The 144,179-nt window shown below is 38.5% G+C and overlaps 1 protein-coding gene across 2 annotated transcripts; it reads right to left on the bottom strand.

Moving 5' to 3' along the window:
* Window positions 1–38,651: 38,651 nt before the first annotated feature.
* Window positions 38,652–120,377, bottom strand: TRPC6 (transient receptor potential cation channel subfamily C member 6). Of its 2 annotated transcripts, XM_032442189.1 has the most exons (13): window positions 120,041–120,377; window positions 71,456–72,230; window positions 63,949–64,137; window positions 61,773–61,937; window positions 57,698–57,911; window positions 54,870–55,097; window positions 51,641–51,905; window positions 49,723–49,918; window positions 47,661–47,864; window positions 44,758–44,829; window positions 44,125–44,208; window positions 42,046–42,121; window positions 38,652–41,682 (listed from the first exon to the last, which is right to left on the bottom strand). In XM_032442189.1, exons 1-13 carry the CDS (start codon window positions 120,181–120,183, stop codon window positions 41,534–41,536), a joined length of 2,760 nt encoding a protein of 919 aa, XP_032298080.1. In that variant the 5' UTR covers window positions 120,184–120,377; the 3' UTR covers window positions 38,652–41,533. The 2 variants fall into 2 exon arrangements, with proteins under 2 accessions (XP_032298080.1, XP_015707741.1); XM_015852255.2 differs by lacking the exon at window positions 44,758–44,829 and having other exon boundaries at window positions 120,041–120,375.
* Window positions 120,378–144,179: the final 23,802 nt, after the last annotated feature.

Genomic DNA, 144,179 nt, shown 5'->3' with positions numbered 1-144,179 from the left:
AGAGTTGATCAAATCATCAATTCCTTTCAATAATTATTTTACTTTTAAAACCTACCAGGATTAACACTTGTTAAAGCAACTCTCAGCTTCTGTAAAAGTTGACTATATTAACTTTGTAGTAGTTAGAACTGACACAATGCAGTTTTTCTTTTGCTTCAATGTGAGCCTGCATTTGTAAAGTACAGTATATTAAAAATATTATAGGCAAGCTTATTCTGTATGCCAGCTTGCTTGTTGCACCACTCCATCATCTGTTCATTGTTAAGAAAAGAGAAAATTAAAAATAATTTCACATTTTGAGCCTGTGTACTTTCAGATGCACACAACATCAGCCAGTTATCCCATAGTTCAGTTAGAAAATGAAGTAAATTCCAACAATACAGATGTTACCATCTTGTTTTGCTTTCAACTGCCAAAGCATGATTACAGCTTTAGGCAGCAGGATGATTGTGATCCTTCAATTGAGTTCTTAACTGTGCAGACCAGCTATATGATGTATTGATTGTTACTTATATGACTTTCACCGTATTCTGTGTGTACTGCAGGATGCTGAGGACTTACTCAAAGTAAATTTATTTCTGCCCAGCTGTCTTCACTCTGATCCAAAATCTGGGTTTTTAACATTCTGTCTGACAAAAAAAAAAAAAACAAACCCCAAAATGAAACAAAATAAAACCCCTAAGAATTAGATCATATTCTGTTCTGAATCATTTAACTGAAAAAATAAAACATAACTCACATGCTACAAAAGTGTGAATTGGCAGCACTCAGTGGTACATCACCCACTACAGTAAATGACTACAACTTAATTTTTCCTTTTTAACTGCAGATTATTTTTGCATAAACTTTTTCATCTGGGTATCGCCTGTGATTTCTTATTGGATGCATGGATAGGGATGGAGCTTTTTGATTCAAGTTCTGCCAACTCTACAATAATGCAGAGAGATGGATTTCAAATGTTTTACAAGAATAACAAAATGGTTCGCATTTCTTTTCTTGACCGTGTCAATATAAAGGGACTGGGAATATCTGGTGCCTCATTATTCTCTATCAGTCTATGCAAGATAAAAGTCTATTGTCTAATTTTTCAAAAGTATTCACCACATTGTGAATTTATATTAATTCCATTAGCCAAGATTCTAATATTACTATCCAAATTTGAGTTAGGGTTGAAAACCAAAACTAAGTTCACCCAGGGGTTTTGCTTCCAATTAGTCATGAGGAATGTGCACATTTTCAGTATGAACTACAAGGGCTGTTCCAAAAATAATGCCTTTTATTTTATTATATTGGCCCTCAGTGTCAGAAGCAGACAGTGTTATGGCAGAAGAGGTTGAATATTTCCTGCTAATATTTCAGTGCATGTGACAGATGGCAGAAGAGGGGCAAGGTAACCAAACAGTGTCTGACATGGGAGCACATATGAAGCAAAGGTGTATTACTGAATTCCTTCAGGTGGAAAAAACTGCATCCATTGACATTCATTGATGCTTGTTGGGCTCTTATGGAGGCCAGACAGTGAATGTGAGCACGGTGATGTGGTGATGTGTTTCAGCTGTGTCAACAATGGGTAATCTCCACTGGTATCAATTTTTACTAGTGCAGTATGCAGGTTCTTGTTCATCACTGGTGAAAATGAACAGCTACTGGTCGTGACTGTGTTGAAAGATAGTGTGCTGTGGCTGCTCTATCAAATGGTGCTAATACGCTGTTCGTATCTATTGTAATTTCCATAGAGCCAAAGAAGAGGCTTTAATTTTGGAACAATCTACCTACATTCTGAATTCCCAAATAATATTTCAAAATAAGAGTACTTGGATGATGATGCTTAAATATGACACTCTCTTTCTTGAGGCATATTTTAACAACTGCTTTAACTGAATCTCATCACCAGTAATCCTAAAATGTTCAGCTATAATAGCAGGCAGATCATTTTTTGTCTGCAGCTACTGAAAGTAAATAATCTAATATGCAGCCATGGGGCAAAGGTAAGAGAAATGTATGTCTGCCTGTCTGTTTCCATGTAGAATTGTAGATTTTGTGGCTGAAAGATCAGTCTGACAAATTCTATCCTTGCCAATCTCTCAGACATTTCAATGCCCACATTATTGAATTAGAAGGCAAAAAAAGGTCCTCTCTTCCTCTCCTTCTTTCTCCATTATAGGCTCTCATTCATATCTGAGTATAACTAGGGTTATTTTCTTTTAACAACATTTCATCCTCCAAGAGTTTTAAATTATCTTCACTCCTGTTTTGTTACCTGCAGCTTGTATGTAAGTGTAAAGAATTAAACATTTCAGAATTCATTTCTTTGTACTCTCTCTTCTATTGGAAGATTCTCCTCTCAGATTCAGTTGCCGTGATTGTTGCTGCCAAACATTTTGAAATATTCATTTCAGATCTACAGTTTCTCTATTCATTAGTAGTATTTCGAAGTCTAAAAAATATAAGATCAGGATGATTTAACAGAAGTTTAAAACAGTTCTGGGAGGAAAATTCATAGAAGTCACTAGCATACTTTAAAGATTGTAAAGGTAATGGTTAAAGACAGATCTTGCCTAAAATGCCTTATTTTACTGGCTAGAATGAAGAACCAGAAAATCCTGGAAACATCCTCTTTTTAATTTTACATATTGACTGTCCAGCAGTAATACCTTAGAAGCCTGAAGTGAGGCTGGAGTTATGCTGCAAACCTGCTAAATTTGTGAATCACAGGCAACTTTATCTGTGCTCCTGACACTGATCTTGCTGTGCTTAAGAAGAGTAGAAAGAGCTCTTAAGGCATGATTCACCTCATCCTAATACAGACATATGTAATAGGGCACATGAATCACCTGCCCCAGGTGCCAGCGTTTCTCTGTTGATTAATAAGAGAGCCTTGGATAACTGTTCATGTGTTTGCTTCTGTACTACAGGCACTGAAGCTAAGTAATATGAAATTGCAAAGAGTGGGAAGAGACACAAAGGCAAAGAGCAACAAGGTGATTTACCCAAATAAAAATGGAAGCTGGGGCCAAACTCTGAGGGTGAAACAAAAATCTGTCAATCTACTGCTTAACTCCCAAATGTCTATCCCACCTATCAGGTGGTACACGTGTTCTTTCTTTCTTCTTTCAAGAAATGAGACATACTTCACATTCTAGGAGAGGGCTGGTGATCAGAACATTAGACCACACCATAATCACAATTCATTCCTTATTCTGTATCTTGAAAGAGTCTTGACAGAAAGATATGAGAATATATTCCTCTAAAATGAGAAATTTCATTTTCCTCTTGGATTCTTGAAGAGATTTTATGTGGGTCTGTAAAAAGTAGAAACTTGTATCATCTCATGTGTATTTGCTTATCATTTTCTGTACAGTTCCATTAGTGCTTTCGGTTTGTTTACCTTATCTCGTGCCATGCCTGTTTCAGAATATGTCACTGTCTAGTACAGTTTCGCTATCAAAAGCCCCCCTTTATGGCCTGCATTGCCTATCAGTAGAGATAACATTAAACTGTGATATTGTCTTTGAGAAGAAACTTTACATACTTCTCTTCGGATAATTTGATACTTTGAAGTGTTTGCCTTTAGATATGAAATTGTGAATATTTTAAGGTTTAATTTTTGAAATAATGATCACATGCAGCTGTAATTGGTTATATTTAATTTCTTGTACCTACAAACTTTATTTAATTGAATTATCTTGTGATCTTGGTTTCCATGAAATAGTTATAACCCTGATATTCTTCAAAAAACACATCCTAGTTTGATCTGTAGCCATCTCCTAATTCCACAGACTGAAGAAAACTGGAATATTTGTCTTTCAGTGGAATGCTGAAAATGTACAGTTGGGCAGAAGAGCAAACCAGAAAAAATGTGCTGTATAATTTATTACTTTGCATTTTAAATACCAGTGAGATTTGAATAAGACCATTAGTATAGCTTATGTTGAAAATTTTTTTATTGTGAATTATTTTGTTTTAAGTAATGTTTTGTTTGGAAAACACTTTATAGAGACCTTAAATTACCTATCCTAAAAATGCAGTGTTGGTTTGCTTGTAAAATACCCAATAAAGGTTTTAATGCAGCTGCAGGCTATGTTGTTTTTGATCTTCAGCCTCCCCAAGGAATTGTTAAAAACTAAATACTGCTTTAAACCTTAGAGTCACACTCATTTCTTTGGGAGAGGGAGAATACATGGCAGAGTTTGGTGGATGAGTGTGAAATCAAGGGAAGAAAGGCAGGAGAAGGGTCCTTTCGTTGATATTTAACACTATAAAGTATGGGTAAAAATGCATATGCGTACATATCTTCATTTGGGACAGAGAGATTGCTCCTTGCAGGCAGGAAACAGATTTCTTCTTTTTCTTCTCTGCTTTCTGTGCTTGCCCCAGCTGAAGTAAAACCGAGAACACTCCCCAAGCAACATTTGCTCATCGAGAGGTCAAGTGTGGGTTGTGGAGGAAAACCTTTTCCCCTCCTGTCAGCTGTGTCTGTGGGTATGGGCTCACTGCACAGAGAGATGAGTTTTGTCCTGGACCATCTGTCTTGATGCCCTCAGGGCAGCAATTGCAAGAGCTCTGCTTTGCTTGTTGGAGAGGAAAAGAGGAATGGCCTGGGTGGGAGGCGCTGGTGCCCTACTACTGCCACAGGTGTCACCTATCAAGTGCCATGGAGATTTGGAGGAAACTTTATGATGCCACTGAGCTTACACAGAAAGAAAAACAGATTGAAGTGTCCTGTTCTGCTGCCCTCCAGCTGCCTGCTTTTATGGGCAGCTGCTTACATTATAAGCACCACAAGCTGTAATCACATGCAAATATTTGCTCATTTCCCACCTACATGCGCCATTTTCTGAGGGATATTAATACAACACATTCCATTCACGTCTATATTAATAAATACAAACAGAAAAGCTCAGTTTCAGAATAGCAGTGGGACCTTTTGCACAGCCCGTTTTTGGAAGGCTGTTGCATTTCAAGTGGGTGACGTCACGCTGCCTTCAGCTTCAGGGCTCAGGCACCTGCCAGAGCTGTGCTGCAGTTGTGTACAAAAGCTGCTTTTGGAGTTTCTGTCTAGCTGCTGACCCTTCTGCTGTGGGGCACTGTCAGGGTAGCTGCAGCTCATCCTCCTGTGGGGTCTGGGCTGATCCTCTTGGGGCTGTGGCCTTGCCAAGGCCTACAAGCAGCACCCAGCTTCCTTTTGTGTCCCAGCTGCCTGGCAACGTCTGTGCTGACCTCCCCAGGTTGCCATGGTGACACCTGCAGTGCAAGTGTCACCAGGAAGGGGATCGGAAATGATTTTCTCTTTAGAAATGAAGTTCTGGTGATGCTGACCTCAAGGAGTGGGTAATTTTGTTGCTGTCACCAAGGAACTGTACCTTTTAGAGCTGAGACAGCTGACTGAATTTGTCAGCAGGCAGTCGACAGTCTTAAAATACACTTGTAAGCAGAATGACAGTACCTCAGGGGGGTTTCAGCTCTTTTGGGCCTGGAGCATCCTCAACAGCGTGTTTCCAGCCCTTCATGGATGTGCATTTATTCCTTTTGTTTCTGCAGCTTTCAGGCCTGTCTGAAGCAGCATCTGACTGGCACAAAGTGGACTGTGACTTCTCAGCTCACATCAAAACTGTTGTTCTTGGCTGGATTAACTTTTGCCCCTCTGTGCATTATAAGCATAAGGCTCTGTCAGCCTCCTCACACCAACCTTTACAAATGTCACAGCCATATGCCCTCCAATGAGCTTTCAGGGGAGATTTCTTCTTGCAACCCAACACTTGGTCATCCCATTTGCAGACCAACTCCAACTGGAGTTCTAGGATTCATCTTCTTCCTACCTCAAATCCAACTCTAACCATAATATATATAAACAGATGCACCCCAAGAACAGGATGAACTGCAAGAAGAGAGTTCCTCTTGAGACCTTGCTTACATGCAAAAGCTCTGCTGCTGTCAACATTTTTGTTTATGTGTAAGATTACTTTCATAAGTAGAAGCTGCAAAAGGGCTGAAAAAGTAGGAGAGAGCTACAAGGCTTTGCGATAAATGTCCTCTTCTACCTTGACCAACAGGGATGTAGCTAAGGCTCAGCCAAGGTGAAGATGAAGGGCTTCAGTTGGAGTGTCAGTACAAAGAGGATATTGAAGAAAGGGATAGGCAGCACAGACTTCAACAGCGAACCTTTACAACATGGTAATGGCTCATGGTGTTGGAGCAGGGTTTCAGGCCAGGAGAAGAACTACATCTAGGATATCAGATAGAGTTAGGAGAGAAACAAAGCCCAGGGCTCCAAATGGAGTTGGGTTGCAAAGGGAAGGTAGGATGCAAGAGAAATCTACACTGATAACTTCTTCAAGAGGAGCATGATTGGGGACCTTGGAACAGGTCTGAAGCAAGGCCAAGATCTTATTTTAGAGTTAGATTCTGTTTAGAATTACTATTAGGAGAGAAACAGTGCCTCTGGCTTGAGTTGGTGTTGTTTCAATGGAACTGCTGAAAAAAGTAGATTGCATAGTCAAATCATTTGTGGGAAATTCTTCAATTGTGGCATAGGTGGCAGTATTAAGAACAGGTTATGCAGAGGCCCAAACCTTGCTTTATCCCATCATCTTGGGTAAATCCTACCAAAAGATGCCTGTCCATAGCCTTGTTCAACAAAATTTCAGAGGACTGTTGTAACATTATGCAGTAATTATGTTTCTGAACTCTGCATTTAGACTATTCATGGTATTTCTAATGGTATCTAATTTACCACACTATTTTATTTTGATGATCAAGAATGATGAGCTATCCGTAAATGCCTGTGACCTCTGCATTCCAGTGGTGTTAGAATGCAGCTTTTGTGGAATTCTTGCCTAGTGCAATTATAATGAAATATAGAGTATTTCCATAGCACTTCTCAGTTTCACAGTGCTTCATGAAGATAAATCAACTTAAGTCTTTCATGCTAATTTTCTTATAATGAAATGTTTTAATAATTATTCTGACCAGCACTTTTGTAACTTGAATGCTCACTGTGAACACAATGATTGCAGCCAAGCCCCTGAGTAAAGCAGAATATGTAACTCAGTCACCACCTTGGTAGAGGCTCCTGTATGCCAATAGATCTCATCAAGTTATTGCTGCTGCTGTAAATGTTGACTGTACAAAGGAGTCATAGGTCTGCGGTGGCAGACCAAGCAAGCAGTGATTGCAGCAGCTGGTCAAAGTCTGTGAAGATAGGAAGTAACTGGAAAGGAAGGGAGAAGAATTCCTGGATGAAAGGAGCTTGAGAGTTTGCGGGGGAGAAAAAGGATCTGTATGTCATGGACACTAAACTATCTCACTGAGGCCACTGGCAATTACACTATCCTCTTGTTTCCTTTTACAGGAAAGTACTGAGTCCAAATATAGTTGTTTCTCATCTAAATTAAGCATTCATCTTCTCTCGATTAAGAGATAAAATTTTTGAATCATTCAGTGACATTGTTGGAGGGTTTTTGTTTGTTTCCTTGCTTGCTTGCTTTATCATTGCTACGGTTGTACAATAAAGTATTTCTGCATGTCTGCATGGTTCAATCATTTTCTTTTCCCTGAAAACAGGTGATCTGTTATTGAAGCAGTGTGTTTCTAATTACATTTCAGGGGAAAAGCCTTGTTCCCACCATATATTTTAGGAGAAATGACAACAAAATGTCTTGAAGAAGCACTTGAGTAAGCAAGTGCCAATTTAAAAGTAAAAAAAAAAAAAAGATTCACAACCTGGGAGGAAGTTTATAGAAACACTCGTGAAATGGAAATGCAAAGATGGCAAACTAACTGAAACAAAATGCTTCATTCTTTGGGGGAGAAAAGGGGAAGAGAGAGAGAGAGAATGAACAGCAGAAAAGAACTGTACATAAATACAGAGAACTGGAATAAAATGGACAGTGACCAGGCAGTAATAGGCAGTGAAGGCAGTAAACTGTCAAGAGGACAATCCAACTACAGTACACCATGTCAAGATTAAAAAGTATGAAGAGAGATAGCCATGAGAATAGCCATGGACCACCCGGTCCAAACCTTGCTCAAGTGTTGACAATCATAGCAGGTTTCCCAAGACAGTGTCCAGTGTCTCACCATTTCTGTGCAACAATAATTTCTACGCACCAAAAATACTGCATAGTAAAATAGTCAATTTGCTGCAATACATATACTGCATTTTATGAACATGCTAGTGGCACACATTACTAAATAACATGCCAGAGAAACCAAACTATTTTAAAACTCATCTGATGAATACCTTCTTTTATAGAATTAGTATTTGAATGTACCTAAATTTCTACCATCAAAATATTTAGTCTTTTAACAATCTGTATCACTCTTACCACTTTCTATCAGTCCAAACTAGTTAAAGGAAGTAGCTAAGTGCTTTATATTGGTTGATAAATGCCATTTCAGCAGGTTTTTCACTGAAAGCTGGAAAGTTAAGTCAAAACAGGTACAGCTCAGTGCTACCATAACAAGAATGCTCACAGTATACAAGTGTGTTTGAAGCTGTCTCACACATCTCTACTCTACTTGTGGTCTGCGGGATTAGCACCCTCATTAAGTTCACACTGTTGAAAAAAAAAAAGGACAGGAAAGAGGGAATATGTGTGATTTCCTGGGAATGTTTAACTGTGAGCAGTGAAAGCCTGGGAAAAGTCATAGCAGAGGAGGTTGGGACTAATCTCCTCTGTTATATGTTTTATTAACAACTATCAATAAAAGTTAAAAAACAAATGTCAGGAGGTGAATGAGTTGAATTACAACTTAGCGTGTGGTCTGTGCTTGTAGGCTGGGAGAAGTGTTTGCAGCAGTGCTTCTGGACTTTGCCAAATTCAGATTTTAAGATGTGAAACTGAAGAGAACTTGACATGGGTGATGGAAGAGCAACAGCAAGTTTATTGAAAGTTATAAGGCAGCTGCAAAGCTTGGCCTCAGTCCTGTAGAAACAGCAGAAACTGTTCCAGCAACAGATGGTCTCGGGGCTTTCATTTATTCAGGGACTGTTAGAGTGTACCTACCCATTTCTGTCTCTAGTGGAAGGATGTCACAAGGACAAAAGAACAATTGTACTGGGTCAGAGATACATCCAGCCTTGTTTCCTGTCTGATAGTAGCCATTGCTCTCAGAAGAAGAGCATCAAGTGCAGTTCCAGGAGAAGATCCTTTTCTTGGTATGTGTCTGGGCCTGCACCAATTTGGCTTGAATATTTCCTGTCATTTCACTGCATCTTCTACATTATTCCAGTTCTAAAGTAGGGCTATTTTTTCTGTTGTTTATTCGGTTTATCCATCTATTATTTATTTATTTATTTGTTTGTTTCACAGCTCATTTATTTATTTGTTTACTGGTGGGGAAATGCATATTTTCAAATGGAAATAAAATGAATATTATTACTGCTAACTGCCCTTCCTCAGTTGAAGAGATGCATGGGGCTGAATCCACTTGTGATTCCTTGTGATACTCGTGATATCTGTGAGAATGCGGCTGTTGGGAACTACTGCAAGTGTTCTGAAAAGCTGAAGACTTATTGGCCAGCTTCCCAGGAACTGTGCAAGTGATGAGCAAAAGGATGTAAATCTCACCAAGTCCAGCCATCTGTATTTCAATCAAATACTCGACTAAGGGTGAGCTAATGTAATTTCAGTTGGGCTTACTCTGTATTACTCTGCAAGAATGAGGATTGTAGAATCAGAATCACCCACTCAGTCAAGCTTTTAAGGAAAAATCTAAGTCCTGTTGACTTACATGAAAAATAAGAGTATCTCTAAGAGCAATGCTAAGCAAGAGATACTATCAGGAAGTCATATTTAATTTTTAGACTTTACAGGGGGGAGCATGCACTGACATGAACTGAAATACTGAAGACTGAGCTTATGCTGAATAGTTTTGCTCACCTGTCTGAAAATTATGTAACATAGTCACTGCTCTTTAAAGAGACTTGTATGCCTCCATCATAAGTAATATTATTCTACAGCAACCTGCTTCACAATAATAGAACAGGAAGACTTTCAGAAGCTTGTGTTAATTTTTTCTTTAAAATCATAAAAATACTCCTTGTTATATTATTCTATTTTAACTTAAATGTCTTTCTTCTTATAATAGTTACTGGCAGTCTTACTAAACTGTAACCTAAAGGGATACTAGCACTTCAGCAACTGAAGCTCCCGAATGCACAGCCTTTTGAAAGTTCAATGACTAACCTAACTTACCAATGATGAGACATAGATGTATTGCCATGAGAACTATGTGTAAACAATAACGTGTGTTCAGAACAAGATGCATAAGCAGTTTCAAAATACACTGTCCTAGACACTAAGATAAGGAAAAAGTGTGTAGCATCTCTGTTGTTTCCAAATGCAGGGAATAAATGAGCTATTAATATGGATGCATTAATGCTTACAGTTAGCTCTATCTATTCAGTCATGTTGCAGTAGCTCTGTAAAATAACCCCTTCATTTGAATGAGAAATATATGTTTGTGTGGTGGATTATGGACTGTATAAAACTAAAATTATGAATCATATCATTTCTGTAAGGAAGGATATGACTGCTGCTGTCTCAGATCATAGTGTCCCTCATGTAGGACAAGCAGGCTGACAAACTACCAAGAGCTGTAGACTGGCCAGCAGCAGTATGGAGAGACTCACTGGCCCCAGAAGTATGAAACATGTTGTGGATGGGCAGCAAGGCAGTGCACACAGCCCCTGCTAGTGAGGTTCACTTCTTTGACTGGTGAGATGCCTACCTGGTGTGCAGGGCCATCGTGGGCCAAGAGGCTTGTTCTGCCTCTCTGATGCTCACAAGCCAAATAAGTTGTCCTGCTGGTCTCATGTGTGGGCCTTAGTTCCACATCCTTCTATCTGATATGCCTTTAGAGCAGGGCAAAGATCACCTGATGGACTGTGGCTCAGAGGCAAAATACTTTAAATGCCAGGCAGAGTGCCACGTTTGTAATGAGTGCTGAACAATCATCAGGAAAACATGCCATGAATTATCACCAACAGCTTTCCTCAGCATGGGAGCTAAACTTCAGAGGTAGAGATTGGCAAATCACCACACATCCAAATGATTTGTTATTCTGTATCAGAAACCAAACAGGGTGGAACCAATGTTCAATAGATAAATTACTCTAACTAGGGGGCTACAACCAGATGGACCAGACTCTGTACCTGAGAATCCAGACTAACTCAGAAAGGGGAGAAAAAACTAAATCTTGCAGTTGCTGGCACTGTGCTACTGAGATGATTTCTAAATTATTTTAGTAAGGATAACCCACATGATGAAGTGATGCTTACTCTGAAGTCAAGGTGATGAAAGTCAAACAGAAGGAAATAAAAATTATAGACTTGTCAAAGGCAGAGGCTTTGGGAGACAAAGTGGTTTATTAATTCAAATGTCCTCATGCTATCTCTGTCGTAGTATCAAGATAGACGGGGGATTTTCTTATCACTCTGCTTAGAAAAGGAACCAAATATCTGTTTGGTTTTTTTTTTTGTTTTTTGTTTTTTGTTTTTTTAAAAATCCCATGTAACCCACAGGTTACTTACAGGGTAGGACCCAAAACGTTTCTCAACCACCTTTTCAACAGTCAAACAGCACTACATTCCTTTATCTTGTCTCAGTTCACGACCTGCCTCTGAATTCAGTCGAGCAGGTGGACACTGGCTGTAAAATCTTCTTCACTTTGAAAAGTTCTTCTATACCTGTTAGCAAGGAAAATAAAAAGGACAATAGTAAATTTCAAATCTACTTTCCTGAACCTAATTTCCTTAAAACAAATCATGATTTATAGATAACATATAGAGTTCATATGATCAGCAGCAAGACTATGGGACTATTCCTGAAGCTTCTATACATCCTTTTTCATATGACATTTTAAGAGACATTTTCAAACATGCATGCTAGTGACTGATTGTGTTATTTCTCAATTGCCCTCCAAAGTACAGCAGTTCTGGAATATACCTTTACAATTTTAAATTCACTCGGTTCTTTGAGTTTCTTCAGTGATGAGTTAGAAGGTTATGTGTTTTTCTGCTGTTCGTTCTCCAGTGTGAATGTAACGCTCTGCTTATTGAGATTAGAATAAGGAGGTTTGTCTAATGCATCTTGTTCGTTTTAAATCTGAAAAGAGTAGTTATAGAAGCTTTGCCCCTTCCCCTCTTGCAAACACTCCTGAGTGAATCTGAAAATTGTAACAGCAATACACGATGTACACAAAGTTATCTAAAGCATGGCAACTATCAAAAGTGTCTTTTGAAATGAGTCAGACTTTAACTTTAAGCTGCGTTGTGTGACCTTTCGTTCTGACTGTGTTCTTGTATAGTGATGGTTTCACTAACCCTTGCATACAACTTTTTCCCAAAATCCTGCCTTCCAAATCAAGCCTTTTAAAACTTGGAAGTATAAGCAGAATACACGGTTTTCAGACATTCTATCTTCCTTCTCACAATGAAATGCGCCTTTTTTTCATGGTCACTATTTAGATGGTGGCATAACAGTGGGCAGTCTGATCTAGTGAGTAGCAAGCTTGCTCACAGCAGGGGATTTGGAACTAGGTGATCATTAAGGTCCCTTCCAATCCTGCCCAAGCCATTCTGTGATTCTATTAACAGCAATTTCTGCTCTAGCTGTTTCCAGCTAACCTAACCCCTCACATGTCTATCGCGATTTTATTGGCTGCTCAGCAGATCTGGTTCAGTAAGGTGATACCTTTCCCATGTGGTTTCTCTTGACATTTGTTTGCATCAATGTGTGCTGTTACTGTTTCCCTGTGAGCATGACTTAGTAATTATCTTCGGTGACAATTCTTTTGTATTGACTTCATCTTTTTGCATAGAGAGGACCTGCTCTTGAATTTCAAAAGCTGATTTCTCCTCAGAGGTGCCATAATTCCTTGATACTGCTGAGTTCAGAAGCCACCAAGTAATGAGACATGAATCTTGGGAGACGAGGATAGCTCTGAGTCTTTATGAAAAGGCCTGGATGCTGACAGTGAAGGAAGCCAGCTTAGCTGTGATATTTCCCTTTTGCTTTGCTGTTTCCCCAGTCAGAGTTAACAGACCTATGTTATCTCAGATTACAATGGCTATATCTGAAGTCATTTTATCTAAGAAGTGACTCAGTTTTGCTAATTAATGAGGAATCAAAATGAATGCAAATATCAACTAAGAAAAAAGCAATTTCAAAGACCTTTGTTATGTAGAGTGAACAGAAACAGGTTGATTGTGCTTTAACTCATTGTTAGCTGATAATTTCAGATATTATTTGAGCATCTTCAAGAGATGCTGAAAAATATAGTCAAGGTAAATGAATGATCATTGTCTCCTTTTCTGGAATTTGTATTTTCTGTAATAAAAATGGAATGATAGTACTTGTCTATTTCTCCTTCTAAATTCATACAACACCTTAAAAAGCTTTTTAAATACTAGAAAAAATTCGAAAGTAAATATAAATTTCAGTGCTTAGGTAGGCCTCCCTGAACTGAATTCTTTACTCACCCTCATTTGTAGAGACAAGTAACTGCATCTGCAGGAGCATGCACTGAGCATTCATTTAGCAATCAGAAATCAGGAATTATCTGTCATTTAGCAATCAGGATCTCCTAACGGTCATTAAGCTGGCAGATCCAGCTAACTACATAGGCTATAGTGCTAAGACTAAAATACATTGTAAGCAGCCAGGAGCTGATGGGTCAAGACTGACACCAAAGTTTTAAACAGGAATGAAAGTAGATGTTCATTCCATGCTCACTGTTATATGCTGATGCTAGCTGAGTTGGGGTTTTGTAGATGACCCTTTCAGGACTGTCCTTAGCACACCTAAAATAAGACAGACATGTAACGTTCATCCACTTTTAAGGTTAAAATCAGATGTGCCTTGAATTCTCCAGTCATATCTTGTGACTCTTGTGTATTACATACATCTGAGGAACCAGTCTTTTCCTGGATGAAGAGGAAATGTGTAACTTCTCACATAGCAGGACTGTTCTGGACACAGCCTCTGTGTTATCATCTTGAAGGCTGGTATTTTCCTTGTTGCTGGCAGATAGTGGTATGATGTCAACTGAGTGCAGTGCTCACAGACTGATATGTGAGGGACAGTTTGAATGATTTTACTAAAGGTCTACATGCTAGTGCCATGCCCTGTGTATGAAGAGAAGCAGAAATAGGAGTGCCGTCAATCAGCCTACGGGTGTAAATTCACATGCTGTAGAAGGACATAATTTGAACATGATATCAGTATGTAAGTAAAGCACATTTAAAAGATAAGAGGTCTCAAATGAAAAGAAATGTTTGAAAATTATGTGCTTTTTATAGTTAATTTATTAGGAGAAGCAATGAGAAAATAGATCAGGAGTGGGTCTTATTTTCCTGTGCAAACTGATGGGCTTCTGTCATAATGCAGGCATTGCACTCTGGCTGTAATACATCAAGGTGCTTGATTCCTTGAATGTCTTGACTTTGCATTTACAACCTCTTTAATTTCATAGCACGGGTGTTTATAGGCATATAATTAAAAATAACTCATTAAAACAATGTGTTTTACTCAGTTTTCCCAGATCATATAAATTAATCGCTGTCATATCATTCTCTGACCTTGTTGTAAGTAGGAAGGATGAGTTCATTTGACATTTACTCTTTGCCAGATTCACTTCCTGAACATCCCCTACAAAGCAGCAGATTAATTCTCCAGGGTTAAAGCATGATGCAGACAATGCAGCTGAACAAGAGACTGACAGAATAAGAAAACTCCTTACCACTCACTCCACTGGACACCAAAATATCAACGGCAAGATCTAGCAAGCTCTCTTCCTGTCAGCATGCATCAGAAGAGGAAAGAGATGACAGATGATTCCACTTCTTTCCTTGAAGTATCACAGCTTTAACAACAAAGTGCTGCTCACTGTGGGTTGGGACAAGGTGCAAAGGGGGGCACTACCTGTGAAGATTGTTGCTCAGAACTTTCCCTATACTCAAAGAAAACACTGTGAGCATGAACATGACTTGAATGCACCTTAAAATAAGAAAAACAAAAATAAAAATTCAGATGAGAACTAATGGAAACCATTCTGACAATAATGGCAGTTTGATGCAATTTTAAAACTGATGAGGCTCTAGTAATAGCACGGCTCATTTTGTCTTTCTAGTTTTGCCTGAGAAAAGAACTGCAATATGTAATAAACTATTAACAATACCAAGGAAAGAAAACAACACCCACTCTGTCTGATGTTTTGCCATGAAGATTGACTGGCTACCAACACAAAGCTTTTCAGGTCACAGTGTTCCATATTTTCCTCATGAAGTGCACTGTACACTTTGGTCACTTGGATAAATCTGTGTATACAGCTTCCTGATAAATTTTTCATTTTATTGCCTAATAAAAGGGACTATAAAGATCACGTGGATCTGTAATTGAAGATCCTAGGCTTAAAGAGAGAACAATTTTATAGCACCACAAGGGATGTGGTATTTGTTCTGAGAGTAGAGCTTACTTGCATCATATTTTTTTGCACTGCAGATGCTGAACAAAGAGATGCTGAGAATTTTTTTGCAGACAGACGCCAGACAGCCCTGGTTCAGTCCTTAAGCAATAGGAATGCAATTATAGACAAGGTGTCTTCCCCAGGCTGCATTGTGTGCAAGACCAGCTGCCCTCCCTCCAGCCCTGAGCATTGGGGTTTTGCTGTCTTGGCCTCCCACCTCCTGCAGCAGCAGCTCTGAGGGGCACGTGGCTCCCGTGGGCAGCACAGCACTGACCTGACCAGGCTGGGATTTTGGTTCAGCCTTGGGCTGCCCAGGGCAAATACATAAAAGAGGATATATTTAATCACAGTCAGGAAGTGTGTGAATTGTGAGCTCACATGATGTATCCTTTAAAAAATGCATCAGAGTTAGTCCTTGTTACCTTAGCTTGCTAGCCTTCAGCTACATGTTTTAAAGGTTCTGCTGTCCAGGGTGTGGTTGATTGATTAGGAAATCCTCCATGTGTAATCATCTGTTATGAGATACATATATATATATATATATATATACTCTACAGGTTTGTGACAAATGGAAGGAGCAGAGTTTGTGCTGCATGTTTTTTTTTTTCTATCACAGCATACCACCATGTGTTAGATACATTTACATTGAGGAGAGCAGAGATTTATGCCCTAGATTACACATATTAAATAAGAGTTGGCTACTCTGTATTTCTCCAGAATTTTTGGATCCAGTCCATTCTGGAGAAATCTTGACTAACACAACCTCACAAGCTGGGATGAAAAGCTGCAGTTTCAAAATGACTTAAATGAAATCTATTGAAATGGAGAAATGTCAGTTAAGTTTCCACTTTGAGATTTTTATTATTCCAGTCAACAGTTGAAAGGAAATATTTGCAGGGAGAAGAATACCTTCTTAACACCCTTTGCATGAAAATGCATCTAAATGCATCTGGTAACCCTATCTAAAGATAAGATGATACAGTGTCACACAACAGCTTTCAATATGAAAAATGTATGTCTTAGATCAGAGACTATAACTAAACTGGAGACTGTATGGACAGGGCATCAAACAGAAATATAAGATTAAAGAGAATTAAAGATAGAAAAAGGAAATTCTTGAAAGATCTGTTTTAGAGTCTTTTCATAGGATCATAAAATCACCAAGGTTGGAAAAGTCCTTTAAGAACATCCAGTCCAACTGTCCACCTATCATCAGTGCTTTCCACTAAGCCATGTCTCTCAGTACAACATACAAATGTTTCTTGAACACCTCCAGGAACGGTGACTCTACCACCTCCCTGGGCAGCCCATTACAGCTCCTGACCACTCTTTCAGAGAAGTATTTCCTAACACCCGACCTGAATCTCTCCTGCTGCCACTCGAGGCCATTCCCTCTTGTCGTACTGCTAGTTACATGGCAGAAAAGGCCGACCCAAATCAGCATAACCTCCCTTTAGGCAGTTGTAGAGAGCAATAAAGTCACCCTTGAGCCTCCGCTTCTCCAGACTGAACCATCTCATCTCCCTCAGCTGCTTTTCTATTTTTTTTTAACAAAAGATCTGACAGATTTGTAAAGAAACAGGAGGAGGAATGTATGCTATAGTCCCTTGAGGACAGAAATTTCTTTTACTAAAAGAAATTTAGTAGCAGAAAAAAATAGAGGCATGAACATCTCAAGCACAGAAAAATTTGCTGGAAACTGGCAGTACAATAGTTGGAGGAGGAGAGACTTCAGAATGTTCTGCAGCTACTTTTTACCTAGTTCAGTAGTGTGTTATAATGGAACAGAAAGAAAATACGATCTTGTAGTGTATCGTACAGAAGTTTTCAATATCAACAGCAGTGTATGTAAACTGTAGGAGGCACTGCCACTGTCCAGGATGGGAACTGAACATTCACAACAAGTGAAAAAGATTACAAGGCTGCTATAAGGAATGGAAATTCTTTTACAGGGCAGCAACTGGAAAAGATTCATTTCTTTATGACTGTTAAACAGAACCTGAGGGAACATGTTAATGTTTTTATAAATATAGTTTGGGGAAAATCTAAGACACGCGGTGGCATGGAAACAAGAACATGCAAACTTAAATTCACTGAAAAAAAATATAGTCAAGTTATATAAATAATAAAAAATATATTCAAAGAATATCTCTGACCAGCAAGGAGCTGGAATAACCTGCAATGAGAAGTAGCAGAGACAAAAGAATATACACAGCTTTCATGTTAATGCACCAGATACTGTCCACTGCCCTGATCCTTACCACCTAGAATGGTATAAAGCTCAACTTTTTTCCAGGCACAGAGCAAACATAATTATTGGCTAATTTCTCTTTCGTTGTTGTCATTCTTTACTACCTTCTTCTGACAAATATTAGCATTAAGATTGCTTCTATCCCTTGCACATTTAAAATGCAGGCTTATGTTGTATTTGCCTCTCCTAGCCCATTTTCTTATCCAACACCTTGTTCTCCTCCATAATTTCCGATTTAGAACAGCCTCAAGACATTTATTGTGTCATATTTTATAGTTTTGGTTCTATCTTAACTTTCTGCTTGTCTGAGAAAAGAAAACATCTACAGATGCGTGTTTTGATGATCCAGTTTACTTCCTAATAAAATCAACTGATCAAACCATAAAAGTAGGGCAAGGCAGCAAGAGGAACAAGAAGCCAGAGACTGGAGCTTCTTTTGTTAGCATCACTCAGCAGGCAGCACAATCCAAGGCTATGAGCGGGTACTGAGCATCACTGCTATGAGTTCTGTGCCAAAACAGGAAAGAAAGACAACAAATTTTCTTATCTTTGCCTGCTATTCATAATGCCTGCCCTGGCACTCAGAAAGTTAATGTTGTTAACTCAAGTTAGAATAACTACACCTTAAAATAGTTTGCAGATCATCCCCCTATACTGCCTACTCCATGCTGCAGCTGGGAATGCCTTGCTGGTGTCCACCTTCCCTGCTGACGCTGTTCGCCATTCACAGTTGTGCCCACCTCGCTCCCTTTGAATGCAAACAAAGATAGAAAGACAGACCCCAAATGCTTACCTTACAAAGAGCAGTGGCTAAAGGACATGAAAGTAGCATCCCTGACCTTTCATCCTTTCTTCTTCATCTAGGCATTCAGATTGAGAAGCACCCCACCAGTGTGCTGGTTTGTGCCATGCATTGGAACTGATCTTGGCAAGGTTACTTTTATTTAGTTTCATGACCGAACCTTTTTCATCCTATGGAGCCCAGTTGAGTTTTTGTCATGCATCACAGGGAGAGCCAGAAGGAAATACTAGATTGGGGCTGCTGCTACCACACATGTCCACAGCTCACCATGGTAAATGAGAGGATTAGACTCTGATAGGGACAATATCCACAGCCCCATAAGAATTAACTTATGCCAGAGCCCATGGGCTGAGCTTCCACAACCTCACACTGGGCTCTGAAAATCACCTAGTATGAAGAACAAGAGGGATTACACTGCTCCTACTTCTTCAGTGCAAGTTGTCCCTAGCATTCAGTTTACTTCTCTTTCTCACCTGCCTCTGCCATGTTTCAAGCCCATAGGAATCTTGAAGACAGAATTTTTCTGAATTTCCCCTAAAATGTACCTAAGTGTTCTGCCAGCTTCTGCACCTCCTGAGGGTTCTTTTTAAAAATGCACAAGTTACTCATCCTTACTTCGGAGTTATTACTCTCCAAACCCAAGATTATTCCACACAGATAATTTCATATTGAACAAGAAACACAGAAGCCCCCAGAAAGGGCTTCCTGAGCAAGGAATCGATCAGAGCAAGATGCTTTGTCCACTTGCAGTAAAATTACTTGTCCTTACACACACATCTATTCTGGTATTTCTTACACGACTGATTTGCCAGCCAAACCACACGATTGTCTCTACCTAGCGAGCCATGTGACATTGATGGGGCGAGTCAAATGTGAGGGACTGCAAGAATGTAACCCCTTTAACTGAATAAACTGTGCAGCTTTCCATTTGTTCATCTGTGTCTGTGGCACAAACTGTTAGCTATAACTTGCAGTCAATGGTCTATTTAAAGAGTTAAGCTGTACATGCAGGAAACTTGCCACAGGGAAGAGATTATGCCACCGAGGCAGCATTCCCAGTAGTCGTCTTGTGTAAAACATATTAATCAAAGCAACTCTATCAGCTCCTTGAGGGCAGTGGACTATGCTCCATCGGTGTTGCTCAAACCACTAGTGGCCATCTACATTCCCAGCTGTGTACACAACTTGCAATTCTAGCAGCTAACGAAATGGCTAATTGCACGTATAGACAAAGCCAGGGTGCTTTGACTATGAAATTTCAATGAATTTGAGTTTGTCAGAGGCATTCACCTTTTCTTTCCCCCTAGAGGAATGTTACTTCTTGCTGTGAGCTATGCCAGTTATTTGAAGGATGAGAAAAATAGTTTAAATCATCATACTATATACCTAAGAAGGAGAATGTAGAAACCAAATTAGATTTGTGCCTCATTAAATGCCACCGACCTTAAAATGCTCATGTTCCTGTCGCACTGGTATTGCTAACTGCCTCTGTGCATCATGCTGTCAGTTAGAGAATGAGCTTCCTGAGGTGCCCATAGGTCACACACTTTGTTCAGCTGGCAATAATTTCAGAGATTATTGCCCAGCAATGATTTTTTTTGTCATGTATAATAAGTCAAAGAGTAATGAGCAACAGTTGTGCAAGGCAGTTTTTCATTGCTGCTTTTTATTTCTGTGGGCTGTTGTGCATTTGGCAAACATTTAACCCGTTTAACCTTGAAAGTTCTTGTCTCATTCACCCATATCAGGAGAGGATAATGAGTATTATGGACTCTTAAAAATGCTACACTGAAAGCTGTGCTTACATTCCCCTTATTTACACTCACTCTTATCCTTCTTGCAGTTACGCTTTGGAAGAAGGCATTGCTCAGTAAAACTTACCATTACATAATTTAGCAGGTTGAGATTCAGGTGACATTCAGCTGTGCTCTGTTTTGCCTTTTCTTGATTGTTTTCTTACCTCCTCAAATGTGATTCTTTTGCAAGGCTTCAGAATGCCTAAGTACTTTCACAGAGTGATGATATATCAGGTTAAGATGTATTTCTAACTTAGGTGACTAAAAATGGGTCTTCTCTTTTTGCTTTTTTATTTCCTTTGTGTGATTGCTGTACCTTGTATATGGCAAGAGTGTTGTTGCTGGTTTTGAAAAAGAGAATAGAGGAAAGGATGCAAAGGGAGGGAAGGGAATAGAAGGAGAAGGGAGTAATGATCAGGATATTGAATGAGACCCGTAAGAACCCAACTGCTATGTGGCCCAGTTTTCTTCAATAGCCTGGAGTAAACCAAGTGCCAGGTGGTGAAGTGGTGAGCCATCTTGGAGCCTTGCTCCTGCTGTAGGCTTCAGACTCAAAATTTGGACATTAAAACTTCCGCCACTGGTGTGGAAATATGCAAACAGAAGACACCTATTCCAGAAGAGGTGTCTCCTGACCGAATCTGTCTCAGAACAAATATTCCAAGTGGGGATGATTACAGTGCCATGCCTGGGCTCCGGTAATTCAGTCTGCGGAGCAGATTGCTCGTCTGTATTTCAGTGAGACCTCTGCAACAGACAAGGAACAAAGCCTAGACTGTACCATATTCTAAAGATATTTATATATTTTTTTTCTCAAGTTGAACACTGTTATCACATAGCAAGTAATACATGGTTAATTAGGCTTGCTTTTCTGCCTGTTGTTCAGATATCAACAATCAAATCACCACAGCAGATCTTCATCTTTTAAAGGCAGCTCTGTGAGGCACAGATTATATTATGCGTATTTATCTTTATATAAATACATTTTTAGCCTCCAGATAAGGAAGGACATTGACACGTTAGTATGGCATTGAAAATAATTATATCATTTATGAGCCGAACCCATTCACAAACCCACTCTTGACGCTTCCTTTCATTCCCTAAAATCAGCAAAATAAAGAGACAACAAAAATTAAATAGTGTTTTTCTTAGCATTATTGTTAAGCCTCTAAAATTGCTTCCTGAAGCTTGTATTCATGACCAGTGTGGTACCTCACTGTCCACTTCTGGGATTTCAAGCATTCTACTGCTGTTTTTGTCAGTCTAACATTCTTCTAAGAGCTTCCTAAGTATCTTTTATTGTAGCTGATCTGTATATGTTTTTTCTCTGACTTCCAGAAACCATGTCAAGCTGACCTGATCAAATATGAAACTGGATTCTTTGCAATAGCTCTCTCTGTTAAGAAGGTGTGGTAGAATTTTCAATAGATATGATTTCAACCTCTTGCTGCCCTGATATAAACTAAAGTGCTTTTTAACATGTATGCAGTCCCCTGTGCTACCAGGGTAGATGTCTACGCAATATCTGCCTGTCTGGCTGCTTTTATCTCCATTATCGGAGTAGCTGAGTTCTTCACAAGCACTGAAGAATTAATCTTTCCTCAGAACACCGTGTGGTTTTGAAGTACTAACTTCATTATCTCCCTGGGGAATTAATAGAAAAGAAAGATTAAGAGCTAAAGCATAAAGGTACTCAAGGTTTGCAACGCTGAGCTGAATAGCATCTAGAGGCACTGAACCCAATATATTTTCGTCTCCAGGTCAGCTAGTCCTGGGGAGAATTAGGAGCTTGTGGAACTGATCCCAAGAAACCTCTGATGCTATCCAAGATTTAAATACAGAAGGAGGTGGAACTTAAGTTAAATGCCTCTGCCTGTTCCTTTTATAGTGTGCATCTACACTTGGTTGGACTAAAATAATAATAAGTGATTGGAAATGATTGGAAAGCACTTATCTCAAATAAATGAAGAAATAGATGTTAGGGAGGTGGAAACCTGGTTTTGAATATTTCCATTTAGACAGAACAGGGATCTGAACCTGGTTTCCTGCTTACCTCAGGTCTGTCCTGTTGACAGGAAGATCTTTTTTCTTCCCTATTATTTACCTCATTCTTCTTAGGATTTTCAGGTCAGCAATTCTGAAGTTCACAGTAATTCTGGGCTGTATGACTTCATCAGTGCTTGTAGCACAGTAGCTTTGTACAGATGATCTATGGAGTGTACCGATCCATGGAGTTAGGGGACTAACAAGTGCTTCCTCAAATTATCAGTGTCACCTACCTGGATTGTGGCCTTTGTTGTCAGAAAAGAGATATCAGTTGCACCCTTGTCTACAGGAACTGAATTAAGACTTTGTAGAGTGCCTTGCCTTACCCTTGAACATGTATAAATAATTATCTGTGCAGGCAAAGACTGAGAGTAGGAGAATCCAGATTCCTTTAACTTCTGATGATCTTTCAGCCTTACCTGTTGTGAATCAATGGTGGTATGTTTGCCAATTGGGTAATTTCTCATCAAAACTTGGGTATAAATTGGAGATTAAGCTAAAACTAGAGCCTCTGCAAGAGTCACCTGTTCCTAGTTGCCTCATAGGTTTCAGCCAAGAATAGCTTGCCATAATCATGAAATAAAGTGCTATTAAAGATGATATTATTGAGTTAAAATTAACTTTAAAAAGTTATTTTTTTTAGTTGATCATTGCATAACAGAAAAAAAAAAAAAAAAAAAACCTAATGAAGCTGCTCATGATCTTTTTTCTATGCAGCCAAGTAGTTTTTGTTGATGCCAAGAACGTATCATGTGAATAGCCTTAAATCCAAGAGATGTAACTGCACAGCATATCCAAACTTAGGCTTAGGAGAACAACTCCAGAAAAGGATATTTAATTCTGGAATAGTGTCCAAAGAATGGAGGAGAAAACCAGCAAACAGAAAATGATAAACTGGGTGTATGGAAGCACCAGCTGGATTTTCATTCCTTCATAAAATTTCACAGTGCGTATGCTATTTCTGTGCCTACTGAAAGGAACGTCCCCTTTGCAATACTACAGGCTTTATAACAGTCCTTTTACTGAGATGCATTTTTGATGGGACTAGCAAAAATATGAAATTGGGAGGTGAGCGTGGATTGAGAGTGAGTTCTTTAGGAAAAGAACATGTAAAATAATTTCAAGATGTAGAAAAAAGTCTTCTAAAGTTGCTGTCAGAAAAGTGTACAGGTTCTATGGTCCACTTATCCATTTTAAAACTTAATAATACCTGAAGTTTCTAATCAGAAAGCTATCCAGATTTGCCACTTTAAAATGCTCCATCTTAGAGTTTGATACAAATTATTTCTTTAGGAAAAATCTATTTAAAAAGAACTTGCATAACTTATTTGGGTTATCTTGGTTATGTGGCAATGACCTTATAAATGGGTCAGAAACAGCAGCTAAAATAAATACTGCATTTTCATTCCATGCATCCTGCTTCATCCACTTCTGCTGTTCAGGTCTAGAAGGGACATTATATCACAAATTAACATTTCAATAGCAATTCTCAACAACTCTTATTGCCATGGTTCTGTTCACCCACTGTAGGGCAATGAGAAGTGGTATCATGCTGTTTCTGAATCAAAGAGAGCATACTCCCCTTATGAGAAAGGAAAGAACTCATCAGACAGGAAGGAATATACACAGGTCCCCAGCTTTTATTCCCAACAATACAAGCCAGGTCTAATTTAGGCATAGAAGTTAATTATGGTTGTTCTGCATTGAAATATTCTCCGATGTGAAATGTACCCTATGATAAGAATCTTGCCTTTGGAAAGCTACTTTTGTTACCAAAGACTACAGATGAAATGGTGTGACTGCCAGGAAGACACCACAGACAAACAAGTTGGAATCTTAATATAAAATACCCAACAAGAGGCAGGTAAGGCAAGGACTGTATGGGAAATTTTCCTCATCAGTCACAGGTTTGGTACTAAATGTAGTGTGCTTCTATCCTGTGTAGGATCTGTTTTTACATTAACAGTAGCATACCCAATTATATATAATCCAACTATATATACATTTAACCCCACAGGGGTGAAAATGAGATGAGCTCACAGGAGAATTCTGAGATGAACCATCACATTGTGGGGGCATTCGTGGGGAGAAAATGTTTCCCACAAGTAAATCAGCACCTGAAAAATTGCATCTGAAAATCTTTATGGAACATTTCAAACAGGCAATGATGTGCTTATTGCTCTACATGCTTGCTTTCAGTTAGAGGAACAACTGCCTTTGAAAATCATTTTTGGTGTGTTTATTTTTTTTCCCTCCCTGCCCTCTCCCAAATACAGAATCATAGAATCATAGAATAACCAAGGTTGGAAAAGACCTCTAAGATCATCCAGCCCAACCATCCACCTACCACCAATATTTCCCCACTAAACCATGTCTCTTAGTACAACATCTAAACATTTCTTGAACACCTCCAGGGTTGGTGACTCCACCCTTTCTCCAGGCAGCCTGTGCCAGGCTTTTCCTAAAATCCAACCTGAACCTCCTCTGGTGCAACTTGAGGCCATTCTCTCTAATTCTGTTGCTAGTTACATAGAAAAAAAGCTGATACCTACCTGGGCACAACCTCCTTTCAGGTACTTGTATAGAGAATAATGTCTCCCCTGAACTTCCTCTTCTCCAGAAAGAGGGATGTCAGAAGAGGAAAAATGAGGGTGTATGACAGAAACAGTTGATTGCATAATCAGAATGATAATAAATATCAGAGCAAAGAAAATAATGCAGGATGTCCAGAGAAAGACAAGGTGATTGTTACATAGATCACTGTCTGCTGCTAAATTAGGAATCCTCTAGTTAAGGTCATAGGTGAGTGAGCATCAGATTTGCTGAAAAGACTTTTCCTTAGCAAAAATATTGTTATGATATATTTAGCTCTCCTTGAGTGACCTAATGACTTAATTTGCTTTTTCATTTTCTGTAACAATATTTGCATAGTCCATTTTGCAAGTAAATGATTTGGATCTGGAAAGATGTTAACATGCCAGAGCTGTAGCAACTTATAGGAATTCTAGACTCCGCTCATGACGCACAGAAGGGCAACACAATAAGAAAGTATTGATGCAAGTGAGACAAGTACCCTGTGCTAGTTCCTATCAAGTCAAGTTGAATGGAGTGCACAGAGAAACAAAGAACATGATGGACTAATGGCTCTCTCAGAGATAGACCTGTGGATGAGCAAATTCCTCTGAGTTATGAGGATGGAACGAGATAGTTTGACAAATGAGAAAGACTCAATTGGCGAGTGATGATAAATGTTATGAACTTGCCACATCATTTGTGCTTCTGGAAACATGTACTCAAGCCACTTTGTAAAAAGCAGATTTGAAAGTATTCAAAATCCTTGATGCAGCCCTGTAGCAGTGCAGTGATCAGGAGGCATTCCATGTGAAACAGAAAATAATGACGTCCATTCTAACAGAATCTGGAAAAAATGAAATCTTGTCTTCTGGTGTTTTATCTTTGTATGTTGTTATTACAAGTGATACCTAAATAATTTCAGTTTAAACATACAGGAAGGATGGAGTAAAACCTATTTCAGTGATGTTTATTTACCTATTCAGAAAAGTTAGACATTCTTGCTCCTGTCCAGGTGGAATTAGTCCCATGAAAATGCCTTTAATTTTAGTGGTTCTGCTCTGCAATAAATTAATGCATGCCAGTGATATCAGGGGGTTGTAAACCAGTTTGAGATGTCTTCCCAGGACCCAGGGTGCATCTCCATTACAGAGCAAAGGGCAGGAAAAAGTCCTTAGTAAAGCAAGTAAGAAGCCGTGAAAACCTCAAGGACCAGTGTGAGCATTCGAAACCATGCAAAATCATCACATACATTCCTATGAGCTGCTGCTGTGCCTTAAATTTGTACCAAATATTTTGCCCACGTCGTGTGCTGGAATAAGAGCTGCTAATGGCCTGTCCCCTGAAGCAGCCCCAGCCTTGTATGGGGAGAGAAGTGTTCCTTGGGCAGGAGGGCCACAAGGTCTCTCACAAAACCTGATTTATGGACAGCAAGCTTTGAGTCCAGCAGCATGAGGAACAGCAGGCCTTGGCTGAAGTCACCAGCATTACAGCAAGGAAGAGCTTTTCCTGCAGTCAGGAAGGTCTTTAGACATAAACACTGCAAGAAGCAGAGCTTTCAATGGAAAGAGACCCTTCCTAGGGCTGAAAATATGTTTGGAGGCTGAGCAAATGCAGAAAATTTGTTGGCAAAAAAAAGAAATGATATGGAAATAATACTCCCATTAAAATAGGCTTCAATGAAAGTATTAGCAGAAATCTGTATTAACTGCAGTTTTGTGCTGGGAAGCAACAGGCTATGCAGGAGTTTTGCAGAAGTAATGTATCATCTCCGGGGTTATGTTAGAGCAGGGATTAAATGAAAGTCAGCTGTGACATGCCCTAGAGAAAAGGAGCAGTGTAAGCTGAAGGTCAGCTTGTAAGGGAAAGGCACTGCAGTTCTGTTCTGTGTTGGCAGGGTCTCAGCTGGACAGTCACTTTTAGTGCAGGACATTAAAAAAAAAAACAAAACCAAAATCAAAAGATTTTAGAGAAGTCTAGAAAACATGATTTTTAAGGAAAAGAATTCAAAGAATCGGTGTTTAGTCTGAAGGAAATGACTGAAGTGACAATAGTCCTCAAATTCACAGGAGGCTGTGGAAGAGGAAAAGAACAATCTGCCCTAACTCACTGGGCTGGGGCGGGAAGGCCTCAAAGGAAGTAAGGAAACTTCAGGTCATGAAAGAAGGAGAAAAAAACATCTGCCTGCAGCAAGTGCAGAGTGTGGGCTGTGACTGCTGTAGAGTCACCTGCACCTGGGTGTGTAAAAACACATCAAGGGAAAGGCTCCCACAAAGCTGATCCCATGGCGGGATGAGGGGCGGGCTTCTGAGCTTCACTTCGCAACATTTTGTTTGTGGGTTTCTAAAAGAGCAGTCCAACTCCCAGGCTGCTTTTGTTGGCCATCAATAGAGACAATGTTTTAATATAGTTGTTAGACATTTCCTGCCAGAAAGCACTATATTAAGGCAAAGCTGACCGGAAATATAGTATGTAGCAAATGGCAAGAGCCTGACCCTGAGGAAGTGGATTTTTAGTAGATTTCAGTGATTTTTATCATCACGTTCCCACGAGCTCTGCTGGAGCTTATGGATTTCACACTAATGTAATGCTTTTATTCATCAAGAGGGAAGAAAGATCTGGTGAAGATTCCAGACAGACATAGGGAAATGCAAAACCTTCACTCAAGTGTTTATGGGGCAAAGAGATAGGAGGGGAATGGAAAGCAAACTGCTCTTGTTTCTCTGGCACCAATGAGGAACAGGCACAGATATACAAAATCCTTAGTCCATGTGAAACCCTGACAGTGTTTTCAGGATAGTAGATGGACTTTTTGAAAACAGTTTGGAAGCCATTTCCATAAAAGCAACTGTTGGCAGTTCAATCAATAAGCACATTTCCATCTCGTACTGGAAGAGTACTGGTTTTTGCCTTAGGCACATAAGGCACATAACTTCAGGGGTCACAGACAAAATTTCTTTAGGCATGGCAAAGCGATGCCACTGACTTCACTGTGAGCTCGATGGAGAAGGCTTTTTAAGAAATGATGTGGTTTGTGCTTCAGATTGGATGAAATACTCCCCTCGAGTATTTGGATTGCAGTATATCTAAGTTATTTTAGAATGTGCTCAAGATGTAACCTATTTAGTGCCCAAAATACAGAAGCTGTGTTTTCATAAAGTTAATGGCAGGTTGTTTTTGGATGACCATTTTATATCCTGTGGGTTTTAGCCACTTTTAATACCATCTACATCATGAGGAACAAAAAAAGTCTTTTGAGGGAGGTATTATCTTTAATTTGACTCTGGGTTTGTGATTTATAGAGATGGATTTGAAAGGAAAAAAACAATTGTTGGAATTCAGGCTTCTGAGCTTTAATCTGTATTAGCAGTCCGTGACTGTGGATGAAGACAGTGAAGCTGTGGCAGCTGAGGCTTATGAGTGCCAGAATCCTGTGAGCCAAATGTCTTGGTGACATTTCAGGTCTAAAAGATCATTTTTTTTCCAAACCCTTTACTCAGAGGAGAGTGAACTCATAGTTCCTTTAGTTCATACTGAAAATGGAAAATGCATTCTTTTCTGGGTCCAGATTGACCAAGACATGAAAATTCTTCTAGTTTGGACTGACAGTCACTGAGGCAAATCCTGTGCTTTTAATCAGGCTGCTGCGCCCTAATATTGTAAGCGTTGTTGACATTCAGTTAAATTAAAAGCGGGTGTTTGGATGTGCATGAGTGGAAATACATCTGTTCATGTGAATTTGCATGTACTTCATGTATTGTTTTAATGCAGATAGTGATGCATATGTACATAAATATATTGTATTTTATAGATGTATATATACAGAGAATATACATAAGTTATACACACATCTATTGAATATGCACTTTTCAAAATTTATAAACAAAAGGAGACTGAGAAGACTAAGACTGGAGGTTTGCAAAAAAGTGATTTTTTTTCCAATGTGGAATTTGATCCAGTGTGGTTATAAACTTCCTTATAAGAAAGTAACATTTCTGTCATTCCATGTACAGAAGCAATACGAGATGATATTGGTCAGGAGGAGAAAAAAATCCTTTCTTCTCATCAAAAAAAGAAAAGTAAAAAAGAAGAAAGAAGAATACTTTAGCTTTCCATTTCAGTCTACCTTATCCATTTTCAAACTAAAACCACACCGAATACTTCTGGAGCACTGCCACTCCAACCTCTCCCTTGTCATTTGGATGCTTTCTCTCTGAGGTCAGACTCCAGGACGTTTGTATAGAAGTTCAGTAAATCACCATATAGCCAGTGATAATAACTGAATAAAATAGTTTATTTCATAGAATCCTCGAACTGTACAATTAGAGAATCATAGAATGGCTTGAGTTGGATGGGACCTCAAGCCCTGCGTGTTCAAGTCTCTACAGTGGGCTGGTTGCCCCCCTCCACCAGCTCAGGCAGCCCAGGACCCATCCAACCTGGCCTTGAGCACCTCCAGGGATGGAGCACCACAGCTCTCTGGGCAGCTGTGCCAGGGCTTCACTCCTCTCTCAGTGAAAATTTATCTCTGATATCTAATCTAAATCTTCCTTCCTTCTGTTTAAAACCATTCCCCTTGTCAATATCAACCCATTTCTTCTTCTTGAATGGGGCAAGATCTTATCCACAGTGGCTTGGAGTTTGCCAGAAGGGGCAGGCTGTGTGTGGGCTAAAGTGCTCAGGAAGCAGAGGTCGATCAGTTCATGACTCACATGGGGCCTGGAGGACGGAAGGACACAAGCAGTAATGACAGTGGAGGCTGATGGTCACATTGTACCTTGGGTACAGGATAGAGCTTACTATTTTGTTTAAAAGTAGAAAGATATATTTTCTGTCCCCACAATGAAAGCCTTCCACAGTTCCTTATTTTGCTCACCACAAAACACTAGCGCCAAATACACACAAAGCAGCCCCGTCTCTGGGTTAAAAGGACAGCATAGCCCTTATCTTTATAGCAGGTGATGGGATCTTGCTCTTTCCTACTGAACACCAGTGTTGTGCAGATAATACAACAGTGAGCCCTTCGTTCATTGTTCAGTCTGGTGTAGGCTTAGAAGGCACCTGTGAGGAGCTTTCAAGAATTATCACTAAAACCATAAAAAGTTCCTGTTCTTTTTCAGACTGCAGTGTGTAAAGATTCTAGCATTGGGTTTGGTGGAAATTACTTATGAAGGAAAGGGTTAAAATGCAATACAGCAATAAATCATGATGGCTTTTCCCCCCAAGTAACTCTCATTTTCAGCTTAGCTTCTAAGAGGCATAGAAAACTTGCAGTCAATTTACTTGCATTTCTTCTTAGACTCTCAAGTCTCAAGAGCAAGGGAAGGAAGAAAACAGATACAAGACTGTGTAACCTAATCACTTTTCTGCCAAATAAAACTCATTAGCTGAAGTCATTCAGCCCTGGTGGCCCTACCAGGATGGCAGTCATGCCAGCCCTACAGGAAGAAACCAGACCAGAGATTGATGAATGTAAGTCACAAGTACAACGAATATTTAAAGGAGATTTCATGATTATAACCAAGGCAGCAAAGAGTCATTGAGCAGGTATGGAGCTGGAGCCTTGGCCTGGGTGTGGGTGCCAGGGCTGCTGGGTCCAGTTCCCCACTCACACTCAACATTTTAAAAGCTCTTGTGTACCCATAAAGGACATACATGCAAAAGAATCCACCAGAAACCTCTGATTCCGTCCTTTTTGTGTGAGAAAAATATAGCAGAAGACCTTTGCAGAGCAGCAACACTGATTAGCTGCTGGAACCAGGAAACATTTGCACTGATGAAGAAATAGTGGATGAAAATTGAGAGCACAGAGGCATCTCTTCTTGTTACAAAATCTGAATAAACCTAGAGAAGCTCCAGGAACAAAGGAAAGAAGGAATCAAGGCATATTTCATACTCGTAACCCATTGAAGCTGGCCCATGGCAATCAAAGCATAATAAGTCCAATTCATTTGACTTCCTGCTCTAAATCAAGATCAAGTTCTCTGCTCCCATCTCATGGTTCCTGCCACACAAATGAGCAATTCAGTCCACTGCCTCCACCCAGCTCTTCCAAAATCCACACCAAACTTTGCTGAACAAGTATTTATTGGGGGTAAATGAAATGGTGCAAGGTAAGAAAGGAGACAAAGGAATAGGAAAAGAAATATGATGAGATGAAAATTGCTGAGGTAGGCTGAGCACAACGCAATTCTTGGTTGGGTTATCCTTATGAATGACAGCAGATGTATCTTATGAATTTAGAGTAATTATTAAATATACATACTAGATGTTATTCAAGGGATTACTTCCTATATAGAGTTTCATTTTGATGACACTGTAAAGAATTGATACAATTTATCTTTAAAGAATTGTTAGACAAATTTCTAGGCAATGTTTAAACACTTTTGCATCAGGTTGGAATAACATTCTGCTAGATCAAATGGTTACATTCTGCATTCCTCGGCTGTCCCAAGTAGAGGTTGGTCACATTTGTTTGCCTGTGTTGGTTTATCTGCTTGGGGCTTTTGCTTGGCTGCTCCTTCCTTGTTTATTTTCCTTGGCTGGGAAAACAAAATAAATACTGAAAAATTGCTGTGCTCAGATGAGAGGGAAGGGATTAATCATAGGTCTGGATTTTGTACATAATCTTTAATGTATTTCTCAAACTCACCAAGGGAAAAGTGCAGTGTTGAGATCTCTTTCACCCTTCCAATTATTGGAGTTCAAATGAGAGGCTAAGTTAGGAATTAAGACAAATGTGCAAATACTGCTGGTTAGATATTACTAATAGTTGTCATAGATAAGTAGAAATGATAGTTCCAGTTATCATAGTCTTTTCAGTGTGCATAAAAGTATCCATAATAGAGTCAGCATCAGAGTGGATTTTAGTTTTGAAGGAAGCTCAGTAGATGTCCTGGTCAGTGCAGTTCCAACCCTGCAAAGATGGCTCAAGGCTTTTGTTTGGTCCCTTCTTGAAAACCTCCAAAAATAAGAACTCTGTGAGCAGCCTGTGTCAGTGTGTGAGGACAGACAGTGGGAAAGCACATTTCCAGCATCTAATCTGAGCTTCTTGCAGCTCACTGTGTCCATTGCTCCTTGTTCTCAATATGGGACTGAGCTGTATAATAACTACAGGATCACTGAGTCTGAAATGTTTTCCTTAAGCATTTATTGGTGCTTTTGAGCAGTTTCAGTGAAGTTAGAGACTTTCTTGACTATCTGCTTTATAGAAAACGTTGCATTTGAATGCTCAAAGTGCCAAAAATAAAATAAAATAAAATAAAATAAAAATTGGTGTCTTTATATGTAGAATATATACATATAATATATATAATATATATATATATATGTATGTATGAGTGTATGTGATGTGTGTATCTTTTATATGCATAACACTTATGCAGATGTGTGTGACAGAGGAAGGCTGCCTGAGCTCTGCTGTAGGCGTTGGGTAGGGCTGGGCGCGTTGCTGCCAGCCAAGAGCAGGGCCGCACTGCCCCGGCGTGGCGGCTCATCTCCTTGCATGCTTTTGTTCCCTGTCATCCTTCTCACTTTTTGTCTTCAGAGCTTTGCTCCATTGAGACGGGGTTTTTTGTTTCCTTTGTAACAGTGATCTGCAGATAAGTTTTGCTGCATTACTGAGCAGTCTGAAGCAGCCCCAAAGGTACCACGCTTTGCTTTGCGTTTAAGTCACCCACTACAACAGCAGATGGATATGAACAGTGCGATGTGGATTTTGTGGTTTCTCAGGGTTTGATCCATCAGCTGCTGAATGCCTGAGAGAAATATAGCATAATTAGGCTTCTATCACATAAAGCACTTGTGCTGACGTTGCTGTCCTGAAGTAGTTCTCATGCCTGTATGACAGTTGGGACCAGTTGTACCTGATTTGGAGGATTTTAGGCTGATTTATCAGCCCTATGTGAGTCATGTGAAGTCAGCTGAAGGCACTATGAGCATTACAACAGTGACCTCAAACAGTGAATTCCTGCATCAGATCTAAATAACACTACAGCTTGTAGTGGGCTCTGCCTCTGTGCTGGCTTTTCCTTAACACCTTCATCCAAACAATTTAAGAGAAAGCCAGGCTTTGGTTTGAATTAAGCTTGTGTCCCTTCTTGGCTGGCGGGTTGCACACATGCTTCTAGGGAAACAGAGCTCACAAATGTAGGAACACAGAGACCCCATGCTATCCAAGGCTGATCAACTTGATTTAGAGTGATGCTCAACCAGGTCACCCATTGCAGTCACTGCTGCTGCAGCCTGAGAATGCAAGAAAAATCTGAACAAGGCTATGAAGTTTGCTTTTTGTAGGGATGCACCCTGCTGAGGGGATTTATTTGTGTTAGAGCTGCTTACAACCTCTCGTAATGCCAAGGGTAATGTATCCCTATTTTTCTAGGGCCTGATTGTAATCTCTATTTCCTTTTTCACAATAATCAAAAAGAAATAAGAATGAGGACAGTCGATCTGGTTTTCAGAATTTAGTTTGCTCAGACAAGTCTTCTGTTTAAATTATCCTTTTTTATATGGAGATTTCTGGAAAGCTGATGCATTTAATGCAATTAGCCACAACCTTGACAAACGTACTGCATGAGGATAAGCAGGTTATACCATAATTGTTAATGAGACAATACATGTATTTCCTATCTGGACTTGTTAATTCAGGCCCCTGGCCATGGTATAATGAGTTTATGTTGGCAGGGGCATGGCACTGTTGTGGGAAATTATTGTTTTTGAGCTTATTGTTACTGAGCAAAAGAGTAGATGAAGGGACATAGAAATACAGATGGGAAGTAAAATTGCCAGGATACTTGCTTTATTGGAAAAAGAATGATATTTTATGTAATTATATATATATAATTAAGACATTTATGGGGATGAACATGGCAAATTGCAGGTTTCAATGGAACTTACATAGGGAATGTTCAGGAGTCTAACAATAGACTATAATTATTGTAAATTGGAGCAAATGTGATAGGATCCCAGGTTACATCAAATCCTGTCTTTGATCCAGACAGCAATTATATTTATTTTGGACAGTACTAGGGAAAAAAATGCTGTCGTGTTGTTGTGACTCAGCTAAATCAACAGGCAGCTGTCAACAGCTTCTGTGTCTGCCATCCACGCACACTTACTGCCAAAGGAATTTACAATAGTTCATAAACTAAGACATTAGATATGCTAGAATTGTCCTTGCTGGACTCCGAAAACCTAGCCATGGTTCCACAGAGACTCTGTCATAACTCAGCCCTGATTCCAATTGTTCTCATTCTCTCTTACCCACAAAGCCACCTGAATTGAGAAATACCTGAGATTTTATTTGAAGCTTATCTTCTCAAGGTGGTTTTCACCTTTGCTCTGACTTAATTTACTTTGGACAAACAGCTGTAGGCAGGTATGGCATGGAACAGCATATATAAAGGTAATCGTCAGACTCACTATAATGCTTAATTTATGCTATCAGAGTACACAGGAAGGCAGATTCACTCTCTGTATAATTCCATTGCCACCGAGATGGATGAATTTGACTCAGACTGTAAAGTCTGGAGTAGCAGCTCTGCTACAGCGTACCCTGATGAATTCAAACATCATTTACATGCCAGAAAGTCTGGGCTGTCTTAGCTACAGCCATTAAATAAGATGTATCCTTTACTACCATCTGTGTTCTCTGGCATGCATTCTGTGATCTGCAGGTATGTGGTGGGCTTTACCTAACTGCAGTTGTGTGCTGTGCATGGGAAAATCTCCATATGACAAACTATTGGCTAGTAGATGCTATGCTATGCCAGTACTGTAAAATTTACAGACATTGAAAATGTTGACCTGAAATATGTTTGTTTCTGTTGGAGTTAAATTCCTGCATGAATCAAGTATGTAAGTAAATAAACCTGAAAGTAAATGAGTATGCTTAAGAATATATTATTTAAATGAATTACTAGAATAACAGAAGGGGTATGCGCAGCAGAAACATCTTTTTGGAGACACATGTACATGTCAGCCTTGCATTGACCAAGACTGCTTCCAATATTCAAATCTTTTCTGTAATAAAGTCTGAGATTATTTGCTCTAGAGATTCTTTCAGAGGCTGACTGCAGCCTTCTGGCATGAGTAGTGTTCTCTGTGTAAAAGGAAACTCATGTATTTGAATTCTGAGTGAGCGTGATAACAAAAGTGTTTGCCAAAAATAATTCTCAATCTTTGGAGACATGTTTACTTCTAAGGAGCTGCTGAGGACACTCATGTGCCCAGTCCCTGTCCTAAACCAAGACTTACCTCTGAAGCATCCTTCAGGCAACAGCACTCTGTGCCAAGCCCATGAAGCAGAAGGTGCCGAAGGTCTGTACTCACCACACAGATGTTCACAACTAAAGGTGTGTGGCAGAGGATGGGACTTACCTGAGCAGTAGAAAGAGCTATTTTGAAAGAGTGTTTGGATGGCGTATTTTAGACATATAAAATTGTGCCCTGGAATTTTTTCTTTCCTTTCAGAGACTAGAGGAGGAACCGAAAAGGCTCTAGAAGTCTCTGCTGAAGGGATGTGTCAGCGTCATGAATCATGGCTTCCTAAGCTAAAGCACAAGTAATACATACAATCCACTCCAGAGGGAAGAAGCTCATCACACTGTTAAGTGATGCTGATGAATTTGAGCAGCTCGTTCCTGGAACAAGTATTTTCAATTGGAAAATAAAACTTCCACCTCAGGGGAGGTCAGATGTGCTTTGTTCAGCACAGCCATCCACAGTACTCTTGAATCTTTTACTGTGACACCATTTGATAACAACCCAATATGTTCCAGTTTTCTGTTCACCATACAAACTCACTCATGATGCACGGCATTTTAAACAATTTACTGTGTTCATTATTTTTCTCTGTTCAGAAGCAGGTTTGCTTTGGACCATCTGCAGAGCCACAGCTTACCATGAGAGGGTGGGCAACGACTAACAAGGCTGCAGATGGGACAGGCCCCGTGTGTGCTTTAATGAGTACTGTTAGAACTGCAGCTCCCATGAGCAGCCCCACAGCAATGCATTTTCTTGTGAAGGCATCAATATATAAAACATCGTTTGTGTTGTTGTTTCTTTTTTCCTTACTGCAGTGGATTGCTCTGTTGTTTTGGTGGGAGGTGTGCGAGTGGGGTGGTTCTGAACTGCCCATTGGTATTAACCCACCATAGCACAAGTTGTTTTAATTATGCCCTTCTTGACAAAATGCACAAACCTACCAGAACATACTCCTTGTTGCTTATAAAGCATAATGAAATACCAAAGTGATATAGAAGTGCTTATACATATAAATGTATAAAATTATTGCTGTTCACATTGATAATGATTTATCTCCTGAGCAGTATTTGCAGACAATGCCATCTGGTCTTTTTCAATTATTTTGATTGGAGATCCATTCATTAAAGGAGCAAAGAATGAATGCCAAGGAGTTGAACCACAGAATTTTGAAAAGGTTAAAGCAAAATCAGTTGCTTCTCCAACAGCTGCCTGGACATAAAAGCACTGAAAGAACCTTTGAAGTGATCTTTGAAGTGACCTCTTGTGATCACCTCAGCAATGTCACATTAAGGATGGTGACAAAACCAGAAAGAGAAACAGGTGCCTGATTGTGATAATGAAAGAAATAGAACAATTGCAATATTTTGAGCTACTCAAGGCCATACACTCCAGGGAAGAGCACTGCATTCTATGGGATTCCCTCCTAAGAGTGTGAAATTTAAAGTCATTCCTCAGCCTCGCCTAACTTCTCTTTCTGAATGGGCTTGAGAAGTACATTTTCATTTTTCCAAAGAGAAACTTTCTGATTTATGAGCTCTATCTTCCGCAGACCAAATTAAAATGTAAGAGGAACACAAATGCATAGAAGTAAGAAACATCATTCACACTGGAAATTTTCAAAAGAATTTTTAAAAAGCATTAAATATTTACATGAAAATGAGTCGTTTTCAGCAACAGGAAGAAGTATTCTGTTCTGTGAATGAGTATAGTTGCACATTATGTTGTCCATAATGTATTAATTAGAACATTCTGCTACAGATTTCAGGCTTGAGGAAAACCCGTGACAGGGAATTGCAAGAGTTCGTTGGACTAAACTGCATTCTGGGACACTGAGAACGTGCTCTTAGTAAATTATATGATACAGCTGCTGTAGCCAAAGCATTGCCAAGATCAAACTGGGTATTGCAAACTTTACCTTAAAGAGATAATATTGAAAATAGATGCTTACCGTAATGTAATGAAGTATAGGAAATTAACTTCTCATTTCTGTAAAGTTTCTGGTTCACCACCATGAATTTAGTCACCAAGTGCAACCAAGTTGCAGTTTTTGTAATGTCCTGGGTAGATGCAGTTAATGGGTATTTTCATTTATGCCTACTCACAGTTACATTATTGAAGAAGAAAAAAGACCCCATAATATTACCTCAGATAAAAGAACCACAGTAATACATTAACCTTGAGGGATGGGTTGGATTCTTCTGTTGGCAGGTTAGATCCCGCCCCCCTCAATGGCTGGCTTCACCAATTCAAGCATTTCAAGCAGATGATCATCTGTGATGGTTCACAGCTCTGCATTGTACCGCAAGCTGGGACATCTCACACTTCATTGTAGACATCGGTAATAGCTGCAGTGGCTTCTTTACAGAAATTTGAGAGAAATGGCCGTTTCCAATGTATGACTTATCTAGGAAACTCTCCTATCTTCAAACGAGGCACAATCACACCACTGAACACTGCATGTAAAGAAAGTCTAGATGAGATCATGAGCAAAGTCTTCATGGTTGGCACAGAATATAAGCTGACCCCATACATCCCCTTCTAAAACCAGCAGGATTCATTAGCTTGACTTACCAGTGCTCTAAAATGGGATGAAATACAGCAAATTTTAACATGAAATATCTGAATCTATGCACGGAATCCTTTATCTCTCACTCAGGACACATTTCTGAAAAATCTGTATACACAAAACTTGTATTAGACTCTTATGCTGTAGTATCTGTGTTCCACCTTGACAAATAAGCTCGGCATGATTTGGTTTCAACCAAATAATTGGAGAAAACCCAGTACAAAGCAGTGTTAATTTTGGAATTGTCTTAGAATTATTAATTTATGGTGTGTATGTATCTATTTATTTTATTCTGTTCACAATTTAAGCCCTCCTATATTTTTAGTGTAATGTTCATGTTAACAAAGAGGAGAATGTCTAGGAGATGATGGATCCTACTTACTGCATTTTATAATTCAAATTTAAGATACATTAATGGGAAAAAATATTAAAAGCCAATGTTTTTTCACATTAGGTCTGTTTTGGATGTGAAAACTGCTGTCACAGGAGATGTGAACTAATGAGCTCAAAAAATTAACGTGATTTAAAGGAGCACTCAAGTAGGTAGCACGACTATGTTGTAATCCTAATAATTCACCCAAAAAAGTCTGGAAACACTTCCTCAGCAAAATTATGTCAGTCTTTTCATTAGAAACCTGAAGTAGAACCATGTAGGATGAAAACTGCCTGTTACTTAATACAGGGTCCTTCAGAAATGTCCAGCATCAGTCAAAATTAACCAGAGCAAGCTAATTTCACTTTGCATCTAATGATGAAGTACAAGTCCTTTGACCCTTCCCAGAAACTTTAGTAGTAGTGGTAGTAGTAGCACTGCTAGCAATGTGAAGTATTTGCATGAGGCAGTGAAGGGCCAACGTGATCATACAATGCAACACAAAGGTATTTTGAGTCCGGTATGTTTAATTTTTGATCAGAAATAGATATTTGGTATTGTGCTCATTTTAAATACTACAATGTTTGTCACACTACATTTGGCATTAGACCTCTTCAAATATATTTAACAAATTGTTCCATGAGTAATAACTACATATAAAATATATTCATTGAATTAAAAAAATCCATATGTTTTTGTTGGTTTTTTTTTTCATGAAATACAATATATACATTATGATCCTATAGTTTTAAGATAAAATTTGGGCTTAGACAAATTCACAGTGTCCATTTTGTCTCTGTAAGAAAAATCTTCACTTTAAAAGTGCCAGGATTTTAAATTACATTTACACATTTCCTTAAGTGCCACTTCCTCACACTGCATTTATGGAGATCGAAGGTTTTACCATCATCCAGCACTGGGCCGCGAGTCCAAATTATACATTACAATGAACAAAAAAACATAGTGAAAGCAAATTTTGACTATAATTGCAAGTTAGAATTCTGGTAGACAGATTACTTAAAGGTGGAAAATCTTTGTGCAGTGGGGTCTCTAATGTGGTCACTAACTGGAGCCGTAGAAAGTGCTTGCTACTTCAGAAAACCAGGCTGCAGATATTCATGTGGGAATCCAAAATCAGCAGCCAATCCTGACTCAAGGAGATGGACAGAAGCCTTCTAGGTGCCAAAAGACAGTGAAGATAGATGGCTTCATGCTGACTTCCAACCACAGACCACCCCTACTGCCTTCGTTTCTGCAAAGTGGCTGACACAGAAACCAGAGCATCTCTGCTGATGTACAACCATCACGGCCATCTCAGAGTCTGCAGCACTCCCTGTGGACTACTGCAGAAAACATAGCAGGTTATGAGGTAATGCTTTTTAATTATCAAAGGCAAGTTATCAAATCGACTATTCTGTAGCTCATAGTTTTCCAGTCACACACAGTGTTTGTAATACATCTTGTTCTAGTGCCTTTGAAAAACTCGTTTCCTTTCTCCTTCCTCAGAAGAAGAGACCTTAAAAATTTCTAAACCCTGAGTTCATTGTATCTGAGTCCCACATGCTCCAATAGTGGCAAACCTCATGGGCTGAGCATAAGGCTGAGAAGTTCCCCAAATTCGTGGTTAATACTGCCTGGGAAGACCAACCTGCACATCTGACCACACTCCAGGTGGGACAGAACCCCTCAGAGTTCCCTGTATCTCTACATGGCTGCAAAACCAGTTCTCATTCAGTCTTTTTTTTTTTTCCCCTGAAAATACACAGTAATCTGACCAAAGTTTTTTAAGAAAGGACTCTCAATAAATTCAGATGGAAATGAATCTACAACCATTAAAAATAACATTTTTATACCTCCAGTCTAAAAGAGAGACGTGGAAAGATTCTGACACATTCCACAATAAATAAGATTCACAAAGCTACTTTAAAAGCAATTACTGTCAAGCCATTGCTAGCCTTGTTTCCTAAGCATACAAGGTTTTTATAGGTGTGTTATGCATCTTGAAGTTTGCATTAAAATGTTTCCCAGCCCTTTTAATTCCTTTAAACAATCTTAAAGAGGAACATAATAAATGTTCATAACAATCTCAGAATTGATGATTGTTAGAAAAGAGAAACCCAATTACTGTATTAATTGAGGGAAAAATGAGATGGCATTTAGCCCACATCCACTTGGAGAAACAGAAAACAGCCAACTATTCTGCATGTAGGTATTAGCTGGTTAGTCACACAACTGACAATCAGACTTAGCTTACACTACCTCTCCTCCAGCTAGAGAAAAGGGAGTACTGCAGTGAACAAGGTGGAAGCACTGGTGGATACTGATGATGAGATGCAAAAGATTTTTCATTGATGAAGTCCCAGGAAACACAGCACAGGACATTCTCACAGGGAAAAAAAAATAAAAGAAAAAGCAAAAAAAGGACAAGGGATGAAAACATCCAAACATGAGATTTCAGGCCTTTTGGAACAACAAGTTTTCTTTTGCTGTGGATACATCTGAACAAAATTCAACAATTTAAACAATGTTACCTTTGAGGAATCGAGGTCCCCAGAATTCAGAGGGTTCACACCTAATATTTTATTATTTCCCAATTTAAATAACTCTTATTGAAATTTCTTTGCAGTTTGTGAGTTTTACTTCAAGACAGAAAAGCAGAACCTGGGAGCTGGAACTTCAAGGATTCATTGTTTTGGATTTAAAAGAATTTGTCTCAGGCCTCAGAAACAGCTCTTCAATAAGCTTGGTGAAAAATATTTCCTTCTTCATGCACCGACTCCCATTGGAACCCAGGCATCTTTCAGGACGCCTCAGCAGTGATAGAGATAAGTAGGGAAGACCTCTGAGTATTCTGCTACCTATCTCTTTCAATGAGGCACTCAAATAAATTAATATCCTGCACATATTTAAGAAAGGCAATTAGCTTTTTTTTTTTTTTTTTTTTTTCCTAGTTGGGAATGCTTGAAAAATTACATAGATTCTGATATAAATATGTAAATGACGAGAATATCCCTCTTCTGATTCATTAAAACAAATGCATGAATGTCTATTAAATGAAATTTGTTAAAGCAACCAGTTAAGGTAGGAAAAGTTTGGATTTATGTTTTTAATCTTTCCTGTTTGCTTATTAAGATTTCGCTCACGTTCTAGAAGAGGTAAATTGAATTTTAAAATGATCTAAAACTATCTCTTCAACGGGTAATGAATAAATAAATATCAAGTCATATTTCATCTTTACCATAGACACAGGATTTGCCACTGTGATTTCTGCAATAAAGAATTGGAATGCTGCGGTTTCTGAATCCGTAGTAGAAATGTGAGCTAGACTTGAGAAAAACAGAAATATGGCTTTGAGTGGATCAATGTTCTGTTGCATTTCTTAAATGTTTGGTTATCTCTTGCTTTCTTCTTTAGAGTTGATTGACAGTTTTTCCCCAAGTTTCCTTATAAGTTCTGCCAGATCTTCTGAATTTTGAGATTTTTCCTCAAGGAGTTCATACCGGAGACTTGAAATGTCCTGTTTAATCTCCTTCAGTTCACCTATAACAGACATTAGAAGGTCATACTGTTAAGAAAACATATCATGGAATCATAGAATCACCAAGGTTGGAAAAGACATAAAAGATCATCCAGCCCAACCATTCACCTATTACTAATACCTCCCATCTGGCATCAGTCTTCATGAAACAGTGCCAGATTGGTGATATTTTCTGATGGGAAAGGAGAAGCAGAAAGCCACATCTCTTCCTTAACTTCAATGTAAAGTTAATTTCATATTTCACTTCTAAACATGCAAAGTGGACTAAGTCTTTGGGGAATATTTTTTCAAGTGGCGTATGTAACCGCGTAGTTTGTTTTGGTTCTCTGATTAGAGGTAAACATGTAATTCATCAACATACTCACCTTCATTGACTTCATCACTTTCCTTATCGATCTGAGCTTTCAGTACATATCTTTTAATCAGACGCTTCATTATTTTCTGCAGAGAAGAAAGTAAGAAAATAGATTTCTGACTCGCTTATTGCTATGAAATTTCAACATCTATGCTATTTAGTCTATATATAGACTATTTTTTCTTGCTTTCAGACTTTTCACAGTATAGGACTGGTCAGATTGGAAGTAGGGATGTACAGCTCTCCAGTATCATCTACAGTAGACATTTAAACATTATTATTCTATTTAAGCATGCACATGAAAGTTAGAAAACTAATTATTATCTTCCTAATGTTATTACTTGTGAAGCTCAAATCAGACCTCTACTAAAGTCTGTAAGAACCATTAATACAGTTGCAGCTTTGATCTCCACATAGGTGAAAACATCTGGCCTTCAGTGCTACCAGATGATAGCAACCAAATAACCAGGCTAATTGCTAAAATCTTTTGCAATGTTTATTTTAACCTGTTTTTAGTATTACAACCAGTATCTTTTTAAAATGTGAATGTCACAGAAAATGGGACACACAAAAGAGTCATTTAAGCACCTCAGCCATGACTCATTTAACCAAACACGGATATTTTATTATGTAAATATACATATCCGTGGCAGTCACCTTTAACTGCTTTTAAGGAGAGAAAAGGCAAATATGAGAGCACAGTTCAGCTCAGGCAGCTAAAACTGCAAATGAATCACACAGTGCAAATGACCACCCCCTCCACTAATAAGACCAGTGACCCATATCAGCAAATTTAGATGTAAATTTTACTTTTCTAGGATGACTGAATTCTGTCCCTTGTTTTCCCATTAGTTCAAATTACTTGGCTAATAAGCTAACTGCTTCTGCATATCTATCTTGGCTTTAAATATTTTCATATAGTTTAAGCTGTGGCAACACGATATTTTTTGTTTTTCACTGCAGGATAGAAAATACATATAGGATCTTGAGTTTGCATTTGTCTCCATAGGAATGGATCTGAACAGAGGCAGCTGAGAAGTGAATCATCCTATTTAGTGGCTCCAGATCATCATTACAGTCATGCTGGCAAGTTCAGATGTGTTACTGTTTATTCCAATAACCTGAAAATTTTTCAGATCCAAAGCCACACACCCTCATGTTTATGGGATAAATTTATAATCTTACTATCCCTGCATGGTAATGATACAGGTCATGAAAAGGTGAGAAGTTTTTGGAATAAAGAAAAAGAAAGCAGCTTATGGTTAGAAAAGGTATCATTACTTTACTTCAGACTATTTTCAATACTCTTTCATTGAAGAAACAAACTTGGTTTCTTTGCTCTGCACCACTGTTGTTATTATGCAGCATCTGTACAAGTCTATTCCAAAAACTCTCACCTTTTCATGTCTGGTATCATTAGGATGCAGTGATAGACAGTAAGATCATCAGGAGACAAAAAATAAAGAGAATAATGAAAGCATAAAGGCTGGAAGATATTACCTGTACTTGAAGTATTAGAATCTAGAAACATGACACAATAAGTTAAGCTGCTTCAGCAAACAGATCAGGAATCTCTTGCATTTCTTTAGAATAATAGAACCACAGAATCATAGAATCACAGAATGGCCTGGGTTGAAAATGACCACAATGATCATCTGGTTTCAACCCCCTGCTATGTGCAGGGTCACCAACCACCAGACCAGGCTGCCCAGAGCCACATCCAGCCTGGCCTTGAATGGCTCCAGGAATGGGGCATCCACAGCCTCCTTGGGTGACATGTTCCAGAGCGTCACCACCCTCCGTATGAAAAACTTCCTCCTTACATCTAAATTAATCTTCCCTGTAAAATACTGTAAAATATTGCGAACAATTTTGCAAACAACAAAGACAAAAACAAACGATCAAATAAACAAAACCCCTTATATTTTATTGTATTGAAATGACTGTATTTTATTTCTGACCTACAGGAAGTCTATGGATTTGTTCTCAATTCATGTTGTTTAGCATAGATTCAGACTGTCTTCATGATGTCACTGATCTGCTCGTTACACAACTTCTTGACTGGCTGTAAAAATAAAGTTCTTTTTACCTGATATTGTCTTGGAGGATTGTTAAAACTGTTTAAGTGGATTTCATCAGAACTTCTTATACTTGACTGCTTCCTTTGACCAAGCTGAAATGGAAACACTACTTATAAGACAAAATAAATATGAGTGCAATATTAAATTAAATTACCCCACACAGATATCGTACATTAAAACATTAACTGTTGAGTTATGGAGTATGAAAGTACTGTGGCAGTCTTCGTACCTACGCATAACTCCATCACAGGGGCTGAAACAAGCCCTTCCAGGTTGTGCTGTAGGATAGGGAGAAAATGGGAGGTTTTCTCTGGATTATGTGTATTTTAAAAGGCAAAAACAATTGTACAATAGGCAGACAGATACACAGTCAATAATTATTGTTTGTATCTAACATACTAAGTTGAATTCAGATGGAAACTGAAATAAAGTTGGATGAAAAGCTAATGTAGCATTTTCATGCTTAAATAAAGATACCTTAAATGCTTTCAATATATGTTGGAAAACATAAGTTTATCTAACATGTTGCAATTTAAGTGATGTGATTTATAGCAAAAAACTTTGGCTAGTGTGTGCACATCACTGTATAAGCACTATTTTACAGGGTTTGAAAACTGATACATATTCTTCTGAGCCTCAGCTTTATTATAAGAATAAAAGAGAAAAGAACACCTCCCTGCTTCTTCAGCTCCTGGTTTCCTAATGAACAATTTCTGGAAGTGATGTAGTAGAATAAAGTGGAGAGTTTGCTCCCCCTGCAAAAAGCACATTTGTGTGCTTCACACACTATGCATGGACTGCATGCTGCTGAACGTCCACTTGGTGGCAGAAACTGCCAAGATTTCCACATAGCTTCATTTTTACACTGATTTGTTAAGCATCCTCCCTATGGCTTTTTCCCCTCCTAAAAACATCTGCTATAATGAACTCAGCTTGTCATATTAATGCCTGAACTAACACGCGTTTTTAAGGAACTTGCAATTAAACATTAGCACAAGAGTAACTGAAGAGCAAAGCGAAGGCAATTTAAATACACCAATGATACAAACTAACAAAAATAAGTCTCCTCCGTGGGAGTTGTTTGAAAGAAACGCAGCATACATGCCATTGCTCTTAGGAAAAAACCCTTAATGTTTACACTTGCTTCTCATGTCAGCTGTCTCAAGTACTGTTTGAAATTCAACGCAGTGGTGAAATCAACTCTCTTTAAGTAGCTTGATGAGAAGTTTAGAAAATGCCGACTCAGTAAAACCTTGAGCAAAAGCTGAGGGAATGGAATGGAGCTCTGGGGTTGACTTCTGGATGGTGCTGCATGGAGTCAAGATTTGGGCTCAGTGATCTTTGTGAATCCCATCAAATTCAGAATACTCCGTAAGATCTGTGAGATGCTAAAAGATTGACCTGCAGCACACAAGACATCTGAAATTCAAAACAAGGCTGCCTTTGGTGGCAGTGTTTGTCACATCTGTGTTTGCCTTTATAAGCCATTATGAACTTAGCCAGAGGCAGGGGCATGCCAGGGGCAGAGTGTTGCTCCATGCTTCCTTCTAGGCTTGTAACGAATTTCTTGTCACTTCTACTCTTCAGCTGTTATGAAAGAAGTGCTTGTCAGACTGGCTAAGAACCCACAGAGACATGTAATTTCTTTACTGGCTCCCATTCTGCCTAACTATAGCATAACTATCTCAAAAATTACTGACATTGAACAGGCCTCTGCTCAGTCTGCTGCCTATTTTAACAGTGATCCTCCCACTTTAAAAAGTTTCATAAAGGACATACTTGATTGTGCCAAAATAACAAAGTATTTATTTATTTATTTATTTATTTATTTATTTATTTATTTTTATAAGTGGCTGTTGCCATATGCTCACTTTTCTACATATTAAGCCTCATTGGTTCCTTACAAAGCTTTTCTTCCACAATGTGTTATAACAATGTTAGTCTTTAAACTTCCAGCTCTACCTAAAATCCTACATTCTCCTAATGCAATTAATTTATTCCAAACCACTGCAAGAAAAGTAGACCAGCTATAAACTCTTTAAACAAGCCTATTATATACAGCTATGAATAAACTCAAGTGCTTTTTATAACACTTGCATAAAACAAATATCAGAATGCTTTGGAATAAAAGCAAACTGCTTTCTTGGTGGGCAGGCTTAGATACAGGATGCAAAGGGAAATTCAAAACACTGCCCAAGCATGAGGGAGGCATTAGGAAAGCCAAGACTCACCTGAAGCTGACATCTGTAAGGGCAAAGAGAAGAGCTTCTACTGCTGAAACAGCAGGAAAAGGCTGAACAGGGGAAAATGTGGGTCTGTGGCTCAGTGGAGCATGGTGGTTAGTGACAGTGGACAAGTAGAGCTGAGGGACTTGGTGCTTTCCCTCTTTCAGGCTTCACCATTAACCTACCAGGGCACCCATGCTTAGTGAAGGGTTTTGATGAGGAGTTCCAGCAACTGGCTGAGAATGAGAGTTGAGTCGGGGCAAGTTGAGAGATCTTGGCCAACGCATGTTTGTTGGATCTGATGGGCTGCAACCATGGGTGCTGAGAGCAGATGGAGTCCTTGCAAAGATGACAAAAAAGTCATGGAGACTGGAAGAGGTCTCCAAAGAAAGACAGGTGTCAAACTCATCTTCAAAACAACCCAAAATCATGATCCTGGCAACCACAGGCTGCTCAGTCTTACTTTGGTAACTGGAAAATAATGGATTGAGTCCTCTCAGAGAACATTTCTGGATACATGGAGGAGCATATGGTTTCTGGGAACTGTAAGTGTGGATTTATGAAGGCTAAAATCTGCCTGACACTCCAGATGGCCCTCTGTGATAAAATGACTAGATTTGCAGATGAAGGAAGAGCTGGGGATATAATCTATCTTTACTTTAACAAGGTTGTTACAAGTTCTAGCAGTGGGCTCAGGTGAATCTCATGAAGTTCAACAAGTCCAAGTCCAATGTACTTTACCTGGCTCATGGCCACCTCCACTGTCAGTACAAGCTGGGGGACAAAAGGATGGAGCACAGCCCTGCCAAAAAGGACTTTGTGTAGCAGGGAATGGCAAGCTGGACAAGAGTCAACAGCGTGCCCTCACAGCCCAGAGAGCCAACTGTATTCAGGGCTGCATTGAAGGAAGCGTGGCCAGTAGGGCAAGAGAAGGGCTGCATTGAAGGAAGCGTGGCCAGTAGGGCAAGAGAGGTGATCCTGCCCCTCTGCTCTGCCCTGGTGAGACCTCACCTGGAGTACTGAGTCTAAATGTGAAGTCTAAATCACTTTCCCTATAAGAAAAGGTAAAAGAAGCTGGGCTTGTTCAGCCTAAAACAAGAGAGGTTCTGCCGGGATGGAAGACTGCCCAGACAGGTTGTGCTGTCTCTGTCCACGGAGGTTTTCAAGTCTGGACTAGGCAAGGTCCTAAGCAGCCTGGTCTGACCTCAGAACTGATCAGGAAATTTATCAGAAAAAAAACCGATCAAGACTTACAATGAAAACTTAAAATTGTTATTATCTTTTGAAATTAGTAGTCAGTACATATACCATAAAATTACCTTGTTCATCTCTGCATCTTCCTGGAAGCTTTTCTTTTGGCACATGAATGGTTTAGTGATCCATTTTTTGAGTCTGAGTAAGAGATACAGCAAAGATTTTGGACTTGGTACTAAGTTGAAGGGTACTGGAAGAGTCCTCCCTTCTTCAAAGTAAGAAAACCAAAGTTTAGCCCTTGCAAATTTCCATTCTACGTCAGCATCATCCTGAAAAACAGAAACATTACTATTAATATGTATTAATAGCATTGTTAGTATTGAAGATGCTCTGGATAATGTTGTGTGTTTGAATGCAGTTGGCTGAATTTAATTTCAAACAGATCAAGGGTTTGTTTCTACCATGTGAAAACCACATATAAATGAACTATTATAAATACATCTAAAATAATGCAATTTCAGAAGAATAAAGTAATTTTGATTTAGAAACTGGTTAATGCAGAATGAGTGATAATATTCTGTGTTACAGCATCATGAAAACTTTTTGCACGTGCTCTAAGAGTAAGAGTAATAGGAATTAAAACTTCACACACAGTACAATGCCTAACTAAAACATGGCAACATTCAACTTCATACTCCTGGGCTTGACTGAGCAGTCATTTTCTTGGGAATCTGTTGTGATTTTTCTTTGTCATTTACTATGTTAACAGAAATGTAATACGCTCAACGAGAAAATGAGCTGTGATTTCTTATCATTTAATCTTTTATTTTCTTTGTGAAGAAGAAATAATATCAAAATTTTAACTGAGACTTTTGCTACTTTAAGTATGAGCTTATAAAAATTAGGGATTATTCCTGAATTCCTTCCACTTGCTTAAAAATTTGATTAAATCAGCTAGCATCACCACAATTTATGTTTAACATTTGTAATGGTCAAAACACTTATTTTACTCCTTTGTGTAAATCACAGAATGCTAAGGCCGGTCCCCTACACAGGTTGTAGAGGAAAGTGTCCAGGCTGGTTTTAGATATCTCAACCAAAGGTAACTCCATAGCTTATTGAGTCAGCTTGTCTCAGAGCTCCCTCAAAGTAACAAAGCTTTTCAAGTTCAGATGGAACTTCCCTTGTTCCAGTTTGTGCCCATTCACTTGGCCATGAGGGCACACTGCCGGCTCATGGTCAACATCTAGACTACCAGGACACCCAGCTCTTTCTCTGCAGAGCTCAAGAGAAAAGTTCAAGAGAAGTCCATTCTGCAGAAAGAAATGACTCAGTATAAAAAAGAAAGAAAGGACATGACTCAGTATAGCTGTATCTGGTTTTAGAAGCTGTTTTCTATTCATTTATGATGCTTATGGATAACAGTATGGGTTTTATTGCTCTGAACCTGATTGTTTATTCTATGGTCTTCTTAGTCAGAAAATTCTGAACCTCCCTGGAGAATGTGTGCTGCTCTTGCTTAGGCTGTGACCTCAAGCCAGAGCCCAGATCCTGGAACCAGATCAGCATCTACCAATCTGGGCATGCTGCTTTGTGGCAAAGCATCACCTGTAAAAGGCTGGGATGGGTTAGATTCTATTTTTTCAAAGCAATGATAATTATTTAAGTCTTTGTAGTGCATGGCAAGCAAAGGTTCATGACAATTGTCAGCAGCTCTGCTGTTTACTTTGTCAGATAAAAGTTTTGTTCACTTCAGAGGACTAAAGAAATGGTTGTTTAAAGTAAAGAAGGAAACAGTATGTTTTAGTCTAGCAAGGTCAAGGCATAGGAATGAAAACATTATTGTAGCAAGGAGGACACTATTCACTACTCAAATAGTAACTACAAACAAGGTGTAGGGAAGATTTACTAAGTCATACAATACAGCATATCCTTTTTAGGACCCTAAGACAGTTCAGTAGCAGTTCCTTGGTCCAGCCTAGTTCTTACTTCTTCAAGTACAAGCAGCTGAGCAATTTCCAGGTATTTTATAATAAAAACAAATGTTGCAATTAATATTTTTGAGTGATACATTCCAAAATCCTATGATGTGTTATTTTTCTAATATCAGATGACAACCAGAAAGCATTTCCAGGAGATGTAGACAATCAGATGTAAAACTATTTCATTAACAAATGGAATTTTTACCTCAATTTCCTGGAAGGAGCTATTGATCATGGCAATAAGCATGTTCAGTAAGACAATGACCATGGTAACATTATAGACTCCATAAAGAACGTAGCCAATATTTTCAATGAACTTGTGTTTATAATTGATAACAACTGATTTAACTTCTGAAAGTCCAAATATAGCCCAGAACAATGTCTTGAAACTTTCTTCAACACTAAAAGGAAAAATTAAACACATGCACATTACTGAAGAACTGTAGAGCCTTGTACAATACAAATTGCCAGCAACTCTTTTTATACAGACTATGACATTTTCTATTACCATAATGTACAACTCCTCCACCACAATATTATGCAGAGAAAGCTGACTATCTAATTTCCTACATATATGCTGATCTATAATGTAACGTAATTCCTAATATTTAAGAATGACAATAAAAAATTTGATCCAGTTTAGGAATTATATGCACAGCCTCAAAAGAATATTGCAGTGCTTCATCCTAAACAACTTTACATGCTACACACTTTCCTGTAATGTTAACATAAATAACAAAAATTACTGACTTTCCCATGCTTTGTTATAATTGCATGAACAGTTTGTAATGGTAATAATTGGTATTAACTATAACATAGTTAATATGGACAGTATTCTGAAAGTGTGATGTCTGCTTCTCTGACTGCAAAGCAATACTTTTCAGAAAAGGTGTCATTCACTGTGAAATCCTGAAGCTGAGTTTTTGCTCAGAGATGAAGGGTAAAGATCATAAGCCATGCTGTGGTGGCTCTGATTTATTAATATTTTTTTCAGGTTACTTCCTTCTTATCAGTTCATATATATATACATATAAAGAGAGAGAGAGCGAATATGTGCGATATATCACAAATATATATACACATATACATAAATCCAAATATCTGGGGCATCTATTCCTATCTGCACCTCCATGTAGATGTATTTCCTCTTGCTTTGATGAATAAAATTTATTTCCCAGTGACCTGAATGCAGTAGCACTGCAATGTGCATTTTGGATTTTAATGCCTTATCATTAATAAAAAACAAAAATCAGATTCATAATTTTAATTGTGAATGTACCTCTCTGTATGTAATATTCTATCAGCACTCTATGTGAGAATTGAAGTTTTAGGTATTTCATCCATTGTGTGAACTAATAAGAAGAAATAATAAGAAGATATTATAAGTAGAAAATTAGTAAAAAAATAAATCCCTCTTGGCTATGTTTGTTTCTTGGCTGCGTATGATTTGTAATTGCTTCAGCTTGAATATCAGAACAATACCAAAACGAAATGGGCATGGAAAATAATGAGCTTTCATTCAAGTGATTTATCTTAAAATCGTAGTTAGGAATAAGATGTCATAACAAATTTACACACAATAAGTCCCGAGAGACAGAAAGAGTAAATTCAGAACTTCATTTCTTATGGTGGAAAAGAAAAAAGAATAATGGCATAACAAAAGTGTACCTTTTCCTGACAAGATAGAACAATCTATTGCCATAGGAAACTACAGAGAGACGGATGGCTTAGACCTTTGGCCAGTGAGAATATACAGAACTGCCTGAATTAAATGAGAAGTATTTTATAGTGTATCATGTTGCAGTGATCATCCTGCTTCAGCGAGAGGACATTGGCAGCTGACTGAGGAAGCACCTCCCATATGCTGCAAGGGGCCGCTATGCTGTGCATTGAAGTTGTAATGCTGACTGCCCTCACAGTAGGATCTGTCCTGCAGGGCCAGGGTTAAGAACTCATCCACCAACAGACAAGAGAAAATAGCTATTTAATCCAACTCAAAGTGATTTTTAAAAACAATTATAAACTTATTTAATAATTTGTAGACGTAATATGTACAATGCAAGCAACTATCTTTCCTCTAAAAAACAGTCCGTAATCATTAAAGTTTTATCAGTTTTACTTACGTTGTAAATGCTTCATTTTGTTTCGCTCCCAGGTAGTAGGAGTAGAGATTAAACATTCCTATCATGAAAGCTACAAACACCATGATAAATATCACCATGAACTTGAAGATATCTTTCACAGTTCTGCCAAGTGATATTTGCAGGGGTCCAAAACTTTCATTGGCTGGTAAGATATAGGCTATTCTGGAGAAACTCAGCACTACTGCAATTGCATAAAGGCCTTCAGATATGATTTGTGGATCAGATGGATCCCAGTTGATCCTGGCTAGAAACAAAAGATGAGAATTTCTGTTAGCATTTTGAAGTTCACTCTAGGATATTTACTGAAGTGCTCTTTTTAGGTGAATAACAATGAACCAGAGTCATTGCAAATTGGATCTGAATTCAATGGAGCAATGCATATTTGGAATGGTCAAGGTACAACCTACACGTTATTTTTTCCTTTACTGTACATTGTATCACAAGTTTTCATCTATTTTCATTAGAAAAAAGTAAGGAACTTTGCTTATGAAAAGTAAGAAGTCATTTGTACCCTTTTGAACTTAAAAAACACATAGAAAACCAAAGTCCACCTGTAAGCAAAGTCACCGAGAGCTGTGAATACTTAGTTATCATCTGGCTTCAGCGTGCCGTGTATAACTGCTCAAATAGTGCTAGTAGTGGCTGCCTACTACTTCACAGTGTTCAGTGAATGCCTTACATTAAGATGTAATTAGAAATAAAAGTGAAAGAAGATACTTAAGATTGACATAGAGGTAGGATACTGGCTCCACTTACTGTACTTAACAGATCTCCACTGATTATAAATGAAAGGCAAACAAATTAAACAGACTGTAAGTTCAGTAAAGTACCATTCTTGGACTGTTTTGGACTATCCCAATCTGTTACTGAATTAAAGTTCAGCTTTTCTATCATGATTTCTACTAAACCCTTCTTTTGAAGAAATCCAGTTGTGTAAGTTACTTGAATTTTCTCTGAATCGGTGACTACCCTGCCCACAACACAGGGTTGGAATTAGATGATATTTAATGTCCTTTCCAACCCAAGCCATTCTATGATTCCATGATTCTATGATGCTATGACACTATCATTCTGTGATTGAGTGAATGCGATGTTGTCACTTGATGGGAAGCATATTTATCTGAAATGGTAGGACATTCAAATTTTAATCTCTACTTTCAGAAAATGTCAGGATGAGAAACCCAAAGCAATATCCTTCAGGATACTGAAGTTCAGGAGGCTTAAGTTCAATTCAGAATAGTGCTTCAGAGAAAGAGAAGAGGTTAACCTGGCATGGATTTCATACATCCCAGGAGAGCATTGTCACTGTGTGTTTATTCTCCTGTAAAATCTATAAAATAAATAATTTATACAGAAATGAAGGCAACTACTGACTTCTCGGAAAAGTACATTTCTGAGCTTTTAACTATCAAATAACTACTTAATACAAGTCAGTTATTTGAACAGCTTTATACTTTATCCATTCTTAATATGATGAGCAACTAATCTTCAAAATGCCCTCTGTATGTCCAAAAATGTTATTCTACAAGGAACTTATGGCCATGTCCATATTCACGTGTCATGACAATGAAATGAAAGACTGTGGATTTAGACATAGTCTAAATCATAGACTCAGTACAAGCATCCCATTTCTTAGCTGCTGTGTGCTTATTGTGGGTATGTGCAGATTGTTTTGTTCATTGAGCTACTCACTGTAATTGCCTAGAAATCTGTATAAACATGATAGAATCATAGAATCATAGAATTACCCAGGTTGGAAAAGACCTTGAAGATCAAGTCCAACCACAGCAATGATGCATCTGCACTTTTTATCTGCGTAACAGAATACTGTCCCTTTTTCTATAAACAGGTATAGCAGAGCAAGCTTTACCTCAGTTTTTGTGGATAACTGAAAGCAAAGATGAATGATGTTTCAGTATGGGGTAGCAGTCAGACATCTTCCATGTCTCCTAATAGGCTGTTACCATACATACATTATTACCATAGACAAAGTTTTACCATACAGAGATATTCTCTAAGCAGGCTTAAGTGTACATACATACACTTAAAAAATTGCTCAGTGCTGTTCAAGTGCAAAATAAAGCTGCAACTTCTTGGCAAGCAAGTTTACTAACGTTTATTTCTAACTGAAATATTAAAAATATTAATATAATAGAGTCTCTGAGCAAAGTATTCGACTGTAGTTAAAGATACATTGCTCATGTTGGCAGAAGAAGAACATCTCATTGCCTAGTTCTCTCCCTTTGTTAAACTGCATACATCTCATTCTCAGTTGTTTCAGTATAAATGTTTGCAACACTGTGTGACTGAAAAGACTAAATGATCAGGATTAAAATAATGTAAAATTTATGAATTCAGATTATTTCATTGCTTGTTGCCTAGAATTGTACCCAAGAGGATGTATGAGCACAGTAGGAATGAGAAAGAGAAGCACAGGTCAGAAATTTAACAAGTACATTGTGGAACTAATCACAAAATAATCATTAAATCATAGAATCATTTAATCATCAAGGTTGGAAAATACCTCTAGGATCATGCAGTCCAACCATCAACCCATCATCACCTTACCCACTAAACCATGTTCTTCAGTGCCATATATACATGTTTCATGAATACCTCCAGGAACAGTGAATCAACTACCTCTCTGGGCAGCACATTCCAGCAACTTGACCACTCTTTCAAAGAATAAATTTTTCCTAATATCCAACCCAAACCAACCCTGGCACAACTTCAGGCCATTTCCACTAGTTATGCAGGAGAAGAGACTGACTCCAACTCACCACAACCTCCTTTCAGGTAGTTGCAGAGAGCAACAGGGTCTCCCGTGAACCTCCTCTTGTCCAGATTAAACAATCCCAGTTCCCTCAGCTGCTCCCCATAAGATCTGTGTTCCAGACCCTTCACAACTGCATTGCCCTTCTCTGGACATGCTCCAGGGCCTCATTGTCTTTCCTGTAGTGATGGTCCCAAAACTTAATGCAGCACTCGAGGTGTAGCTATGCCAGTGCCAAGTACAGAGGGATGATCACCTCCCTGCTCATGCTGGCTGCACTATATCTGTTACAAGCCAGAATACCATTGGCCTTGGCCACCTCAGAACACTGCTGGTTCATGTTCAGCCAGCTGTTAATTAGCACCCCAATATCCATTTCTGCTTTAATGTACTAATTAACAGCAAATCTATTTTAACCAAACACATTCAACTCACCTAAGGTGTAGTATTTTATGTTGGGCTCCAGTGTTGGACTTGACAGATCCTTCATGTTTGCATCAACCAAGTTCTGGGCTCTGGATGCGTGCCAAAATGCCATAAATCTTGCTATGAATGATGCTGCAAAAATTGCTAACATACCAAAATCAAGCATATTCCATAATTCAAAAAGATATTCCTTTGGACCTTGAGACCAAATTTCTTTACATTCAGACCATATCATGCCTAGTAAAACAGAACAGAAAAAGCAGTGTATTCTTTCAACTTCACGTTCATTTTCTATGATATTTTATTATGTACAGGGTATGCCCTTGGTTACAGTCAAATCAAAACCACTTTGATCTTTGGGAGCTTGTACAGACACTAAAATCTTTGAGCATGTTCACTCATATACACATCAGTACTTCCTCCTCGTGTGCGTAATAATAACAATCTGTTAAACTGTTTTTGCCTATTCTACTCCAAAAGCTTTCAAATAAAAGAATGGGAAGTGACTTTGTCCATCTGTTATGAATACAGAAAGAGACTTAAAGAGCATAAATGCTCTAGCATGATCATATAAGCATAGCAGAACTAGTAGCAGAATTCACATATTCTCATTTGCAGAAGACCCTGTGTGACAAATGAGCATGCAGCTAGGAATCAGAGCTAACGCTTTGTGAACAGGGAAAGTATCTGTTTAATCCCTAATATTAATTAAATAACTCTAAAAGACAATTCTAGGAACATAGTATCATTTATGGCATTCTTTTTACTGAGCAAATCCTTCCCTTTTTCAAGAAAAAAATATTTAATCATGAAATAATTTTCAGAAGTCTTGAAAGTGTAAATAGGAAAACAAAACAAGATTGCTACCATTTATTTTTTTTGCATTTCCAAATTGTCTGAAAGATCTTTTTACCCTTTTTCATATAATATCAATTACAGTAAATAAATTCAATGCTATAACTGTATACACTGAATTAACTTGTCATAAGTTGACACCTACTTCTGCATGAGAGAAATAAAATTAATAAATTAGAAAACTATACATTCAGATCAGAAGAATACTGTTTATTCTCTAAATATCAGATTTAAACACAGAATATTTGGGAATCTAAGTGTTATATCATCTCCACAAAACACAGTAACACTCATTTATACAGCTACCTGATGAAATAATTAACATCTGTCAATGTCTTTTAAGGTTATATGAATCAGTTAATGTAAAAACAGCTCAAATTTCTATAATGGATAGAGCTCATAAAGGCACAAACTTATAATTGTCTAAGTTCATGAATGGAAGCAGATTTTGTTCAGCCTGAAATTACTGAATACAGTACTCACGCTGGGCCCTTATGACAATAGATAAAACAGGGACTATTATCTCCCTCGCCATCCTTTTTCCAGTGACACTCTGGATAACACTGGTTTTCCAGGCTGTGAGTACACATTGCTGACTTGTGTTAAGTTTTTCATCCACCAGGACCCCTAAGTCCTCCTCAGCAGGGCTACTGTCAAGATCTTCTCCCAGTCTGTGTACAAACCTGGGATTACTCAATCCAAGTGCAAAATCCTGCATTTTGCTTTGTTAAGTCTCATTATGTTCATTTGCATTTTTTAGTTCAACAAGGTCCCTCTGGATGGCATCCCTTCTTTCTGCCTTATCATATGCACCACTCAGCTTGCTGACACCTGCAAAATTGATGAGGGTACACTTGATCCCTTTGTATATGTCACTGATAAAGATGTTAAAGAGTACCAGACCAAGACCTAATTTGTCGTTGGCCTCCACCTGGAGACAGAGTCACTGATAATAATTCTATGGCTGTGATATTCTAACCGATTCCTTATCCATCAAGTAGTCCCCCCTTCAAATCTATATCTCTCCAGTTTAGAGATAAGGATATGGTGTGGGACCACATCAAAGGCCTTGCACAAGTCCAGGTAGATGACATCAGTTGCCCTTCCTTTGTCCACCAATGCCATCACTCCACCAAAGAGGACCACTAAATTGTCCAGGCATGACATTCCCTTGCTGAAGCCTCGCAGGCTGTCATGGATCACCTACTCATCTCTCATGTGCCTCAACATGTGTAACAGGAGGATCTGTTCCATGATCTTCCCAGGCACAGACATGAGGCTCATCAGCCTGTAGTTCCCTGGGTCCTCCTTCCTCCTTTTCTTATAAATGGGAGTGATTAAATACATTGAATCAGACAGATTAAATATTTTTGAGAGGCTCTGTTCAGCTTTTTCTGTTAAATAGTACTGCATCACAGAATTGAATGGGTCAGCTCAGAATACTTTTCGTAGCATACACATCATTCCAATGCTGGATGGAAGAAGTCTACTACTGGATATTGTGAAATCTATACTCTGATTCTCTTTAGTCAAATAATAATGCATTATGCTGTGTGTAGTATTAATTCTGAGGAAATACTTGCAACATGAGAGAGTATTAACAGAGATGGAGAACTGGACACAACAACCTTGACCCACAGATGTGTAAATCTTTCCCTATGAAAGCTGACACAGTGTGATTCGAAGAAACAAACCAACAGAAAACTGGTAGATGATTTCCTTATCTATTCATAGAACTGCATGCATCCACATCAGAGATGCAGTTTTTTTGCCTAAGTTCTTTAACTGAATATTTGTGATCAACAGGGCATATGTAGAGGCCTACTGACATCTAGTGAGAAACATGAGGCCAATGTGGGAATGCAACCATTTGACCAGATTGTTCAAATTTTTGTATTAATCTTTAACTGCAAAGGAATAATTAAGATTCTAGCTTCAGTGAAATCACAGCAAGACAAATTTAAGGAAAAATTAATCTTTACCTATTACCCAAGAAATAATTAACATCTCCATCCATGAGAAACAGGATGTTTTCATTCTAAACAGCTGTTTTACGTTGCCTGTAGTTTCGTTGGGCCGGAGCTTGGTGCCATCAAATCTGTCAGCTGCGTTCATGACAAGCAGACCAAGAAAAATGGTGAAGGAAGCTGCATGGGCTACAAACTTCATAAAAGGTCCACGCATTATCCTTCCCAGCTGTAAGAGAGGTTATAAAACAAAAAGATATTGCACTCCTTTCTTCCCAAATAAGAAAAATGAATAAAAGGAACAGGAACACAGAGAAATATATGCTTCAATAACACAAAGGAGCAAAGACTTGGAAAGAAATTGTACTATGATGCTACACTGACGACCACATTTAAAATTTATTTTCTATCTCCAGAGGAATAATTTCATTACTCACTTTCACCATATATGTGTTTCCAGCTCAGTGTTTTGAAATAATTCTGTAATTCTTTTGGGGCATCTTTATGTCTATTATAGGTAATCAAGATAATTATTATAGTTGATAAATATATCTCAAATTTACATTCCAGTGATCCTTATAAGGTAGTGAATAAAATGGGAAAATGACATTTACTAAAAGCATTAAATTATCACCAGGAGCACATTATGACTTAAGAATTCTGTTTCCTAACTTTCCTGGTGCACATTTTGGCAGTTATTTTGCAGTTTTTTCAACTTACTCCCCCTTTTATAAAATGTCACTAGGCCTCAAGAGGGAATGTTTATAGTGCTGTAGTGTCTTTATTTCCTTCCTGAGTCCTTTGATGGAAACATTCTCGACTCTCGATGACTAAGCACTACTGCATAAGAGTGTAGTGCAATATTAAAAAACCTAAAAGTGCCACAAAACCTTACACAAGGCTGAACTTTTAGTGGTTATTTACTAGAGGAGATGCCTTGAAAGTGCCTGTATAAATAGCAAAAGTCTTAGCTCATTCACTTAGTTGGCAACAGTAGGAAGATACTTGTTTAGCCTTCTGACAAAAATCTCTTGGTAAGAAATGGAAGTAAGTGTCATGAATGCCAGACAAAATACATTATTATCTGTGGTCAGGAAAGGGGAGAGAAAGGCAGAACGTTAAATTATCACTTAAAGTATTTTTGCTACACTTTTTCAATAGCAAAAACTGAATACTTTTTACTTCACAATCAGCTTTCACAGCAAGAAAGAATAAAAAAGCAATTGTAAGGTCTCAATCACATTAACAATAAGAAAAGTAGACACATATAAGGATGGTGCTCTTGAAGGAACACTGTCAAGGTTAGCAGGCAGGTTGGACTGACTACAGTTCAAGTGATTACACAAAACCTGGAAGTTATTATGATGTTCCTACATAGAGATCCAAGAAAAACTCATAATGGCTCTTTTTAAATTTGCAGTCTTCTTAAGGAGAGCACATAGGCCAGAAAAAGAGAAAAAATATATATAAAGAAACAGCATAATCTTCCAAGATACTGAGACTTAAGCTAAACTCCCTGTTTAATGCACTTCCAGTGAGGGCTTTGACATAATACATTGTCAATGCAGAGATAAAGGGCATGTTCTCATTCTGTAACTTAAGTGCTTTTGCAGGTTTCTGATTCTTTGTACTACGGTCTTTGTTACAGAGAGTGTTTTATACATTGGTACAGGTTTCAGTTGATCTGTGTGGAGTCAGGAGATGCATTCAGTGCTCCTCACAGGTCTCTTCCAGCTCAGGACACTTTAAGATACTATGACTCTAGGACAAGGTATGGAACAGTTATACTGTCCTTCCTTCTACCCCCTGCATAGGTGTAACCTGAAATTGCTGAGGACTGGAGTTAGAGATTTACATTATTTCTCCCATATATTGGAAAAAACAATGATTAACACATTATGGATGTCCCATGCCTGGAGGTGTTCAAGGCCAGGCTGGATGGGGCCTTGCATTATTGCATTATAAATTATATTATTAATTATAACTGAACAGTTTGGATATTATAAAGACTCACAGATAAACCTGAAAATTATTTTTAGACTTTCAAAATATTCATGCTATTAAATAGTATATGAGAAGTTTTTGGTTAATTATCTCTATAATTATACTGAATTACCAGCTAGAAAAGCAGTAATTAGTTTAAAAAATTTAAAGGAGACTCCAAGTGGATCACCAGCTGAAAATCAACTAAGAGACAACCTTTACTCCTTCCAGGATCTGGCTCTCATGAATTTCTGACAAATTAACAGGAATCTGACCACAGATTTTTCTGAATATAAATATATATATATATTTTTCCAGATGTAGAATTCGCAATTCAGTATATATGGCCCAATGTCAAATTGTCGATTTTTTCCTAAGTATGAAATTGTTTACCTGTACAGATAAACAGATTGAGATGCAAATGTTACAAAGGCTGACCTGATTTTTGGCTTTCTTAGAGCCATTGCACGAGAACTTAAAGAAATGTGCCAGAAAAATTCCCATGCCAGCAGACATTTCCACTGTCTTCTCTATCTCCTATCACTGTTCCCTGCAGTGCCAATTGATGAAAAATAATGGTCAATTTATCTTGGAAGGAGGAGTAAAAGGAGTTTTAACTTCCATCAGATCATACACAGAATGGAGTCTATTGGTATAGATAATATTCTGTATTGGAACAAACCTATACTGAACTTAAACAATGGACATTTTTGTCTTCTAAAAACCAAAGAATCCAATTTTGAAGTACAAGTGGAGCACAAGAAAAGAAATCACAACTGTTAAAAAGGTAGACTGTATTGTACATTTGCAGAATATAATGAAACAAACCCAATTGAACAAGTACACAGATGACAGCAGGAGATTATTATAAAGCAACAAATGAAGTGAAACTTAAAGGATGTTGTCCCTTGCAACTTGACATTAAAAAGCTACTCTGAAACAGCTTTTATAGAATGTATGATAGTTCAAAATGGCTTGAAGATCCAATAAATCACTGAAAAGTGGAAATGACAAATAGATAAGTCACTGCTATGGTTGAAAAACAATTACTAAAGTATGTTGAATTTCAAGGTGAAAGTACTTACAAAAATCCTATTCACTATATAGGAAAGTGAAAATGTCATTACTAATTTTTATTGTCTAGACTGAAATAAATGAAAAACATGGCAAAACAAAAAGACCCAAACTTTTTCCTATCACAGAAAAATAAAAGGGAAAAAAATCAAATACTTGAGTCTTCAATCGACCTTTTACCCTGGATTCATTTGCACACTGGATTTGCCCTGCTAAAATAATGGATTTTATCCTACGCCCTGTAAGATCTGTTTGTTCCTTCTAATATGCTCTCAGAGGAAAACTTCAATCAGTGTCCATTTGCAATGGATAGTGACTAACTGAAACAGAGCTTCAGAATAACTTCTAGAGAGATCAGAGACTGTAACCCATCTCCAGCAGAAAGGCCTTCCACAGTATATGCATCGCTCAAGCATATATAATAGTAGCATCCAAATTCAAACAACATGTTATAAATGGATGCAGGGGAGGCTGAGCAGTTGCTTCAAGGACTTCATGGAATATAATGAGTATAAGCATCATCCTGAAAAGCCAACATCATTCACCTTGACTTCTAGAAAAATCAGTTATAATAATTTCTGACTTCAGTGTTTTGGTGACTTTTACCTATTAATTTTTAATCATCAAAAATAAAATTGCCTTTGAGTTAGTATGAGTCACCCTGCAGCCTGAGCTTAGCCTAGCTCTGTGTCAATGAAAAATGAATATCCTCAGTATCTGACTACTAATGCAACAACTAAATGGAGAATATCATGACCCACTGTTTACAAACTACAGTTATTACAAGACATTTCTTACTCTGCTATGTTTATTTAAATTAATATACATTGTATTTAACACACACAGTTGCCTATCATAACTACAACTGTCAAAACATGCAACCCTGAAGCCATGATATTCTAATTCAGTTTTGAACTAACAGAGTTGTCATGAACTATCTGAGCATGAAGATACCTCACAGCCATATTTTAACACTGCCACACAGGAATCTACATACAGACGACGCACACATTACAAGATTCTACCAACTGACCTTACTGCAAGGAGCAATCCAGTAAGCCATTGCAAGGAAAGGCAGTCCTACTGGAACAGCAAGAACAGCCAGAAACTTCACTGCCATAGTCTGCTGCCGTAAACCTGACAGATTCTCATACCAGATGGAGAGAAGTTGTTGCTGGCAGTTTGGATGTGCTACAAACTATAATAAAGAAAAGCAGCAAAGCAAAAGTATATTATTATCAAAACGATTTTGATTAAAATAGCATCTATAACAAATGCATTAAGACTGTGGGATTAGCAAAACATTCAATAAATATGCAAAGGAGCACTAACAAGGCTACAAGAGAAAGGTTTTTTATGAGCACAATCTCCCAGCATGCAGGCACATCGCTATCAGCAACAATAAATGCATTAACCTTAAAACAGTTTAATTCTATTGACTCTGTGTTCCATTACAAGCTATTAATTTCCACTTCAGTGTAATTATCCATCATCTTTATCTGTTCAAACTGCACTTGTTTCCAAAAGTTAAAATTTTCATGTTGGTACTTCAGAAATTTCAAAACAAAGTCTTTTGTTTTGCAAATGATGGTATAGTCTTTGGTCATTTAAGAAAAAAAAGGTGCCATATCTTCACATGCTAAGGTAGAAAATATCACTTTTTCAGCTGATATAAGATTATTTTGGTAGCACATTGGATAAAGGCTATGATTGTAACTTGGTTATGGAATCTTCTGGGTAAATACTGCAAAACTGAGAAGTCTGACTGGTCATCTGTTAAAACTTCTATAAAGCGTAAGAAGGATCTTACAAAGGTAGTATTAAAGTTAGGCTCTTCTGCACATTAGATTTTATCTCAATTTGGAAATACATTTAGATGTTTAACTCAATCCAGTGTTTCTTCTACAAGAAATTTCATTATTTAAAGTATGACTGGTTGAAGGTGCCAGAAATGTGTTTATACATAGCAAGCTAGAGAATGTGCCTGCAGGTGTCCAGCTGGAGAAAGAACTTCCACTGAAAGCAAGATAAAGACTCAGGCACTATGAAGTACCAAGTCAGTGCTGTATCTACCCTTTGCAAGTTGTTTCAGCTCTTTTTAGTGCGTTTTCCTTTTCAAATGTGTTGTATGATCGTTTTCAGTTGCTTGTAGGTGCTCTTTAGTTAAAATGGTTTTCATCTTCTTTTCATGAACACAGTAAATACTGCTACAAACGTTCAAGGTTTGCCCCAGAGAGATGAATTCAATTCTGTTAAAAAATGGCAAGTCTGCCCAGGAAAACGAGGTCTGTGTATTCAGTCCATGCTAGATTTTCACACATTCTGATTCCCTATTTATTTACTTATATATTTATAATAAGAAATTATTTAATTTCACTGTGTCTTTCACTATAAAGGAAAAAATTACCAAAGGTCTTGAAGCTTTGAGAGAAGACAGCCCTACTTCAGGGAAACCTGCTCTTAAGGTGCATTCTTGAGCCAAAGCCTTGTGCCCCTTATTTCTACAAATCACACATACATAACTTCTGGTTTACATAAACACCATCTGAAACTTTACAACCTGTATTATTAAAGAGAAGCTCCTGGGTAATTTTAGAGCCTTCGTACAGCCACTAACTCAGCCAGATTCTATTCAACAGAGCATATTTCAAGTACAGATCAGAGTCTTAAACTGGTAGTAGAAAGTTAGCAATGTTAGCCAAAGAAAATAATATAATTTGTGTTTTTGACACTTCCTGAAGCCCAGTATTCTTCAGAAGCAAAACCCACTACAGTGTTTCTCTTACATCATGTCTCTGATCAGTACAGAGAAAAATACACATTTTCTGTGACACACAGTTTTAACAATTTTTGTGAACTGAACGTACATTTCCAGGCTTCAAAATTAGTGCAAATTTATTTCTCTACTATTATTTCTTTTAGACAGAAAGTAAAAGCAAGTAAATATCTAAACATTTTGCATATAGCTAGACATTTTTTCAGAACTATTAGATTTCATACTCACTGTGACCAGCATCCACCCTGCATACCTGCTTCTGTATACTACAAGTTGTGTGGGGCAAAGATTCTTTTGTTTGTAAAATATACAGGGCAGAAGGTCTCTAACGTTCATCTAAACATCCTAAAACTACCAAAACATAAACACTTAGTCATTCCACATTTTAATATTATCATGATGACACTTATGTTTGATCAACACAATTGCTTACTTTTTTTACTTCATATTTGATTGCTAGTTTTAAGCGGCTAAGGCTGGGGCGACTGTGTTCTCCATTACTACTGTGGCTCGTCTCTACATCACCATTCAAAATAGCTTCCACTTCTTCTGTATCTCTGCACAGATCAAGGACTCCAACTACAAAATCCTTGCATTGCATAGACAATTTCTTGTAATCATTCTGGAAAACAGAGGAAGAAAGGAGATGACTTGATGTTTAGAGCTAACAACAGAGGCAGATTTCTGCATTTAAGTTACACATTTGTGAGAATCAACAGGTGTGGATTTTTTTTGCATCTTACTTTTCTACTGGAAATTAAGCAGCATTTTGTTACTTCCCCTGAATATTCATGAAGAGTAATATTTATCTCATCTTGGTCACCTAGGATACCTAGATCACCAGTTTTTACCTCTGAGTAACTTCCCAAGGCTTGCTTTAGAGACAATTCAAAGTAAAAAACAATTTTAGAAATATTATATGACATTATTTTAAGGACTATTTCAAGCTGAGTTGTATAGAATGGAGGAAATGATTTTTCTATTCACCACAGAAATCTACGTAACTAGCTCAAATATGGAAAGTTGCACTGTAGAAAACAAAATTGGACAGCAATAGTATTCTATAGAGAGCACAACTAAACAAACTCCTAACTTCCTTGAGAACTATATGAATATATTTCATTTCTTTGGCCTTGAATTATTCGTGTAACTCTTACTGAATTCTCTCACATTTTCCAACAATTTTTTTAGCTTGAAAACACAGGAACTCATTGCTGTTTTCCAGCAGTCACCTCAGTAGTAGTACACCAATATCACATCTATAAACTTCAACTCTTTAGACCAAACATCTGACAGCAGACTCTGAGAAGTTAGCCAAAATATTGTTCTCTAATGGCAGGTTCAGCTCATTACTACCAGAATCCTACCAGAAAAAGAGATTTTAATCATTGTGCTCCATCATCCATTAATAATTGTTTGCTTGCAGCTGCGTTTGGATCCTAAAAGATGGATTGGGTAGGAAGACAGGTAGATGGATACATTTAGATATAGATGTTAATCTAAAGCTAAACAATATGTATAGACACACTGCCCTCTGCCTAAATCTTCTGAGAGAAGTACTTATGCATGTGTCCAAAAGTTCCAATATTTTAATTTTACTATTTTTAATACTTTTAATTTACTAATATTTACTAATTTTAGGAGTTAAGGATATAATTATTGAATTAGAATGTAATTTTTCCCAAAAAGAGAATGAAAAAAAAAAAAAAAAAAAGAAAAGAAAAAAGACTAAAGTAATAACAAAACAAAACGCTACCATGCATTCTTTAGTTTCATGTTCAAAGTAAATTCCTGTGAATACTGTTATTACAGGAACACATTTCTACCTCTTCTGATTTGATCTTCATAGCATTCTCTCTTCTCTGGTTCTTTCTGTCTGCTTAGTCCCTCCTTTTTAAATACTTCCTCATACAACGTGCCATCTAATGCACAGCCAGAAAAACAAAACATTATTTAACACATACCACCCAAATTTGCTTTCTGAGGGTGTACTTTATACACGTTTGTCCTTTATTAACCACAAAACAACAACAGTTAATTATTTGGATAAACTGTAGAGCTGCATCTGGATTTTACATTTCACTTCCCTTAAATGAATGCAAAAAGTCATAGACAAGTACTTATTTAAACCACTGTATAGCTACATGTTTGTGATTTATATTTTTAATAAAGTAATGTGACCCAGACAACTCAGATCTATCAGACAAGATAACTTTTAATGTCATTTATCTACAGAGAAGAAAGAAGCTATAATAATAAAATGAACCTTGCTGTGGCATGCTGTGTATTTTATTATTGTATTATTTAATTTGTCTTTCTTCAGAAGAATAACTATAGAGATTAACAAACATCCTAACTTCTTGGCAGTACAAGAAGTTATTTTTTTGTGAGTAATATTCCACTTTCTCTCTGGCTTTCATTTTTGTACCAGCTTCTAAGATAAGACTTAGTATTCAATCACAGTAATAGTGAAATGTCCTCAAAGTTAGAGGGAAAACAGTCTTTTGAGATTTCTAGACGAAGGAGAATCAAAGAATCAACCTATGTACCCTTTCACATGAGCTATGATGAGCAGACATAGCTGACACCTGAATACCAAATAAAAGAAGGAATATTTATGAACAAAGTTTTATGAACAAAGCAATTTGACCTACAGAAGTAAGTATTTTGTACTATACTGGCATGGGCATACCTTTTGATATGTCATCCGAATATGTGAGTTTATATGCACACTAACACACTCATTAGCAATACTTGCCAGCTCTAGTGCCTGAGATATGACATAGATCTTCAGAACAGGATGTGAGGAGACAATTTCTTCATGGTGATCTCCAATGCACTTCAGTATTCTCCAAAGAAAACTCAGATGTGATACCCAATTTTAGTGAAAAATGTATTTTATTTATTTATTTATTCATTCATTCATTCTGAGTTTAAACCTGTTATTGAAAAGTTACCAAAATGTATACTGAGCAGCTGGATATCCCCATTCACACTCTGTAGAATTAGCCCACTTCCATTTCCACTCTGGACACAGCATCATAATTGTTTTTAGTAAACTCCATCACTTTATTTTCTCATTTGCAAGCATGATAAAACAGCATCCCCTTCTGTGAAATACTGCCATGGCTGCAATCAATAGCAGCTGCTGAGCTGAAGTGGAGTTACAAAGGAGCTATGGGGATGAAGCCATGCTCATTATATCCACACTGCCTCTCCTATGGCACAGGAAGGCCGCTGCACATTAGAGCTAGTCAAAGGAAATGTATGCTCCTGTTCCTGTTCACAGTTTGCTGTCTTGAGGTAGATTCATCTATGAAGAATTGTTTTAGGGAAGGTTATGGAGGATAGGGGGGATGATAATATGAGGGCTGCTCTGAAAGTAATTCCTCCTATTTTATTATGTTGCCCGTCAGAGGCAGATGGTGGTATGGCGGTAGAGACTGAACATTCTCACCAACATTCCATTACATTTTGTTGCTGTGTGAATGGTGGCAGCAGAGGGGCAGTCTGACAACAGACAGTGCATTTTATCAGTAACAACAATGGCAATGGGTCACCACCACTGGGGCACATTTTTACGAGTGCAGGCTCTTGTTCATCACTGACAAAAAAGTACAGCTAATGGTGGTAACTGTGCTGAAAAATAGTGTTTTGTAGCCAAGAATTTTCTCTATCAAATAGTGTTACTGTGCTCTTTGCATTAATTGTAGTTTACATGAAAATAAATTGGAGGCATTATTTTTGGAGCAGCCTATGTCACTTATCTCACTGCAGCCAGGTAGCTGCAGGATGATTTGTCATGGGCTGAGCACAAGCAAGGTACTTCCAGTCAGGTAACTTCATCACTAACAAATCAAGTCTGTTCAAATTGCATGTCTGCCTTGGGCCCATTGTTTCCTCCATCCACTTAAATGCACGGTAACAGCCAAAATGGTTAACTGCAGCACATGCTTCTCTCCTTCTCACTGTCCCTGTCACAGATGCAGACACTTCTGCTTGTCTCCCAGTTATCCTGTCTTTTGACATTAATATGAGCCAACGGAAAATGTTTGGTTTAACTCACTTTTTCATAATGGCCTACAGCACACAGAGAATTCCACAGGTTTTCTTCTACAGCAAATTGTAAACATAATCAATTACAAAAGCAGCCCTCAGGAACTGAGAAGACAGTTTGCAATTAATTTACATTTGCGGTCTCTAAAAAGAATCGGCCCTTAGCTCTGCAGCCAGGGGGGTGCGTGCTGCATTGTATGAATGTGACACAGCTGGCTCAGGGCTCCTCAGCAGCTCAGAAAAACATCTTTTGCCAAATTTTGGCACCCCAAGGCTGAGTGGACAGGCATTTACAAAGGCAGACAATTGCATTATTCCCTTTACAAATATAGTCCTTATTCCTCCCATGCCTCTTCTTCATCTCTAAAAGGTACCGTTAACTTCTCCCTAAGAGAGCTGAGACTACCCATGATGAAGACTGCAACCTGATTTCCATCAGTGTATAAAATTGGAAGCAGACAGAAAATCAGGCTTTGAGACTGTAATTTGGATTCGTTTCTCATCAGAAAAACAAACTCATAAGGCTTTTTTAGGGGTATTACTTTACACCAGGCATTTCATTTATTGATAAAAATGCAGCTTTCCTCTCCATCTCATTACACAATAAAACAGTGTGTTGTTATTATATCTGTAGAGGACTTCACGCTAAGTACGAATCTTATCCACTTTGAGCAGTGCTGGGCCACAGCTGTTCCTCTCAAAACTCCAGGCCACGTCTCTGCAGGACAGCATTTATCAGATATCATCTCCATCCTAACAGACAGATATTAGCTTGAGGGTGGGCAAACAATTTAGATGAGAAAATAAAGCCAAACATTAGCAATCCCCCAATGTTCAGTATACTTTAAAGCTGCATGCTTGGCTATGTTGTCCAAAGCTAAATTAAATGGCTTTCAGAAAATCTTGCAAATGTCCAAATTACTCAGGAAGCCTAAATTAACTGCTCACTTGATACAGAAACATTACATGCATCTGTCCAAGCACTCTTCCTTTAGAAGTCATCCTCTATTTTTTTTCTGTATTTAATCCTAATAAAGAATAATTCTGCAAAACATTTCAAAGAACAATGCCTGGAACCAAACACATCGTGCAGGTAGTGCTAGATAGCACAGCCACAGAGGGCTGAAAGAAAGGAATCTATGCCAGAGAGCACTGCTTTCTGCTGCTTATAGCACTGATTCATGTTCAATTTTACCTTAAAAAATACCCCATAAGGAGTGTAAAACGAGTGGATTTTACAATGATGCATTATCAGTAAGTTCTATTTTCATTTAGGCAAGTTTTTGAAAACTTTATATGGCTGAGGTAAACTCTAGGTGGAGCTAAAGATTTACCATGTCCAGATAATCGATGCACAAGAAATATTCTTGCATTGATTACAGTAACACATGTAGCACATTTTAACCAAATCCACATTTTTACACATAGTCCACACTAGCCAGATAACTGTACTGAAGCCCTAAAATAAAGTAAGGGGATGTTTTTTTTATATAAATTCCTAGGATATGAGCAGAGACATGGGCTGTCAGGAACCCTGACCATCCCAGACTCAGTAAAGAAGCCAGTGTCTTTTTCCTGCAGCTCTGTAAACATAACCTTTGTGCTGTCTGCACTGAACTGAAGCCAGGTAGCCCTCAGTCAAGCCCCCATCCTGTCCTGATACTGTAAATGTTACCACTTGTTAATAGTGTAAATGTTATCACTTGTCAATGCACATATAAATATACTCTCCAGTCTTTGATATTTATCCAGAATCACCATGTGGTTTTATAACTTGCAAAGCTGTACCAAACCTTATGTAGTCAGCTGTCTGCTCCTGGTGAAACTTTAAATTAATGGTGACTTAAACCCCTGCATTATCTCGTGCTCCTGCTCCTCACTGCTCCTATCCACTTACACTCTGCCCTAAAGCATATGGATGTCCCCAGCAGAGATTGGCTGATGTACAACAGCTCTGCCTCTTCTTTAGCTTCCTGCTTCTGCTGAGTGACACTACTTCAAAATCTAATTTGCAGTTATTTCACAATACTATACTGGAAGTCGAGTTCTAATTTCAGAGAAGACAACCGTGGCAAAAGAGGAACTCTAAAGAAAAATCATGCAGGGCTGAGAGGTCATACAGAGCAAGGTGCTCTGCATGCTGTGGCAGTGCAGGCTGCAGAAGCCTGTTCACTGAACCAGTCCATCTTTCCTCACTTGTGAGCTCCATTTCCTTCCCTAGTAGCATCAGGGACAAATTCTGTGCTCCCAGTTCATCCTGCCCATTGTGTACTGCAGCACACATTAGAAGTACAACCCTTGCTGACAGTTTGAGATGATGATGCTATTCATCTCTATCAGTATTAACTTGTGTCGCTTCAAGTGCAGTACACTGAGCTATGCAGTCCCTACAAATCAGACATGCCACTTATGTCAACATAGCTGCAAACTTAACAGGCTGCACTTATGGTGTATAAAAATGTTTATCTGTTCTGTTCTAAATTTACTCCCTTTTAAGTTAATCAAGTCCTTTTGTTCTCATTTTCATCAGCTGCTCAAGTGAAAGAAACAAGAGAATGTGGTTTAAATACTTTTCTCTAAACTGTAAGTGCAAGCACTGGATGAAATATCAGTCCACTGAGATCCCAAGATTTCTGCCAGAAACTTCATGGGGCAGACTTTCATCCTCTGAATTAAGCTGAATTAATTTTGCTCTTATCAGAATCTGGGCCTTTGTATTGAACTGCCTTTTTATCAACACACAAGTTCTCATACTTGTACCTTTCCCATTTCTCAGCGACACCTTAGTGGGGGGTAATGAGCATCTGTGAGAAGCCAAGTTGCCTGCAGAGTTAAACCACAATTGCAATCTGCCGTTAACACTACCTGTGTTTGCATGAGGTCTGACTTTTTAGCTACTGAGAGCAAAAAGCTTACATTAGTGAGACTATTACGGTCTGAAATAATACAACTAAATGATGTGATGGAGTTCAGTTGCCCATCAGTGTGAAACCACCTCAAGGGAAGTGATTCTGTCCCTCGCTTTCATGAGGCCCCATCTGGAGTATTACATCCAGTTCTGGGGCCCCCAACACAAGAACACTGAGCTATTGGAGCAGGTCCAGAGGAAGACCACAAAGATGATCAGAGAGCTGGAGCAGCTCCCCTGCAAGAACAAGTTTGAGAGAGCTGGGACCCTTCAGCCTAGAGAAGAGAATGCTCCAAAGAGACCATACAGCAACCTTCCAGTACCTGAAAGGGGCCTACAGTAAAGCTGAGGAGGGACTTATTATAAGGGCAGGTCACTACAGAACAAGGGGAAATGGCTTTAAACTGGAAGAGGGTAGGTTTAGACTAGATATTAGTAAGTAAATTCTTTTCTGTGAGGGTGGTGAGACAAGGGAACAGGTTGCTCAGCTAGACTGTGGATGCCTCCTCCCTGCAAGCATTCAAGGCCAGGTTGGATGGGGCTTTGAGCAACCTGCTATAGAGGGAGGTGTCCCTGCCTATGCAGGGGGGCTGTAACTAGGTGAACTTAAAGGTCCATTCCAACCCAAACCATTCTATGATTTTATGATAACTGAGCAAAAGTGATTAGAAGATATATAGAAACAAGAAAGAAAATAAGCATATTAGAAAAGGACAATATTTAGAATCCTTTTACTAAATTACTGTAAAATATTGTGAGAAGTGAGTAAAATTTTTCAGTCCAACTATAAGAAAATATTGAGTGTATGAGTAGAACTGTTTCATGTGGCTTGCACAAGTGACCAAAACATCTCCCCTCTCACATTATCCTACTGTTTTATTAAGATGATTCCAGCCTTTTCCTGTTCAAGGAACATAAGAAAGACCTTTGAAGTATTTAATTCTGTGTCTGTCAGAACAAGTATCCCTCTACTCACCTTAAACTCTTTTTCAATGTTGGCTAGTCTGGCCAGTTCATTGCTTAATTCTAAAGCAGTCATTACAGGGTCTTCACTGGATAAAGACAAATAAGCAGGGCTGGCCAGACCTTTGTAGGCATTGATTCTGGACCTAGAATGGCTGAAAGAGTCATGCTTTTGTTTCTGGTTGCATTCACTGCACTTGCAGAAATAGTCATGTGGTCTATCAATCCGAGCCCCTTTTCTCAGTAGAGTGTAGACAATCTCATACTCATGACAGTGAGCAGCCAGAATGATTGGTGTAACATCATGAGAAAACCGTGTTCCATCTTCATCATATGCATAGAAGTCATCATGCTGGAGCTCTGACTGGCTAGGACTTAATGCAAGCCTCTTGCCTTCTGCAAACGCGGGATGGTTTAGGATAGCTTCTACTATCCTAACATAACCTTTGCTAATAGCCAAAAGCAAGGCATCCCCAACCCGAGATAGGTTCTCCTTTTTCAGCAAAAGTTCTGTGATCTCCAGGTGCTCGTTAGCAACAGCTAGCTGCAAGGCATTCTGCCCCATGTAGTCCACACAGTTGACATTGAGTGAGGGACATTCTTCCAGCATTTTGCGAATCACTGGGATATTTCCATATTCTGCTGCATCCAAGAAGCGCTCTTCCTCAAGAGAAAGACTTGTTGAGTGGTCATTAAACATATATGCTGGCCCTCGACTGGCCTGTCTCCTCCCCTTCTCCCGGAGAATGGTCTGTCGTCGTAGCGCTAGTCTGTTCTCGTTGCCCCGGCTGTGAGGAAACAGAGAAAGTATTAATTCTGCTGTATGACAGGGCATGTTGATCTTAAATAATAATATTTAATAATAATTTTAATAATATTTAAAATAATAATAATTTTTAATTGTTTATCTGTTGTGTATTTTTAATACGGTACGGAGATTAGAAACCCTGACTTTGATCCATTTTTTAACCACTGTCACTACACAGCTCTGAGATCAGTAGTGAACCATGCATTCTCTGAACAAGAAAAAAATGCTAGCCAATCATCCTTTAAAACTATACTTCCTATTTCTGTAATTTCTGGCAAAATTGAATTCTGCTTTACACTACAGGGTAAGGAAACACTTTTAAGGTAAGGTTCTTTTTGAAGTTGACACAGAAACCATCCTCTGTTTTTCGAGTACTTCCCTATTTATCTGAACTTCTCAGCTTCTTATAGTTGTTTCATAATCCACCCTTCACTCTAATATGCACAGTTACTCCATGCTTTTTGTTTCAATCTTGAAAAAAAAAACTCAAAAAGACACATTTCAGTAACATTTGCACATGTTGATTCCACTTTCTGGTGGAATCAGAATCAGAAAACATTCAGCTAAGTTTGAAAATTTCCTCAAGAAGGGTAAAATTACATTTTGCTGGATGAATGTGCCACTTTATGACATTTGATCTAGATGAGATATTTTGAAGGACTTCACTGAAACTATTCTGCTATTATCAGATCTCAAATTTGTTGCTTATGTGTATATTTTAAATACAAAGATGACCTGTGGGATAGCATTTAAATGGTAACATATGCAGTGACTGCCTTCAATCCAGAGACAGACAATAACAACAGCACATGGTAAAGAGAATAGGCCATGTCTACTCAGCTGGCAGGAGTCCCAGTGACACCACGTGAACCTGTGTGCCCTCAGACAGCCCTTCATTCACAGATCTTTGCTGGGTGTACTTTGGTGCTAAGTCACAGCTCAGAGTGAAGCTAAGTCACAGTGTGAAAAGGGTCAACAGTCATGGGATGTGGGACGGCATATCACAGCAGGATATGTGAGCAAAGAAATTTTCCAAAGCCCCATCTTCCTCAGAGAAACACACAGGCACACTACATTTGCTTTTATTATCCTTACTGCTGTTACTATATCAGCAGCTACCTAATTTACATTTAGGATGTGGCTTCTCCTCTGACTTTTGGATGCTCTTTTAATATCTAGAAATAACAGCTCATTCATGAATTAGAACTCTACATGATAAAAGCACACCTATTATGTTATATGACATCTGTTCCTCCCCCATCTCCTCATCCTTTTCATTATTACAGTTCAGAACATTGATATCCTCCTCTTAATTCCTCCATTTAGTGGCTTGCCACCAAATTATTCTAGCTTTATAACAGCTCTGAAATGCAAGTAATTCTACTACTGAAACTGTCATTCATCCCTCACTTAACTTGCCTTACTCATGAACCATTTAATTATTACAATATAAAATGAACCATTTCAAAACTAAGCTTGTTGAGGAATGCTGAATTCTCTGCTGTTTTTTGGGTTTTTTTTTGTGTGTGTGTTTTTTTTAGTGCAAAATATACTACATTCATTCTAACAAGAAGAAAATGTAATTCATGACACTGCTATCTCTGCCAGCTAAGATCCTAATCCTCAACAGAAATCCAACTGCAAATCATTTTCTCTCCTAAAATTACTGTTATACTTCTCAGTATTCACTACAACTTCATCTTCTTTTCTTTTTGAATAGTAGCTTAATGATTCTTTACATACAGATGCTCACATACACTTTAGCATTTTCAGTATTTTGTATAAAATAATAATTGCAAGCAATATTTTTATTCTTTAAATGTGTACCAATTAATATGAATTTGAGTATTTAAACAACAAAGTAAAATCATCATTTGAATCTGACTCAAAACTTCTTCATAAAAAATAGCAATATTAAGTATCTTCTTATAGACTTTTTATATATAACCTTACTACAGATTTCCTTCCTGCTTTCTGCCTTTTCTTTTCAGACATACAGTCCTCTAAAGCACTGGAAATGCTTCAAATTGACAGTGTCTTAAACTGAACAGGACAGTTCTTTGCAAGATAATTAGAGGTATGGAATGTAGGATATCTCAAAACTGATAACTATAGCATTGCTTAATATGCAGGCAATACTAATAATGTACAACAACAGTAAGGCTGTAAGGTCCCAGAGCCTTAGTTGGGACTATGTCATAATATAGAATAAAAATAAAACTCATCCTCTTCTCCTTGAGATTGTTCTTGAGGGCTGCCTCAGTTCCTCTGGTTTCAAAGCATACAAGAGACCATGGATATATACGCTAATATCTCACAGATGAATATGTTATGTTGTTGGTAGAAAATTTTCCATTCATATTTCCAGAAATCTTTAAAGAATATGCATATTTGTTCAAAAGTCCTGCTCTGGAGAAGTTTCATAAAAACCATGAAAACTAAAAGATGATCATGTTACTGACATTGGCAAAAATATTGGTGCCAAAAACTGAAATTCATTAAATAGAAGTCAGAATGTTGTGTGTGTTGTTGTTTTTTTTTTTTTACCTAATTGCAAGCATTTAGGTGTAGAAATTAGGTGCTGGACTGGTCCTGAAAAGTTTAAACATGAAATATAAAAGTCTGCTGGTAGGATGAAGATCACCAAGAAGACACGAGAGAGAAAGATGTTAAAGACAAGTATGGGAAAAAAATGGAGAAAAAAACTAGGGAGAGGGGGAAATTTGATGAGATTTAAGGTTCATGAACTGCATGAACATAGCAGAGTCACAGACAGTGGTATCAAGTGCACCCTCAGTAAGTTTACAGATGACACCAAGCACTGTGGTGCAGTCAATACACCTGAGGGGCTGAATCCCATTCAGAGGGCAGGGTTGAACAGTGGGCCCAGGTGAATCACATGAGGTTCAACAAATCCAAGCACAGCATCTTGCACCTTGATTGTGGCAACCTGTGCAATCAGTACAAATTAGGGGACAAAAGGATAGAGCACAGCCCTGATGAAAAGGACCTGAGGGTACTGGTGGACAGCAAGCTCGACAGGAGGCAGTAGTGTGCTCTCACAGCACAGAAAGCCAACCACATCCTGGGCTGCATGAAAAGATGTGTAGTCACAAGGCCCTGAGTGAGGGAGTGATCCTGCCCCTCTTCTCTGCACTGGTGAAATTTCACCTGGAGTACTGCATCCAGATGTGGAGTCCTCAGTACAGGAAGAATGTGGACCTGTTGGAGAGCACACAGAGGAGGGTGACAAAAATGATCTAAGGAATGGAACAGCTATCCACCCTTTAGAAATGTATATAAGCATTTATAAGATCCCCTTTCAGTTTTCTTTTCCCCAGGCTGCACTGTCCCAGGTTACTCAGACTCCTCATAACAGAGATGTTAAGTACCTTTGTGCCCCTGCACTGGACTCTCTCTGGTAGTTCCCTGCCTGTCTTGAACTGAGGAGGCCAGGACTGGATGCAGCATTCCAGATGCAGAATAGAGGGGGAGGATCACCTCCCTCACTTGCCGGCCACAGTTTTTAATGCACCCTAGGAGACCACTGGCCTTCTTGGACACAAGGGCACATTACTGGAACTAGAGACAAGAGAAGCAAACCAGAGTATAGTTATGCATTTTGTACATGAATGGTTCCACCAAATTTACTTTAGCATCATTTGGTTTTAGAATTTAACAAATAAAAAGTAAGTAAGTTAATGAAAGAAAACAAATTTCCAAAAAACAGATACAAAAACAATGGCTGTACTGCTTTTAAGATGTTTTATAATGTGCTGCCATGCCAGTTCACTGAATTTGTGAACTGCCATTTTTTCTTCAGAGACATTTAGAAAAGCAAATATCATTGTGTCAGATTATTGTCAAAAAGATATATTATATGATTTTTTGCATTATTCTTTTCCTGCACTTTAATGAATGAACACATTCTTTCTCTGATGCATACTGATTTGCCCTTTTTTCATTCTGTAGTTGAATGATTTATAAATAAAAGAAGTAATTAAAATCATAGGAGGAAATCTTAAGCAGAAAGAATAAAGAATTATTTGGACAAAACCTGCTCTTCTAGATGAAATTCAGAAAAAAGAAAAAAAAGAAGAAAGAAAAGATTTTTCAAGGTGATGACTTTAAAAAGGAATAGCTTTCATATCAGCTTAGAAAAATATAGGAAGCTTACAGAGTTCAAGGCAGGAGGATTAGGGTAAATGCAAAAATAAAGAGCATATAACTTTTTCCTGATCTACAGTTCTACAGTTCGTAATACTCATATATATACTAAAAATAAAAGGGCTTGCTTTCAAAATTAATTTACACATAGAACTGTGCTGTCAAAAAAAAAGTTGGAAAAGCCATTTATTACAAAATAGCAAATATTTAAACATATTATCTTACATGTAAGCTATAACTGTGTTTGCTCTTTTAAATTGCTTTGATATTATGCTGTCAATCACTCATTTGACTCACACTTCATTTTCCTATTTCCTGCTCCTTTGTCCTGGCTCTTATGCCTAAGACCTTGTGCAGGACTGGTAATGGTCTTGCTAAATACTATGACTATGAGTAAATCACCTTACCTCATAAATAGTGGACAGCTCAAGAGTCCTTTGAGCTCCAACCCTAATGACAGAGCTGCATGCGAGCTCCCCAGTTCCTTCTATATATTGTGAAACTTGAGTGTCTATAGTCTCAGGGTAGATTTTGTGGAAGGAGGTGGCTTATTGAAAGGCCCACCTCTTGTGAGAAAGTAAACTTCCAAGGAAAGCTACATGACGTGACCTTATGTGTCCACAAACACCATGGGAGCCTTCCATGCTGGCTCTAGAAAAAAAAAGCCAACAACAAAAAGGACATGGAGTCTGGAGCAGGGTGGAGGTACTGTGGTCAGACTGCATGGTCATCCTTCAGGGATGAGGACTTGATTACACAACCATAGAATCATTTGAGTTGGAAAGAACTATCTACTCCAGTTCTCCTGCAGTGAATATCTGCAGCTAGATGAGGGATGCACAGAGCCCCATCCAGCCTGATTTTGAATGTCTCCAAGGACAAGGCTTCCACTGCCTCTCTGGGCAATGTATTCACAGTGCCTCACTAACTTTGTGATAAGCTGGTTTGGTTTTTTTTCTTATATTCAATCTAAACCACCGTTTTTTTAGTTAGAAACAATTTCCCCTTTTCCTATCACAACAGACCTGACTAAAGAGTCTGTCTCTTTCTTTCTTGATGAAACTATTGGAAGTGATCAACTACCTTGTTTTTCAGAGCCAGCTCTGAGCCAGCAGTTTTCCATCTTTCTGTCAAAAACATGATCTCTGAGTAAACTTTGCAAACCAAAGGCATGTTTGACTACAGTCAACCAAGCTGCACTTCAGTGTAAGATAACAGTAATGAAATGACCATAGACAGAAGGAATTTTGGGGAAAGTACCATTGCTGACAAGTCAGGAGGACACCACTGGCTTCTGGAACCAAGCAACAGGCTGAGTCTTTCTTCCTCCCACACAGGGGCACTTATTGGAAGATTTGAGCACACTAAGCTAAACTGATTTAATTCCCAGGAAACTCAGAAATCTCTATAAAGATTCTCTAATCAATTCCAAACCTTCACAATGTTTTAACCTTGCACTTCTTCACACTGTTTAGTAAAAGCCATTGTAGGTGTTCTCTCAGCATGAGTTTTGTCCAAGTTGAAGGAAAAGGAGGGCTAAAAAATTCATGTAGAGCCTCTGTTCAACAGGGTGATGGACCTAGTGACCAAAGACATCATGGGTAAGGGAGTTAGATGATGCTTTTTCTGCTCCAGTTTTCACTGTTCTGACCCCAGACTTCAGGGATCCATAAATGAAGTTTCAAAGTGAAACATTCCTATGTTCGAGGAAGATTGATCTAGACTGCAAGCAAGCCAGCTGGATCCACAGCTCCTTGCATCCAGGGTATAGAGGGAGCTGGCAGACATCACCACCAGGATGTTCTCTGTCAGCTCTGACAGTGCACACTGACTAGGGAAATTTGTATCCATGGGAAAAAGATGTGCCCAAGTTTTCAGCTCCCCATTGGCTTCAGTATCACCTTACTTAAACTAAATGACAATCACCATAACAATTTAAAACATGTATTTTTACCTGCTCTGTAAAAATGATCCAGTATAATAAAGTGATTCTGATGACCTTTGATCCTTGTAAAGTCAAAGTAAAAACCTTGAGTTCAACAAGATTAGCATTTGTTCATTTAGTTATAGGCTCAATGAACTTCAGGCAAAAAGTATAGTTTGTTAGCTGGCTTTCATTTCTTAAATAATAGAAACTGATTATATTTGTATTCTAGCAACATACTCAGTATGATTTATCAAAACAAAGAGTAATCACTGCCCATCAAAAACACTCAGAATTAGGTATTTTGTCCAGTATAATTTCCTCTTTCCTTGCTTGAATATATAAGAAAATCTCTGCTTAAATGGAAAAATTAGCACATACACTTCCTAGGGAGAAGCTCATCTTCTGGCATAGGACTTATTATTGACTGAAATAGAATACTGTACTGTTTGCTGTAGCATATCTTTGAAACTGAGCTCTAGAATTTCAGTGTAATACATTACATTTTCAATAATTTTCAATAATTTTCCCCCCAAACAGAATATTTTATATATAAGGAAAAAAAAAAATCCCATTTTACTCATTTGCAATTATAGTTAATTAAAATTAAAATTCTGTAATTAAAACTGGTTTTTGTAGCACAGTGCTATAAATATGTTTAACTGCAACAGACGAAGCAAATAATTCTACTTTAGTATTTCTGTTTAATTAGATACACACAGTAAATATTAACTGGGGAGTTTGTTTGTAAAGGTATAAAATACTTGGTTGCCTCCAAAGGCAAGGAGAGTAACTTGATCCAGAATTTATTTTACCATTACTGGCATCTCCTCATTCAATCAAAAGAAAACAAATAGATACCTATGTTAGGATCTATTAGCCACATAATTCTTAAAGCAATATGAAATCTCAGCCTTCACAAACTACTGTGCAACTGTTGGTTGCAACACATAATTAATACACTTTGGCAGGAATGTAGTCAAAAGGACCATACTAACTTATCATTAAGAGCCAGCAAGACCAGACTAGAATACATGCACCATTTTAGATACCATAATACAGGAAGGAATTCTACAAAGTAAGAAATAAAACACAAGAGAGAAGAAAATTAGATGATTAGATGAAGTGAAGGTCTTCTTCAAGGTATATAATTTAGTTGGAACACGGACCCCCAAAGGATCATGGAGGTAAGCCCCTTACAAGCATAGATATCATCTTGAATAGTTACTGTAATACATTCGGCTCTGACTTAAAGGAAGCCAATTTATTACTGGAATTTTCTTATCTCTCATTAATCCCTCTGAAAAAATAATATAGAATTTGGTTGTTCTCTCCGAAACCTTCATCTAATTTTCAATCTAAATTGAATAATTGACCAAATTAAATATATCTGATTTTGTTTGGAAATCAGAGTTGTCTTTCAAATTAAGTAGCACTTTTCTATGACAGTATTTATTTGCAACACTCTCATTCATAGCAAGCATGCATGAACTTAATCTTTATTTTGTTCAGCTAAATCAAGCTAATCCCATTTCTTGCTACATCCTTTATACCTACCACAGAACAAAACTATACAGTAACTCCATTTGTCAGTGTTCACAGTAAAATGATTAGCAACCATTTTGTGTTAAAATGTACATTGTTAGTTTTCTCACTGGTGCATTTATATCCCAGACACCATCTGGGCATTAACGACTCTTCTGGAGCTAAAGATAAGTCTACTGCCTTAGCAGGCTTTCCTTAATCAGCTGTCAGGAAGTGAGAGTCTGATTTATGAACTAAAAGAACTGTGTTGAAAGATCCTATTTCAAACCTCAGCTCTCTCCAAGGACACTGACTTTCACAATGAAGAGCTGTGGAGATGGCAAAGTTTGGGAGTGGAAAAACTTCTGAGCACATCCAGCACCCTAATACAGAGTAAAAGGTTTTTAGGAGAACCTGTAATGGTAAATAAAGGCTGCATGAGCTTGAGTGGTGAGAGTACAGACTCCTCCTCTTTTTCTTTTGCACTGTTTAAGATTACACTGTTAAGTCATTGAGGCTTGTGGCTTGGCTTTACTTCCAAAAATGTATTAGTTCTGTGGTAATACAATACAGCTTCTTAGGAAAGCAAAGTTCTGCACTTTGGCCACAACAACCCTAGGCCATGCTACAGTCTTGGGGCAGTGTGGCTGGAAGACTGTGTGGAAGAAATGCACCTGGAGGTGTTAGATTCATCATCCAGCTAAACATGAGCCTGCAGCATGCCCAGGTAGCCAAGAAGGTCAATGACATCCTGACTTATATCAGAAAAAGTGCAGCCAGTAGGAGCAGGAAGGTGATCATCCCTCTGTACAGAGCCCTGATGAGGCTGCTGTATTCTGTTTGGGCCCCCTCATTACAGGAATGACGTTGAGGCCCTGGTGCATGTACAGGGAAGGTTAATGAAGCTGATGAGGGTTTTGAAGCACAAGTCTTATGAGGAGTGGCTAAAGAAACTGAGATTGTTTAGTCCTAGTCTCCTCCTAGCGAAGAGGAGGCTCAGGAAAAGCTTTATGGCTCTCTACAACTGCCTGAATGGAGGTTATAGTGAGGTGGGGGTTGGCCTCTTCTCCTGCATAACTAGTGGTAGGACTAGAGGGAATGGCCTCAATTTGCACCAGGGGAGGTTAAGTAAAAAATAGGAAAAATATCTCCAAAAGAGTGGGGAGGCACTGGAATGGGCTGCCCAGTGGTGGAGTCATCATCCATTTATGCTTTTGTCTTATAGCAAAGCTTTAGTAAGAGAGACTGTAGTGCAGCCATTAACTTAGGTATACTCATGCATAAGCAGACAGATATGAAATAATATTGGGCTTACACAATCTTGTAGTGACACATAGGCCTTATACTTCAAAAACAACATAGACCATGTGGAATTGGTCTAGCAGATGACAGCAGAACTGATCAAAAGTCTGGAAGATGTGAAATGAAGTGTGAGCAGGCTTTGTTTGGTTTAGAGAGGACTGCAAGAAGATAATGTTCAAATTATAGTGTAAAAGAAGGGAATATCTATTCAGATCTAGGATTACTTAGCATCCCACAGCCCTGAGGACCCTAAAACCTGTTAGTAAGAGGCAACAAGTTTATTTACAGAATCGAGGATTACTTGGATATTTTATTATTTATTATTTATTATTTATTAATTTTATATATATATATATGCATATATATATATATAACATACATTAATAAATTCTCTTTTGTGAGATAATATATAATTTTGTAATACATCCACACTGGTGATTTAGAGTTCCATATGCCTTAGAGGCTGATGCTAAAATGTAAGTGGGTAGAGTTGAAGTGCTCTATAAACAACAAGTCAAAACTATCTGTGGAGATTTATAGAAGATATTCCAAATAACCAATGACAGCGACTGCAGCAGAAATGAGAAGAAGTGGGAAAAGCCCACAGTGATCATCCCTTAAATATTTCATTTTGCAGCACTCAAAGGGTACAAATAAGATTTGACAAGATAAGACTTGTCCAAACTTATTCTTTTTTAAATCAGAAGGTACACATCCAACATCATATATGAACTATGTCACTTTTACCTTTAGAATTGTTTTCTGAAGTTACAGTAGAAACTGATGCATCCTCTGGGACTGCCCTGGTATTTCTGGGACCTGCACTGCCACAGCTTTTTGCCTCAGTACAACTGAAAAGTGTTTTCTCCAAGCAAGTTTATTATGTTGTACAAATGCTGTTACAGAGAAGTGGTTAAAATCAATCTGATTCTGTTGTCCACGGCCTGGTTAAAAGTTCATCTGTCGCTGTGAAGCTGGAAGGGTAATGATCTGACTAACATTTTCTTTAGGGAACAGCAGGAGATTTTCCTCTCTCCCCTGGAAAGTGGTTCAATGACTACTTATTTTTTTGATGGAGAGAAAGCACACAGCATAGGCCAACCAACCATTTCCAAGGATCCTCATTTCATTTGTCATTCTCTCTACTTCTTACCAGCTATTTCTCTCCAGCAATAAAACTGCTGGCTTATTCAATAATGAAGCTGCTGCTCATCACTGAAAAAAGAATGGCAAACAAATAGAAAATTTAGGGAAATAAGTAATAAAATAGTGTCTGCAGAAAAAAAATGGTCCAAAGAGGAAATGCAATCTGGAAAACTGCAACTGAATCTGCTTCAAGGAGATTTATCAGTAACAATAAATAAATGGTTAAAGAACTCTGTTTGCTATTAGATTTCGAATAAAGAAATGGGATTCATATTCCTTCCTAAGAGAAGAAAAGGAGAGAAACGAGTCCTTTACCATCCTAGATGGTATATACCGTGTGCCCCGGTGGCGCAAGTGGTAGGAATGCCACATTGCAACACCGGAGGCCCGGATTCAAATCCCCTGTGGCGCAAGTGGTAGAAGTGCCCCTCTGCTACACAGGGGGCTTGAATACCGGGGGTTGGACTCCATGATCTCTAAGGTCCCTTCCAACCCGCATGAGACTATGATACTATGATACGATACTTGAAAGACAAAGAAAACAACATTATAAACATTGCAAGATGGTATAACTTGACAGACGACACCTAGAATGGAATTGAGAGTGCTTAGTATGGAGTGCCTTTTACCACTCTTCTATTTGAGGATTAGTGTAATTTTAAGCTTTAGAAGACTGCCACAGAGCTGTTTTTGTAAGACTGAAGATACTGTCGTACCTGAGGACACAAATACTTTCATGTTGGCTGCTGGAAACTTTTGACAGTAAGAATGGACATTTCATATAAGATTTGAAGTCTAATTTTAAGGTCACTGCTGAAAATCTGAACTGTTATCATCCAGTACTTGCTCAGAATTATATTTATTTCTGCAAAACCGCATCCTTTATAGTTACATATTTCTATGGATCAAATAGTCATAATTATTCAAATTAAAACTATTATTTTAGCTAAAAGACTGGGAAGAAGAGGTTAAAAATGAGTTAAATATAAGGTATGACTTAAAAATAAATTTCACAACTGGCTATATTGCTAACTGATTTGTGTTTCTTACATAAAACACCTAAGGTATGGGTATTTCACAGTCTTCACTGCTGTGAAGGCTACTTCACTGCTGTTTCAGTTTCACTGTAAACTTATTTCAAGAGATAGTTTGAATTCTTTACCTATTTCTACAGTCTTATCACTAGCTATTCTCAGAGTAAATAAGACACTGTGTTTCTGAAGGTACTTATATGCCTCTGGCGTTGGGCCTTAAACAATCTCCATAGGTCTATCTGAGCTTGTAAGATTGTAAATATCCTGTGTCTTGTTCCCTCCCCAGCTATCCAGGAAGTGCCTAATTTTGTCACTGAGGCTGATGGTTCTTTCTGAGGGTCACTGTGCAGGCAGTGTTATATCTCCTTTGAGAAACTTAGTGCCCTGGTCTCCTGGGCAAGTGCTTGCTGCCCCCCTCAAATTGTGCATATTATGGAACTACTGCTGTTGTACAGTACACAAATTAAGGAAGCAGCCAGTTGTGCTGCCTCTGGTGAGTTATCAGCTTTCATTACTTACCTCATTAGGAGCAGACTATCAGTAGCTGTTATCACAGAAGACTATTCTAGATAACAATTGCTACATGGTTTGCTGCCTCAAGCAAGCTTCTCTGTTCTTTTCCCTAGCTATCACTGGAATTCCTGTGTTAATAAGCTACTGAAGTTGGCAATCTAAAAACCCAATATCCGACTTTGTCTGGGATGGCTATTCAGGATCCTTTTGTTTACCTAGATATGAGACCAATGATCAGCTCAGCAATTAGGTCCAGCATTGAAACTCCCCAAATTCCCCAATGTCATTTTTTCCTATTGCTATTATTTTATTATTGCTATCATAATATTATTCTTGATGAATTGTAGACTTTGGCACTAAATTCACTTACTGTAATGGTTCATGTTGCTTTTCAAAATGAAGCTTAAGCATTGTCCAGTTAGAACGATGACAATTAATAGAATGGCTGTAACACAAACACAGCTGCTCTCTGTGACAAACATGCCTCCGTAAACAAAACTTTATTACATTAGTAATGAAGCAGCAGACATCAACAAGATATCCCTTGTACAGATCTCTGGAATGTTGTGCTACCACGGAGTAAGAGCCTGAGAGCTGTGTCCCACTGGTTATAAATAAAAGCACTTAAAATAGAGCATGAATACTTGTACTGATGTTAAAACTGGATACAAATGAAGCAAACCACTATTATTCATAACCAAGTTATCTTGGTACTCCCCAGATAGAACCTCAAAGATTTTTAAGGAGGAACTGACTTTCAAAACATAAATTACTGACAAGGTCCTGTGTTTCAGAAATCTGGCTAATATTAGATATTGATCCCACAAAGGAAAAGGACAAATACACTTTTGTTTGTTTGTTTTAAAAGGTTAAAATTAATTTTAATTCAATTAAACAGATTTATTCCTACACCATTATAATCTATTTGATGCATCAGTTTTGCTGACTAGATTAGGTCAAGATGTTGTTTCAATACACATTCTTGAAGAAACATTCCCTCCTCTGCTCAGTGCTGCTCCAGTACCACGTCATTTGTTATGGTGATGTAGATGCTGGAGCAACTCCAGGCTGACCTGAACCAAGAAGCTTAACCAAAGGATGGTATTTCTGAATAAAATGCTTATTTTAAACCCAGCTCCTCAACCCAATTTATCACATAGATGGAAATACTTGTGTTGGCCCATGGTAAGAGGCAGCATGAAGACAAGTGATGGGGAGCAACAAGAAAAGGAGGCTTGCTCCCTTAGGTGACAGTGTTTGTTAAAGTTGGGTCCATGGGAGGGCCACGCTTATGAAGAAAGGCTAAGGGAGTTGGGCTTATGCAAACTGGAGAAGGCTCTGGGGAGATCTCTGTGCAGATTTCCAGTACTTGAAAGCAGCTTATAAGCAGGAGTGAAGCTGACTTTTTACATGGACTGTTAGTGTAAGGGCAAGGAGGAATGGCTTTAAAACAAACAAGCGGAAATTTAGATGTTAGGAAAAAAAATCCTTACTCAGAGGCACTGGCCAGGCTGTCCAGAGAACCTGCAGTGCCCCATCCTTGGAAGCACTCAAAGTCAGACTGGATGGGGCTCTGGGCTACCTGATCTGGTTGGGGCAACCAGCCCACAGCAGGGGCTAGATGACCTTTAAGATCACTTCCAACTTAAGCTGAATGATTCCATGAAAGTCATGCTGCAATATATAGAAATCTAGGAATACAAAGATCTACAGTAAATACTGGTCTGTGCCTCAAAAACTACTGTCTGTCACACTGATTAATTCACTGCACCAGCCTGTTTTGCTTTGCACTGCTCTATGACATGAGCACAATAAAAACAAATGATATTTTATATTAATTAATCAATGATGATCTATCTATGAAGATAGTAAAACTGAAAGATAAATCATCCAGAAGGCAGATGAAAAGCAACATAGATAATGTAATCTCATATGGATATTTTCTATGAAGCTCTGTAGTTGCCCACATCACAACTGCATAAACCAAACCTGGATACACTGCTCTTATTTGAATCTGCATTGAAATTTGAAAGGAATTATATCTCAAGTTTAGTGTTCTGATTCACATAGCAGAAAACAGGTTGAAATCTCTGAGTCCAGAAGGACAAGGATTTTTCTCAGTGTCAGATTTTTTACTGTGTATCATCTGCTTACTTTCTACAGTTTGCAATTGCAGAGCAATTCCCTCAGCTGATTTCCTACCCTAAGGACTGCTTTTGCTCAGATCCCTGCTTCATCATAAGGCAACTTTAGAACTCTGCTACTGAGAATCCACGAGAATGATCAGGAGACTGGAAAGAGCAAAGCCCCACTTACACACAAACCTTCTCTCTAGAGAGCACATGACACAAAAACAGATTTAAACTGTCTGGAAACTCAACAGTGCAGTTACATAGTATGTATTTTCCTCCTGTTGTGTCTGCTTTTATTTTGACCACACCATAGGCATGTTTTTGAATAGCACTGGAGAGACAGCTGATGAAAATATGTATTGCATACTTATTTTCCAACAACAAGCTGAGACTGTAACTCTCCCCTGCAAAGTAAATTGAAGAAAATTGATCAGCAAGTGAAATTAGCAGATAATTGGTTGAAACCAAGCAAAAGGATGTACTTCTTCACGTTGTATATTTAGTATGTGGAACCCACCACACAACACTGAGGGTGCTAAGTTAACAATAGGCTCAAGAGGCAACAAGGCAAATGCAGAGAACAGAAATCCACCACTGCTGTTAAGGATACTGCTTATGAAACTTTTTAGTAGTAAACAGCAGGAAATGATGAAAGTATGGTTTCTTGTATTCACTACTGTCATCATCTTCCCTTGGCATAAGCTTTTGGTCCCAGTTGGAGACAGGATAATGTGAGGTAACTTAAACATCATGTGCATATATATATATTTGAACACATTTACAATCATAATTAGATGATTCACAAGGTTTTCTTGAACCACAGGTGAAAGAGTCTGCTTTTTGAATCCTTTACCTTGAGAGGTAAGCAACTTTCATATGAATGCCTAATAGACATGAAAAGCACATGGATCTCTTTAAAGGACTGTTTCTTGCTCTCTGACCAGGATTTAGCATAGCTTGTTATTTAACTCACTAATTTTACTATTCGTAAGTATCACATAGATGTGTGCGTGCTCTAACAGCATAAATTAATAAAAGACCCTTTCTGAATGAGCCTTTCATAAACTTGTGTATGAATAAAGATGATTAAATTAGGCAACTGAATGTATGCCTATACATTAGAGACAAAATTATATTTGCATTGCTACTCTGTGTAAAGCCACAATCTATCACAGATAAATGGAATAAAATTTAGTATAGTGGTAATTTATAGTTATTATATTCATGTTTCTAAAAAAAATTCACATCTAAAAGAAATGAACATTGAGGAAATTAGTGCAAAAAAGTATAAGGACTAGAAGCTGGCCTGAGATGCAATTTTTCTTTAGAATTTGAAGGAATAGGGTGTTCATACAGCTGATCTTGATTTAGGCTCCTTTCTAATGCCTGAAATTAAACAAGAGCTTTAGTAAGCTAAGTAGAACATATCAGAAAGACAAGGAGATCAGCCCCTAATTGATTAGCTCTGTAGCAGCACAGTATTCTTCTTTAGCAAATTCCAGAGTGGAAATGTCAAAGCTCAATGGTATTAGCTCTTGAACTTGCAGCAACAGCCTAAAAGCTCTAAAGCAGTACTGATTCACTTTCTTGCCATCTGACATTTTCTACATCAAACCCTTCTTGCCTTTGCAAAACCATATCTGGAGAAAAAACATTAACATAAGACTGGTGATTTTGATGTATCTGATGATCTATAACAGTATCTATAAGAGTAATTAACTGTAAGAAATACTGTTCAAGAAGATTTTCCAATGTGCTATCCAAGGAGTTCAGACTGGAATTCAAGTCCTTTAAAGTGTCAGGAGTCATAGCTCAGAGCCTTTTTTCTAAAAGTGGTTAGCATCTTCTGAATTGCATACATAATGTTGTATCAAACATACTTAACATAGTGTATTTTGACCTTTAAAGTAAAAAAGAAAACAAAACAAAACAACAAAAAAAAAAAAACCCCACAAGATCCAACTAAATAAGGTACAACTCCAATCTTTCTTGTTGTTCCAGGCTGTCTGCAGTAAGAGGAGCAACACTATCAGTATTGGCTGGTTCATATTCTATGTGCCTAAAGCAAAGAGCATGGGCAAAAGAAAGAGTTTCCTGAAATAGAATTATGCAATTATGATCTCCAGCAAAACGCCAGTGGTGGAACTGCAGGGGACATGACAGTAGATGACCACAGCTGGACACTATAGGTAGCAAATTTGTGAAATGATGGACAAACTTTACTTAACTGCCTTTAGTAACCAGCATCTCATATAGTATTTCTTTCTGCTTGCTAGAATAGGCAGATCAGGGAGACACTGCAGAGAGAGACAAGATACAGTCCTTGCTGAATATCAACAACAACTAAAAATGGAAAGGAGAAAGAGCAGAAAATTAAGGCAGGGATAGGGAAGAATGTATTTAAGTTTTGCCTCAGATATGAAGAGATGTCCTATTATGGTTCTGAGGAATTGGTCTTCTGATAACGGAGGAATTTGTCATTTTAAGATTAATTCTGCTCCAGCTTGTAAAGCTGACACATTCAAGAAAATATGTTAAAAGCAGAAGAACTTCACACTCTTGCTAACATTCCTCCTCTTTAGTTCGATTGTACCTCTTACTTCTTATCATCATTCGTGTTCATTCTGCTTTGCTTTCCCTAATAAACCAAACTCAGCTTATTGACATATGTGATCATTAACCTCGTTTTTGAAATGCTTCTCCCCAAGGGCCTTCTTAACTTCTCCTTCATTAATTTTTAAATTAACCCTATTTAGAGGGAACAGTCACCTACTATCTCCACATCAAAAACTTGCCAGAATATATTTATAAAGTGCCTGGAAATAATAATATACAATAAAATTTAAATAATGAAATAGAAAATGAAAGATAATGCAATCATTCTTCCCAATCCTTTGGGTTGTCTGTTTTCTATCTGTAAAATGCAATCACTTTAGGACAGAAATTGTCTGCACTTTGCACAGTCTGAGCTTAAAAGACAGCTGTTGATAACAAACAGCTCGGTTAGAACACACTGCAAGGACAGCCTCATTTGATCTTCCATGTGGAATATGCACAGGGAGAAGGATTCACAAAATGCATGGAGGTGCACCAAATTCTAGCAGATAGACAATTACCTTTCCAGGTAATCTGGGTTCAAAATCTCTTTTAATTTTAAGAATGAAATGTCGAGCATTTATACAAAATCAGAGGATAATCCAAACCAGACTGAATTTTTGGTTTAAAAAAAACAAACAAACAAAAAAAAAACCACCTACTACTTCAGTTTCTGATTCTTAGACTATAGAGGGTATGTTTACGTTCCCAGACCATATGGTATTGGTTTTTTTCAGGATTCTGGAGACTATTTGCCTCTTCACTCTGCGCTATTACTGCTCTTCCAGTTGTATCTCACCTCCAAGACAAGGAGAAGCCAGCAATATAATACATTTCTCATGTGAATAAGCCGCTAGATTTCTCCATTCTTAGTCCCTTCCCATTATGCAACAATCCATCTATGGTTGTTCTTTGTTTCCTGGGAATTAGCCAATATCCTACTTCATCTTTCACTTGACACCACTTCAGTTTACAATCTCCAGCAAAGAATCTTGTCAAATGATTTTAGAAAGCATAAATATTCCAGTGAATATCACTTAACTGATGCAACATTTTTATGGTACTTAAAAAGGACATTAGAAAATTAACCAGTCTTTTTGCCTTGTTTTCAAATTCTCTTGGGCACTGATGGATATATCATTCATTTTCAGGGATTTTCTGATTCCTCAAACCACATAAACCTCAGAGTTCTCATACAAAAATACTTCATCAAATTGTAACACTAAAATTATATGCTTAAGCTTTGGGCCAGCAAAGGTGAACAAATCCTGAAATGAACAAATGAACACAGAATCATAGAATCATAACGGTTGGAAAAGATCAGAAAGATCATCAAGTCCAAATGTCAACCCATTTCCACCATGCCCACTGAATCACGTCATTGGTTTAACTTCATTATGCTAAAAAATCAATGGATAGTAGACAGCCTCTTACATTCCAGTAACAAAGAAAACCAGTAGATGGAGAGGACTGGTATCTCCATATACAAGAGTGATTTCATCTGTGGAAGCAGAAAAAGTAATCCATATCACACCGGAATTTTAATTAGCAGAATCCAGTTAAGAGAAGCTAGCTTTTGGTGTAGCTGTTACCCTGCCCTTGCTTTGCTACAAACGCCAATGCAGCTTGAATCTGGAGTGGTAAAACATGGCCAGAACCAAATATCCTTATCCGCATTTCATGTATATTGTATAAAACTGCCACTTCCTTATTTTTATGTGACCTAAATAAAGAACTCCTGTAAGCAAAGAATGAGCTTTTTCTTTTCTCTAAAAACACTTTACATTTCACCTATAAATAAGTAATAGTGATATGAAGCATCTGGGCCAAGTTCACTGTACAAAAATTCACTCAGCTATCTAAAACAGTGAATAGATTCATGTAATGGTACCCTTAGTTTCAGAACACATAAATTTCTTACCTAAGGACATTTTGTGCCTCCTTAAAAATGTGCAATTCCCAGCACTAGTAGAAGTAAAAAAAAAAGGTGGATGAATCAGGTGAACAAGGTGGATGAATCAGGTGGATCTTCAGGATGGCAGGCTCTTGTCCTGCTGGAGGACTTCAGCCACCCTGACATCTGTTGGAAAAGTAGCACAGTGAGTTGCAGGCAATGCAGGAAGCTCCTGGAATGTATCGCAGATAATTTCCTAAGCCTAAAGGTGCTGAGAATAACTAAACCCTTCTTGTCTATCCCCAGCTCTGTTCTGCTTCTATCCTTCTGGAAGCTATTCTGAGGCATATGAAAGAGAGAAAGGTAGTGTGGGATAACCAGCATGGCTTCACCAAGGGTGGGTCCCTCCTGATCAATAAACCTTGTTGCCTCCTATGATTGTATAATGACATCAATGGACAAGGGCAGAGCCATTGATGTATCTACCTGGACTTCGGTAAGGCTTTTGACATGGTCCCTTATAACGTCCTTCTCTCCAAATTAGAAAGATACGGATTTGATAGATGGACTGTTCAGTGCATGAGAAACTGGTTGCAAGATTGCACCCACAGGGTGGTGGCTCAATCTCTAGGTAGAGATCAAGTGACAAGCAGTGTCCTTCAGAGGTCAGTACTGGGACCAGTGCTCTTTAACATCTTAATCAATGACATCAACAGTGGGATCAAGTGCATCCTCAACAAGTTTGAAGATGATGCAAAGCTGTGTGGTGCAGTCTAGACCTAGACAGGCTTGAACAGTGGGCCCAAGTGAACCTTGTGAGGTTCAACAAATACAAACACAAGGTCTTGCACTTGAGTTGTGGCAACCCCCAATATCATTGAAAGCTGGGGACAAAAGGGTAGAGCACAGACCTGCTGAAAAGGATCTGGGGGTACTGGACAATGGCAAGATGGACAGTAACCAGTAGTGTGCCCTAGAAGCACAGAAGGCCAATCATACCCTAGGCTCCATCACAAGAAGCACTGCCAATAGGGCAGGGTTGGTGCCCTCTACTCTGCACTGGAAAGATTTCATCTGGAGTACTGCATCTAGATGTGGAGTCCTCAGTACAGGACAGACATGGACTGCATCCAGACAAGGGCCATAGAAATGATCCAAAGGATGGAACACCTCTCCTATGAGGCCGGACTGAGAGGGCTGTGATCCTATAAACACAGCACTCTGTTTTAGGTTCTTCATGCTTTTGGATATTGTATTTTCTTTTTCACAAAATGATTTTGGAAAAGAGGAGTGGGAAAAAAAGTAGAACAGGTATTATGAGAGTCTGAAAAGAAGCATGCAGAAGAGAGTTCTACTTCCCATTATGATAAATTTTTCACTAACAGTTAAAGAATTAAACACAAAAATAAGTTCAAGACTGAACAAAAATAAAAGATGAAATACACTTGAAACAGTGAAAGTAATAGACATAAATTAGTGAGTGCTCAGTATTCCTCATAAAAACTTACTGAATTTTATCTTTCTCCCCGATGTATTTGTACGGAAAACAGCACAATGCTGGAAAATTACTCACAAATACAAAATGTAGAGACCTTGCTCTCAAGCCTTACTGAACAAGTTGTACTATTTATTCCTGCTTCCTATGTATCTTTTTTTACATCAGTCTCTAACTATGAAACCTATAAGCCTGAACTTCAGGTCAGAGACTTCAATTGAATTTCTTTCATTTTGAGTTGATTTCATTCTATGACAGGTCAGTAGTAAGGAAAGTATACTTATTTTCTTTGTCAGCCTTAACTACAGCCGGCTGAAAACAAGTTGTGCACAGTACATGTCCTTTCTCTGCATCATCGATCATAACAAAGTCTACCATGGTCTTCAGAGTTCCTTTGCGTGTATGCTGGACCTGTGTTGAACTTGTTGATTAGTATAATTGCCAGAGCAGTGAAGACAGATTGCAAATAGCAATAGTGAACTTGCTGAAAGGATGTTAAATGTATTCCAAATGCATCAGAGAAGAAAAAAAATCCCAAGAGACTACGTATCTCCTCACAGTTCTGTTGTTCATGAGTTGTAATTTTTTAAATTTTGAATTATCATATCACACATTCTATTATATTAAAAAAAATATAAAAATAAAAAGAAGAAAACATTAAAGTACGGGAGAAAAATATTTCTAAATTACTTAAAATTTGAAATAAATTATCAAAATAAACAATAGAAAATATAAAAATTTATATACCACTGAAACAAGATCAACAATTTAAGTCTTGATTAGGAGCTCTTCATTAGGGGAAAATAAACAAACAAACAAACAAACAAACTAAACATTGAATGAAGTCTGATTCTTCTGAGTAGGACTTGTCGAAATGACCCACAAAAAAAAAAATAAAAATCAGTTGGATGACCTAAAAGGGTTGTGTTATCATTCCACAGCTGTATCAGGAAGCACTGTTGACAAGAAGGAAAATAATGTAAGAAATCTGATTTATAAACAAACTTCTCATGCTGGCACCTGGATTATTTAAGGCACTTAAAAAATGACAAGTTAAGTCAAAGAGGGAAAATGTTCTCTAAATAGGGGAGAGCATGAGAAAATTCAATGAAAAGTTAACAACCAGGACCTCAGGTCAGGAAATTATTCAAGAACACAAACTCAGTTTCCTGAAGCAGTATAAGAGCTTGGATGTTTCTCTGCAAAACTAAAATCCATCGGAGTCAGGGAGAGCATGAATTTGGGTCATGCATGTTGCAGGAGAGAACACTGTCTAGCCCTTTCTGGCTGCATGTCTGCATTCTCCTCTTGCATCACCAAATTAGCATTTTTCAACAAAGGAAAAAAATAGAAATAAAAACACCATGGCTTGTTCTGTTCAGACTTTATGTTTCTTGTGCTACTTTAAGAATTCTTGTGCCCTAGAAAACATTTTGCTGGATTTAAATTCCAGAGAAGGCATCCTGCCCAAACTCCTAACATACACATACTCCAAGTGCTAGAAATTCCCATGCAGTACCACCAAACAGATTCAGAGCTACAAATTAAATAAATCATCTTCTACAGTCTCTGTTTCTGGAAATATCTGGGAAGTGATCTAGATGTGCTTCTCCAGAATAATGAAAGGTTTACGCGTCTGTACATCTTAGAAATGCCACTGCCCAACAGCCATGCTGCAAGGCTTGTAAGCAGCAATCCCCCTGTGTGAACGGAATGTAATTAAATGAGTGAACATACAGCTCCTCTCTGAAAATTCTGTCCTCCCTCTCACATAACAGACATGCACCAGCTCCACTCACAACTGTATCAACAGCATCCTGGGTCTCTGTGTAGCATAAAATAGCAGGAAAAATAGCACCAAGCAAAACTAAAAATTATTTTCCCAAGAAATCATGGGCAGCACATCTTTCTTCGGGCTTTGCAAAAGTAAAACTACGACAGATTGAATAATTAATATCGTAAAATAAGTAAATAAGGCAAGAAATGTAACCCCTTACATCCATGTGGCAGTGGACATTGCTATGTCTAGGGCAGCTCAGTGTGGGACAATGTCTGAAATTGCTGATTTTCAGTGTTCCTAAAATTGCCTGTTTTGCAGGGAGAAAAGAAGTACATACCAAGTGCTGTACTTGGCAAAGAACTAATAACTCTCCTATGTTATGTAAAATGGCATTTTTCATGTTCTATTTCCTTTATTTTTACAGTTTCTGAATTCACCTTTCTGGTGGAGAACCACAGCAATTTCATGAGGCAGCTGCACTCGGTTTCAACTTCATGTGCTGAAATTCCTTCCAGAATAAAAACTTGTATTGGTTTCATGTGCACTGAATGCAATGACACAATAAAAGTTATTTGAAAATACTACGTATAACTAAATAAATTTCCCTCATTTTATGAGAAATATTTTCCCTTCATGCATTATTTATCGATGCAGCATCTAAAGCCTCCTAACTCTTCCTCTGCTGGCTGCTCACCAGACACACAGGAAGCCTCATGGAAGAGCTTACAGGGGAATCTTGATCTATATATATATCTATGATTGCCATCCGTCATGAGAACATTTTTTTAAAGAAGACAAACTGACAACTGAACACTGCCACCAGCTATCCCAGCTGTCAGGGTTCTCTAGATATGCCCCAATACTCGGCTTCATTTTGCCGCAAGTCTAAGAAAGGATGCGTATGGAAGTACAGGTTTTATGTGATCGTCCATCATCTCACCTTTCTGTGGGTTTCATTTTGAAAGGCTTTCTCATGATAATACCCTACAGTCTCAATTTCTCAAGTAAGCAGCTCAATTTACAGCACAGTTTATAGAGGGCCAATTGTCCCCTACACTGAAGTCCAGACACTGGGCAATAACTTTTTGATTTTGATGCACAAAATATCCACTGATAAGAAATACACTGTATGCTAGTATTGTGTAGCTTTCTTAAATAATAATAATAATAATAATAATAATAATAATAATAATAATAATAATAATAATAATAATAAATTAAACATAAGCACAGGGAAAATAGGGAAAATAATCTGGCTTTTAATGGAATGAAGATTGAACATGTACTCTTGTTGACACCAAAACTGACTTTTGAAAATAATTTTGAAAAAGTCTTTGGAAAGACTTTTGACTCACTGAAAATGAGATAATGTCTAATCATATCCCTTATGTGTGACACAATCAGATGGGATTGATCTGACTAAATACAGATGGACACAATGCAGAAATCTGCAACTGAGGTAGGCACCCCAAACCTTCACAAATAAGACCTTTTTCAGCAAGATTCAATGTCCTAAGCAAGTGTCTAAATTGCATTGCACACTAGAAGTGTCTATTTACCTCCATCAGTTGTAAAATGAACTAAGCATGCTTAGATGAGATATAGATATCAGATCTACACCACTGAAGTTATCTTATATAACTAAAGACTTTTTCATGCTCCTACTCCAGCCCATATTAATTGCTGCAAAAAAAAATACCCCTTTTTTATCTACAAACTTTATCTTGCTAACATTCTTAAATCACTCTGACTATAGTAAAATTGCCTCTGGAGCCTCAATATTCATTTTAGAAATCGTACATCAGTATATGAAGGAAGATACTGAAAATCACACTTGAAGTTGTATGAGAAATCAGATTAAAAGCATGAATCCCAAAGGTTTAAATATGAACAAATGCCCTCTTAAGAACATACTTTTCTGACATTCAGTCTAAGCTCTGGCAAAAGGTCAAATAATGCTGTGAAAATTCCCCAGGCAGTTACATTTGTACCATGTCAGCAGAAGCTAGACAAAGCCAAACATCTCTTTGGATGAGATCCAAGTGTTACTGACTTGTGTGGGAACTGTTCTGGTCCTTTAATGGTCAAAAGAGGTCTGAAAAGTCTTGTGATGAGATCAAGCAATATTATCTGTTTGGAAGAGATGAATTGCTATCAAAATAAGCAGACACCTTACTTTGGTTAGCACCTTGTATTAGAATATCAAAATGAAGAATAAAAAAGTCAGGTATAGAACTCTTAGTCCATCAAAGATAAAAAAGTTTTGCTGCTCAGTCCGTTGAATTCGCTGTATGATTTTCAATTATCAAAATCACAGCTCTGAAGAGAAACGTGTTCTGCTTTGCTGCACTATGCAAAATAAATTCATTTGTGTAAATTCAGAAAAATCTTACATGTTGCCTTTATGTTAAAGGTGCATGCTTGACTTCAATACTGAACTTAGGTAGAAGTGCTCACAGATAACTAAAGCTTTAACAGTTTTACTGGTTTGAAACACCTCCCTGGCATATATTTCACTACATTTCTGCAGGAGACAAAGGCAACAGATAAATTCAAAGTAAATTCCTGAAGCAAATGATAAAATAGGATTACTAATGCAAATTAGCGAGAGAACAAACTTTTTCAACAACAAAAAAATAATTTTTACATCTTTTGAAGCAAGAAGATAATCATATTCCATCACTGCTCTATCACCACCAACACGAGAAGCCATTTAATGTCCTTTTCCAAGCCCGATAGAAAGGTTTTAAAATACTTTATGAAATACTCTCATGCTATTTTTTCCCCCCTTTTCTCTTTGAAGTGCAGTTTTCCTAGGCTTCAGTGTTCATAAATATTTTTGGTTGATTACCTTAGGATGCCAGTTTAAGGTAAAAAGTATAAAGGACATATGCCCAGTCAGAAAGTTGTTCAAGAATCATTTTTGCCCTGATGTAACAGAAGGCTGGATTTGAATGAGTATGTCCAGTGCAGAATGTTTCATGGCTTGTTGTTCCCACAGCAAACTTCTGGGTGGTTATATCCTTTCCACATGGATGTGAGCTTGGCCTGTAGATGTTGTACATGCTCTGAGCTTGTGGCTGTCATTGGCATGGTGCAGTGGCTTTACAAACCCAGCTGGGAGGTTGAGGGCTTAGACTCAACATTGAATTAATTGTGATTACACAGCTCTGCAGCAGGAAGTTTGCACTGGGTCAGATTAGAAACTCAACAGAATGAATGCATGCCTGTGGGCAAACATTATACAGATGCTGCAGTGTTGTTTTTTATTTCCATTAATGTATCTGCCCAGGAATTTTGATGTGTCTGTTTCTACTACATGAATAACAGAAAAATCTCTGGGTCTTCTAAGATGGCTTTAGCTAGCAACTCAGTGATTAAAGGCATATAACCTGTTCTTCTTCTATCATCAGCTCAATTAAGACACAGAAGTGATGTCTTATACTGATTACAGAATTTTTACCCCATCAAAAAAATCCCTTTCTTACAGTTTCATTTTTATTTAATATTGAAGAACATTTTTCAAGTCCTTTTTTTTAAAAAATAAAAACAAAAAAACCCAAAAACTCTATTTTTCCACTTAGTCCACTGCTGCAGATAAAAGATTGCAAATTAATTACATAGAAGGACTTAAAAAAACCCTAGAGGAACTTGATAAGCCCCATCAAATAGGCCCATCAAATTGTTGTGCTCTTCTTGGACAAAGCCTTCCTCACTTTCTGTTTAATTTTCTATAATGTACCTTAACATATAATTTAACAACTCTATATAGACATACCAATTTTGACTGAAGTTTCAACTTCTTCCAAGTGTTCCAGTTTTCCATTTCTGAATTCCCCCATGTTTATAGACTGTACATGTTTCACATATGCACAAGTGCAGAGTCACCTCTTCTTTTACTTGGTTTCAGATTAACATTTTAAATTAACATTTAGATCTAAAGTAATACTTCTGTTTTTGCATTACAAAGAGCATATACAGAAAAAAATCAAATTTTTAGTTGCTGGTTTTTTTTCCTAACAAATATAAATCTGGATTGATTAAAAGAAAATTCAAGAAGACTGGGAAAAAAATACTTCTTGTAGGAAGAACAAAGAACATTATACACTCATGATGACATTGAGACCTCAGGCTTTTTTGTCTCCCCCACAAATACATCAACAGCACCAGAGCATTCTTCCCTCCTCTTTGTTCTGTTCATTGCTTGTCTTTGGAAACACATGGAGAAAGAAAAAAAAAAAAAAAAGTCACTCAGCTAGACCTGTTTCCTGGGATATGAAAGGTTTATTATTTGTTTTGGAAACTTGGGAGCTTTATTAGGGTTATTCTTGGACATTTGTTCTCTCCACGTTTTTCCTTCAGGACCCAGTGTGCCTTTTTCAACTTTTTGCAAGTACCCAGAAGTTTCACAGAACACCTGCAAACTGAATTAACAGGTCCTGGGCAACAAAATGAAATTTATATTTTCAAGTCTCCCTTGTAAAACTGTTGATCACAAAGGTACTGTTTTCTTAAGTGTCTGGATGGCATATCACACACAGGGCTTTTGTTCAATGACTTCTTAGGCTGTCTGTACTAATAAATAAGTACCAAGGAAGGTTCCTGGGCAGTAGACCTCAGTCTGCATGGCTACTTGGTTATCATGGGCATAGGCATGTATTTGGATTCAGCCAACTAGCACTCACAAATATTCCCATCCTGTGCTCAGGAGTTAACCCAGACCATAGAAAATTTCAATGAGGTAGTCAGCATGCTGTCATCCTGTTTTGGTAATTAACATTTTAATGAATGCTCATAGATTGTTCAGTGCCAGTTCACTTTCGTCGCCCCAGCACACTTCATTTTTTAACATAAATACAGCCTAAGAGCTCTTCCCACTTTCCAGATATGCATCCCACAGAGATACCAGCTCCACATCAGAACAAGATTCAGGAAAATGCAATGCAAATTTTACTCCAACATCTTTACATTTCCAGAGAAAGAAAACAATTGTGCTGACGGGGAAGCAAACATAGCATGCTGCAGAAGAGTCCTCAGTCTGTCCAGTGACAGGACCAGAACAAGAGAGCATGCAGCAGAAAGCACCTTCCATTCTTTTCCTCTACAAATTTACATAACAGCAATTCCTTTTCGGAGCATAAAATAATTACTTCAAATTCTATTTTCAGCAAAAGGAGGGAGAAATCTGCATCTTCTTAAAGATGTAATTGTATTGCAAGCACTTGCAGAACCAACCTTCTCTTCAGAACCCAGCATACTAGAGGCATCTGATTATTTTACCTGTGATCCAACAAATTAAGCCTAACTCAAAATTCAGCACTGAGTAAACTCAGGAGATTAGTTGTTCCTTCCAAACTGTATATAAGAGTTTCTTTCCTATAGAATCATAGAATCACTCAGGTTGGAAAAGATCTTAAGATCATTGAGTCCAACCACAATCTAACCATACTACCCTAACTAACAACCCTCCACAAAATCATGTCCCTGAGCACCACATCCAAACGGTTTTTAAATACAACCAGGGATGGTGACTCAACCACCTCCCTTGGGAGCCTATTCTAGTGCTTAACAACCCTTTCAGTAAAGAAGTTTTTCCTGATATCACAGAATCACAGAATCAAGAGCAATAAGGTCTTCAGCCTCATTTTCCCAGACTAATCAGCCTTTAGTCTTTCATGGAGGGAGCAGGGATAGGAAAGGCATAGACTGAACACCATGATCCAGGAAACAGTACTTTAGAAGTGTTCGCTGATCACTTTAGACACAATTAAGGAGTGTCCAAGACTTCTTCAGGCTTTTCTTCTGGAATCAGCACTGAGCATAATGACGATCAACAGAAAAGTTTTGAAGTGAGGAAAACCAGTGCAGCAAGTCTGGTGCTGGGAGATTAGACAGACAACTTTTCTGTTCCCAGCAACAGACTCTGTAGTTACAACATTCCCAGGTGAGGGCTACCTGGGGGAACGTGTAGATATGCACATGAACAAATGTCTCTATCTTTTGTGTTGTTTCACTCCCCTTCTTAGAGATAAAAAAAAAAAGATTTTTGTTTTTTGTTTGTTTCAGAGCAAAGAGATGAGCTCTTTCCATTGGCACTAACTGGTACAGCATATTTCAGAGTTTTAGGCAATAGTTTGCATTACAGGCCTGTGAGACTGTTCCTCAGCTATGCCTACACCTAGTAAAAATGCCCTGTAACACTTCAGGTCACTATTGCCAACTGGCATCTCAGAGACTACAGCCACAGCCACTTATACTCAGTTCCAGTAAATTCACTGCTGAGAACATAGCCAGCAACACTTAATTGCCAAACTGTGAGGGCAACTGTTTGGGACACTGTAGATGCTTTAGGGAAAAAGCATGCCAGGGAATTTTCCAACTTGTTACTCACAAGCAAAGAATCAGTTGAAGATACAAAAGTCAGCATCAGCCTTTTCTACAGAGACTGTGAGGTTATGCAGCCTAACAAAGTGAGAGAAGATAGGAAGGCAAACAGCATGATTAGAGAGAAGAGTAGAGCTTGTTTAAGGACTTGCTTGGCAAGATCCTGTAGAAGAACAACTAAGTCAAGGAAAGATGGCTGATCTTCAGTTAACCCTCTTCAACAGTATGAAAGCAGTCCTTTGTGATGTGTAGAATGTCAAATAAGTAAGGCAAAAGGAAGGCATGGATAAATAACAAAGTTTGGCTTGACCACAGGTGCAAGAAGGAAGCAAAAGGATAGTGGAAGAAGAAATTATCTGAGTGCAGTACAAAAACCACATTACTCAACCACTCAGGGATGGAGTCCAGCAAAACAAAGTTCAGGTACACTTGAAATTAGCAAAGGCTGTGAAAGGCTACAGGAAAGGATGTTATAAATACAGTGGTGACAAAATGGAGCACACGGGACTGTTACTCAGAGAGGCAGGAAAACTAGTGACTGAAGACATGAATAAAAGAGCTACTCAGCACTTCCTTTGCCTTCACCTTTACCAGTAAGGTTTGTCATCTAGCCCCTCAGATCTCAAAGCTATCAGTCTGGTGAAGTAAAGCATTATCTACATTGCAAGATTAAGCTGGGCAATATTTAAGTCAATCAGACATACAAATCAAGTTGATCAGATACATCCAAAGTTGACAAGGAAGCTTGCCAAGAAGTTTGTCCTCTACTATCTTTGAAACATTTTGGAAACTGGGAAAGGTGATGACAAAAAAGAGGCACGTGTAATATCCATTTTCAAAGCAGAGCTTCCCCAGAAGCAGGATATGTGGAGTTGTAGGTCAATGAATCCAAACTCAACACCTGGGAAAGACAGACAGCAAATTCTTCTGAAAGGCTTTTCCAGTACGTAAAGGACAAAGTGACTGGCAATAGTCAGCAACAATTTACTACAAGCAAATCACGCCGATCAATTTGATTGCATTCTGTGACAAGATAATGGGCTCACTGCACAGAAGGGAGAGCAGTGGCTGTCAATTACATTAATTTTAGGATGGTTTTCAATCTAATCTCATAGATAAATTGCCATGATATAGTTTGGCAATGGACATGATAAGGTAAGCAGAAAATTGACAGGTCTTTTGAGCACAAAGGTTATCAACAAGCACCACAAAGTCCAGGTACAGCTGGTTACCATCAAGGAATGATACTGGCATCAACAGTGCTTAATGTATGACATTAACACACCTCTATAACACACCTCTATAACACACATCTAGCAAGTCCCTGGTTGATACAAAAATGGTGGGAATATCTGGTACACAGAAGAGTAGGCTGGAGAAATGGGACAAATTGAACCTTATGAACAAAAGCAATAGTAAAGGCTTGCATCTGGGATGGATTAAACACATGCAATAGGCTGGGGGCAATCTGGGTAGAAAGCAGCCTTCATCAAAGGATCTGGAGATCCCGTAGTTGAAAAGAAATCTTCCATGTGCCTTTGTGGCAAAGGCAACTGACCACTGTATCAACAGGAATGTTACCAACAGTTCAATTAAAATGATCCTTCCCCTCTGCTGGGCACTGGTGAGACTCTACTGAGCACATCTGGAGCTCTGTATCCAATTCCTGACTCCTTAAAACAAAAAGGTATGTCCTGAGACATGTCCAGTAGACACTGCAGATGTTCAAGGTCACAGGAACTCAGGAGATGAAAGCTAAGACTGAAAATAGGCCTGGTCAGTATGCAGAAGAGAGGCTTAAGATGAAGATATTCTTGCTTTCTACAACAACCTACTGAAAGGACACGAAAAATAAGCCAGACTCATTTCAGAAATGCACACTGAAAAGACAAGATGCAACAGGCAGAAATTGCCTCAGAGGAAATTAAGATTCAGTATGAAGAAAGAATTCTTCATTGTGACACAGGCTGTACATAGAACCTATGCAGTCTCCACTGCTGGGAGACATTCAAATTCATCTGAATAACACCGTCTGAATAACTTGCACTAGTTAGACTTGCAACTGAGCATGGGTTTGGCTTAAATGACCTCTGGAGGTCCCTTTTAACCCACATTGTTCCAAGACTGGTGACTCCATTAACAAGATAATAACAAGTTAGAAGTTCACAATAAGTGGCGATAAGTTATTTACAGTTCAAGAAAAGAGCTCTTGAGAAAAGATCAAAGGAAACAAATTGTTCTCAGTTTTGAAAAGACTTCTGATGTACAAAAATATTTTCACATAGGTTATGCATCTGAGAGGAAAAGGGTATCTATTCCCTTGGACAAGGTAAGAAAAAGTTTCATTAAGAAAAACTGTAAATATTAGACACTTGGTAACAAAATCTCAGCAGTCAGTTGCCATCCATTATACCAAATCATTCAATTACATCAATCTTTTTCAAAGTAGCAAATAATTTGTTATGTGAAATTATAACAAATACTTTATTGAATTCTGAAAATTAACTCAATTGTCCTTTGTATTCATATAGTCTTGCACTAGCCTGCAATGCATGGCCATTTGTTTAAGCTTTTCCTTCAACAATTTTTTGAAAACTTTGTGTACTCTTCCACTATATTTTTTATTAAAACATGGTTAGTACACCTATAATATATCGAATATGAAATGTCACCCCTATTTGATAGGCCTATTAAAACCTGAAATAGAAAATGAAAGATTGTCTGTAGAAACTGATAGCTTCTGTTAGTCTTGGGGGGGAAAAAAAAAAAAAAAGATCCTAATATTTTTCCCATTACATTTATAAATGCTTTAAATCACCTATACCTACATGAAATCTCATTTTAAGAGACTGTCTTACAAATCCTCTGCTAAGCATCTATCAGACTGAAATAGCTCTCTTTTTCTTTTCTTTTTTTTTTTTCAATCATAAATTAATTTCAATCATCTGCCATTTTTTGTTGAAAAGAAGCAGGAAATTAATTTTAAGTATTTCAGAACAAATTGCCTGACTGGAAAAATTGAGAATCTTGACAATAAATGAAAAGGAAAATAATTATAATACAAGTAATGAGTGGATTGTAACAAGATTTATTTCAAAGCTCCTTTCCAGCAGATCATCCCTTAACCTGTACTGATTACACCATACCTCAATGTCAAGAGTAAAAACTGGGGGCACTATTTAAGATTCTCAAATCAGAATAAAACTTTGCACCCCTCAGAGCAGCCCGGGTAATCAGAAGTTTACCCAGACTTTCAGCCTACATGACAAGAAGATAATCAGTAAATATCTGGACTTAACTTATGTAAACATACAAATACTCAAATCTTACCTGCAGTAAATATACCTAAGAGACGCTAGATGGTTAAATTCAGTTGAACCTCACTTCTCAATAACCTAAAACACAATTTCAGATTTACATCAGGAAAGCTATAGAACTGCAACACTAGTGTTCCTGAATTCATCTATTCTTACAGAAGACAGGCTAAAGTTCTGGCAGTGGACACTTCAACAACTTGATTACACTCAGTGATGCTGTGCTGCTTGAAAGAAAAGCAACAAAACTGGTGACAGGACTAGAAAACATGACTTACAAGGGACAACTGAGGGAACTGGATTTGTTTAGACTAGAGAAAAGGAGGCTGAGGGGAAACCTCTAAGGATTAATGATGGTGTCAGTCCCTTTACTCAGGTTTCAAGTGATAGGATGCAAGGAAACAGTCTCAAAGTGGACATACCATATACAATTGCAAGTGCCATATCACTCAAAAGCTGTAATTCTCCTCAATTAGATTATGCAACAGGGAGGGAGAAGCAGTTCCTGATTCTTGCCCCACAGTTCACACCTATGTAACAGTAGCCACAATCTATTCCCAGACCTCTCTGGCAGATAAGAAGGAAAATGACACTATGTTAACAAAATAACTCAAGCATTGGCTGGTGATGCCAAGAAGTCTGCCAAGCTCTCACTGCCTTTTGTTGTTTAATGAAAATGAGTAATTCCTTTCAATTCCATTTACTGCCATCTGTGTTCAGAGCAGGGTGAAGGAAGGGGATGTGGGAATGTCTATGAGTATGTGTGCAAATATAAGCTTATTTATGTTTATAAATGAAAACAAACATACATCACAGAGTACAGTTTAATGAGTTCATTCCAGTTTTTGAATGCATGTAAACGCAACTGTTGCACACCTCAACAAGTGTATGGGGAGATCAGAGCACAGGGTTAAACACAGGCACAGAATACAGACTTGCCTTGCAAGGCTGTCTTGTTTTCTTTCTCCCTGTCTTCTAAAGGTATGAATTACTTCTGGCATGAATCAGAGCAAATTTTCACCATTACTTTTAACAGAGTTGTGTAGTCACAGGCAATGGGCTAAGATATAAGCAAAAAGGCCAGAGAAACAGAAAAACTGTCTCCAAGAGAAAAGCTAGACAGAATTACAAAAAGGATGCTTGGACTAAAACTAAATCAGATAGTTTCATTTTATTTTTGTAAAACTATTAATTTCAGCTGTTGGCATCTTTTTATTGCATTTCCCAGTCTGGACATATTTTAAAGAAAGTATGCATTAAAGTCAGGGTCCATAGCATAATAATCCTAATTTTCTACAGCACTGAACTGACAATAAAACATCATCACATGGCAAAATATGAATTACAGACAGGTGTGACAGTGCACTACTTGTCACCCCACCCAGCCTGGTCACCATGCCCAAGACCTAATGCAGACAGTGAGGTGCAAAAGAGCCTGTCCTTGGCACTGAAAACAATACAGGTTTAATGAAAGACAGTTAATGACCGCCATATTGTCTCAGACTGGGTGCTCAGGGAACTGATAACTCCTAGTTCAATAGATCCAAACTAAGTTGTATGACTGTGAGTCAATCACCTTACTATATAGAAAGTAAGCAGCCTAGGAGCCCCTTGGCAAGTCCTTCTTGCACAGAGGTGGCTGCACACTAGAATCTCACCTTGAGTAGGGACACGTCTAGGGGTTAATTAACACCTGCACAGACTCACTTGGATTCATGTGGTGACTCCTTGCTGACAGATCGCTGACAAGTGATTTATTATTTTAAACTATGCTAACTTAGCTAAGGTTTTAACCTGGATTCATTATGCACCCCCCACCCTCTGTGTAGCAAATAGCCAAGTATTTCTGTCTATTTCTGCTTACAGTACCAATGAAGGTATTAGAGAAAAGAAAGTGATGAACCGAATGAGCACTTCACTGCATGTATGCCAGGAAGTACTCATTTTTATTATGCAAATATGATGTGTAGTTGATTAAAGAAGCAAGGCAGTGTGTATTTAACAAACAAAGTGATATCAAACAGAAAGAACAGATTGGTGTTTCTCAGGAGAAAAACAAAAATAGATAAGAAGTAGGAAACTGCATTTCATGAAAACAAGGATGGAACAGTTATTTCTGTAGATGTTACCCATTATCTAATGCAAAGCAGGTTGAAGAAACATATATTTATTTATTTATTTATTTATTTATAAAGAGAATTCTGCTATAAGAACAGCATAGCATAGCTTCAGGATAAAGATTTACCATGAAATGCTTATCATTTCAACGCATGCTTACATAAAAGGCAAAAAATGTGGGGTGGAAAAAAAAGTCAATGCCTTTGATTTACTTTTGATGATTGTAATTACTGTTATTAGAATGATACATTGTAATAATAAGGAAATAGTAATCATGTTTACCGTTCCTTGATACGTGTAAAGAATTTACTTGCTATCCTGACCTTAAAATTTAAAGAAGCTTCTGCTGAGCCAACTCAGTCACCACTGGATTGAGATTTCCATTCTGCCTGAGTTGAAACAGGTCTTGCAACTCAGCCTGGACCCCCCAGTCATGCAACTTACCACTGAATCATTCTCTTAGCTGAAAAAAAATAGATATAATAAGTGTCCCAGAGAGGCATTTATTTGAACTGACACATTAACACATGGCTTTTGGAGAACTACCACTGTATCCACTGAACATATTTCTTGCCTGCTTCTTGTTGCCATCAAAAGAATTTCTAATGTTGCAACCTACTCTACAAAACAATCATAATATAATTAAAACCATTTATTTACGTAGAAACATTAACCTGTATCACTTAACATGACAAGTTTGGTTATTTAAACCAGAATAACAGTATTATGCCCAATGGAATCACGCTAACCTACTCAGAACTTTAGTGGCACCTCTAAGTTCCAATTTCCCATAAGACTAAATTACAGCATTCTATACTTATGTTCACAAGTTTATTTAAAATAATAATAATAATAATAATAATAATAATAACAATAATAATAGAAAATTAACACCTTCTAACACAAGTTAAAACCACTCCACAATTGGGAAAGTAACAAATCAATCTCAAGGGCAAAGTCTGCTCAGTTTTACTGCTGAAATGTATCATCCCATAACTGAAAATACTGCAATGTGTTTCCATGAATATATTCCATTACTAGTCCACTGCCTGTACCCAGGCTAAAGACTGTTAGTACCACCACATATGAATATGCCCAGGGATTGGTAGAGAAAGAAACATGCTTACTAAATGATTGGGGTATATTAAACTGATGAAGTTGCAACAAATTTTACTGTTTGCTGTAGTCAGTAGAGCAGTACAAACTCAAGACCTGATCCAGACACTCCACCTCAAAGTAAGTCATTGCTATTCCCCTTACAACTAGGGGCCTGCAGCCGGCTGCTGAGCCAGCCTGAGCACTCCAGACGAGGGATACACCTGACTGTCCAGGTACATTCAGAGCTCCAAATCTTGCACCATTTTTCTTATGAGGAAAGGCAGCCAGTCATGTTGTGCTGCTATCCCAGGGTTGTCTGGCCAGTAGTTCCAACCTGGGACAATATTTCCCCTCTCCCAATATAATATATATCTGATATATTTAAAGTAGAATTATCCCCCTCCAAAAAGCTATAAATATTATGAAATTACTTCTCAATCAAAAACAGTATTTTTCTGCCGCATCTCTCATGCAATTCTGTCTCCCCAAAACTGCCTTCATGTCTGTAAGAGAGACATTTATCTCAGGTGCCTTTCAGCCTTGAGGATAAAATAGCATGCTCACCTACAGTATTCAGCGGGCAGCATCCTTAAATTCCCAGGGCAGCTAAAGTCATCTGAAACAAACAAAAATATCTGCCCATGTAAATTGTTTCTGGATGGAGGACAGGAATTTGGGATTAATTTTCAGGTCACCATGATATTGCAAATGCAGGCTTTTTTTAAATTTTTTTAATTTTTTTTCTCAAACAGTCAATGTGTCTGTCTCCTGTGTAAACATTATGTGAATTTTATATAGTTTCTATTTTATCGTTTAAAAAAAATGGCAGAGCAAAATCCTCCTTTCAACTGAGGAACATTCTCAGATTCCCCCTGTGCTAGGCTTCATGCTGACTACAGAAGCATTAAATTAAATAAAGGTGATGTCAGTGAGCCATGAGTACAATTCAGAGGGGAGAACGTGATCTGACATCACAGAATGTTGGTAAACAGCCTTAATTGTAAGAAATTCTATTCTGAGACTGTTACATCACTTGCTACCAATTCTACTTCATCCATACTGACCAAGGGGAACGTAAGGTGAAATTCTGCAAAATCTTCAATATATTCAATGAATATATTGTTATGTACCAAAAATTCATCAGATTTAAGACTTTTGTATATTGGAAGTTTAGCTAATGAAAAGATCATGCTCTTAATTGTTTGGCTTGTATTTGAATCTAAGATTATAGACAAAATTACTTCTGTTAAAGGATAAAGCAATTAGTATCTGTTCTTCTTCCTGCCTCTGTTCTCTAATGAAGTGCAGGCAATTAATGTGAAAAATATCCCTTGTCATTCTCACCTCTCCCCACAAAAATATGTCAGTCTCAATGTTCTTTAGTTCAGTAGGCAAGGATGAGAAAATCCATCCATATAAATATACATCCGTTCAGCCTCAGTCAAAGCATTATGTGCTGTTTTTCACTTCGTATGATTTCACTTCATATGATTTATTTATCATTTCTGAAATCTACATCATCTTCCATGTTTAAGTTATCATCCTTGAGCTACACTACAAAGCATACAAAAAGAGGATAAAATGCCCATTCACAGATAACAGAAACTGAGGATAATATTCTCCACACAGGCATACAACAGGCATCAAGTCAGCAGCAGCACATCTGCACATTGTGACTTACAAATGCTCCACTCATCAACAATCATTCTACAACACTTTAGTCACCAGTGTGATTCAGCCCATCCTGGCGCAGACCTCAGGAGCCATCCTCTGGGGGGATCTATGTCTTCCATGCAACACAGAGTGGAAGGAACTCACACAATGAGGCTGACTGCATAGTCTCAGACAGACTCCTCAGCCTTTCCTACATCTGCTGCTATTATGTTACCCAAGCAGCAATCTTAAACTAAGAGAAAATATCAAAGACTGCCACAGAGATGAAAGGAGGTACCAGCAGGATTTCCACGTTCCAACCCAAACCCCATGTATAAATCAAAAGCAAATGAATGCTAATGTTCCTGACATTGTTACTAAATGATGTAGGATTTGAAAACAAAACATATACGAGTGTGGAATTTGTTAGTTCTGTTATGTTTGATCCACAATATGTGATATGTAGAACCTTATCTAGAATTTCAAAACTCATGAAATCTGCTTCCAAGAGAGGTAAAGCTCAGGAACATGAAGCAATCAGAATTTGCTCCCACATTATTAGCACCAGGAGTGCTTGTAAGGTCCTGAACCTTCGTATATACACATACATTGTCTTCGGGGCAATATCCACACATTCACCAGCCCTTCCACACTCTCTTCAAGCTTCAATAAAAACAAAATCCAGATAGCTACTGCACCATATTTCCTATTGGTGAGCCCTCCTCTTCTGCATGTAGATCCATGCAACTTCCAACCCTCTGACGTACTGAGGCTTGCAGGCCAAGTCCAGGCACATACACACAGTAGTGCTGCCATCCCTGCACCAATGATTTCCCCATCAATTCCTGCAGGCAGGTCAGAAATCCTGCAGAAGCCCAAGCTGGTTAATCTCCCTATAAGATATTATCAAGTGCTCCAACTGACGGATATGAAGATTGCTGTTTTTCTGATGAGATTCAAAAATCAGTAACATAGTAACCTCAGGTCATTAAAGATCCTCAGATAGTTTTTTAAGACCAGAGTCATTAGCCTTACTGTCCTTTTAATCTTTGTACAGATTCTTTCTTCAGTTTCCCTTCCCCTCAAGCCCTGCTTTTCAACTCTGTTGCTGATTTTAGGCTGGAAGTGGATGCAGGATAAGAAATCCCAGCATATATTTTATATATCAACCTGTTAGGTAAGAGCATTATTATTTTATTAAACAAAGCAGTGCCAAAATTTCACTGTCACATCCATTTCTGTTTATCTACTCTATCATATGCTGCTAATGGATTAAGTAACTTTCTGACCTAATCCTCTAAAATTCCTTTCTGAAGAAAGGCATAAACATTCATTTCTACTGCTTCATACAGCAAGGAATGTTCATTCTGAGACCCCAACTTTTGTCTGCAGACCCTGGCTCAGTTATTGCAGACTTTAAGTTAGTAACGCTCTCCAAAATGTTTTACATAACAGACCTTTCCTTCAGATATTTACATTTCTCTCCCAGTCTGGTTTTCCTTGTTATGAGATGCCAGCCCAAGACACTTGCAATTATTCCTCTTTCCATCTTGCTGTACCTCCTTCATCTTTTCTGGGCAGTCAGAGGCTTTACAGACCCTCACAGTTTGGCTGGCCTTGCTGTGACTCAAAGCAGTCACATGGGCTGTGGTCATGCTTCCCAATAGCTTTGATATTGTGCAGTTTTTTAAGATTCTGAAGTGAGAAAATTGAAGTGAGGCATTATAAAATGTCAGGGAAAATTTCATCCCATCTCCACTACCTAAAACTGAAGTTATATTAACTTCCATTAGCATTAACAATCTTAGATGCAATTTTTATTAATAGTCATTGCATTATTTAATTCAGGTTTCTACATGCAGAGACAGAAAGGAAAATTAAATAGTACATTGAAAGGGAAGAATAAGATTCCAAGGTTCACTTGAGAAAGCTAAGAAAACAGTCTTCCCAAGCAGTCTTGATAAATTAATAGAAAACTTTGTTCTAAGAGATGGGGAAAAGAAGATCTACAGAGAGGAAGAGTAATTGCTGACAAACAGCAGCAGCTTTTTGCATCTGATGTGTCAGATAACTTAGTTGGAGCAGGACTTAAACGTCTCAGTGGAAATTTTAAGGGTTTTACTGCAAGTATCTTCAAATATCCTGCTGCACTGGAATTGATTTAATTTCACTTCCCTGGTACATGTTGGTCCTATACAAGGCTAGAACTCTCTGAGCTCACCATAGCTTATGTGCTCCCATCAGGACAAATCCAGAGCCAAATGCACAGAAGAATGCAAAAGGGTGGAAGTGGGAATGCCACTGGGAGGTCGTGGAATCACTGAATGGCTTGGGTTGGAACAGGCCTTGAAGATTATCTAATTACCACCCCTCTGACATGAGAAGGGCTGCAACCCATAAGGTCAGACTTCCAGGGGCCCCTTCAAACCTGAGCTTGAACACCTTCAGAGATGGAGCATCCACAGCTTTTCTGGGCAGCTTGTGCCAGCACCTCATCACCACCCACGAACATATTTGTCCTTCATTCCAGAGCTAAAAGAGGCTCAGGGGTTCTTGGTGCACTGGATTTCCCTTTAAATAAATGCAACTAGTACAGTAGATGTTTATGTGAATTTATAAATTATCTCCTTCATTGTCTCTGTGATAAAATTTCCACAGGCTTTAAATTACTATTTCAAAATCTTTTTCTATTTAATAAATCTGGTTCATATTAGATTTATCACAATTAGCTATAAATCAATAAATCTATCATTAAAAAGAATATAAATGTATCTTCAACATCAGCACTAACCAACCTCACAAGTACAGACAACCAATGAGAAAGTCACGGTAGTTATGGCATTACATTAATAAACTTAAGAAAAATACTTTCAAACAGAAAACAATTTTAAATTAGCTTAAGGAAATAATGCATAAAAACAAAGATCAGTAGAGTGGAACTAAACTAATATAGAAAATCAGCTATTGCATTGCAAAATGGAAGGGAAAATTTGTTCGTGGTCTTTGAACAGGAAAAACATCTGGTTAAGAACAACTTCCGTTGTGAACAGGGTTCACTGTGTTTTCAGAAATGATTATCAACACGAAAAGTACAGTACAATGGATCTGATCCTATATCAATCACTAAACACAATCAGAAATTAATGGAATTTGGCCACCAATATTGGTACATGAATAATGAGGCACTACTGCAAATGTTTAGGAAAAAATATTGCAATTCGCTGTTTATCGCCCGTATCATTCCTGGCACCAGGTTCTGTACCTGGTAGGCTTTGGGAGTTAGAACTGGTCTTGCTGACTCTCAGATCTGCTTGTATTGCTACACACGAGACAAATGCTAAGAGATCAGACAGTCAGACAACTTCCAACTGCAACTGCAAAAGTGTGAAGGGCTCAGGGGGAACCAGAAGGCAGGGCACCTTCCCACCCTGTGTTGAGCAGAAATATTACTGCAGTGAGTCTAAGAAGCACAGACTTCTTTAGCTTTACGATGCCAGTTTCCAAAGCATCCTTCTACAGACTGCATCTCTGTTAAAATTACTGTCTGGATTCACAGAATCACACAGAGTCGCAGACTTACAGGTATAGGAAGGGACCTCTAGACATCATCAAGTAAAACCTCCTTGCTAAAGCAGGTTCTCTACAGCAGGTTACATGGGAAAGTATCCAGATGGATCTTGAACGTTTCCAAAGAAGGAGGTTCTACAACCTCATTCAACATGTGCACATGACTGTTACTGCTGTTACTTGCTCCTGCAATAGGATGGGTGCTGCAGAAGTATTAATAATTCACACAGGTCATCATTTAAAATGTTGTTGTCCTAAGAATCTCTCCCAGCTGCCAAGTGCCCAGCTTTTGGCAGGCTGACAGCTGGACTGCGTGCACTGTGTTTGTAACAGGCTGAGGCAGCTTTACATGAAGTGCTGAGCAATGAGTTGCTGCCACTTGGCAGGCAGAAGACATGTACAGAGTGTAGGATTTACAAAGTTGAGCAATCTGATGCAGCTACCAGTTCTAAAAAAGGGAAGAAAAATCCTGTATAGAACATGTGCAATATGTCTGCCACAAACAAAGAAGAGAAAGAACATAACTTCTTAAAGATGGGAGAATCTTGCATTCTGAAATCCTTCTAAAGCAATCAGTCATAACAGCCATAACATGGTGAAAACCAGCATGGGCCTACAGGAAATCAGCCATCAGAGCCACTGAGCATCCATCTGAATTAGCACCAAAAGGAGATGATAGGCAACAGATCAGCACTGCAGTCCATACTATCATCCAGCTAACCTACTTGTTAGTTATGCTGACTACCATACTAAAAAAAAATAAAAAATATAAAGAGGAATCAAGATGTCTGTGGCTGCTGGCAGACTTTTTAATGCCTCCTTGCTCTCAGCTGTGAGTTGAAAAGTCTGCTTGCATGACCATGGCTAAAGCAAGGATCTTTTTCAAAGGAACAACTCTATGGGCTCAACAGCATAAGTCTGTCCTTATGTCATTGACTGACCAAAGCCCGATTAGGAAGTCTCCCATGCAGCTCAGAGGTTATAGAATAATCTGTTCTAGCAGATTATCCTCAACATGAGCCTGTTAAACATTTGGGCTACCCAGCAAAACTCCCAGTACCTCCACTGAGATCAGGGCTTAAATGAATACTTTATGTCGTTTTTAAGAGAGGCACTGTTTCATTCAAAATTTAACACCAAAGCAGCAGGAAAGTTTCCTGATAATTTCCCGGTCTGAATATTCTTTGAAACCAACAATGCTGCATCATCAAACCCTGAAATCTGTATTCTGTTTTGTTGGTCTTTTTTCCATGCAGTTTGCATACAGCATTATCCTTTGGCTCATCATCCTTCCTTCCACCTGCATAGGAAAGGCCAACATAACAAAAAATTTTAAAACTTCAGTTCTTTAATTTTTTAACCACAACGTAATTTCAAAGGGCAAAAAAAGAATAACCCAGGTCATATTCTTCTCAGCTGGCTATGGACGAGCTCAGATTGGTTTTGATTTAATTAATCTCATTAACTATGTGTTGATGTTAACAGTGGTATGACTAATGGCATGACTGAAGGAATGTTTGAACAAAGAGGCGGACATCACATCTACTTCTCACTGATTCACAACTACTGTTATTACACAACTACTGTTATTATTACTATTTGTCACTTGTATTTCATGACTACAATCCCACAGCAAAAGAAAGCAGACCACCTACAAGAAAGGTTTCGCCCTTCAAATCCACATCCTCAACACTGTTGCTTTGTTCCAATGAGCAGATTTTTTATTCCTTTACCAAAATGAAGTTACACTCCAGTACTGCAGAAAGCAAGCCACCCCCACCACCCCCACCCTTCCCCCTGGAACTTGAAGAACGCACCCAAGATGACAATTCTTGATATGCATGCAGCTCCATTCTCCTTCCACTTGCTTGTGGGTTTCGTACCCAACCTCACATCTCAGAGCTTATTGTTTTTAATATTGACAAATACCTATTTACACATATTTTGTTGGTAAGGCATTAAAGCACTAAAGTCACTTTTATGTAAATGGTACAAAAAAAGTGTAGTTGTGGAGAAATGGATACAGAAAATAAACCCCAGTTTGTTTTAGTTATCTTCACATCATATTCCATTATTTCTATTTTGCTAAAAATAATAATTCTGATTTAAATTGTCACTCCTTAGCAAATAATAATTCTACTGCAAGAGAAAAACTTAAATCTATCCCAGACAACACTGAATGCAACTTAATTATCACTAAACTTTTTGTTCACATTTCAGTATCAAAACTCACATTTAAATGCATCTTATCAAACCAAATGTTTTAAGCCTTCCTGTTGAGCAGATGTCACGTGCATGTCTACTCTCATGAGTATGTATGCAAATATGTATATGTCTAATGTTACGCACTTACAAATTCCAGCCCTTTGCAAAGTCACTGCCCTGTACTGCATCAGTTTGATGTAAGAAACCATAGAAAGTGATGAATACAGTTTAACTGACAAAAAGAAGCGCCTGGATAAGGAGCTAAGAGACATGGTTTAGAGGTTTCCTGTAGGTATGGTAAAGGGAGGACGGTTGGACTAGATGATCTTATAGGTCCTTTCCAACCTTGTGATTCTGTGATTCTATGATTCTATGATTCTATGAATTTTCTTTTGCCCATGTTTGCTGAGCTCAAACACCTATACTTAGCTTGATGAGGTCGACTTACCATGCTAATTTGCTGATATGTGGGGATATTGATCATTTGCTTGAGTCAGCTTCTACAACCCAAAGCTCCTGCAGTGGTAAATGCTGCTGGAGGATGTTTCACAAAGAGCACACTTCTTACTAATGCTGGCAATGAAAGTGTGTTGTACACATCATACAAATTAGGTCCCATAGGGACCTTTACTTTTTCAGTAACTTCATCATAGTGACCCACAAATCTGCAAAAATCCATGGACCATAAGGTTCCTAGTCTCCTCAGCAAAGAAGTCAGAAGCAGACCTCAGAATGTCTGAAAAAGGTTTCTGATGTTCATAGAAGTGTTCAGTGAGAGCTGGGTCTGTAGCTCTAGGGTTGTTGTAAGGTTGCACGTTCCTTGCTCCTGGCTTCAGAGTTCAATGAGTGCAGTTAGATCTCAGTGAAATACAGGATGTTAGATTCATGAATTATTTATTCATTTATTTATAATCTGATTCTTATCACAGGAGTTGGTTATTCACAGGAATACACTGAACTATCATAATTTGTGCAAGACCCACAAGGGCCAAGACCCACATAGGACTTCTAACAGAACCCCATGAAATGGCCTTCATAAAAGGGCATGCCATAGGAATGTAGTTAGACAACACTTATATAGATCCAATAATAGCTCTTTTCCTTTTACACTGCTGAAGAAAGATACGCACTCCAGAGATTGGTGATCTTACTCATCAAATTGGCATTATGAATAAGCCTGCAGAAATATTACCACAGGTCATGCAAAACTGATGATGAAGTCTTCAAACAGGTCACTGCTCTGGCAGTGCAGCTGATGGAAGATCACTGCTACATTAGTGAACATATGCCACAAATAAACAAGTGTCTAGCAGCTAGATCCAATAAATCACTCAGGTCTTCACCAAAAAATGAACACGTGTGCCTCAGCTCACCTTTGAGAAGCAATTTTCAGGCCCTGTATTAGTTTCAGCACAAGCTTGCTGTATTTCTGGCAGCCTCAAAGCATAGAACAAACCCGCAAGACTCCATCTATGGAATACAGAGCGTGCTCCAAGAATGTACCTGAAGAGAGTACTTTGAAGACAACCGACATGTTCTCCATCTCCAGCCAGCTTTGTTCACTTCATGGATTAAGCTGCATAGTTAAGCTACAGCATCACCCACTATCAACAGAACTCACATTTGTATCTTCACACTGTCAACTAAACTACTGCAAGAGATTTTGAGAGGATGCAGGATCTCAACAAAGGAACCGGTTCTGAAACACAGCTGCCACACAGCATACTGCTCCCCAAAGAGATTATTTCGAATGAAGAGTCTGGAAGATAATTTTACAGGTCATTTCAAGCAAGAGAGTTAAGGCTGCAGACAAAAAACTATTCTATGTCAACAGCAGAAATCCCCATATTACAGGCAGGAAAGAAATTATGTAGTGTATTATTTAACAGAGGAAGCGGTTTAAAGCATACATTGGCTTTAATAATGTCAAGAAATATTTGATTTGAAAACCACAGAAGCTGAGAAATAATCTGCACCTCGAGGCAGTTATGAATATCAGAATCTTTTTCTTTACTCCTTTCATCCAATAATTCGTGTGCCTTGTTTAATTTACAACTGACATTTTAATGCCTAATTGTCCTTCCTCACATGTATGAGAAAACATATTTCTTATAACAACGCAAAATATTTCAACATATAAATAAGTAATACAATCAGATTTTGGAGTGCACTGGTGCATTCTGACTACCTCTGTAGGCTGGTCATTTATTCTTCAATCCCACGTTTCCAGAAGGGAAGTACGCACAAATACTGTCACTTTTCAAATTCCACTGCATATCAGTGCTCAGATTTGGGCTAAGACCTGAAAATACACTTTCTATCTTCTTTTAAAGTACAAAACTGGATTTTTTACCCATGAACTATTTGCAAAAGAGGGAGAATTTATGCATATTTTTGTACTTCCGCAGGTGATCTTCTGACTTACATGTGGTAATGCATTTTTCAACACATCGGAGACCAGATTTAATAACTAGCTGGAAGAAGACTACTAGAAAGAGTGTTTCCTTACATAACATTTTTAACATGCAACTATGACATTCCTAAGAAAGTAACCTCCTATTTTGGAAACCATTCTGCAAATCACCAGAGAAGTGTCTTTCCTACCCAAGGTTCTGAAAAGCTATTTCAGCACCAATTCCCACTAGAGCCTCTTGCTGAAGTCTTGTACTCAGGAAAGTAGTACCTACCTCAGACACGGCAAAGCTGCTCTTTGGAAAGAGTGTTGCTGATCCCTATTCATTCAATATGAAATACAATGTTATGTAAAAGCACATAAACTCAGAGAAAGCTTCAAATATGTAAGTAATTCTGCCAGGTCTCTTACTACTCACAGAGTCAGTTAACAGTGACAGGTCAGTATTTCAAACTTAGTGATTAAGTATTAAATTAATAATCATTTATTATTATTATGTATTTAAGTATACATTCACATATGAATACATGAAAGTATTTATACTGTCTCAGTCTAAATGTAAATAAAAACAATAAATCTATGCTGTTGAACTCACTGACACACACTGCGCCAATCAGGTTGATCACAAACAATTATTCCTGTTTTAACATAACTACACAATTTTAAAAGTAATGAACCATCTGAAAAATCTTCTCAAACAGCAACAACAAGAAGAAGGCAAACTCAGTGTTTTATTAAACAGTCATTTCCTTTTACAAAGGGACCATATATGAAAGCTCAGGAGTAACATTACTGAACTAAAGTAGTAGTAGTTCATGGATTAGGGCTTAAACTGCAAATACAAGAAATGGTTCTCTTAAAATATTAATTTTTGAATCCAGAAACTACAGTATTCAAGGCAGTGACAAAGAAAAGCATGAAAAACATGTTCTAGGAACAACACATGCAGTAAAGTCAACATAAACACTAATTGACTACTTCAGGAAACTCCTCCTTGTTATCAGCCCACAATTTAAGTGGGAGTCATGTCATATTCCACTGCTACATGTGTTACCCTCTCAAAGCATTGGAAAGGAGGCACACTGCAGATCTTCTGGACCTCATCTGTACTCTACTTTCCTGCCCTGCGTTAATCAACATCATACAAGATGTTCCTGGGGCATTTTTACATGTGCAAATGATGCCCAACATTTTCCAGTTAGTTTGACAAAAATATCCATAGCAGTGGGATGCACCAAGAAATAATTTCACTGGCAGTACATTCAAGACCTCCAGAGACCTTATGACTCTATGGATACAAGGTAGGGTTCATACAATATACTTTACCATAACATCATCATGAAATACCAGTCGTTTGAGGATTTCACAAGAAAGCAAAGAGAACTATTCATATCACATGTAGATTTCAGAGGCTATAAATCATACAGCCTAAACACCATCCATCTGATCTTGTTCTCAGCCATGTGAAGGCCACTGGTAAAACTAATCGGTTCTGGCTCATGACAAAGATATGCAAAAAGTATTTAAACATGATAAGGAAAAAATAAATAAAACAAAAAAAAAAAAAAAAGAAAAAAAAAAAAAAAAAGTAGGAAGGAACCCACGAGGACTGTCGAGTCCAACTCAGTACAGGTGGTTACTTCAGGCAGTATAAAATTCAGAACCTACACTTAGTAATCACCATGTCCTACAGGAGCCTATGCTCACTGCATTCATCCCTGCCAGTCTAAGAAGTCCTCCTTGGTCCTGTGGTCCTGTGCAGACACTGTCTACAGCTGCCACAGGTGTCTCCTTTGAAGATGAGACGCCCACAGAAAACAGCTTCCTCATGCTTACTGTGCAACCAAAAAAACAAGTGCACCAACATCAAGGTTCACTCAAGGATCCTTCTTGGTAACAATTATGTACAAATTGAAAGAGGCACACTCCTCACAGTTACATCCACCCCTTAGATCAGGTAGCACCTGTCTGTTCTCAAAGACTGTGGCTTCAAGTTGTACCAGAGGAGGTTTAGATTAGACTTAAGAAAGAACTTTTTCTCTCAGAGAGTGGTCAGGCACTGGAATGGCTGCCCAGAGAGGTGGTGGAGTCGCCATTCCTGGCAGTGTTCAAGAGGCGTCTGGATGAGGAGCTATGAGATCTGGTTTAGTGGCTTGTGGTAGCAACGGTGATGGGAGGACAGTTGTAGGTCCTTTGCATCCTTGTGATTCTGTGATTCTACTGATGGAAACACTTCCCAGAGGGGGAAACATCAGGGTCTGAAAACTACCTGCAAAGCATAATGAGTCCACTAAGACCCTGACATGACATAATCTGGGACAGATGCGTGCATTTAGTGCTACCGGAGCTCTACAAAGAAACTTGATTGGTATGTAGGCTTCCCTCAAAGACATTCAGAGATGAGGAGAGGTGACCATCACACTTATGTGCCAGACCAAGAGCTGCTGGCATGGGTTGATACTGATGAAATGGAAATGCCTGCAGCCCACAGCTCTTGCAGACCTTCCTTTAAGACACTATTTAAAACATTTAAGCAAGATCATGGAAACACAGGATCATAGCACTGCAGAATCATAGTTTAGAATATAGAACATTTATCATAGAATCAATCATTTGAGTTGATAAGGACCTTTAAATGCCATTTAGTCCAAGTCCCCCAGTGAACAGGGACACCTACAGTTCCAACAGGTTGCTGCCTTCCCTTCAATATCTCCAGAGATGGGGCATCCACCACCTGTATGAGAAACCTGTTCCAGAGCTTTACTACCTTGATCATAAAACAAACAAACAAACTTTTTCCCTTACATCCATTCTAAATCTCCCCTCTTTTAGTTTGGAACCATTTCTGGTTGTCCTATCACAGCAGACCCTGCCAAAGACATACCCTCTCACAGCCGTGCAACCCTGAGTACGCATCCAAAGAACACAACGACTTTCACATTAGCTCAGAGCTGAAGTCCATCTAGTCAGACCCTGTGCTAATTAATCACCATTCGATTTTTCTCAGGAAACCATTCATGAGATGCTTCCCTATATTTTGATGTGGGGTTTAAGCCCACTGCACAATAACGTATGCTATTATAGCTAATGACCACACAGATTTAGCAGTCGGCAGCAGAAACACTTGGAGCAATAAAGCAGAGAATCCTTATAACTCCTGATCGCTGTTAACCGCACGGTGCCGGGCACGGCGTCACCGGACAGCACGGAACCGGAGCGGCTCTGAGCGCTGACCTGGATTTTAACAGCTGCCGGTGCCGGAACCTTCGTTATGTATGTTCCATTTGGTCCTCATTGCGTATGCTCGTGCACCCTGCTTCACACGAGAGCATCTACCCAGCAAAACTTAGAAAACCCCATCGCACGGGGCCGACAAAACGCGCAAAGGAGATGACGACGGCTTGTTGAACGCGGCCGCGTACAAGTTAACATTTCCGCGGTGTATCAGCCCCATCAACCAGCGCTAATTGCGCTCCAGAGCAGCGCGATCTCATCCCGCTCCGCTCCCCCGGCCCCGACCCCCGGCACTCACACGGGGTAGAAGGCGTAGGGCGGCAGGGCGCTGTCGTCGCTCGGCTCGGCGTCCAGCAGCAGGTAGTCCTGGCTGTCGTTCCTCCGGGCGCCGGCCGCCGGGGAGCCGCCGTTCCGGGGACCGTAGGGCTGCGTTTGGCTCATGGTGTCCCACGGCTGTGCCCGGGGCCGCGGGCTCCCGGCGGCTCCCTCCGCGCTCGTAGGCACGGCCGGCTCCGCCTCGCCGCCCTTCCCACCCCGCGGCACCGCTTCTCACCGCGCCGCGTCCCCCGGGCGGAGGGTGGGCGATGCTGAGGGCCCCGGAGAGCCCGGAGAGGGGTTTCTATGTCAACCGCTGCCCCGGGAGCCGCCGCCCGATGCTCCGGAGGCGGCGCGGGGGACGGAAAGTTTGAGGCGCGTCAGGCGGCCCGAGGGGAGGGGGCGGGAGGTGGAGGGGGGGGCGGGCAGCGGTCGGATCCTGAGGGGGGAATAGAGAGAAGGGAAAAGGAAGGAAAAGGGGAAAAGGGAAGAAAAAGGGAAAAGGAAAGAAAAAGGAAAAGGAAAGAAAAGGGGAAAAGGGAAGAAAAAGGGAAAAAAGAAAGAAAAGGAAGAGAGGAGTTTTGCTGTTACGTGCCACTTGTCTTTCCCCTCTTTCAGTGGAGTCGTTTTGGTGTTCTGATTTTACTAATGAAAATTGTAATAGATGAAATATACTAAACAAAGTTTTCTAAAATAAATAAATAAAAAAATAAAAATAATAATAATAATAATTAAAAAAAAAAAAGTTATATGGGCACCTTTCAATTATCAAACATCATAAGCTTACTATTTCTTTCAGTAATGTTTATAAAAGTTAAAATGAATGCATTCAAATAAAACCTTTCCTTGGTTTCTGGCAGCATTCTCATCTCGCAGCTCTTGCTGGTATCGTATTGGGGTATCGCACAGCCCTGAACTGATACAGAGCACGCACCTTCCCTTAGTTTGGTGGAAGGCTGAGAAACTAACCAGCACCATCCTCAACAAAAAACACAGGCTGGCTGATGTTGCCTATGCTGCCAAATGCCCTTTTCAGATGGTGGCTTCGGTGACTGCCTGAGCCACCTGCTGAGCTGCAAGAGGAGGTGCAAGGAGAGCTCCAGATCTAGCTGACATTACCATGGTCTTTATACCAGGTTCCAAAATGCCTGCAGTTAAAGGTAGTTCTGCAGTTGCTCAAAGTTCCTGAAGTTTTTTTCCTCATAGCTCCTGCTCTTGAAGTCATGATATCATGAGTTCTACTAATCTTCGTTCCTTTGCCAAATATTTCTCTTTTCCTTTCTATTCTTTTTCTTTCTTTTTACCATATGGAACTTTGTAATTAGGAGGTTTAATAGCAATGTTACCATGTGTATTTTATAGTTCTCGCACTGCTTCCTATTTTGTATTACTGTAAAAAGAGATATCACAGAGGTATGGGCAGGCTCTGCAATTGAGAAACATGCGGTTGATGATAATACTTCACATTTTTTCTCTAAGAAAAATTGCTTGCCTTTAACAAAGTGCGTTGCGATGGGGCGATTCCAATGTCTTCCACTGCTTCTCTTCTCACATCCTTTCATTCTACTCAGCCATTTCCCATTTCCTTCTGCTGCTTCCTTCTAACTTCTGCTTACTATTTTACTGCCCCTAGGACTATTTCTCATCCTCCTCGTGATATTTTTGCACACCTCTCAGCCTCCAGCTTAACGTTTCTCATTTTCTCAGTTGGTCCCTTCATCTTTCCTTGATCTTCATTCTCATTTCAGCCCTGTAAGCTCTGGTATCACTCCTACATTCTCACTGGTCTCAGATCTTCCCCAGATTCTGAAGCCACACTCATGAGTTGCACTGATATCTCTCCTGCTTTCTTTCAGATCTTACCATTTACCATGGCAGTGAAGAAATGTGAAAGAAAACAATTTGGTGCTTTTATTCAAGCATGCTGCAGAACTGACACACATAAGAAAATCAACCAACTTCAACAGAGACCGCTCCATCATTTCTTTTTTATGGCTGCTTAATGACAGTTAACCACAAATAGTTGCTGAATTTTTGATAGCTCAGCAATGTGAACTCTTCCAGATGTTGGTCATCTCAGTACATGCTTTATGATTATTTTAGATTAACAGTACATGAACACTTTAAGGTTACTCGTACTGTACAGGTTCATTGTTTTTGCCCCCTGAGTTCAATAGGATGTTTATCAAGGTGAACTATGAAAGGAATCCTTACAGTGACACAACAGAATAGGCCCTGGACAATGTTTCTTTTTCCACTAAGACAAAGAAAGCACCTATTTTGTTGGGAATAGTGACTCTTCCCTCCCTATGTGCTTTTCACCTCCAGGAAAGCACCTCAGTATCATGCAGTTTTATTTCAGTTTGTTGACGACTAGCTAAGCTGGATAGTGAGGCACTGTCACAGGCTGCTCAGGGAGGTTGTGGATGCCTCATCTCTGAGGACATTTAAGTCCAGGTTGGATGGGATCCTGGGCAGCCTGGTCTGGTGGGCAGCAACCCTGCTTACAGCAGGGGTTTGGAACTAGATGATCTTTGAGGTCCTGTCCAGCCCAATACATTCTGTGATTTTATGATTCTAAGTTAAACAGCTGTGTGGTCATGATTTTCAGAAACTTTGGCTTATCAAATCACAAGAACAAACAATGATCATCTTTGAAAGAGAAGAGGATTTTGAGACAAACAAAAAGTCTGAATCTTGATGGATTTACTCAAAAACAGGGTATCTTTCACTTTACCGTAACAATTATCTACACTGACGTTTTACAGATCAAAAACACGCGGCACTATGGGAGCGGGATGTATTTTTACTTGAAGTTAGATAAGCACACAACTTCTGAGGTCAGTGGATGTTACAAGTCACAGAATGACGGAAACACTGGCCAGAGGTGACGTGCCATGTTGCAGTTATGTTCCTTAGCAAACTGCAAATTGAATTACCATGAAATTGCTGCACATGTTCTAGAAAAAGTTATCACACTTTCACTGCAGTCTTTCTAATTCTGTGATTCTGTGTGATTCTGTGATATATATTTTGAATCAGAGTGAATACAGAACTAGGCAGAAAATTCATTTATTCTGAGCCTTTATCTGACTTAAACACCTATTAATGTTTTGTTCCTTTAAAATAAAAGTTCTATAATTTTGATTAATGACACAAAAAATGCAATACTTCCCCACTTAATTTTGTTTTCTCCCCAAAGTTTGCTGTCTGGATGCATTTCTAAAACTGAGGGACAGTTCATTATTTACAAATTATAATCACTGTCAGAAATAGCACCTGGTCTTTCTTCCCCTTTTTTTTCCTTTTTTTCCTTTTTTTTTTCTTTTTTTTTCTTTTTTTGTAAGACAAGCTCATTGAGGAGGGAGGCTCCAGTGGTTAATGGTTGCTGGTACCCGAATGAGAGCAGAAGCACTGGATCATGAAGCAGTAGAAACATCATCAGAAGCTGTCCAAAATATCTTTGCTAAGAATACTCTGAGGTATTCAGGTGCAGGAAATACTGATGAGCTTTTCCTGTGGAAAAGGGATGAGAAGGAATGAATTTACTAAAGACCTGTTCCTACTTGTAGAATTATAGTGAGCACTTCAGTTTGAGAGTAAACAGATTCTTAGCATGTTTATCTGTGCCTATCTCTGCCGTATATACAGATATTTATGGAATCGCATACACATAACTTAAAGGATTCCACTCAGGCATCATGCTGTGTTTTACTGTCAGAAATGTGCAGCTCTTCACTATGTGCTTTTAAACAAGGTCTGTCATGCTACATTTGCCTTGATTTATTTGATGTAATTAATTGTTGTCAATTATTTTTAAAAATTTGAAGCACTCACTAACACCCACTGGTACTACATCTACATGATAAAAGTCAGTGCAACTGAAATATTGTCATTACATCTATCGCAGTTTTATTACACGTAATTTTGTGGGGTTTGCATAAACACTATGCTTCCAACCCAGCAGTCTGAGGCATGCTGCTCAAAGATAAAGAACACTGCTAGTCATCAAACTCCTATTACCATTAGATATAATAAGATACTCTTTCTTTTTTATAAGTGAGTAGGAGAATATTTGAAGTCAAAACTAGATAGAATTAAGTGGAAAATATCTTGCTAGTTTCTGAGAAAGTGAAAAGGCAATTCTGTGATTCTGAGATAGGTGAGGTTGCATCTGGAGTGTTGGGTCCAGTTCTGGCCCTCCAGGATGAGAGCTGAACATACTGGAAAGAGTGCAGCAGAAGGCCACTAAGATGCTGGTGGGCCTGGAGTACCTCTCCTGCAAGGAGACTATGAGCGAGCTGGGACTGCTCAGCCTGGAGAAAAGAAGTCTCTGAGGGATTTCATCAATATCTATAGATACCTGAGGGGAGGGTGCAGGCATGTGATGGTCAGTAGTGCCCAGTGCCAGGACAAGTACAAATAGTGATGAATAAATAGAGCTTTACCAAAAAAAAACTGAAAATGAGATTCTTAGTATTCAAAGGACTTCTATGAACATTTAATCCTTTTGGGCAAAGAGGTGTGTTTGTACAAAACAGTTGTTTTGTACATACACACACACACATATATATATATATATATATATATAAATATATATATATACACACACACANGGTAAAACTAATCGGTTCTGGCTCATGACAAAGATATGCAAAAAGTATTTAAACATGATAAGGAAAAAATAAATAAAACAAAAAAAAAAAAAAAAAAAAAAAAAAAAAAAAAAAAAAAAAAAAGTAGGAAGGAACCCACGAGGACTGTCGAGTCCAACTCAGTACAGGTGGTTACTTCAGGCAGTATAAAATTCAGAACCTACACTTAGTAATCACCATGTCCTACAGGAGCCTATGCTCACTGCATTCATCCCTGCCAGTCTAAGAAGTCCTCCTTGGTCCTGTGGTCCTGTGCAGACACTGTCTACAGCTGCCACAGGTGTCTCCTTTGAAGATGAGACGCCCACAGAAAACAGCTTCCTCATGCTTACTGTGCAACCAAAAAAACAAGTGCACCAACATCAAGGTTCACTCAAGGATCCTTCTTGGTAACAATTATGTACAAATTGAAAGAGGCACACTCCTCACAGTTACATCCACCCCTTAGATCAGGTAGCACCTGTCTGTTCTCAAAGACTGTGGCTTCAAGTTGTACCAGAGGAGGTTTAGATTAGACTTAAGAAAGAACTTTTTCTCTCAGAGAGTGGTCAGGCACTGGAATGGCTGCCCAGAGAGGTGGTGGAGTCGCCATTCCTGGCAGTGTTCAAGAGGCGTCTGGATGAGGAGCTATGAGATCTGGTTTAGTGGCTTGTGGTAGCAACGGTGATGGGAGGACAGTTGTAGGTCCTTTGCATCCTTGTGATTCTGTGATTCTACTGATGGAAACACTTCCCAGAGGGGGAAACATCAGGGTCTGAAAACTACCTGCAAAGCATAATGAGTCCACTAAGACCCTGACATGACATAATCTGGGACAGATGCGTGCATTTAGTGCTACCGGAGCTCTACAAAGAAACTTGATTGGTATGTAGGCTTCCCTCAAAGACATTCAGAGATGAGGAGAGGTGACCATCACACTTATGTGCCAGACCAAGAGCTGCTGGCATGGGTTGATACTGATGAAATGGAAATGCCTGCAGCCCACAGCTCTTGCAGACCTTCCTTTAAGACACTATTTAAAACATTTAAGCAAGATCATGGAAACACAGGATCATAGCACTGCAGAATCATAGTTTAGAATATAGAACATTTATCATAGAATCAATCATTTGAGTTGATAAGGACCTTTAAATGCCATTTAGTCCAAGTCCCCCAGTGAACAGGGACACCTACAGTTCCAACAGGTTGCTGCCTTCCCTTCAATATCTCCAGAGATGGGGCATCCACCACCTGTATGAGAAACCTGTTCCAGAGCTTTACTACCTTGATCATAAAACAAACAAACAAACTTTTTCCCTTACATCCATTCTAAATCTCCCCTCTTTTAGTTTGGAACCATTTCTGGTTGTCCTATCACAGCAGACCCTGCCAAAGACATACCCTCTCACAGCCGTGCAACCCTGAGTACGCATCCAAAGAACACAACGACTTTCACATTAGCTCAGAGCTGAAGTCCATCTAGTCAGACCCTGTGCTAATTAATCACCATTCGATTTTTCTCAGGAAACCATTCATGAGATGCTTCCCTATATTTTGATGTGGGGTTTAAGCCCACTGCACAATAACGTATGCTATTATAGCTAATGACCACACAGATTTAGCAGTCGGCAGCAGAAACACTTGGAGCAATAAAGCAGAGAATCCTTATAACTCCTGATCGCTGTTAACCGCACGGTGCCGGGCACGGCGTCACCGGACAGCACGGAACCGGAGCGGCTCTGAGCGCTGACCTGGATTTTAACAGCTGCCGGTGCCGGAACCTTCGTTATGTATGTTCCATTTGGTCCTCATTGCGTATGCTCGTGCACCCTGCTTCACACGAGAGCATCTACCCAGCAAAACTTAGAAAACCCCATCGCACGGGGCCGACAAAACGCGCAAAGGAGATGACGACGGCTTGTTGAACGCGGCCGCGTACAAGTTAACATTTCCGCGGTGTATCAGCCCCATCAACCAGCGCTAATTGCGCTCCAGAGCAGCGCGATCTCATCCCGCTCCGCTCCCCCGGCCCCGACCCCCGGCACTCACACGGGGTAGAAGGCGTAGGGCGGCAGGGCGCTGTCGTCGCTCGGCTCGGCGTCCAGCAGCAGGTAGTCCTGGCTGTCGTTCCTCCGGGCGCCGGCCGCCGGGGAGCCGCCGTTCCGGGGACCGTAGGGCTGCGTTTGGCTCATGGTGTCCCACGGCTGTGCCCGGGGCCGCGGGCTCCCGGCGGCTCCCTCCGCGCTCGTAGGCACGGCCGGCTCCGCCTCGCCGCCCTTCCCACCCCGCGGCACCGCTTCTCACCGCGCCGCGTCCCCCGGGCGGAGGGTGGGCGATGCTGAGGGCCCCGGAGAGCCCGGAGAGGGGTTTCTATGTCAACCGCTGCCCCGGGAGCCGCCGCCCGATGCTCCGGAGGCGGCGCGGGGGACGGAAAGTTTGAGGCGCGTCAGGCGGCCCGAGGGGAGGGGGCGGGAGGTGGAGGGGGGGGCGGGCAGCGGTCGGATCCTGAGGGGGGAATAGAGAAAGGGAAAAGCAAGACTAAAAGGGAAAAGCAAGACTAAAAGGGAAAAGCAAGACTAAAAGGGAAAAGCAGAGTGAAAGGGAAAAGCAAGACTAAAAGGGAAAAGCCAGCAGAGAAAGGGAAGAGAGGAGTTTTGCTGTTACGTGCCACTTGTCTTTCCCCTCTTTCAGTGGAGTCGTTTTGGTGTTCTGATTTTACTAATGAAAATTGTAATAGATGAAATATACTAAACAAAGTTTTCTAAAATAAATAAATAAAAAAATAAAAATAATAATAATAATAATTAAAAAAAAAAAAGTTATATGGGCACCTTTCAATTATCAAACATCATAAGCTTACTATTTCTTTCAGTAATGTTTATAAAAGTTAAAATGAATGCATTCAAATAAAACCTTTCCTTGGTTTCTGGCAGCATTCTCATCTCGCAGCTCTTGCTGGTATCGTATTGGGGTATCGCACAGCCCTGAACTGATACAGAGCACGCACCTTCCCTTAGTTTGGTGGAAGGCTGAGAAACTAACCAGCACCATCCTCAACAAAAAACACAGGCTGGCTGATGTTGCCTATGCTGCCAAATGCCCTTTTCAGATGGTGGCTTCGGTGACTGCCTGAGCCACCTGCTGAGCTGCAAGAGGAGGTGCAAGGAGAGCTCCAGATCTAGCTGACATTACCATGGTCTTTATACCAGGTTCCAAAATGCCTGCAGTTAAAGGTAGTTCTGCAGTTGCTCAAAGTTCCTGAAGTTTTTTTCCTCATAGCTCCTGCTCTTGAAGTCATGATATCATGAGTTCTACTAATCTTCGTTCCTTTGCCAAATATTTCTCTTTTCCTTTCTATTCTTTTTCTTTCTTTTTACCATATGGAACTTTGTAATTAGGAGGTTTAATAGCAATGTTACCATGTGTATTTTATAGTTCTCGCACTGCTTCCTATTTTGTATTACTGTAAAAAGAGATATCACAGAGGTATGGGCAGGCTCTGCAATTGAGAAACATGCGGTTGATGATAATACTTCACATTTTTTCTCTAAGAAAAATTGCTTGCCTTTAACAAAGTGCGTTGCGATGGGGCGATTCCAATGTCTTCCACTGCTTCTCTTCTCACATCCTTTCATTCTACTCAGCCATTTCCCATTTCCTTCTGCTGCTTCCTTCTAACTTCTGCTTACTATTTTACTGCCCCTAGGACTATTTCTCATCCTCCTCGTGATATTTTTGCACACCTCTCAGCCTCCAGCTTAACGTTTCTCATTTTCTCAGTTGGTCCCTTCATCTTTCCTTGATCTTCATTCTCATTTCAGCCCTGTAAGCTCTGGTATCACTCCTACATTCTCACTGGTCTCAGATCTTCCCCAGATTCTGAAGCCACACTCATGAGTTGCACTGATATCTCTCCTGCTTTCTTTCAGATCTTACCATTTACCATGGCAGTGAAGAAATGTGAAAGAAAACAATTTGGTGCTTTTATTCAAGCATGCTGCAGAACTGACACACATAAGAAAATCAACCAACTTCAACAGAGACCGCTCCATCATTTCTTTTTTATGGCTGCTTAATGACAGTTAACCACAAATAGTTGCTGAATTTTTGATAGCTCAGCAATGTGAACTCTTCCAGATGTTGGTCATCTCAGTACATGCTTTATGATTATTTTAGATTAACAGTACATGAACACTTTAAGGTTACTCGTACTGTACAGGTTCATTGTTTTTGCCCCCTGAGTTCAATAGGATGTTTATCAAGGTGAACTATGAAAGGAATCCTTACAGTGACACAACAGAATAGGCCCTGGACAATGTTTCTTTTTCCACTAAGACAAAGAAAGCACCTATTTTGTTGGGAATAGTGACTCTTCCCTCCCTATGTGCTTTTCACCTCCAGGAAAGCACCTCAGTATCATGCAGTTTTATTTCAGTTTGTTGACGACTAGCTAAGCTGGATAGTGAGGCACTGTCACAGGCTGCTCAGGGAGGTTGTGGATGCCTCATCTCTGAGGACATTTAAGTCCAGGTTGGATGGGATCCTGGGCAGCCTGGTCTGGTGGGCAGCAACCCTGCTTACAGCAGGGGTTTGGAACTAGATGATCTTTGAGGTCCTGTCCAGCCCAATACATTCTGTGATTTTATGATTCTAAGTTAAACAGCTGTGTGGTCATGATTTTCAGAAACTTTGGCTTATCAAATCACAAGAACAAACAATGATCATCTTTGAAAGAGAAGAGGATTTTGAGACAAACAAAAAGTCTGAATCTTGATGGATTTACTCAAAAACAGGGTATCTTTCACTTTACCGTAACAATTATCTACACTGACGTTTTACAGATCAAAAACACGCGGCACTATGGGAGCGGGATGTATTTTTACTTGAAGTTAGATAAGCACACAACTTCTGAGGTCAGTGGATGTTACAAGTCACAGAATGACGGAAACACTGGCCAGAGGTGACGTGCCATGTTGCAGTTATGTTCCTTAGCAAACTGCAAATTGAATTACCATGAAATTGCTGCACATGTTCTAGAAAAAGTTATCACACTTTCACTGCAGTCTTTCTAATTCTGTGATTCTGTGTGATTCTGTGATATATATTTTGAATCAGAGTGAATACAGAACTAGGCAGAAAATTCATTTATTCTGAGCCTTTATCTGACTTAAACACCTATTAATGTTTTGTTCCTTTAAAATAAAAGTTCTATAATTTTGATTAATGACACAAAAAATGCAATACTTCCCCACTTAATTTTGTTTTCTCCCCAAAGTTTGCTGTCTGGATGCATTTCTAAAACTGAGGGACAGTTCATTATTTACAAATTATAATCACTGTCAGAAATAGCACCTGGTCTTTCTTCCCCTTTTTTTTCCTTTTTTTCCTTTTTTTTTTCTTTTTTTTTCTTTTTTTGTAAGACAAGCTCATTGAGGAGGGAGGCTCCAGTGGTTAATGGTTGCTGGTACCCGAATGAGAGCAGAAGCACTGGATCATGAAGCAGTAGAAACATCATCAGAAGCTGTCCAAAATATCTTTGCTAAGAATACTCTGAGGTATTCAGGTGCAGGAAATACTGATGAGCTTTTCCTGTGGAAAAGGGATGAGAAGGAATGAATTTACTAAAGACCTGTTCCTACTTGTAGAATTATAGTGAGCACTTCAGTTTGAGAGTAAACAGATTCTTAGCATGTTTATCTGTGCCTATCTCTGCCGTATATACAGATATTTATGGAATCGCATACACATAACTTAAAGGATTCCACTCAGGCATCATGCTGTGTTTTACTGTCAGAAATGTGCAGCTCTTCACTATGTGCTTTTAAACAAGGTCTGTCATGCTACATTTGCCTTGATTTATTTGATGTAATTAATTGTTGTCAATTATTTTTAAAAATTTGAAGCACTCACTAACACCCACTGGTACTACATCTACATGATAAAAGTCAGTGCAACTGAAATATTGTCATTACATCTATCGCAGTTTTATTACACGTAATTTTGTGGGGTTTGCATAAACACTATGCTTCCAACCCAGCAGTCTGAGGCATGCTGCTCAAAGATAAAGAACACTGCTAGTCATCAAACTCCTATTACCATTAGATATAATAAGATACTCTTTCTTTTTTATAAGTGAGTAGGAGAATATTTGAAGTCAAAACTAGATAGAATTAAGTGGAAAATATCTTGCTAGTTTCTGAGAAAGTGAAAAGGCAATTCTGTGATTCTGAGATAGGTGAGGTTGCATCTGGAGTGTTGGGTCCAGTTCTGGCCCTCCAGGATGAGAGCTGAACATACTGGAAAGAGTGCAGCAGAAGGCCACTAAGATGCTGGTGGGCCTGGAGTACCTCTCCTGCAAGGAGACTATGAGCGAGCTGGAACTGCTCAGCCTGGAGAAGAGGAGGTTCTGGGGGATCTCATCAATATCCATAAATACCTGAGGGGAAGGTGCAGGCATGTGATGGTCAGTAGTGCCCAGTGCCAGGACAAGTACAAATAGTGATGAATAAATAGAGCTTTACCAAAAAAAAACTGAAAATGAGATTCTTAGTATTCAAAGGACTTCTATGAACATTTAATCCTTTTGGGCAAAGAGGTGTGTTTGTACAAAACAGTTGTTTTGTACATACACACACACACATATATATAAATATATATATATATAAATATATATAAATACACACACACATATATATATATATAAAATCAAACTAGCTGTAATGAGTGCCTCCTGAATATGTCTCCCTGCTCTCTCAGCTTGGTAAAAGCAGCAAGCTATTTAGAGATTCTAACATGATGGGTATTAGTGTTTCAATGCTGCCTTTGGGGTGGGATTTATAATCTTTGATATCTCTCTGATTTCATCCTGCAGTATGAAAAATAATAACTCAGAGCACTTTATCTGTCAAAGATGTCTACCTTTTCTAAGTTAACTACAAATGATCTCTTATTTATGTTTTCTATGAATTGCTTGTGTTCCTTTATTGTAAATCAGTTTCTACACTAAAAATCTTGCTAGTAATTTGCTAAGAAATGAGATAATTCCCTCTGAAACTCTATTTCATTTTTCTGTTCTGTTTTCTTTGCTAAAAGTAGATGCTTTGATCATCTTAGCTACACTGTCTTACCCAGTGACTTCAGGAGCAAAGCAGAATAGAGAAGGGTTGAGTAGAAAAAGGGTTTAAATCCTTGAGTATTTTGAGGGAATTCCATCTTCCAGAATGGGGAGGTGCTCCAGCCCTGTAATCATCATCTTGGTGACCTTCGTCTGGACCTGCCCAACCAATTCAGTGTCTTCATCTTTCTGTGTTGCTGCAGACAATTGATCTGATCAGACTTCTTCGGAAATTGGGAAAAGCAAGCTATTGAAATGCCTTTCAATACCTGAAGGGAACTTACTCCCAGGAGGGGAGTAAACTCTTCGAAAAGGCTGATAATAGCAGGACTAGGGGAAATGGTTTTAAGTTAAAAGAGGGAAGATTTAGGTTGGACGTTAGGGGGAAGTTCTTTACTAAGAGAGTGGTTAGATCCTGGAACAGGCTGCCCAGGGAGGTTGTGGATGCCCCGTCCTTGGAGGTGTTCAAGGCCAGGTTGGACAGGGCCCTGGGCAACCTGATCTAGTAAAGGTGTATGTTTGGTGGCCCTGCTAGGCAGGGGGCTTGGAACTACATGATCCTTGAGGTCCCTTCCAACCCAGGTCATTCTGTGATTCTGTGATTCTGTAGGGAGAGTGCTGTGTTGCATGCAGGAATGAGCCACATTGAACAGCTCCACCTGAGGACTTTACTCCATTATGAGATGTACCGTCAGCCTTCCCAGCAAGTGACACAATGCACTGTCACTTCATGTACTGGACAACTTCCTCAAAGACCTTAATTCAAAGATTTTTAGTAAAGAAAACTCAGCAAACTTAGCTAAATAAACCACAGGAGAGACAAATAATACCTATTCCTCAGTCATTTATTTAGGAAAGCCAGGAAGGAGCTTCAACAGTTTCATATGGCAAAATTTGCCATCGTTGTTTAGCTAAACTAGAGAAGAAAGAAGGCCAGTGGCATACTGGCTTGTATCAGGAATGGTGTGGTGAGCAGAACTAGGAAAGTCATCCTGCCCCTGTACTCGGCATTGGTGAGGCCTCACCTCGAGTACTGTGTTCAGTTTTGGGCACCTCAGCAAAGAGAAGACATGGAGGTACTGGAGCAGGTCCAGAGAAGGGCAACAAGGCTTGTGAAGGGCTTGGAAAATCAGCCCTATGAGGAGAGGCTGAGGGAGCTGAGGAAAAGGAGGCTGAGCGGAGACCTTATTGCTCTCTTCCAGTATCTGAAAGGTGCTTACAGTGAGAGCGAGGAAAGTCTCGTCTCACTGGTAACAGGTGACAGGATGAGGGGAAATGGCCTCATATTGCACCAAGGTAAGTTTAGGTTGGATATCAGGAAAACCTTCTCTACAGAAAGGGTAGTTAAACACTGGAATAGGCTTCCCAGGGCAGTGGTTGAGTCACCATCCCTGGATGTGTTTTAAAACCATTTGGATGTGGTGCTAAGGGATATAATTTAGCAGAGGGTTGTTAGAGTTAGGGTACTATGGTTAGGAAATGTATTTCCTTAGAGATTTAAGTGGATATTTTGTTTATTGTTTTGGTTTTGTTTGTGTGGTTTTTTAAACTGTTTTGTATTATTACCATTGATATTTTACTATTCTATTATGACCACTGTAATTTAGTAAGAAATCTGTTTCATTTGGTATTGACAGTGGATAAAATGGAAATATTAAAGTCTGGCTGAATACTTTTTGTTCTGGCTTCATAAAATGCCCACATGGTAGTTGTATTTTTAAGTAACTCTAGCAAAGAAATAAGTCGTGAAGATGGATGCACTGAATTGTTCTGCTCATTTCCTTTTCAATAAACATACAGGGATCTTCTTTTATCCCCTGAGACCAGATGTACAACATTAAATGAAATTCTGAGAAATTTCCATTTACACAAACTCCACAAAAGGAATCTGTGGTGTTAAGTTCATTCCCGACACGTAGGATTAATGAGGAATGGATAAGTATGAATGTAAAAAGGCAAAAGTGCACTGAAAGTTTACGTTGTGTGTTAAAAAGAATGTTATTGTTGAGTACATTGAAGAAATTATTCCAAAATAAATAGATGAGGATAAAAATGGTTAAAATAAAAAGTTTTGTGTAAACCAGACCTGCTAAGGTAATGGGAGCATTTATTCACTCAGTATTTCCAGATGAAGTTTAATGGATCTGTGGTTGTTTAGTCTATGTGTTTTCTCCACCAAGTTGAGGTTGCAAGGCAAGTTCATTTGCAAAACATCTTGTCTCAGGCTTCACAGTTCTCAGTTTGCTGGTCCTGCAGTGCTTAAGAAAACAGTTTGCAAATATATATACATATGTAAACTGTATGCACATGCATCACTCTTGTGGAACAGAGTTCTGTACAGTTCACCTATTTCAGAGATGTCTTTTACTAAATTAGATTTCACTGAGATCCAAATGGAATATATTTGTAATTTTAAAAAAGTATAAAAATGAAAGGGTAATTGTCCTCTATGGACAATGCTTTTTACCTGAATCTTTACCTGATGATTTTCGTTGGGTCCAATGGCACTAAAATGTTCAATTTATAGATATTTTCTTTTCCTGGAAAGCTATTAAATCCCCAAATGAAAAACAAACATTCTTGATCACTTCAGAATGTATCCCATTGATTTATTTATGTTGGATTTTTATTTTTCTTTTGTAATTACTTTATATCACTTTTGGTAATTTAGTAATTTTAGTAATATTTGAATGCTTAAAATCAGAATGAAGTTCCTTAGCTGCTCTCAAAGTAGATTACTTCAAAGAAGCCAATAAACATGATTTTGTTTCAGTCAATTAATTAAAATATATATATATATATATATATTTTTTGTCAGGGAAAGTTAACTTGGAAAGTTTGAATAAAGAAATGGATTAATAATTGACAGCTTCTGTAGACGGTCCACTGGAATGCTGGTGAAATTCTGATCACACTGGAATCTACAGAAATTGTTGCATCATTGAACAACAAGAACCAAGAGTTTATCTTTCTTATGGCAAGATTGCGATAAAGGCTTTAAACAATTCTCAGCTGACAGGAACAGCTAGATCAGCATGCTTGAGTTATTAATATTTCATAATAATAACAAAGACTCTCCCACAGAGATGATCCAGCCCAATGGAACCTGATGTTATTGTTTTGCTCTTTCTTACTGGGAATTGCTGCAAACTACTTTGAAAACTGTTGTATTGATTAATTATTTGTGCTTGCAATGCTTGCAGTCTTCTGTACTGTCATAAATGTCCAATTGATGCTTTCAGAAACATTGGTCATAAATCCAGCCAATGCACTCCCAAGGACCAATTGTCATGAGACTTGTACCTGAAATCCTGCAGCTTCTTTTTTGGACTACAAATGGTAGATAAATATCTACACATTAATTTCAGTGCCTTTTCTTCCACTGGAAAATGATATATGAGTTGGGAAAGGGAAATACCTGCAAGGATGAATCCTTGGATTTGGCTGCAGGTTCTGTCCACCTCAGTTTTTGAGTGAAACTCTGAAAATCACTAGAAGCTCTGGGGTTGCCAGCACCACAGTGATATTTCTGAGAGGATTTTTCAGGAAGCAGATTGCTTTAGCAGCTTGTTTTCACAAGAGACAATACATTGTGGTGGCTTAACATATTTATTAAATACTCAGATAGAACTCCCGTGGTACTGTGGTCTGAAGCATGAGGCTGCTGCTGTTTCTCTCTGGGCAAAGTGTTGCATACTAAAACTTTCTATTGAGATTCTTGAGTCTTAAAGAATCTGTTTTTCTTCTTTACTTATCTCTTGGGATTGTGAGTTCTCACTGAGAAAAGGTTCTCATGCTCTGAGTTGCAAAGATAGAAAGAGTTGTGAAAATATGAATCCACATAGATTTGTTTCCATATGGATTAATGTCAAAATTAATTTTCATTTTTTAGCATTAAAATTAATTTTAATTTCAAACAGAGTAGGAACCTGTTCCAGTTATAAGAAGTAACATAAAGTAGAAGGAAAATGTCATCCATTCTGAAGACAGAATTTCTGTGGGAAGTTCTCTGTGACACTCAGTTCTTAACCATTGCTTCTGCGATAGAAGAGCCTTTCTGAGCCCTTTCAACAGCACTCCAAGGGGGGTCATATTTTTTACTTCTTTTTTTTTTTTCTTTCCCCTATATATGTCAAAGCAAGCACTAAGTTCCACTCACTTATGAAGGCTGCTGTTCATAGTGAGAATATTTATTCAGAGCAACTTGTAACTGAGAGAACCCTCAATGCTGCCATGACAGGTTTTAGGACTGAAATCAGGAAAGCTGGATTTCCATTTGTGGAACTCTTAAGTTTTAAAGTTGCTTTCTGACATTCAGTCACAATAGATTTAGAAAATCTTTGCAGATTATCAGTAGCAAATACAACTCTACAGTTAAGTTTAAAATTGAGCATTAAGCAACATCCTGCTGTGAAAAAGTGGCATCTGGTCAAGGATAGGAAAGCATAAATTTCAGAATCACAGAATCGTAGGGGTTGGAAGGGACCTCTAGAGATCATCGAGTTCAACCCCCCTGCCAAAGCAGGTTCCCTACACCATGTCACACAGGTGGGTGTCCAGGCAGGTCTTAGATATCTCCAGAGAAGGAGACTCCACCACCTCCCTGGGCAGCCTGTTCCAGTGCTCCGTCACCCTCACCATAAAGAAGTTCTTGCACACATTCGTTCAGAACTTCCTATGCTCCAGTTTCTGGCCATTTCCCCTTGTCCCGTCTCCACACACTGCTGAAAAGAGTCTTGCTACACTGCAAGTGGTGAACATAAGAACAGTATTAAATGTAATGTTATGCTGGGGATACTTAATGTCCCTGTCAACAAGATAGTTAGCAACTAATGTGTTCCAAATTCTATTCTTAGCAATACTACTATTATTATATTATTATTAAAGTAATACAGTGCTCTTAATACTCAAAATTGCTCTTTGGTGTTTTGCTGGATGTCCAGATCTGTACCGTGAACTTAGTATTTTCAAAACGTCTATTGTGTGCATGTTTACTGTCCTGTCTCACAATCGACAACCAGCACTGTCTTTCAGGAAGTATTTCATGACATAAAAAGCCAAATGACATTTTTTCACATCTTAAAATTGATTAGGTTTGTCAGATAATCAAAGTCCTCTCTAGGTGATTCAGCACATGGCCCTATTCCTCCAGTACTTGTCAACACTCTTGATCTTCATTTAGAAACATATTGTATTTCCAGTTTCAATTTCCTGTAGGTTGGCACTGGCTGCTCATTACCGTGCCCACGCCTAACACACTCCATACTGTATCTTTCTCGTCTCCAAAATCACAATGCACAATGCTAAAAATTAGTTGTGAAGGTGACTGGGAAGTTTTTTTGGTGAAAAAGAAAGAATATAACCAACCAGATCTAAATTAGCTTTCTTGACTTTTCAAAAACAGGAGAAAACAAATAGAAGAAAAATATGAATTTCTGTGTGAAAGGCTCAAATGCAAATTCCTGTTCTAAGTAATGGGTGTGAGAGGTAGTGTAAAATTGCTTTCATTCACTTTTTTATAATGGAAATTATAAAAAAAAAAATAAATTATATATTCAAAAAGAAAATTTCTTTTTGAAGAAAGCAAGAGTGTTGGAAAACGTGAAAATCCAAAGATGGCAGAAAACTACTTCATACCCACCCTTTGTATGGAAAAGGATATGAGCAGTGGCTCATAAAATCAAACAGGAATTTGAAAACTGTACAAATATTCCATACTGATGTAATGAATTTTTATTATACTGAATCGTAATCACAGTATGCCCATACTGTTGCAGTAAAAAAGGAGGTGCGGGGGTTGTTTTGTTCTCTTTTTTAAAGAATCAAATATAGCTGTGTAAACTCCAGATGCCAAAACTGTAACATCAAGAGGCAGGTGCAGCAGGAAGCAGAGTTCGTAAGGGAAAGATGGAGAGTAATTAACATCTGTGCTTTCTTTTTTTTTTTTTTTTTAAGTAAATATCTTCACTGACAGATGTGCAGCATGTAAGATGCTCCAGTTCTATTTATTCATTCTTGCACATTACCAAGGCTTGTTTACCTATTGATCTTTTTCTTTTCTTAGCCATTTCCCAAAATGAAGGAAATCATTATTATTCCATCAGTTATCCACATTACTATTATTAGATGCAAGAAGTATCTCTTTCTATTGATGTTCGTTCAGCTTATAGACGACAAGTTTACTAATTGGAGAACAAAGCGAGCCAAAAGACAAGAGCATCTTGTTATCAGCACATTTAGATGAATTTTCACAGCCATCTACACAGTGACTTGGGGAAACAGCTCAAGAAACAGCTCAGGCTTTGGAATTATGCTGTGGTTGTAAGTTTATGTTATAGAAACATAGACTAATAGAATGGCTTGGGTTGGAATAGACCCCAAGGATCATCAAGTTCCACCCCCACTCCCACAGGCAGAGCCACCAACCTCCATATCTAATACTAGATCAGGCTGCCAAGGGCTCCATTCAACCTGGTCATGAACATGCCCAGGGACAGGGCATCCACAGCCTCTCTGGGCAGCCTGTTCCAGCACCTCACCACTCTTTCTGTGAAGAACTTACCCAACACCCAATCTAAACCTCCCCTTCTTTAGCTTAAAATTTTTCAACAAACTAGAGCACTAACTAACTCCCAACGAATTGCATGTTGTTACGATGTAGAATACCAACAATAAAAATCGTAAAACCATGACATTGGCCACCTCTCTTCTGATGGAGCCCAGGATACCATTGGTTTTCTGAGCTGCAAGAGCGCACTGCTGGCTCATGTTTAGGTTTTTTTTACCAGGACCCCCAGATCCTCCTCCACAGAGCCACTCTCAAGGAGTTCTTCTCCCACCCTGTATACATACCTGGGACAGTTAAGAAGACCCTAGTCAGATTTTCAGAAATGATGAACTGACTTGTGGATTCAAGACACAGTTTCAAGCATGCGGTATGCATTGTTGAGCATAAGTTGAACTGAAGGGAGGATAAACTCCTATGTGCAGACAAATGCATGAAGATATTTGCTCTCCTAAGTAACATCCACGGATCAGAGATCTCCTTGGTGACAGTAATGAAGGACTGCAGGCATTAGCTGTAAGCTAGTCAATATAGCTATGAATAACAGGCTGCTTACTCAATTTGTCTTGCTGTTTGACCATGCCTTTTAAAACTTGAAAACTTTACCTTAAATCAAATTTTGAATTGAATTTTCTAGATTTCAGTTTTGAATTGAAACTTCCACGTGGAAATTCTCTTGTAGCAGTTCTTCATGAAGAAAAGGGTGAGCTGAACAGGCGTATGGCAGCTCTCCAAGCTTTGCTGGTGCTGGTGTTGTCTTTTGTATGATTCATCTGAACACCAACACCTTCTTGCCTTGTGACTGCAAGTAATACACTCATTTTGAGAATGACAAGGCATGAAAAGGTAGTGACAGGCTGAATCTGAAAAGAAAAAGGTCATCTCTATGACATTAAGATTTAGGTGTAAGTATGGTAACTGGCTCAGTACAAAGGGATCTGCCTCTGAATCTCAGACTATTAATCACATTTATCCTTCTATTTCATTTACCACCATGGCCACAGAAGGGTCACAAAATCTTCATTCGGGAGAGTTACAGAAGGGATTCCTGTTCTCATTTTCAGTGCCTCAGAGCACATTTATTTGGACTTCACGAGAGAAATTCAGTACCAGATGAAAAACAGCTACTGAGCTGAACACTGTCTTGGGACCCATTGGGACATGACTTGAGAGATGTTCCTAAATCTGCCATTAGCCACTGCATGATGTTAAATCAGTGTGTTTCTCTGTGGCTTATATTCACCATTGGTACAACACAGAGAACACTTTCAGTCATGTCAAGAACACAAGCTGAAGAAGACAACTGTTGTGTGGTTGTTGGTTTGTGGTTTTTTTTTTCAGAGAAAGGAACCTAAATTTATCTGAGTAAAACCCCTAATAATGTTTAATATTATTAGCTACTGTATTGCATCATTTAACAGAAGCCTCAGTTCTGTAGCTATGATGAATCCTAGAAATGCTGTTCGTGTTTCATGGTACTCTACTGCTTACCACACATACTGACTCATTTTTCATCAGGCAATTAGAATTTCCTTCAGATGTACAGTAGAGAGTGAACCTCTCCAATTCCAATCAAATGAGTACATGTTATGTGGTATTTAAACAAGACAATGCAGCTTCCTGATTAATCATTCTTTACTAACAGCTCATCATTACACAGTCTATTTCTGAAGCTTCTCATCTCATTACAGTATCAAGCAGTTATTATGCACTCCTTGTTCAGTGTTTTCTGATTCTGTTCCAGCATTTCATGACTTTGACTTACTGCTGGATCAGTTTACACACACACGTTAAAGCTGTCACACTAAAGCCTTTATTCTTAATTACCACTAAGGTATTACATGAGCAACCTGGTCAAACTTAGTACTTCCTGGGTAACATAAACTCAGTTTTGTTGTGAATGGTTTTATATTGTTAAATCCAAACTATTCAACCATCTGTGTTAAATGACTAATCTGGGGGAAATTGCATTCTATTACACTTAACTTCCACTGCATACAATTACTCAATTTATTTTGTATTCTTATGTTTGTACTTTGCAGCTCCATTCTTACAGAATCCAAAAAACAGAACTACCCACTGTCACACCCTCTTTGTTGAGATATCTGTCAAAATGCAGCATCACTGAACTTCCTCCCTCAGTTTGTACACTGTCAACATGTATTTTTTTTTATTTCATGACAGTGCACACAAATTATTTCAGTGAAGGACTTTAATTAATACATGAACATCAATCAATGAATCTCTGAAGCAATTTAGGGAGACAGTGATGAGTTATGGATAAATGAAGACACGGGGAATTTAGATTTGCTAAATTTCAATAGCATTAAGGAGCAAAATGAAGAGCAGCATTCTGCCTACATCAAGTCTCCAGGTTGTCTTTGTTGCTCAGACAAACACGTTTGCTCTGTTTGAATGCTTTCTCTTTCCCAGTTCCTTCCATTCCACAGCTTATTCTTCTGTCCATGCGGTATTGAAATCTTCCCTGTAATGTAAGAGTTTTTGATGGAAAACCTCTCAGAGTCAGCAGTCCCCAACCATACATAGGTACCTTCCTCCTGGCCTTCCAGAAACATTAATATCACCCCAGTGATAATATTCTTTGAGATTAATGAAGAGCCCTTTACACCACCCCAGCAGTGTAAAATCATTCGAAAGTGACTGCAAAGAGCTTTTACATCCTAAATACTTCACCAAAGTCCAGTTAGTCAAATGAGTGAGGATAACTAAATATGGAATCAAAATGGAATTCTAATGAATATGAATAAAAACCTGCAAGGGCAACACATTCACACCGTATGATGAACACTGCTGACTTTCTAATGCTATCATTAATTCTATGCATGTTTGGATTTCATGTCTTGACATAAAATATGCTTCATGACTATTTAACAGCCTTTTGATTTTTATATTTTTCAGTCTTTATTGATGTTATCTGAAGTTTCTCTAAGTGTCAACATCTTTTCTATAGTCAGCTATTTTCATGTGAATATACCTCCATGCTCCCTCTGAAGTTTGCACAAATAGGAGGGTGGAAGGGCACTGACAGCTGCTTCTTTTTCAGTGTAGTAATCAATGCTCTCAGAAAGTTTCCAAGCAGTAGATACAGTTACTTGTAATCACATATAAAAATGTCAGTTAAAATAATAAACACATTTCAGTCAATTTTCAGTCTATTTTCCCTAAATCTGAAAGAGAAGAAATCCATGAAAAACATAGATATGTCATGTACATACAGAAAAATTTATGTATTCTTAATTATTATAATAATTAAACAATAATACTGAAAAAGATATACAGAATTGCCCCTTTACAATCATTTAGGCTCTGGATCCAACAAGGCTCTTATACACAAGCACTTTTGTAGTGCAATATGGTGTAGTCGGCATACAGGCATTTAAATCCTTTAGACAGGCAATTTGCTTCAAAACGTCTAGACGAGAACAGTTTCTTAAAATTATCACAGTACAATCGAGGAGATCTACTCTGGTTTGTAATTAAATTCCATCTGTTTTCAGATTTAAAACTAAAAACTTTCTTAAAACAACACAATTAAATCAAAGTCGTTTCCATATGCTAATCAATTCATCAGCATCTCTTCATCTGCTTAGTGCTGAGGAATAGTATAAATCCGGTCATGAAGAATGACACTCTGACCAATTTAGGGCCATCTACGTCCTATTAAAATGAAAGCTTCAGAATTAACTCAACTAAAATAGTCAAGTCCTGAAACTGATTCTGAGGTTCATATTCAGCTTTATTCCATACCCAGATTGTGTGAAGTAATTCACAGTGTTAATATTATCTGAAGTAAAGGAAATGGAGAATAAACCAGCATGCTGCTCTTTGCTTCACTTTGACCTTGCTGAAGATCTACAAATCCACCACAAATCCAGGGCTTTGGATGTTCTGAAATCACTAATCTGCAATGAGCATTGAGAGAATTCATCACTCCTACTTCCCCGCTAGAATCACAGGAAAAACAGAGAAGAGCTATTTCTATGGGAATTTATTTTTATGGTTCTTATGAAGGATTTCCAGTGAGACACATTCATGCTGAAAAGTTCAGCTAGGGTTGGATTAGCTAATAGAGAGAACCTTGGTCCTTAATCATGGGAGGCCTGGTGGGGTTGAACAGCACCACCATAGAACACAGTGATGTAAGGGAAGCCATCTGGCAGTTAATTTAAATGAATCTTCTATTAGTTTCTAGTTATTCTGTGATTTCTGGGCTGTAGTGACTGGTTCTATATGGAATTCAAATTTTTAAAAACTGTAATCAAGATACTTATAGTATAATATACTATATATATATACACACACACACATATATATACTATATATATATACATTATACTTATAGATACTTAAGTAGTCATAATAGTCGTATTAATAATCAGTGGCAGTATCTATTTCTAAGTCTTACACCAGAGGGAGGCCAGACAAGCTGCACAGTGCAGGTAACTTAGCTTGGATGAAAAGATCCCAACCCAACATCAATTGTTTCCTGGCTTGACAGTCATTATAGAGTAATGAAATGGTTTGGGTTGTAAAATACATTAATACTGTTTGGTTCCAACCCAACATCTTCCACCAGACCAGGTTTCCCAAAGCTCCGTCACGTTATAGGTTTGGAAAGGTGCCATCATCATCACTCGGGACCCACAATAATGTTGCTGTGGATCTGTTCATCCTCCTTTGCATGGGAATTACTTCTTAGAAGAGAAATCCCACTTCTAAACATATTTATCTGTCCTGAAGGGGATATTCCTTAATGCTTCCTTTTTGTCTGCCCCTTCCCTGGCAGAAAGGACTGCACTGGTCACAGCTGTGCATGTTTTTTATGGAAATGAGAAGACAACTTCCTGACTTGGCCAATGCAGAAACTCAGCTCCATTTTTATTTTTTTTTTTAACTTGCAGACCTGGGCACGATGCCCCTACATAAGAAGATCAGCGCAAGCGCTGAATGGCATTATTCAGTGATAAGAATGCATTTCTTTCCATTGAGTTTATGCAACAATTTACTTTTCTGATGACAATATTTTATAGAAGTCTGATTTAGTACATTCTTCTTTCTCTCTGCTCATTTTTCCAACTTGATGAAGCATTCAGTGCTTTTGAACAATTTTCAGCAGAAACTATTTCAGTTTTTGCAGATCTGTTTCTGGCCTGAACTGTTTCTTGTTCTGTGACAAGGATGAACACTTTTTGTGCTGTTGAAACATTTTATTGTGAAAAAATAAAAAATAATTTTAAAAAAGAAATACAAGAAATAAATATTCCAGATATTTGATCTTCACAATTTGTCGCTGTGATTTATATTATTTTACACAAGTAAAGCTTCTCAAAAAATTAGGTGAGACTTATAGATCATTTTAAAGCATTTGAGCCACAAAATTCACCCAAACTTGATTTTGGTTTTGACTTGTGTCCTGCTCAGCATCTCAGAGAAAAATCAAGTTCTGTGGTACATTTTTAGTAATGTTTTTATGTTCAACACTGGAGATATTTCGTTTAAAAAAAAAAAAATTATAATGAAAAGAATAATAAAAAGAATAATAGATCTTGAAAAGACTTAGTTTTTTTGTTTGGGATTTGTTTTTTTAGAGGTTGGCAGTACATGAAAATATTTTGTGAAATAAATATCCATCTTTATTTGATCTTTATTCTATATCCACTTTTAAGAAAGGATTAGAAGGAAGTATTTCTAAGCATGGTAAAGTCCAGATTACCTCCAGTCTATAACCAAGAATGGAGAAAGCAAAGAGCTATGATTTATCCGTGATTAAGCTGGAATGTCTCTGGCA

This window comes from Coturnix japonica, chromosome 1 (assembly GCF_001577835.2).
Source record: "Coturnix japonica isolate 7356 chromosome 1, Coturnix japonica 2.1, whole genome shotgun sequence".
Taxonomy (NCBI): Eukaryota; Metazoa; Chordata; class Aves; order Galliformes; family Phasianidae; genus Coturnix; species Coturnix japonica.
This window is presented reverse-complemented; position numbering and strand designations above follow the sequence as displayed.

Coding starts and splice junctions, on each gene's coding strand:
- TRPC6 (XM_032442189.1), bottom strand. CDS start 120,183: ATGAGCCAAACGCAGCCCTACGGTCCCCGGAACGGCGGCTCCCCGGCG. Junction 44,830..47,660: donor AAGATGCAGAGATGAACAAG/GTAATTTTATGG, acceptor CATCACTTCCAG/AAATTGTTCATTAGGAAACC. Junction 42,122..44,124: donor ATCCTCCAAGACAATATCAG/GTAAAAAGAACT, acceptor TCTTCTCTGCAG/AAAATAATGAAGCGTCTGAT.